The 144179-nt window shown below is 42.2% G+C and overlaps 2 protein-coding genes across 2 annotated transcripts in view; both read left to right on the plus strand.

Moving 5' to 3' along the window:
* Window positions 1–15492: 15492 nt before the first annotated feature.
* On the plus strand, window positions 15493–97376 carry LOC133555832 (myosin heavy chain, fast skeletal muscle-like). The gene is made up of 41 exons (XM_061905241.1): window positions 15493–15560; window positions 15874–15917; window positions 18791–19013; window positions 21416–21559; window positions 21631–21787; window positions 21874–21901; window positions 26429–26540; window positions 26610–26702; window positions 29803–29866; window positions 29965–30063; window positions 30153–30256; window positions 32840–32978; window positions 33075–33193; window positions 33266–33415; window positions 59749–59919; window positions 59988–60294; window positions 65642–65712; window positions 65786–65873; window positions 67422–67539; window positions 67638–67761; window positions 67847–67983; window positions 71977–72232; window positions 73107–73349; window positions 73446–73622; window positions 76595–76740; window positions 76833–76923; window positions 77006–77395; window positions 77477–77603; window positions 77683–77801; window positions 79831–80027; window positions 82406–82589; window positions 82673–82838; window positions 85909–86033; window positions 86294–86602; window positions 88094–88297; window positions 88389–88514; window positions 89786–89956; window positions 93332–93436; window positions 93526–93621; window positions 93690–93821; window positions 97262–97376. Exons 3-41 carry the CDS (start codon window positions 18810–18812, stop codon window positions 97277–97279), a joined length of 5811 nt encoding a protein of 1936 aa, XP_061761225.1. The 5' UTR covers window positions 15493–15560; window positions 15874–15917; window positions 18791–18809; the 3' UTR covers window positions 97280–97376.
* A 30280-nt stretch (window positions 97377–127656) lies between these two features.
* Window positions 127657–144179, plus strand: part of LOC133555827 (myosin heavy chain, fast skeletal muscle) — a 22558-nt gene continuing 6035 nt past the window's right edge. Inside the window, exons 1-28 of the mRNA XM_061905234.1 lie at window positions 127657–127755; window positions 127830–127881; window positions 127947–128172; window positions 135574–135717; window positions 135797–135953; window positions 136024–136051; window positions 136136–136247; window positions 137555–137647; window positions 137770–137833; window positions 137920–138018; window positions 138084–138187; window positions 138269–138407; window positions 138487–138605; window positions 138684–138833; window positions 138910–139080; window positions 139159–139465; window positions 139671–139741; window positions 139816–139903; window positions 139970–140087; window positions 140169–140292; window positions 140350–140486; window positions 140552–140807; window positions 140936–141178; window positions 141966–142142; window positions 143003–143148; window positions 143240–143330; window positions 143413–143802; window positions 143874–144000. Coding sequence (XP_061761218.1) covers window positions 127966–128172; window positions 135574–135717; window positions 135797–135953; window positions 136024–136051; window positions 136136–136247; window positions 137555–137647; window positions 137770–137833; window positions 137920–138018; window positions 138084–138187; window positions 138269–138407; window positions 138487–138605; window positions 138684–138833; window positions 138910–139080; window positions 139159–139465; window positions 139671–139741; window positions 139816–139903; window positions 139970–140087; window positions 140169–140292; window positions 140350–140486; window positions 140552–140807; window positions 140936–141178; window positions 141966–142142; window positions 143003–143148; window positions 143240–143330; window positions 143413–143802; window positions 143874–144000 — 3862 coding nt within the window. The 5' untranslated portion in view covers window positions 127657–127755; window positions 127830–127881; window positions 127947–127965. The remainder of the gene's footprint in view (window positions 127756–127829; window positions 127882–127946; window positions 128173–135573; window positions 135718–135796; window positions 135954–136023; window positions 136052–136135; window positions 136248–137554; window positions 137648–137769; window positions 137834–137919; window positions 138019–138083; window positions 138188–138268; window positions 138408–138486; window positions 138606–138683; window positions 138834–138909; window positions 139081–139158; window positions 139466–139670; window positions 139742–139815; window positions 139904–139969; window positions 140088–140168; window positions 140293–140349; window positions 140487–140551; window positions 140808–140935; window positions 141179–141965; window positions 142143–143002; window positions 143149–143239; window positions 143331–143412; window positions 143803–143873; window positions 144001–144179) is intronic.

Genomic DNA, 144179 nt, shown 5'->3' on the forward strand with positions numbered 1-144179 from the left:
CTGTTTGTCTCCCTGAGTGCTTTGTTTCCCCTCAGCTGTGGCTGATCGGCACCTGGCCACACCTGGTGTCAATCAGCCCAGTCCTATTCTACCGGCTTTTATTCCTCCAGTCAGGGCTGGATTATTGTACTGTCGATGTCACTTCTTGTCGCTCTTGTGATGTGTTATCGCTCCTGTCGTGTCTTTGCAGCGTAGCGGTAAGCTATATTTGGTTGATGTTTGTAGCTTACTGTTTTTTGTTCCCTGCTTCCATGAATTGATTAACGTGGACCCTGACGGGGTCTGTGTTTAGTATTTCCTGTCCTTAGTTCCTGTCAGCACTCTTATTTTGGTTCAGCTTCCTGCTTGTCTCCCTGAGTGCTTTGTTTCCCCTCAGCTGTGGCTGATTGGCACCTGGCCACACCTGGTGTCAATCAGCCCAACTCTATTTTACCTGCTTTGTTCCTCCAGTCAGGGCTGGATTATTGTACTGTCGATGTCACTTCTTGTCGCTCTTGTGATGTGTTATCGCTCCTGTCGTGTCGTACCTTGTCGTGTATCTTTGCAGCGTAGCGGTAAGCTATATTTGGTTGATGTTTGTAGCTTACTGTTTTTTGTTCCCTGCTTCCATGAATTGATTAACGTGGACCCCGACTTAAACAAGTCGGGGTCTGTGTTTAGTATTTCCTGTCCTTAGTTCCTGTCAGCACTCTTATTTTGGTTCAGCTTCCTGTTTGTCTCCCTGAGTGCTTTGTTTCCCCTCAGCTGTGGCTGATCGGCACCTGGCCACACCTGGTGTCAATCAGCCCAGTCCTATTTTACCGGCTTTTTTTCCTCCAGTCAGGGCTGGATTATTGTACTGTCGATGTCACTTCTTGTCGCTCTTGTGATGTGTTATCGCTCCTGTCGTGTCGTACCTTGTCGTGTCTTTGCAGCGTAGCGGTAAGATATATTTGGTTGATGTTTGTAGCTTACTGTTTTTTGTTCCCTGCTTCCATGAATTGATTAACGTGGACCCCGACTTAAACAAGTCGGGGTCTGTGTTTAGTATTTCCTGTCCTTAGTTCCTGTCAGCACTCTTATTTTGGTTCAGCTTCCTGTTTGTCTCCCTGAGTGCTTTGTTTCCCCTCAGCTGTGGCTGATTGGCACCTGGCCACACCTGGTGTCAATCAGCCCAGTCCTATTTTACCGGCTTTTATTCCTCCAGTCAGGGCTGGATTATTGTACTGTCGATGTCACTTCTTGTCGCTCTTGTGATGTGTTATCGCTCCTGTCATGTCTTTGCAGCGTAGCGGTAAGCTATATTTGGTTGATGTTTGTAGTTTACTGTTTTTTGTTCCCTGCTTCCATGAATTGATTAACGTGGACCCCGACAGGGTCTGTGTTTAGTATTTCCTGTCCTTAGTTCCTGTCAGCACTCTTATTTTGGTTCAGCTTCCTGTTTGTCTCCCTGAGTGCTTTGTTTCCCCTCAGCTGTGGCTGATCGGCACCTGGCCACACCTGGTGTCAATCAGCCCAACTCTATTTTACCTGCTTTGTTCCTCCAGTCAGGGCTGGATTATTGTACTGTCGATGTCACTTCTTGTCGCTCTTGTGATGTGTTATCGCTCCTGTCGTGTCGTACCTTGTCGTGTCTTTGCAGCGTAGCGGTAAGCTATATTTGGTTGATGTTTGTAGCTTACTGTTTTTTGTTCCCTGCTTCCATGAATTGATTAACGTGGACCCCGACTTAAACAAGTCGGGGTCTGTGTTTAGTATTTCCTGTCCTTAGTTCCTGTCAGCACTCTTATTTTGGTTCAGCTTCCTGTTTGTCTCCCTGAGTGCTTTGTTTCCCCTCAGCTGTGGCTGATCGGCACCTGGCCACACCTGGTGTCAATCAGCCCAACTCTACTTTACCTGCTTTGTTCCTCCAGTCAGGGCTGGATTATTGTACTGTCGATGTCACTTCTTGTCGCTCTTGTGATGTGTTATCGCTCCTGTCGTGTCGTACCTTGTCGTGTCTTTGCAGCGTAGCGGTAAGCTATATTTGGTTGATGTTTGTAGCTTACTGTTTTTTGTTCCCTGCTTCCATGAATTGATTAACGTGGACCCCGACTTAAACAAGTCGGGGTCTGTGTTTAGTATTTCCTGTCCTTAGTTCCTGTCAGCACTCTTATTTTGGTTCAGCTTCCTGTTTGTCTCCCTGAGTGCTTTGTTTCCCCTCAGCTGCTGCTGATCGGCACCTGGCCACACCTGGTGTCAATCAGCCCAGTCCTATTTTACCGGCTTTTTTTCCTCCAGTCAGGGTTGGATTATTGTACTGTCGATGTCCCTTCTTGTCGCTCTTGTGATGTGTTATCGCTCCTGTCGTGTCTTTGCAGCGTAGCGGTAAGCTATATTTGGTTGATGTTTGTAGCTTACTGTTTTTTGTTCCCTGCTTCCATGAATTGATTAACGTGGACCCCGACGGGGTCTGTGTTTAGTATTTCCTGTCCTTAGTTCCTGTCAGCACTCTTATTTTGGTTCAGCTTCCTGCTTGTCTTCCTGAGTGCTTTGTTTCCCCTCAGCTGTGGCTGATCGGCACCTGGCCACACCTGGTGTCAATCAGCCCGATCCTATTTTACCGGCTTTTTTTCCTCCAGTCAGGGCTGGATTATTGTACTGTCGATGTCACTTCTTGTCGCTCTTGTGATGTGTTATCGCTCCTGTCGTGTCGTACCTTGTCGTGTCTTTGCAGCGTAGCGGTAAGCTATATTTGGTTGATGTTTGTAGCTTACTGTTTTTTGTTCCCTGCTTCCATTAATTGATTAACGTGGACCCCGACTTAAACAAGTCGGGGTCTGTGTTTAGTATTTCCTGTCCTTAGTTCCTGTCAGCACTCTTATTTTGGTTCAGCTTCCTGTTTGTCTCCCTGAGTGCTTTGTTTCCCCTCAGCTGTGGCTGATCGGCACCTGGCCACACCTGGTGTCAATCAGCCCAACTCTATTTTGCCTGCTTTGTTCCTCCAGTCAGGGCTGGATTATTGTACTGTCGATGTCACTTCTTGTCGCTCTTGTGATGTGTTATCGCTCCTGTCGTGTCGTACCTTGTCGTGTCTTTGCAGCGTAGCGGTAAGCTATATTTGGTTGATGTTTGTAGCTTACTGTTTTTTGTTCCCTGCTTCCATGAATTGATTAACGTGGACCCCGACTTAAACAAGTTGAAAAACGTATTCGGGTGTTACCATTTAGTGGTCAATTGTACGGAATATGTACTGTACTGTGCAAACTACTAATAAAAGTATCAATCAATCAATCAATCAATCAATCAATCAGTTTGTTCTTTCATTTTACAAGTATAAAATTGAAACAATATAAAATATTAGAACAAAACCAAACAAAGGGTATCTAATATAAAATACTAGAACAAAACCAAACAAAAGGGTACAAAAAAAAAAGCGCGCACGTGGGCGGATAACAAACAAAAGGCCTAGCGTGGAAGCTAACAGGTATCTAGCAGATAACAGAAGTCGTACTTGTAAAATGAAAGAACAAACTGGAAACAGGGAACGAAAAACAGTAAGCTACAAACATCAACCGAATATAGCTTACCGCTACGCTGTAAAGACACGACAGGAACAATAACACATCACGAGAGCGACAAGAAGTGACATCGACAATACAATAATCCAGTCCTCCCTGGAGGAACAAAGCAGGTAAAATAGGAGCGGGCTGATTGACACCAGGTGCTGCCAGGTGCCAATCAGCCACAGCTGAGGGAAAACAAAGCACTCAGGGAGACAAACAGGAAGCTGAACCAAAATAAAAGTACTAAGGACAGGAAATACTAAACACACAGAGGAGAAACTAAAACACAAACAAGCCTGATACATATGGATCTAAAATGAAAACTACAATAAAAAACCATAACAACGTAATGACGACATATTCCACTTCTAGGAAGGTCTGTATTACTACTATATTGCAGTGAAGTCTCTCATGTGGAATCCCGGTTCTATCCCTACAATAAAGAATAGAATAGAATAAAATGGAATATTGTCATTGCACTCAAAAAGTACAACACGTTTGTTCAGAAACCGTCCAAGAACAGACATACACTATAGGGATAAACAGAACAGGAATACTGATGAGTCGCCACCTAGTGGTAGAAAGGAAAGGTAAACATGATCTTTGAGCAACTAAAGCACATTGAGCAGATATTCAAACTTCTACAAAGGCAAATTCTTTAAATTTGGGTTAATGAAATACATTGAAAATTAAAGCTGCAAGCAGCGAAGGACGGGACCTCTTTGGCTGCTGCCCCCGCGACCCAAGCTGGATGGATAGTAGCTACTATTAGCAAACAGACTTAGCAACTCGGCGTAATATCTTAACATCGACACACTCTCTCGTCGCAACTCGGTCCTGATGGTCGGCACCTGTAAGTTTACAATTAGTTGTAAAATGTTGGACAGTTGTTTTTACGATATGCAGGCAAACGACAACTTTAAAACACACCGGCTTAGCTATGGCACCTGGCAGCCATCTTGGTATAGACGATCACAATGTACAATGTTGGTGCGTGCGCAACAGCAGCAGACGGTACGGGAAAAAAAAAAAAACCCTGTATCCCTCACTGTGTCTGCCATCTTTGAAATGGTTTTCAGCGCAGCGGTTCTTTGAAGGCTGATAAAATCAAAACCGTAGCAGTAGTTAAAACTATTTCATCAACTTTTAATCAGAAGGGTTAAATATCTCTCCTGTGCGAGTTTGAAGCCGACACGACAAACGCGCTCAGAGGAGATAATGTTTAAAAAAAAGGTGACCGGTTTTTACAAAACTTTTGTTTTGAAGGGGGGATTGCAAACTTCTTGTTGATTTTTGCTAGGGGTTGTCAATGTATGAAATGTAGGTCTAAGTGAGACCTACATAGAGGTTTTTGTTTCATGTCTCTATGACATTCCTACTGGGAGTTACAGGCAGTTTTGTCTGTGTTTTCTTCCTAGGAGCAGTTCTGTCTGTGTTTTATTCCGAGGTGGTGCTAGAGAGCAGTTTTGAGATTTGGGGTTAGGTTTTTCGGATTAGATCACAATTTTTGCCAGTCCTGATGCGTTTGTCCAGTTTGAGTTTTAAGCATGTTAAGGGGGTCAATTTACAGCTCAAAGAGGCAAAGGTGAGTGTTTTTACAAAACTTTTCTTTTGAAGGGGGATTTGCAAACTTTCTGTTGATTTTTGCTGAAGGATGTCAATTAATAAAATGTAGGTCTAAGTGAGACCTACATAGAAGTTTTTGTTGCATGTTGCTATGACATTCCTACTGGAAGTTACAGGCATTTTTGTCTGTGTTTTATTCCTAGGTGGTGCTAGAGCGCAGTTTTGTGATTTGGGGTTAGGTTTTTCTGATTAGATCGCAATTTTTGCCAGTCCTGATGTGTGTGTCCAGTTTGAGTTTTGAAGCATGTTAAGGGGGTCAAATTATAGCTCAAAGAGGCAAAGGTGAGTGTTTTTACAAAACTTTTGTTTTGAAGGGGGAATTGCAAACTTCCTGTTGATTTTTGCTGAAGGATGTCAATTAATAAAATGTAGGTCTAAGTGAGACCTACATAGAAGTTTTTGCTGCATGTTGCTATGACATTCCTACTGGAAGTTACAGGCAGTTTTGTCTGTGTTTTATTCCTAGGTGGTGCTAGAGCGCAGTTTTGTGTTTTGGGGCTAGGTTTTTTCTGATTAGATTGCAATTTTTGCCAGTCCTGATGCGTGTGTCCAGTTTGGTGAGTTTTGAAACATGTTAAGGGGGTCTAATTACAGCTCAAAGAAGCAAAAGTGAGTGTTTTTACAAAACTTTTGTTTTGAAGGGGGAATTGCAAACTGCCTGTTGATTTTTGCTGAAGAATGTTAGTCTATGAAATTTAGGTCGAAGTGAGACCTACATAGAGGTTTTTGTTTCATGTCGCTACGACATTCCTACTGGAAGTTACAGGCAGTTTTGTCTGTGTTTTATTCCTAGGGGGCGCTAGAGCGCAATTTTTAGTTTTGGGGTTAGATTTTTTGTATAATATTCGCCAGTCCTGATGTGTGTGTCAAATTTGGTGAGTTTTGAAGCATGTTAAGGGGGTCAAATTACAGCTCAAAGAGGCAAAAGTGAGTGTTTTTACAAAACTTTTGTTTTGAAGGGGGAATTGCAAACTTCCTGTTGATTTTTGCTGAAGGATGTCAATTAATAAAATGTAGGTCTAAGTGAGACCTATATAGAGGTTTTTTGTTTCATGTCACTATGACATTCCTACTGGAAGTTACAGGCAGTTTTGTCTGTGTTTTCTTCCTAGGGGGCGCTAGAGCGCAATTTTTAGTTTTGGGGTTAGATTTTTTGATTAATGTTCGCCAGTCCTGATGTGTGTGTCAAATTTGGTGAGTTTTGAAGCATGTTAAGGGGGTCAAATTACAGCTCAAAGAGGCAAAACTGAGTGAGTGTTTTTACAAAACTTTTGTTTTGAAGGGGGAATTGCAAATTACCTGTTGATTTTTGCTGAAGAATGTTAGTGTATGAAATCTAGGTCTAAGTGAGACCTACATAGAGGTTTTTGTTTCATGTCGCTACGACATTCCTACTGGAAGTTACAGGCAGTTTTGTCTGTGTTTTCTTCCTAGGGGGCGCTAGAGCGCAATTTTTAGTTTTAGGGTTAGGTTTTTTGATTAAATGGCGATGTTCAACAGTCCTGATGTGTGTGGTGAGTTTTGAAGCATGTTAAGGGGGTCAAATTACAGCTCCAAACTGCGGAATAATAATAAAGAAAGGATAAAACGCTAGAAATCCAATAGGGTCCTCAGTCCAAAAGGGACTTTTGGTCCCTGACAAGGGGATTTGAGATAATTTGGGTATTTGGTTTGAATCATAGAACAGAACGTTCACAAAAATGAGCAAAAACACATTGCTGGAGGCCTTTAAGATCACATCTTGCAACTTTAACAGATGTCAGCTCCTTGCAGTATCAGATGTAGCGAGTGGATTAAATTCATTTGACTTGTGTGGAACTTATTTTTGGGCTTGATCTCAAATGAGTTGCCAAGTGTTTACTTATCCATTTAGGGACACACATAGCTGGCCACAGAACAAGTACGGGTAGAATCGCATCTTTAATTTTATTTCAGGAATATGAGCTGTACAAGACCTGCCCATCCAGGTAACTGAAGCCCACAGATGTCTGGGTGTGTTATCCAAAATGAATCACGATGCAAAGCGGTATAGAAAGTGATGTAAATGAGCGTGACTTATAATCAGGAGGTACATATTTACTGATTCTCGTTTTCAAGGGGGTCCTAAATGACATAGTTTCTAGAAAGATTTACTTCCAAAAACAAGTTTGCTGCTGATACTTAACTGAACGATTGGTTTACAAGGGCAAAACAATTTTAGTTTAGTATAGCTTTACAATCTGGCCATCATTTATTGTTAAGTATTGCATATACGTTTCATCCTGGAAGTGGAAAATAGATTTTATGAAAGACGCCGATGAAATCTATCAGTGTCTTTTCAGGGAAGGACGGGGGTGGCTTTCTTTCATGCCAGAGATCTCAAACATGCAACTGAACACCAGTGGAATTTGGACCAGTCTTCCAGCCGTCTGCAAATCTATCCCGATTTAATGGTTGATGCTAATGACATGTAATGTGCTTTTAAATCAAGAACTACATTTATTGGAAGTGTAGACAAACAGTATCCGGTCCTATTTAATGAATGATATTATTGGATGTAAGCCGTGATATCGCTGTCATGTCTGCAGTTGGAGGCTCCAGTGAGCAAACATGAATTGTCTCACTAACACAAGGGCAGTGGTTCTCAAACTTTGTTTGTCATCCCCCACAGGGGGGAGTTTTCAAGCCCCACCTGCCCCCCCCATCACCCAAACAGAATGCCAAATTTACTGAACATTAAGTAACATCAAGTTGTATACCAGGGGTGCCCACACTTTTTCTGCAGGCGAGCTACTTTTCAATTGACCAACTCGAGGGGATCTACCTCATTTATATATATCATTTATATTTATTTATTTATGAAAGAGACATTTTTGTAAACAAGTTAAATGTGTTTAATGATAATACAAGCATGTGTAACACATATAGATGTCTTTCTTTCACCAAGACAAGAATATAAGTTGGTGTATTACCTGATTCTGATGACTTGCATTGATTGGAATCAGACAGTAATAATGATAACGCCCACATTTTCAAATGGAGGAGGAAAAAAGTTGTCCTTTCTGTACAATACCACATGAAAGTGGTTGCTTTTTGGCATCTAATTCATCCAGCTTCCATACACTTTACAAGAAAAACATCGGCGGCAAATTCCGTAGCTTGCTTGATTGACATTCACGGCACCCGAGGGTCTTGTGAGATGACGCTGGCTGCTGCCAGTTCATTATTATGAAAAAATGACAGAGAGGAAGGCGAGAAACACTTTTTATTTCAACAGACTTTCGCGCCGTCCCTTCCGTCAAAACTCTAAAGGCCGACTGCACATTTCCTATCTTCACAATAAAAGCCCTGCTTCATGCTGCCTGCGCTAACTAAATACAGTTTTCCCAGACCCTGTATCTAGTTAGCGCAGGCAGCATGAAGCAGGGCTTTTATTGTGAAGATAGGAAATGTGCAGTCGGCCTTTAGAGTTTTGACGGAAGGTACGGCGCGAGAGTCTGTTGAAATAAAAAGTGTTTCTCGCCTTCCTCTCGGTCATATTTTCATAATAATGATCTTGCAGCAGCCAGCGTCATCTCACAAGACCCTCCGGTACCGTGAATGTCATTTAAGTGACGTCTTGGTGAAGATTGATGATCACTCATTTTTAGGTCTATTTTTTTTTTAAAGCCTGGCTGGAGATCGACTGACACACCCCCCGCGGTCGACTGGTAGCTCGCGATCGACGTAATGGGCACCCCTGTTGTACACATTCAAACTCAATAACATAAAATAACATCAAGTTCAATATTAAATAAAATAACTGTGCAGCTGTGGTATAACTTGCATCAAGTTCAATAATAAATTAATCAAAAGTGCCACTTTTTCGTGTTTTGATCAAATTTACCGCGCTCACAACATCTGTTGAAACCTCATTGAGTTCGGGCCTTGACGCGAGTGCTTCCTGGTGAATGACACATTGTGTCCAATGCACACTCTTTATTAGAACCTGCAGCCCGTTTCTTGACCCTGCAGTGCTCTGTGCGCCATCAGAGCAAAAGCCCACACAGTTTTCCCATTTAAGGTCGTGTTCTTTGAGGAAACTGTCCATTATCTTGAGCAGCCATCAGCACTGGCTCTATTATTTTTTTGTTATTTGCAAAACAGCAAATCCCCGCACAGCGACTCGCCATTCACAAAGCGGACGTATCACGTATGCGATGAACAGGCAGTCTTTATTGCCGTCAGTAGCTTCGTCCACTTGTAAAGCAAAACAATTTTCTTTTAATTTGTCTACGAGTTGTTCCTCAAGATCACTTGCATTGTTATGTCTCGCAACTGTGTCGTTTGACAGTGGGACAGCTTTTAATTAATTAATAAATTAATCAAAAGTGCCACTCTTTCGTGTTTCGATCAAATTTACCGCGCTCACAACATCTGTTAAAACCTCATTGAGTTCGGGCCTTGACGCGAGTGCTTCCTGGTGAATGACACAGTGTGTCCAATGCACACTCTTTATTAGAACCTGCAGCCCGTTTCTTGACCCTGCCATGGTCTGTGCGCCATCAGAGCAAAAGCCCACACAGTTTTCCCATTTAAGGTGGTGTTCTTTGAGGAAACTGTCCGTTATCTTGAGCAGCCATCAGCACTGGCTCTAAAAAGTCTGCGGGCTATAGAGCGTTTTCCGTTCGGGCTCCAGTACTCTGGAATGCCCTCCCGGTAACAGTTCGAGATGCTACCTCAGTAGAAGCATTTAAGTCTCATCTTAAAACTCATCTGTATACTCTAGCCTTTAAATAGACCTCCTTTTTAGACCAGTTGATCTGCCGCTTCTTTTCTTTCTCCTATGTCCCCCCCTCCCTTGTGGAGGGGGTCCGGTCCGATGACCATGGATGAAGTACTGACTGTCCAGAGTCAAGACCCAGGATGGACCGCTCGTCGGGACCCAGGATGGATCGCTTGCCTGTATCGGTTGGGGACATCTCTACGCTGCTGATCCGCTTGAGATGGTTTCCTGTGGACGGGACTCTCACTGCTGTCTTGGAGCCACTATGGATTGAACTTTCACAGTATCATGTTAGACCCGCTCGACATCCATTGCTTTCGGTCCCCTAGAGGGGGTGGGGGGGTTGCCCACATCTGAGGTCCTCTCCAAAGTTTCTCATAGTCAGCATTGTCACTGGCGTCCCACTGGATGTGAATTCTCCCTGCCCACTGGGTGTGAGTTTTCCTTGCCCTTTTGTGGGTTCTTCCGAGGATGTTGTAGTCGTAATGATTTGTGCAGTCCTTTGAGACATTTGTGATTTGGGGCTATATAAATAAACATTGATTGATTGATTGATTGATATTTTTTTTTTTGTATTTGCAAAACAGCAATTCCCCGCACAGCGACTCGCCATTCACAAAGCGGACGTATCACATATGCGATGAACAGGCAGTCTTTATTGTCGTCAGTAGCTTCGTCCACTTGTAAAGCAAAACAATTTTCTTTTAATTTATCTACGAGTTGTTCCTCAAGATCACTCGCATTGTCGCATGTACGTCTCGCAACTGTGTCGTTTGACAGTGGGACAGCTTTTAATTTTGCTGCGCTTGTCCCGTCAAGCATGACTGACACCATGTCTTTTGCAGCGGGGAGATTTAGCTGCTCTGCTATTGTGTGTTTTTTTGCATTGAGCAATTCTGTATGCAACTCTATATGAAGCCAATTTATCCATTTTGTATAATTGTGGTCCACACATTAGCCTGCTACCCATCCGCGCGAAAGTTTCTTCCGCTTAGCCCCGCCCCCATTAGTTACTGTTGCGTCTGTCTAACTTTCGCTCCGACCTAGAAATTTGAAACCTACAAGAAAAATAAGTAATTTACATAAATTTATTTGGCAGATTTCACAGACACAATCACAAATGGATTTACAGTTTGTATAGAAAATGGGGTTGTAAAAAAATGTATGGGGTACCGGACTGTCTTATTGTGGCGGTCCGCTCCCTGTATGATCAGTGCCAGACCTTGGTCCGCATTGCTGGCAGTAAGTCGAACACATTTCCAGTGAGGGTTGGACTCCGCCAAGGCTGTCCTTTGTCACCGATTCTGTTCATAACTTTTATGGACAGAATTTCTAGGCGCAGTCAAGGCGTTGAGGGGTTCCGGTTTGGTGACCGCAGGATTAGGGATCTGCTTTTTGCAGATGATGTGGTCCTGATGGCTTCATCTGACCGGGATCTTCAGCTCTCACTGGATCGGTTCGCAGCCGAGTGTGAAGCGACCGGAATGAGAATCAGCACCTCCAAGTCCGAGTCCATGGTTCTCGCCCGGAAAAGGGTGGAATGCCATCTCCGGGTCGGGGAGGAGACCCTGCCCCAAGTGGAGGAGTTCAAGTACCTAGGAGTCTTGTTCACGAGTGAGGGAAGAGTGGATGGTGAGATCGACAGGCGGATCGGTGCGGCGTCTTCAGTAATGCGGACGTTGTACCGATCCGTTGTGGTGAAGAAGGAGCTGAGCCGGAAGGCAAAGCTCTCAATTTACCGGTCGATCTACGTTCCAATCCTCACCTATGGTCATGAGCTTTGGGTCATGACCGAAAGGATAAGATCACGGGTACAAGCGGCAGAAATGAGTTTCCTCCGCCGTGTGGCGGGGCTCTCCCTTAGAGATAGGGTGAGAAGCTCTGCCTTCCGGGAGGAACTCAAAGTAAAGCCGCTGCTCCTTCACATCGAGAGGAGCCAGATGAGGTGGTTTGGGCATCTGGTCAGGATGCCACCCGAACGCCTCCCTAGGGAGGTGTTTAGGGCACGTCCAACCGGTAGGAGGCCACGGGGAAGACCCAGGACACGTTGGGAAGACTATGTCTCCCGGCTGGCCTGGGAACGCCCCGGGATCCCCCGGGAAGAGCTAGACGAAGTGGCTGGGGAGAGGGAAGTCTGGGTTTCCCTGCTTAGGCTTTTGCCCCCGCGACCCGACCTCAGATAAGCGGAAGAAGATGGATGGATGGATGGAAAAAAAATTCTAAGAATATAATAAAAAAAATTAAAATGAACTTTCCTCCCATTCCTCGCGCCCCACCTGTCACGTCTCTATTCTCCGGGGGAGTATATTTGTGTCCCATAGTCTTCCCAACGTGTCCTGGGTCTTCCCTGTGGCCTCCTACCGGTCGGATGTCCCCTAAACACCTCCCTAGGGAGGCTTTCAGGTGGCATCCTGACCAGATGCCCGAACCACCTCATCTGGCTCCTCTCCATGTGGAGGAGCAGCAGCTTTACTTTGAGTTCCTCCCGGATGGCAGAGCTTCTCACCCAACCTCTAAGGGAGAGCCTGCCAACCGGCGGAGGAAACTCATTTCGCCCGTGATCTTGTCCTTTCGGTCATAACCCAAAGCTCATGACCATAGGTGAGGATGGGAACGTAGATCGACCGGTAAATTGAGAGCTTTGCCTTCCGGCTCAGCTCCTTCTTCAACACAACATATCGATACAGCGTCTGAATTACTGAAGACGCCGCACCGATCCATGCCTGTCGATCTCACCATCCACTCTTCCCTCACTCGTGAACAAGACTCCGAGGTTCTTGAACTTCTCCACTTGGGGCAGGGTCTCCTCCCCAACCCGGAGATGGCACTCCACCATTTTCCAGGCGAGGACCATGGACTCGGACTTGGAGGTGCTGATTCTCATCCCAGTCGCTTCACACCGATCCAGTGAGAGCTGGAGATCCTGGCCAGATGAAGCCATCAGGACCACATCATATGCAAAAAGCAGAGACCTAATCCTGCAGCCACCAAACCAGATCCCTTCAACGCCTTGACTGCGCCTAGAAATTCCGTCCATAAAAGTTATGACAAAGGGCAGCCTTGGCGGAGTCCAACCCTACGTCTTTTGAATATTACATTATATTTATGCATACCTGTCCAGTACACACAAAGTGTATTTCTTCTTGCTCTGTATTTGACATTTTATATATTGCATACTTTTCATCACTTCTTTCATGTTTTATATGCAACTGGCTGTTTGAATAAACTCACTCTATTGACCTCATGTCTATAATGTATTCATTTGTGATCAGAGGTGGGTAGAGTAGCCAGAAATTGTACTCAAGTAAGAGTACTGTTACTTTAGAGATGTATTACTCGAGTAAAAGTAAGGAGTAGTCACCCAAATATTTACTTGAGTAAAAGTAAAAAGTATGTTGTGAAAAAACTTCTAAAGTACTGAGTAACTGATGAGCAACCTGTTTGTTTAATGATGACGGCAACAAGTACTGCACAAAAACGTAAAAATAGCAATGAACAAATTCAGAGCCAGGAATATATCTTAAGCAACTAAAACAATAATATATATTAAGTAATATATATTTGGTTTTACACTGTATTGAAAAAAAATGTGAAAATGAATTTTACCTTTGCAAACTCATGATACTATTGGCTAAGTTTTATATTCATAAATGTAAGTTTCTAAATGCCCGACCTGTTTTTTGTGCCTTTAAAAAAAGATTTAGAACTCTACATTAAAACACTCTACCTTAAACAACCAAAAAGCTGTGAAAACGATGATGCTGTGTTCCAAATTTAAGTTATTTACTGAGATTGAGTGAGCCTAGGGCTTTGCATTTTGTTTATTTTATATATATATATATATATATATATATTTTGCATTCTATTTTAGAGTCAAACGTCACCAACGACTCCATTTGATTGGTGAAACGGAGTCAAACGTCACCAGTGACTGCATTTGATTGGGGAAACGGAGTCAAACGTCACCAGTGACTGTATTTGATTGGTGAAATGGAGTCAAACGTCACCATTGACTGAATTGGATTGGCGAAACGGAGTCAAACGTCCCCAGTGACTGTATTTGATTGGTGAAACGGAGTCAAACGTCACCAGTGACTGCATTTGATTGGTCTAATGGAGTCAAACGTCACCAGTGACTGTATTGGATTGTTAAAACGGAGTCAAACGTCACCAGTGACTGCATTTGATTGGTGAAAGGGAGTCAAACGTCACCAGTGACTGCATTTAATTGGTGAAACGGAGTCAAATGTCACCAGTGACTGTATTTGATTGGTGAAACGGAGTCGAATGTCACCAGTGACTGTATTTGATTGGTGAAACGTAGTCAAACGTCACCAGTGACTGCATTTGATTGGTGAAATAGAGTCAAACGTCACCAGTGACTGCATTTGATTGGTGAAACGGAGTCAAACGTCACCAGTGACTGTATTTGATTGGTGAAACGGAGTCAAATGTCACCAGTGACTGTATTGGATTGGCGAAACGGAGTCAAACGTCCCCAGTGACTGTATTTGATTGGTGAAACGGAGTCAAATGTCACCAGTGACTGTATTGGATTGGCGAAACGGAGTCAAACGTCCCCAGTGACTGTATTTGATTGGTGAAACGGAGTCAAACGTCACCAGTGACTGTATTGGATTGGCGAAACGGAGTCAAACGTCCCCAGTGACTGTATTTGATTGGTGGAACGGAGTCAAATGTCACCAGTGACTGTATTGGATTGGCGAAACGGAGTCAAACGTCCCCAGTGACTGTATTTGATTGGTGAAACGGAGTCAAACGTCACCAGTGACTGCATTTGATTGGTCAAATGGAGTCAAACGTCACCAGTGACTGTATTGGATTGGTAAAACGGAGTCAAACGTCACCAGCGACTGCATTTGATTGGTGAAACGGAGTCAAACGTCACCAGTGACTGCATTTGATTGGTGAAACGGAGTCGAATGTCACCAGTGACTGTATTTGATTGGTGAAACGTAGTCAAACGTCACCAGTGACTGTATTTGATTGGTGAAATGCAGGCATGTGATAGATCCTACTTTGAAGGTCTGTCTGACAAACCAAAACAAACAAAGCGTGCATTAACAGATCGGTAAAAATCGGTAGCGAGTAGCGAGCTGAAAGTAGATTAATGGAGCGGAGTAAAAGTAGCGTTTCTTCTCTATAAATATACTCAGTAAAAGTAAAAGTATGTTGCATTAAAACTACTCTTAGAAGTAGAATTTATCCCAAAAGTTTCTCAAGTAGATGTAACGGAGTAAAAGTAGCCACCTCTGTTTGTTATACCCCAACATAGCTCATAGTTCTATAAATTCAATTTTAAGAATTTATGTGAGCATTTTAAATACACAAAATTTTGTGAAATACTTGTTTTTAAGATGTAATAAAACAATTTACACATGCATATTTTTTTACTTGAATAAAATGCAGTGTTGTAGGGTAAGTTTGTCACATTTGGGCTCAGTAGCATCAAAGCAGATGGTGTAACTTCATACTACAGTTCCTAAATTCTAATTACAAATGCATGAGTCACATAAATAGGCAACAGGCAAATCAGAGGACATGACCAAGTTAAGTGCAAGACCAGTGCTGACCAGGCACTCCAATCCTCTATAAAGGAGGCAGCCTTAGACCTTGGCATGACCTGGTAGGCTTTTACCACACAGGTGAGTGTGTTGACATCAGAATTCCTCTTGTTTTTTATACACCTTTACGTATAAATCCTTTGTATTTGTGCTGTATTTCTTTTGCCTGAATTACACATTTTAAAACCCTGTTATACATTTTTACAAATGTCCACTGCAGAGGACGCTGATTTTCTGGAAGATAAAGAGATATGACACAATTTAACGTGGTAGATTCAGCTGACTGTAGTTAATATTCAAAAGTTAAATGTGCATAGCCTTCACGGATTTTTCTGGAACCTGTTTACTAAGATTCTGGGACCTAATTACTAAAATTTTCTCTTCATTTTCAAAGCGTCACAAGACTCCGTTGGACATCATTTCATTTCAAGGACAGAGGTAAATTAATTAACACCGGGGTCACCAACGCGGGGCCCGCGGGCACCAGGTGGCCCGTAAGGACCGGATAAGTCGCCCGCTGGCCTGTTCTAAAAATAGCTCAAATAGCAGCACTTACCAGTGAGCTGCATCTATTTTTTTTTATTGTAAAGAATAATAAATACATTTTAAATTAATTCTTCATTATTGTTTTTTTTGTACTTTGCATCTCATAACTTTCAGAAAGACAATTTCAGAGAAAAAATTCAACCTTAAAAATGATTTTAGGATTTTTAAACACATACTAAACACTTTTTACCTTTCAAATTGCTTTTTCTTCTTTCCTGACAATTTAAATCAATGTTCAAGTATTTTTTTTTTCATTGTAAAATATAATAAATAGCTTTTATTTTAATTATTTCGACGAAGAATATTTGTGAAATGTTTCTTCAAACTTATTATGATTAAAATTTAAAAAAAATATTCAGGCAAATCTAGAAAATCTGTAGAATCAAATTTAAATCTTATTTCAAAGTGTTTTGAATTTCTTTTATAAAAATCTGTTCGGGAAAATCTAGAAGAAATAATGATTTGTCTTTGTTAGAAATATAGCTTGGTCCAATTTGTTATATATTCTAACAAAGTGCAGATAGGATTTTAACCAATCTGCACTTTTAAATTCCTCCTTTTTCTTTTCCTGACAATTTAAATCAATGTATTTTTTTTTCCATTGTAAAATATAATAAATACCTTTTAATTTAATCCTTCATTTTAGCTTCTGTTTTTTCGACGAAGAATATTTGTGAAATGTTTCTTCAAATTTATTATGATTAAAATTCAAAAAAATTAATCTGGTAAATCTAGAAAATCTGTAGAATCAAATTAAAATCTTATTTCAAAGTGTTTTGAATTTCTTTTAAAAAAATTTGTTTGGGAAAATCTAGAAGAAATAATGATTTGTCTTTGTTAGAAATATAGCTTGGTCCAATTTGTTATATATTCTAACAAAGTGCAGATTGGATTTTAACCTATTTAAAACATGTCATAAAAATTCTAAAATTAATCTTAATCAGGAAAAATTACTGATGATATTCCATACATTTTTTTTTAATTTTTTCAAAAAGATTCAAATTAGCTAGTTTTTCTCTTCATTTTTTTCGGTTGAATTTTGAATTTTAAAGAGTCGAAATTGAAGATAAACTATGTTGCAAAATTTAATTTTAATTTTTTTCGTCTTTTCTCCTCTTTTAAACCATTTAATTAAGTGTTTTTTTTCATCATTTATTCTCTACAAAAACCTTCCGTAATAGGAAAAAAAAAATGTACGACTGAATGACAGACAGAAATTTATATATATATATATATATTTAAGGTAAATTGAGGAAATTGGCTATTTCTAGATAAATAGATAGATAGATAGATAGATAGATAGATAGATAGATGGATAGATAGTACTTTATTGATTCCTTCAGGAAAATTAAAATTCCAGCAGCAGTGTACAGAGTTGAGATCAATTTAATAAACAAAATTAAAAAAATTTAAAGTAAATAATGGGGGTTTAAATGGAAAAAAAATTGAGAAATATTACAATAAGAATAAAAAATAAAAAGCAACAATGGGAATAAAATGATAACAGTAAAATAAGAATATAACAAGACAAAGTAGGCAGTAGTGACCATGTTACAAAAACTGTTATTGTTTTGCATCCCCTGTCATCCTAGTACCCCCCGGAATTAAATAAATTCTGGCAATTTATTTAAGTGTGTATCTAACTCAGGGGTGCCCACACTTTTTCTGCAGGCGAGCTACTTTTCAATTGACCAACTCGAGGGGATCTACCTCATTTATATATATCATTTATATTTATTTATTTATGAAAGAGACATTTTTGTAAACAAGTTAAATGTGTTTCATGATAATACAAGCATGTGTAACACATATAGATGCCTTTCTTTCACAAAGACAAGAATATAAGTTGGTGTATTACCTGATTCTGATGACTTGCATTGATTGGAATCAGACAGTAATGATGATAACGCCCACATTTTCAAATGGAGGAGAAAAAAAGTTGTACTTTCTGTACAATACCACATGAAAGTGGTTGGTTTTTTGGCATCTAATTCATCCAGCTTCCATACACTTTACAAGAAAAACATTGGCGGCAAATTCCGTAGCTTGCTTGATTGACATTCACGGCACCCGAGGGTCTTGTGAGATGACGCTGGCTGCTGCCAGTTCATTATTATGAAAAAATGACAGAGAGGAAGGCGAGAAACACTTTTTATTTCAACAGACTTTCGCGCCGTCCCTTCCGTCAAAACTCTAAAGGCCGACTGCACATTTCCTATCTTCACAATAAAAGCCCTGCTTCATGCTGCCTGCGCTAACTAAATACAGTTTTCCCAGACTCTGTATTTAGTTAGCGCAGGCAGCATGAAGCAGGGCTTTTATTGTGAAGATAGGAAATGTGCAGTCGGCCTTTAGAGTTTTGACGGAAGGTACGGCGCGAGAGTCTGTTGAAATAAAAAGTGTTTCTCGCCTTCCTCTCGGTCATATTTTCATAATAATGATCTTGCAGCAGCCAGCGTCATCTCACAAGACCCTCCGGTACCGTGAATGTCATTTAAGTGACGTCTTGGTGAAGATTGATGATCACTCATTTTCAGGTCTATTTTTTTTTTAAAGCCTGGCTGGAGATCGACTGACACACCCGCCGCGGTCGACTGGTAGCTCGCGATCGACGTAATGGGCACCCCTGCTCTAACTGGTAGCCCTTCGCATTAATCAGTACCCAAGACGTAGCTTTTGCTGTCAAAAAAGTTGGTGACCCCTGAATTAACATATAGTAAGTGTAAGGAGACAAAACCAAACTTGCTGATGATGTCATGTTTTAGCCTCCATTAAAGTGTCATAATGAGCACCGATGCCGAGATGGCGCAGTATGGCGCCGCAGCCACTTACCTGCGGAAACCGGAGAGGGAACGGATTGAGGCGCAGGCTGCTCCATTTGATGCGAAAACCGCCTTCTTCGTGGTTGACCCCGCTGAGATGTACCTTAAGTGTAAACTCACAAAGAGGGAAGGTGGTAAAGCCACTGTTGAAACAGACGGTGCAAAGGTAAGGAATTTGTACGACGGCTGCACTAATACTGTTTTCTAACAACTTTCTAGTTAGATTGAATGTCAGATGTCAAATGTTGACATCATACCATGATGCTCATGCACTGCGAAAAGTCAATGTTCAAAAACAAGAAAAAAAAACGAAATTAGGGGTATTTTATTTGAGCTAAGCAGAATTATCTGCCGATAGAACAAGAAAATTTGGCTTGGCAAGACTTTCCAAAACAAGTCAAATTAGCTAACCTCAATATATCCAAAAATACCTTCAAATAAGTATATTCTCACTAATATCCATCCATCCATCTTCTTCCGCTTATCCGAGGTCGGGTCGCGGGGGCAACAGCCTAAGCAGGGAAACCCAGACTTCCCTCTCCCCAGCCACTTCGTCTAGCTCTTCCCGGGGGATCCCGAGGCGTTCCCAGGCCAGCCGGGAGACATAGTCTTCCCAACGTGTCCTGGGTCTTCTCCGTGGCCTCCTACCGGTTGGACGTGCCCTAAACACCTCCCTAGGGAGGCGTTCGGGTGGCATCCTGACCAGATGCCCGAACCACCTCATCTGGCTCCTCTTGATGTGAAGGAGCAGCGGCTTTACTTTGAGTTCCTCCCGGATGGCAGAGCTTCTCACCCTATCTCTAAGGGAGAGACCTAAACTCATTTCGCCCGCTTGTACCCGTGATCTTATCCTTTCGGTCATGACCCAAAGCTCATGACCATAGGTGAGGATGGGAACGTAGATCGACCGGTAAATTGAGAGCTTTGCCTTCCGGCTCAGCTCCTTCTTCACAACGGATCAATACAATGTCCGCATTACTGAAGACGCCGCACCGATCCGCCTGTCGATCTCACGATCCACTCTTCCCCCACTCGTGAACAAGACTCCTAGGTACTTGAACTCCTCCACTTGGGGCAGGGTCTCCTCCCCAACCCGGAGATGGCACTCCACCCTTTTCCAGCCGAGAACCATGGACTCGGACTTGGAGGTGCTGATTCTCATTCCGGTCGCTTCACACTCGGCTGCGAACCGATCCAGTGAGAGCTGAAGATCCCGGCCAGATGAAGCCATCAGGACTACATCATCTGCAAAAAGCAGAGACCTAATCCCGTGGCCACCAAACCGGATCCCTTCAACGCCTTGGCTGCGCCTAGAAATTCTGTCCATAAAAGTTATGAACAGAATCGGTGACAAAGGACAGCCTTGGCGGAGTCCAACCCTCACTGGAAACGTGTCCGACTTACTGCCGGCAATGCGGACCAAGCTCTGGCACTGATCATACAGGGAGCGGACCGCCACAATAAGACAGTCCGGTACCCCATACTCTCTGAGCACTCCCCACAGGACTTCCCGAGGGACACGGTCGAATGCCTTCTCCAAGTCCACAAAGCACATGTAGACTGGTTGGGCAAACTCCCATGCACCCTCAAGAACCCTGCCCAGAGTATAGAGCTGGTCCACAATTCCACATTCCTGAGCCCAATAAACAACTTTTGGTACCCAGTTCAAAGAACATCATCTATTAAAACGAGTACAAGCAATTTTGCTATCACATTAGTGAGAAAAATGATCTTATCAGACAGAAAAGCAGCAAATATCACCCTTATTTGCGAGATTTAATTTTACTTAGATTTCAGTTTGGGTTGGGGAGGAGACCCTGCCCCAAGTGGAGGAGTTCAAGTACCTAGGAGTCTTGTTCACGAGTGGGGGAAGAGTGGATCGTGAGATCGACAGGCGGATCGGTGCGGCGTCTTCAGTAATGCGGACGTCGTACCGATCCGTTGTGGTGAAGAAGGAGCTGAGCCGGAAGGCAAAGCTCTCAATTTACCGGTCGATCTACGTTCCCATCCTCACCTATGGTCATGAGCTTTGGGTCATGACCGGAAGGATAAGATCACGGGTACAAGCGGCCCAAATGAGTTTGGGTCTCTCCCTTAGAGATAGGGTGAGAAGCTCTGCCATCCGGGAGGAACTCAAAGTAAAGCCGCTGCTCCTTCACATCGAGAGGAGCCAGATGAGGTGGTTCGGGCATCTGGTCAGGATGCCACCCGAACGCCTCCCGAGGGAGGTGTTTAGGGCACGTCCAACCGGTAGGAGGCCTCGGGGAAGACCCAGGACACGTTGGGAAGACTATGTCTCCCGGCTGGCCTGGGAACGCCTCGGGATCCCCCGGGAAGAGCTAGACGAAGTGGCTGGGGAGAGGGAAGTCTGGGCTTCCCTGCTTAGGCTGCTGCCCCCGCGACCTGACCTCGGATAAGCGGAAGAAGATGGATTGATGGATGGATGGATGGATTTCAGTTTTTGCAGTGTGTTTCTTTCATTTTGTAGAAAATGTATTTAGTGCATATTCATTGGTAACAAAAATTAGATATGCCTGTGGAGTAAAAAAAACAAATGTATAATTTCAGACTGTCACTGTCAAGGAGACTGACATCCTCCCCAGAAATCCTCCCAAGTTCGACAAAATCGAGGACATGGCCATGATGACCCACCTCAACGAGCCTTGTGTCTTGTATAACCTCAAAGAGCGTTATTCATCATGGATGATCTATGTGAGTTTTCATTCGGTACAACCCTTAATTTACATACTTATCACATGCTAACTTCTCGTCTGCGGTTCCAGACCTACTCTGGGTTGTTCTGCGTGGTCGTGAATCCCTATAAGTGGCTTCCTGTGTACGACACGGTGTGCGTAGAAGCATACCGAGGAAAAAAGAGGATTGAGGCACCGCCCCACATCTTCTCCATCTCTGACAATGCCTATCAGGCCATGCTCACTGGTAAGACTGAGAAACAAGAGATAGTCAATAACGTATTACAGGAATGCTAAAAACGGAATGTGTGTCTATTTGTGTTCATATTACAGATCGTGAGAACCAGTCTGTCCTTATTACGTGAGTATAGTATATAATATTAGGTTCAATTATTTAGTAAAGTACAAGTTCAAACACCAAACAGCAGTTCAGAGTACCCACCCTTTTTGGGAACACTCGAGGGAGTACTGGAAAGGGCTCCCCCGGGTGATTCCCTTGTCCTACTGGGAGACTTCAACGCTCACGTTGGCAACGACAGTGAAACCTGGAGAGGCGTGATTGGGAAGAATGGCCGCCCGGATATGAACCCTAGTGGTGTTTTGTTATTGGACTTTTGTGCTCGTCACAGTTTGTCGATAACAAACACCATGTTCAAACATAAGGGTGTCCATATGTGCACTTGGCACCAGGACACCCTAGGCCGCAGTTCCATTATCGACTTTGTAGTTGTGTCATCGGATTTGCCGCCTCATGTTTTGGACACTCGGGTGAAAAGCGGAGCTTTCTACCGATCACCACCTGGTGGTGAGTTGACTGCGATGGTGGGGGAGGATGCCGGACAGACCTGGGAGGCCCAAACGCATTGTGAGGGTCTGCTGGGAACGTCTGGCAGAGTCTCCTGTCAGACAAAGTTTCAATTCCCACCTCCGGAAGAACTTTGAACATGTCACGAGGGAGGTGCTGGACATTGAGTCCGAGTGGACCATGTTCCGCACCTCTATTGTCGAGGCGGCAGATCGGAGCTGTGGCCACAAGGTAGTTGGTGCCTGTCGGGGCGGCAATCCTAAAACCCCTTGGTGGACACCAGCGGTGAGGGATGCCGTCAAGCTGAAGAAGGAGTCCTATCGGGTCCTTTTGGCTCATAGGACTCCGGAGGCAGTGGACAGGTACCGACAGGCCAAGCGGTGTGCAGCTTCAGCAGTCGCAAAGGCAAAAACTCGGACATGGGAAGAGTTCGGGGAAGCCATGGAAAACGACTTCCGGACGGCTTCGAAGAGATTCTGGACCACCGTCCGCCGCCTCAGGAAGGGGAAGCAGTGCACTATCAACACCGTGTATGGTCCGGATGGTGTTCTGCTGACCTCGACTGCGGATGTTGTGGATAGGTGGAAGGAATACTTCGAAGACCTCCTCAATCCCACCAACACGTCTTCCTATGAGGAAGCAGTGCCTGGGGAATCTGTGGTGGACTCTCCTATTTCTGGGGCTGAGGTCGCTGAGGTAGTTAAAAAGCTCCTCGGTGGCAAGGCCCCAGGGGTGGACGAGATCCGCCCGGAGTTCCTTAAGGCTCTGGATGCTGTGGGGCTGTCTTGGTTGACAAGACTTTGCAGCATCGCGTGGACATCGGGGGCGGTACCTCTGGATTGGCAGACCGGGGTGGTGGTTCCTCTCTTTAAGAAGGGGGACCGGAGGGTGTGTTCCAACTATCGTGGGATCACACTCCTCAGCCTTCCCGGTAAAGTTTATTCAGGTGTACTGGAGAGGAGGCTACGTCGGATAGTCGAACCTCGGATTCAGGAGGAACAGTGTGGTTTTCGTCCTGGTCGTGGAACTGTGGACCAGCTCTATACTCTGGGCAGGGTTCTTGAGGGTGCATGGGAGTTTGCCCAACCAGTCTACATGTGCTTGTGGACTTGGAGAAGGCATTCGACCGTGTCCCTCGGGAAGTCCTGTGGGGAGTGCTCAGAGAGTATGGGGTATCGGACTGTCTTATTGTGGCGGTCCGCTCCCTGTATGATCAGTGCCAGAGCTTGGTCCGCTTTGCTGGCAGTAAGTCGAACACATTTCCAGTGAGGGTTGGACTCCGCCAAGGCTGTCCTTTGTCACCGATTCTGTTCATAACTTTTATGGACAGAATTTCTAGGCGCAGTCAAGGCGTTGAGGGTTCCAGTTTGGTGACCGCAGGATTAGGTCTCTGCTTTTTGCAGATGATGTGGTCCTGATGGCTTCATCTGACCGGGATCTTCAGCTCTCGCTGGATCGGTTCGCAGCCGAGTGTGAAGCGACCGCAATGAGAATCAGCACCTCCAAGTCCGAGTCCATGGTTCTCGCCTGGAAAAGGGTGGAATGCCATCTCCGGGTTGAGGAGGAGACCCTGCCCCAAGTGGAGGAGTTCAAGTACCTAGGAGTCTTGTTCACGAGTGAGGGAAGAGTGGATCGTGAGATCGACAAGCGGATCGGTGCGGCGTCTTCAGTAATGTGGACGTTGTACCGATCCGTTGTGGTGAAGAAGGAGCTGAGCCGGAAGGCAAAGCTCTCAATTTACCGGTCGATTTACGTTCCCATCCTCACCTATGGTCATGAGCTTTGGGTCATGACCGAAAGGATAAGATCACGGGTACAAGCGGCCTAAATGAGTTTGGGTCTCTCCCTTAGAGATAGGGTGAGAAGCTCTGCCATCCGGGAGGGACTCAAAGTAAAGCCGCTGCTCCTCCACATCGAGAGGAGCCAGATGAGGTGGTTCGGGCATCTAGTCAGGATGCCACCGAACGCCTCCCTAGGGAGGTGTTTAGGGCACGTCCAACCGGTAGGAGGCCACGGGGAAGACCCAGGACACGTTGGAAGACTATGTCTCCCGGCTGGCCTGGGAACGCCTCGGGATCCCCCGGGAAGAGCTAGACGAAGTTGCTGGGGAGAGGGAAGTCTGGGTTTCCCTGCTTAGGCTGTTTCCCCCGCGACCCGACCTCGGATAAGCGGAAGATGATGGATGGATGGATGGAAGTTCAAACACTGATGACATCTATTAAACAAGACAAAAAGGCAAAGAATCAACAGAGACAGAATTAAATTTATACTCGGATCCGAGGAGAGGCATGGCCACTGTACACCCTGTACAGTCCTGCACCATGCTCTGCCCCAAGATCGTTCTCCTGGTTCTTTATTTGGTTTTCACCCACCCTCCTTCCCACCGCTGCTTCCTCAAGGAAGTGGATCGTGACCAGAATTGTCTTCGGTTCCCGAAAAGATCAAAGAAAGTCCCATAAAATAGATCAAAGCGGGTTCGTAAAAATACTTCAAAGAGTTCCTCTGGAAGTTGGGCAGATTCTGCATCTGTCCACCTGGAAGTCCGGCATTCTTCTTGGAAAGCTCCAGCCTTTTTTCTTCTTGTCAGAAACACAATGGTTTTATTGATAATTTACACAGAATTTTTCTGACGGCTGTTAATATAAACAGAATACAATTATTTGCAAATTATTTTCAACCCATTCTCAGTTAAATATGCCCAAAGACAACATATTTGATGTTCAAACTGATAAACATTTATTTTTTTGCAAATAATCATTAACTTTAGAATTCCATGCCAGCAACACGTGACAAGGAAGTTGGGAAAGGTGGCAGTAAATACTGCTAAAGTTGAGGAATGCTCATCAAACGCTTATTTGGAACATCCCACAGGTGTGCAGGCTAATTGGGAACAGATGGGTGCCATGATTGGGTATAAAAGCAGCTTCCATGAAATGCTAAGTAATTCACAAACAAGGACGGGGTGGGGGTCACAACTTTGTAAGCAAATTATCGAACAGTTTTAGAACAACATTTCTCAACGAGCTATTGCAAGGAATTTAGGGATTTTACCATCTACTTTCCGTAAAATCATCATCAAAAGGTTCAGAGAATCTGGCGAAGTCACTGCACGTAAGCGATGATATTACGGACCTTTGATCCCTCAGGCGGTACTGCATCAAAAACCAACATCGGCGTGTAAAGGATATCACCATATGGGCTCAGGAACACTTCATAAAACCACTGTCAGTAACTACAGTTAGTCGCTACATCTGTAAAAGCAAGTTAAAACTCTACTATACAAAGCCAAACCCATTTATCAACAACATCCAGAAACGCCGCCGGCTTCGCTAAGCCCGAGAACGTCTAAGATGGACTGATGCAAAGTGGAAAAGTGTTCTGTGGTCTGACGAATCCACATTTCAAATTTGATTCGGAAACTGTGGACGTGGTGTCCTCCGGAACAAAGAGGAAAATAACCATCCGAAGGCACCATTAATGCTGAATGGTCCATACAAATTTTGGAGCAACATATGTTGTCATCCAAGCAACATTATCATGGACGCCCCTGCTTATTTCAGCAAGAAAATGCCAAGCCACGTGTTGCAACAGCGTGGCTTCGTAAAAAAAAAAGAGTGCGGGTACTTTCCTGGCCCGCCTGCAGTCCAGACCTGTCTCCCGTGGAAAATGTGTGGTGCATTATGAAGCGTAAAATACGACAGCGAAGACTGTTGAAGGACTGAAGCTCTACATAAAACAAGAATGGGAAAGAATTCCACTTTCAAAGCTTCAACAATTAGTTTCCTCAGTTCCCAAACGTTTATTGAGTGTTGTTAAAAGAAAAGGTGATGTAACACAGTGGTGAACATGCCCTTTCCCAACTACTTTGGCACGTGTTGCAGCCAAGAAATTCTAAGTAGATTATTATTTGCAAAAAAATATAAAGTTTATTAGTTTGAACATCAAATATGTTGTCTTTGTAGCATATTCAACTGAATATGGGTTGAAAATTATATGCAAATAATTGTAGTCTGTTTATATTTACATCTAACACAATTTCTTAACTCATATGTAAGGTATGGTTTTTTGTTTCATCTAAATCAGTGGAGAATCCGGCGCGGGAAAGACTGTCAACACCAAGCGTGTCATCCAGTACTTTGCAACAATTGCAGCTATTGGATCCAAGAAGGTTGATGCAACACCCGGCAAAATGCAGGTAGAATCAGTCGCCGGAAAAAAAAAACCTGAAAGAAGTTAGTAATGTATTTTAAATGTCCTTTTTCAGGGCTCCCTTGAGGACCAAATTGTTGCAGCCAACCCCCTGCTGGAGGCTTATGGTAATGCCAAGACTGTGAGAAATGACAACTCATCCCGTTTTGTAAGTAATTCAATTATTTCAAGATTTCCTCATTTATATACCGGTATGTTAAAAATAAACACTTTTTAAAATCTGTCAATATGTTGAGGAGTTAAATCAATACAATGGAGGGCTAGGCCAACAGGAGATGAAAGAAGGCCGTTTTAGTAACGCTTTTAATGTGTGACTCAAAGGAGAGAGTTGGGTCGAAGATAATACCCAGATTCTTTACCGTGTCGCCTTGTTTAATTGTTTGGTTGTCAAATGTTAGAGTTGTATTATTAAATAGAGGTCGGTGTCTAGCAGGACCGATAATCAGCATTTCAGTTTTTTTGGCGTTGAGTTGCAAAAAGTTAACGGACATCCATTGTTTAATTTCATTAAGACACGCCTCCAGCTGACTACAGTCCGGCGTGTTGGTCAGCTTTAGGGGCATGTAGAGTTGGGTGTCATCAGCATAGCAGTGAAAGCTAATACCGTATTTGCGTATGATGTCACCTAGCGGCAGCATGTAGATGCTGAAGAGTGCAGGGCCAAGGACCAAACCCTGGGGAACTCCACACGTTACCTTAACGTAGTCCGAGGTCACATTGTTATGGGAGACACACTGCATCCTATCAGCAAGATAAGAGTTAAATCAAGACAGGGCTAAGTCTGACATACCAATTCGTATTTTGATACATTCTAATAAAATATTATGATCGACGGTATCGAAAGCAGCGCTAAGATCGAGGAGCAGCAACATAGATGACGCATCAGAGTCCATCGTTAGCAATAGAAAAAGCCACCAAGAACATCCTTGAGGCCGCAGAACAAGCCTCCCTGTGGTTGTGGATCCGTAAGGGGGATCCGTGGTGCGCTACTTGGACACAGTCCGGGGTCTGATCACCCCCGGCTGGGTCGCCCGGGCGAGGGAGTCTGATGATTAAAGACTCGAAACACCCTATGACCCCGGGTTTATCACTGATGACGTGTCCAAGCATCACCGTGAGGTGTATTCAAGTTCTATGGAGGACATATTCTGAGTAACAAAGACTTAATTCAGAGGTTTTTGGACACTAGGGGAACATATTCTAAGTAACAAATACTTAATTTAGTTATTTGGTTAGGGTTGGGGCCAGGGTTAGAGGGTTATAATGAGGCCATGCCAAATAAGGCATCATCCATCCATCCATCCATCCATCATCTTCCGCTTATCCGAGGTCGGGTCGCGGGGGCAGCAGCCTAAGCAGGAAAACCCAGACTTCCCTCTCTCCAGCCACTTCGTCTAGCTCTTCCCGGGGCATCCCGAGGCGTTCCCAGGCCAGCCGGGAGACATAGTCTTCCCAACGTGTCCTGGGTCTTCCCCGTGGCCTCCTACCGGTTGGACGTGCCCTAAACACCTCCCTAGGGAGGCGTTCGGGTGGCATCCTGAACAGATGCCCGAACCACCTCATCTGGCTCCTCTCGATGTGAAGGAGCAGCGGCTTTACTTTGAGTTCCTCCCGGATGGCAGAGCTTCTCACCCTATCTCTAAGGGAGAGACCCAAACTCATTTCGGCCGCTTGTACCCGTGATCTTATCCTTTCGGTCATGACCCAAAGCTCATGACCATAGGTGAGGATGGGAACGTAGATCGACCGGTAAATTGAGAGCTTTGCCTTCCGGCTCAGCTCCTTCCTCACCACAACGGATCGGTACAACGTCCGCATTACTGAAGACGCCGCACCGATCCGCCTGTCGATCTCACGATCCACTCTTCCCCCACTCGTGAACAAGACTCCTAGGTACTTGAACTCCTCCACTTGGGGCAGGGTCTCCTCCCCAACCCGGAGATGGCACTCCACCCTTTTCCGGGCGAGAACCATGGACTCGGACTTGGAGGTGCTGATTCTCATTCCGGTCGCTTCACACTCGGCTGCGAACCGATCCAGCGAGAGCTGAAGATCCCGGTCAGATGAAGCCATCAGGACCACATCATCTGCAAAAAGCAGAGACCTAATCCTGCGGTTACCAAACCGGAACCCCTCAACGCCTTGACTGCGCCTAGAAATTCTGTCCATAAAAGTTATGAACAGAATCGGTGACAAAGGACAGCCTTGGCGGAGTCCAACCCTCACTGGAAATGTGTCCGACTTACTGCCGGCAATGCGGACCAAGCTCTGACACTGATCATACAGGGAGCGGACCGCCACAATAAGACAGTCCGTTACCCCATACTCTCTGAGCACTCCCCACAGGACTTCCCGAGGGACACGGTCGAATGCCTTCTCCAAGTCCACAAAGCACATGTAGACTGGTTGGGCAAACTCCCATGCACCCTCAAGAACCCTGCCGAGAGTATAGAGCTGGTCCACAGTTCCACGACCATAAGGCATTAATAAGTACTTAATAATGACTAGTTAAGAGCCAATATGTTACTAATTTGTGAAGTGAAGTGAATTATATTTATATAGCGCTTTTCTCCAGTGACTCAAAGCGCTTTACATAGTGAAACCCAATATCTAAGTTACATTTAAACCAGTGTGGGTGGCACTGGGAGCAGGTGGGTAAAGTGTCTTGCCCAAGGACACAACGGCAGTGACTAGGATGGCGGAAGCGGGAATCGAACCTGCAACCCTCAAGTTGCTGGCACGGCCATTCTACCAACCGAGCTATACGGCCCCACATGCATGTTAATAAGGAACAATAATTAATGGTGAGTATGTTCCCCATACTAAAGTGTTACCATGTTTTTTTACTGGTGCACAAAATGAACCTGGGTTCGATCGAACCGTAGGGGTTTGGTGAGTCGGCCTCAGGGGTTCGACACAGTGCATAAACTCACAACAAATCACACACCTGCAAATCAGTCTGATTTCTGCTGTTGCCGTATTCGTAATATGCCGATTGGGATAAGTTTTGACGTCCGCCGAACCCCTGAGGCCGACTCACCAAACCCCTAGGGTTCGATCGAACCCAGGTTAAGAACCACTGACATAGCTATACATCTGACCTCCGTAATTAAATACTTATCAGCTCATCATTTGTTTAAAACTCATCATTTTACACGGGCCGATCAGGATCCGGTAAAGGGTGAGATTGTGGCCCCCAGGTCATACTTCGCCCAAAATTTCAGTTGTTTTCTGATCCTTTTTTTTAGGGTAAATTCATTAGAATCCACTTTGGCTCTACTGGAAAGCTGTCCTCTGCAGATATTGAAACATGTGAGTACTTCGATCCGTCAAATGCTGATGTTTCGTGGGATGATAACAATAGAAAAACCGGAGAATATCAGAGTCTGACATTTCATCTGCTAATGTAGATCTGCTGGAAAAGTCCCGTGTTACCTTCCAGTTGTCTGCTGAGAGGAGCTACCATATCTTCTACCAGCTGATGACTGGACACAAGCCCGAGCTGCTGGGTAAATTGAACGAGATATCAAACTAAATTCAAAAACATAGCAAGATAATGGACACCTTGCAAGAATGTATGGTTTCTTCTTCCTTTCAGAGGCTCTTCTGATCACCACCAATCCCTATGACTATCCGATGATCAGTCAGGGTGAAATCACTGTCAAGAGCATCAATGATGTGGAAGAGTTCATTGCGACAGATGTAAGTAAATAATTATGTAGGAGACAGAAATAGGGTTTTTAAGAGCAATGTGGGTGTGGGGGCGAGGGGGTTACTTGCAGAGGTGGGTAGTAACGCGCTACATTTGCTCCGTTACATCTACTTGAGTAACTTTTGGGATAAATTGTACTTCTACGAGTAGTTTTGATGCAACATAGTTTTACTTTTACTTGAGTATATTTATAAAGAAGAAACGCTACTTTTACTCCGTTCCATTTAGTTCCATTCAGCTCGCTACTCGCTACTCATTTTTATCGATTTGTTGATGCAGGTTTTGTTTGTTTTGGTTTGTCAGACAGACCTTCAAAGTAGGATCTATCCAATGCCTGCGTTTTACCAATCAAATGCAGTCACTGGCGACGTTTGACTACGTTTCACCAATCAAATGCTGTCACTGGTGACATTTGACTCCGTTTCACCAATCAAATGCAGTCAGTGGTGACGTTTGACTTGTTTCACCAATCAAATGCAGTCACTGGTGACGTTTGACTCCCTTTCACCAATCAAATGCAGTCACTGGTGACGTTTGACTCCGTTTCACTAATCAAATGCAGTCACTGGTGACTTTTGACTCCGTTTTACCAATCAAATACAGTCACTGGTGACGTTTGACTCTGTTTCACCAATCAAATGCAGTCACTGGTGACGTTTGACTCCGTTTCACCAATCAAATGCAGTCACTAGTGACGTTTGACTCCCTTTTACCAATCAAATGCAGTCACTGGTGACTTTTGACTCCGTTTCACCAATCAAATGCAGTCACTGGTGACGTTTGACTCCGTTTCACCAATCAAATGCAGTCACTAGTGACGTTTGACTCCCTTTTACCAATCAAATGCAGTCACTGGTGACTTTTGACTCTGTTTCACCAATCAAATGCAGTCACAGGTGACGTTTGACTCCGTTTTACCAATCAAATACAGTCACTGGTGACGTTTGACTTTGTTTCACCAATCAAATGCAGTCACTGGTGACGTTTGACTCCCTTTCACCAATCAAATGCAGTCACTGGTGACGTTTGACTCCGTTTCACCAATCAAATGCAGTCACTGGTGACGTTTGACTCCGTTTCACCAATCAAATGCAGTCACTGGTGACGTTTGACTCCGTTTCACCAATCAAATGCAGTCACTGGTGACTTTTGACTCCGTTTTACCAATCAAATGCAGTCACTGGTGACGTTTGACTCCGATTTACCAATCAAACAGAGCCAGGCAATCACATGATTAACTGCACACTTTTTTTCTTTTTCTTAATAAACCTTTATGTATAAATTTCAACATTTACAAACAGTTGAAAATGATAAGCAAAGTAAGGACACATATGCGGTTCTCTCCAAGGTTTATCATAGTCATCATTGTCACCGACGTCCCACTGGGTGTGAGTTTTCCTTGCCCTTATGTGGGCCTACCGAGGATGTCGTTGTGGTTCCTGTTGTAGTTTGTGCAGCCCTTTGAGACACTAGTGCAGGGGTAGGGAACCTACGGCTCTAGAGCCAGATGTGGCTCTTTTGATGACTGCATCTGGCTCTCGGATAAATCTGAGCATACATTGCTTAACAAGATAAGTAATGAATGATTCCACTTGTAATCAGAGTGTTAAAAATAACGTTCAAAATATAAAACATTCTCATGCATTCTTATTCCATCCATCCGTTTTCTACCACAACTGTTCAAGAAGTTGCGTTAATGGTAAGAAGTTATTTATTTATTGTTGGTTAGTGTGGGGCTTGCCCTCCTGGGGGTTCTTCAGACCACCAAGCACCGACATGAGAGCCTGTTTCAGGGTTACAATATTGTTTTATTTTTCAATAAGTCTCTCAGTTGCTTTCCAGCAATTGTATTTTTCTCTTTTGTTCTCGCTCGCGCTCTGGCTCCAGCCCCCACCCCGTCTCTCCTCCTGGCTGCTGCTTATAACAGAGCAACAGGTGATTAGATATCAAGGCCCAGGTGGACCATCTACGCACCTGTCGCTGATTTCGAGGCCAGTCCTGGCACACCACAGTTCGCTGCAGGCCCGCAGGCCACTCCCCCTCCGTAGTAATCTTTAGAATAACAATGTTATCACAAAGAATAATAGACCTCTTATACCCTAGAAATGTTGGTCTTACTTAAAAATGCACGCGTTTAGTTGTTTTCATTGTTAAAAAAAATATTATATGGCTCTTACGGGAATACATTTTGAAATATTTGGCTTGTTGGCTCTCTCAGCCAAAAAGGTTCCCGACCCCTGCACTAGTGATTCAGGGCCATATAAATAATCATTGATTGATTGATTGAGAAGCAAATTAGGATCCGAGGGTGAATGAACAGGGGCAGGCTTAAATAAGGCCGTAATCAACGAAACAGGTGTGCGTCAACATAATAAGAAACCATGGTGACGGAGCAAAAACAGGAAATAAGGAAGTCAAAGCACAGAATGTGATATAAAAAGGAACAAAGCACCAATACGTGATGATCCGGGCAGCGGATCATAACAAATACAATGAATTGCATTTTTTGAAGTGTGTTAATTGGACACATAGTGTTTAGGTTTACAATAATCCTGACTAATGTACGTTTTCAGACTGCTATTGACATCCTGGGCTTCAGTGCAGAGGAGAAAGCTGGCATCTACAAGCTGACCGGAGCTGTGATGCATCATGGAAACATGAAATTCAAGCAGAAGCAGCGAGAGGAGCAGGCTGAACCTGATGGCACTGAGGGTATGTCTTGCAATTAATAATAAGTAATAATGGTGGGGTTATGATTCTATATCAGACCTGTTCAGGATTTAACTTTGTAACTTTATTGTTCCTTAGTGGCTGACAAGATTGCGTACCTTCTGGGTCTGAACTCTGCTGATATGTTGAAAGCTCTGTGCTACCCCAGAGTCAAAGTTGGAAATGAGATGGTGACCAAAGGTCAGACCGTTCCACAGGTCAGGGAAAATATATTTTTCATTCAATTTTAATATAACCTGGACGAATTTGAATACCAAATTCTGCTTTAGGTTAACAATGCCGTCTCAGCTCTGTGCAAGTCCATCTACGAGAAAATGTTCTTGTGGATGGTCATCCGTATCAATGAGATGTTGGACACCAAGCAGCCGAGACAGTTCTTCATCGGAGTGTTGGATATCGCTGGATTTGAGATCTTTGATGTGAGTTACATTAAAGTTGGACTCATCACATATATGAATAAATTAATGAATGATGTTTGTTATGGGCTTCACGGTGGGAGAGGGGTTAGTGCATCTGCCTCACAAAACGAAGGTCCTGCAGTCCTGGGTTCAAATCCAGGCTCAGGATTTTTCTGTGTGGAGTTTGCATGTTCTCCCCGTGAGTGCGTGGGTTCCCTCCGGGTACTCCGGCTTCCTCCCACTTCCAAAAAACATGCACCTGGGGATAGGTTGATTGCCAACACTAAATTGGCCCTAGTGTGTAAAAGTTGTCTGTCTATCTGTGTTGGCCCTGCGATAAGGTGGAGACTTGTCCAGGGTGTACCCCGCCTTCCGCCCGCTTGTAGCTGAGATAGGTGCCAGCGCCCTCCGCGACCCCAAAAAAGGGAATAAGCGGTAGAAATGGATGGATGGATGGATGTTTGTTATGAACTATTTTGTTTCCATTGGTGACTTTGTATCAGAACTAACCAACCAGCGTTAATTTTGACAGCAAAATTTGTTTTAGTTTTAGTCATAGTCTTTTGACTAAAATATGATTTAGTTTTAGTCATAATTTAGTTATTAGGGCCCGCATGGGAGTCCTTTGGCAATGGCCAAAGGACTTATTGTTTTTCGTGCGTTTTATTCTTTCTTTATTATTATTCTTTATTATGCCGCACCTAATTTGACCCCCTTAACGTGCTTCAAAACTCACCAAATTTGACACACACGTCGGTCTGGCAAACCTTCCCAACTTATTAAGCAACCAAACCCCAAAAATCAAAATTGCACACTATCGCCCCCTAGGAAGAAACAAAAAACAGACTGCTTGTAACTTCCGTTAGCAATGTCGTAGAGACATGGAACAAAAACCTTTATGTAGGTCTGACTTAGACCTACATTTCCAATGGAACACTTCTATACCTAAAATCAACAGGAAGTTGGCAAAAACCCCTTCAAAACATAATTTTCGCAAAAAATGCCATTTTTGCCTCTTTGAGCTGTAATTTGACCCCCTTAAAATGCTTCAAAACTCATCAAACTGGACACACACATCAGTACTGGCAGAAATTGCGATAAAATGAAAAAAATAATTAATAAAACTCAAAATTGCGCAAATCTGACCCACACGTCGGTCTGGCAAACCTTCCCAACTTATTAAGCAACCAAACCCCAAAAATCAAAATTGCACACTATCTCCCCCTAGGAAGAAACAAAAAACAGACTGCTTGTAACTTCCGTTAGCAATGTCGTAGAGACATGAAACAAAAACCTCTATGTAGGTCTGACTTAGACCTACATTTCCAATTGAACACTTCTATACCTAAAATCAACAGGAAGTTGGCAAAAACCCCTTCAAAACATAATTTTTGCAAAAAATGCCATTTTTGCCTCTTTGAGCTGTAATTTGACCCCCTTAAAAGGCTTCAAAACTCACCAAACTGGACACACACATCAGGACTGGCAGAAATTGCGATACAATGAAAAAAAAAATTAATAAAACTCAAAATTGCGCAAATTTGACACACACGTCGGTCTGGCAAACCTTCCCGACTTATTAAGCAACCAAACCCCAAAAATCAAAATTGCACACTATCGCCCCCTAGGAAGAAACAAAAAACAGACTGCTTGTAACTTCCGTTAGCAATGTCGTAGAGACATGAAACAAAAACCTTTATGTAGGTCTGACTTAGACCTACATTTCCAATGGAACACTTCTATACCTAAAATCAACAGGAAGTTGGCAAAAACCCCTTCAAAACATAATTTTCGCAAAAAATGCCATTTTTGCCTCTTTGAGCTGTAATTTGACCCCCTTAAAATGCTTCAAAACTCACCAAACTGGGGACACACATCAGGACTGGCAGAAATTGCGATACAATGAAAAAAAAATGAATAAAAATCAAAATTGCGCAAATTTGACCCACACGTCGGTCTGGCAAACCTTCCCGACTTATTAAGCAACCAAACCCCAAAAATCAAAATTGCACACTATCGCCCCCTAGGAAGAAACAAAAAAAACTGCTTGTAACTTCTGTTAGCAATGTCGTAGAGACATGGAACAAAAACCTTTATGTAGGTCTGACTTAGACCTACACTTCCCAATTTAAACTTCTATAGCAAAAATCAACAGGAAGTTGGGAAAAACCCCTTCAAAGCCAAATTTTCGCAAAAAATGCTATTTTTGCCTCTTTGAGCTGTAATTTGACCCCCTTAAAATGCTTCAAAACTCACCAAACTGGACACACACATCACGACTGGCAGAAATTGCGATACAATGAAAAAAATAATTAATAAAACTCAAAATTGCGCAAATTTGACACACACGTCGGTCTGACAAACCTTCCCGACTTATTAAGCAACCAAACCCCAAAAATCTAAATTGCACACTATCGCCCCCTAGGAAGAAACAAAAAACAGACTGCTTGTAACTTCTGTTAGCAATGTCGTAGAGACATGGAACAAAAACCTTTATGTAGGTCTGACTTAGACCTACATTTCCCAATTTAAACTTCTATAGCAAAAATCAACAGGAAGTTGGGAAAAACCCCTTCAAAACTAAATTTTTGCAAAAAATGCTATTTTTGCCTCTTTGAGCTGTAATTTGACCCCCTTAAAATGCTTCAAAACTCACCAAACTTGACACACACATCAGTACTGGCGGAAAAAACTATCTAATAAAAAACAAAAACTCCAAATTGCGCTCTAGAGCAATTTTTAGGGTCCGCCCTGCAATGGCAAAGGACATCCATGTCCTTTGCCATGCAAGGACCCTATTGAATCTGTAACGTTTTCTTATTATTAGGGTCCGCCCTGCAATGGCAAAGGACATCCATGTCCTTTGCCATGCAAGGACCCTATTGAATCTGCTGCGTTTTATTATTATTCTTTATTATTCCGCCGCCGTTTCCAGCTGAAATTTGACCCACTTAACATGCTTCAAAACTCACCATATTTGACACACACATCTGGATCTGCGAAAATTGCCATCTAATAAAAAAACCGAGCACTAAAAATCAAAATTGCGCGCTAGCGCCCCCTAGGAAGAAACAAAAAACGGACTGCTTGTAACTTCCATTAGGAATGTCGTAGAGACTTGAAACAAAAACCTATATGTAGGTCTGACTTGGATGAACATTTCCAATAAAAATGTTCTATACCTAAAATCAACAGGAAGTTGGCAAAAACGCCTCCAAAGCAAAATTTTCGCAAAAAATGCTATTTTTGCCTCTTTGAGCTGTAATTTGACCCCCTTAAAATGCTTCAAAACACACCAAGCTTGGCACACACCTCAGGACTGGCAGAAATTGCGATCTAATGAAAATAAAAAATAATAAAACTCAAAATTGCGCTCTAGCGCAATTTTTGAATAAAACACAGAAAAAACTGCTCCTAGGAAGAGAAAACAGACAAAACTGCTTGTAACTTCCAGTAGGAATGTCGGACAGACATGAAACAAAAACTTCTAGGTAGGTCTGACTTAGACCTACATTTCGATAATTTACATCCTTCGGCTAAAAACAACAGGAAGTTAAAAATTGCCCCTTCAAAATAAAAGTTTTGTGAAAACCCGTCACCTTTTTCAAATCGACACTTCTCCCAGTGCGTTTGTCGTTTCGGCTTCAAACTCGCACAGGAGAGAGTTTGGACACTTCTGATTAAAAGTATAGATCAAAGTTTTGATTACTGCTCCGGTTTGGATTTTACGCGCCTTCAAAAAACCCCTGTGCAAATTTTCCTAAAAAATGTATTTTTTGCCTCTTTGAGCTATAATTTGACCCCCTTAAAATGCGTCAGAGTGCAAGTTAAAGCTCTGTTATGCAGACCGAAAGCCATTTATCAACAACATCCAGAATCCCTGATCTGTAATTTCACCCCCTTAACATAATTCAAAACTCACCAAATTTTACACACACATCAGGACTGCCGAAAATTGACATCTAATAAAAAAGCAAACCCCAAAAGTCAAAATTGCGCTCCAGCGCCCCCTAGGAAAAAACCCAGAAAAAACTGCTTGTAACTTCCGTTAGGAATGTCGTAGAGACATGAAACAAAAACCTCTATGTAGGTCTGACTTAGACCTACATTTCATAAAATACTTCTATACCTAAAATCAACAGGAAGTTGGCAAAAACCCCTTCAAAACAAAATATTTGCAAAAAATGCATTTTTTGCCTCTTTGAACTGATATTTGGCCCCCTTAAAATGCTTCAAAGTGCAAGTTAAAGCTATACTATGCCAAGCGAAAACCATTTACCAACAACATCCAGAAACGCCAATCTGTAATTTGACCCCCTTAACATGCTTCAAAACTCCCCAAATTTGACACACACGTCGGTATGGAGCGGCAGACCAACTTATTAAGCAACCAAACCCCAAAAATGAAAATTGCGCGCTAGCGCCCCCTAGGAAGGGACAAAAAACAGACTGCTTGTAACTTCCGTTAGGAATGTCGTAGAGACATGAAACAAAAACCTCTATGTAGGTCTGACTTAGACCTACATTTTATAAAATACTTCTATACCTATAATCAACAGGAAGTTGACAAAAACCCCTTCAAAACAACATTTTTGCAAAAAATGCCTTTTTTTGCCTCTTTGAACTGATATTTGACCCCCTTCAAATGCTTCAAAGTGCAAGTTAAAGCTATACAATGCCAAGTGAAAGCCATTTATCAACAACATCCAGAAACGCAAATCTGTAATTTGACCCCCTTAACATGCTTCAAAACTCACCAAATTTTACACACACATCAGGACTGGTGAAAATTGCCATCCAATAAAAAAACCAAACCCCAAAAATGAAAATTGTGCTCTAGCGCCCCCTAGGAAAATAAACTGATAAAACTGCTTGTAAATTCTGTTAGGAATGTCGTAGAGTGATGAAACAAAAACTTCTATGGAGGTCTGACTAAGATCGGGACTCGGGACACGGCGGCGGCGGCCAACGGCGGACCCGACCAACGCTGCTTGCAGCTTTAATTATTATTATTATTGTTTATTCCGCACCTTCTCACCCTAATTTGACCCCCTTAACATGCTTCAAAACTCACCAAAGTTGACACACACGTCGGTCTACTGGGACAGCCCAACATATTAAGCAACCATACCCCAAAAATGAAAATTAAGCACTAGCGCCCCCTAGGAAAAAAAAAAAACAGACTGCTTGTAACTTCCGTCAGGAATGTCGTAGAGACATGAAACAAAAACCTCTGTGTAGGTCTGACTTAGACCTACATTTCCAATAAAAAATGTCTATACCCAAAATCAACAGAAATTTTGCAAAAACTCATTCAAAGCAACATTTTCGCAAAAAAATGCTATTTTTGCCTCTTTGAGCTGCAATTTGACCCCCTTAGAATGCTTCAAAACTCACCAAACTTGGCAGACACACCAGGACTGGCAGAAATTTTGATCTAATGAAAAAAAAAATTTATAAAACTCAAAATTGCGCTCAAGCGCAATTTTTCAATAAAACACAGAAAAAACTGCTTCCAGGAAGAAAACACACACAAAACTGCGTGTAACTTCCGGTAGGAATGCCGGAAAGACATGAAACAAAAACTTCTAGGTAGGTCTGACTTAGACCTACATTTCGATAATTGACATCCTTCGGCAAAAATCAACAGGAAGTTAAAAATTGCCCCTTCAAAATAAAAGTTTTGTGAAAACCCGTCACCTTTCTTCAAAAGTTATCTCCTCTGAGCCCGTTTGTCGTTTCGGCTTCAAACTCGCACAGGGGAGACTTTGAACCCTTCTGATTAAAAGTATAGATCAAAGTTTTGATAAGTTTTCAGGTTTTGATTTTACGCGCCTTCAAAAAACGCCTGCGCAACTTTTCCTAAAAAATGACGTTTTTGCCTCTTTGAGCTGTAATTTGACCCACTTAAAATGCTTGTAAGTGCTAGTTAAAGCTCTGTTATGCAGACCGAAAGCCATTTATCAACAACATCCAGAATCGCCGATCTGTAATTTCACCCCCTTAACATGCTTCAAAACTCACCAAATTTTACACACATATCAGGACTGGCAAAAACTGCCATCTAATAAAAAACCAAACCCCAAAAATCTAAATTGCGCTTAGCGCCCCCTAGGAAAAAACCCAGACAAAACTGCATGTAACTTCTGTTAGAAATGTCGTAGAGACATGAAATAAAAACCTCTATGTTGGTTTGACTAAGATCGGGACCCGGGACACGGCGGCGGCGGCCAACGGCGGACCCGACCAACGCTGCTTGCAGCTTTAATTATTATTATTTTTCCGCAACTTTGAACCCTAATTTGACCCACTGACCATGCTCCAAAACTCACCAAATTTGGCACACACATCGGTAAGGCTTGCCAAAAACAAGTATTAAGCAACCAAACCCCAAAAATGAAAAATGCGCGCTAGCGCCCCCTACGAAAAAAAAAAAACAGACTGCTTGTAACTTCCGGTAGGAATGCCGTAGAGACATGAAACAAAATCCTCTATGTAGAACTGACCTAGACCTAAATTCCCCATCAGAAACTCCTATACCTAAAACCAACAGAAATTTTGCAAAACCCTTTCAAAGCAAAATTTTCGCCAAAAAACGCTATTTTTGCCTCTTTGAGCTGCAATTTGACCCCCTTAAAATGCTTCAAAACTCACCAAACTTGGCACACACATCAGGACTGGCAGAAATTGTGATCTAATGAAAAAAAAAAAAAAAAAATCTCAAAATTGTGCTCTAGCGCAATTTTTCAATAAAACACAGAAAAAACTGCTTCCAGGAAGAAACCACAGACAAAACTGCTTGTAACTTCGGGTAGGAATGCCGGAAAGACATGAAACAAAAACTTCTATGTAGGTCTCATTAAGACCTACATTTTAGTAATTGACAGCTAGCAGAAATAATCAACAGGAAGTTGGCAATTACCCCTTCAAAATAAAAGTTTTGTGAAAACCCGTCACCTTTCTTCAAAAGTTATCTCCTCTGAGCGCGTTTGTCGTTTCGGCTTCAAACTCGCTCAGGAGAGAGTTTGGACCCTTCTGATTAAAAGTATAGATCAAAGTTGTGATAAGTTTTAAGGTTTTGATTTTTCGCGCCTTCAAAGACGCCCTGCGCAAAGTTTCCTAAAAAATGTCATTTTTGCCTATTTGAGCTGTAATTTGACCCCCTTAAAATGCTTCAAAACTCACCAAACTTGGCACACACATCAGGACTGGCAACCATTGCGAGCTGATGAAAAAACCAAACTCCAAAACACCAAATTGTGCTCTAGCGCCCCCTAGGAATACAACACAGACAAACTGCTCCTAGGAAGAAAACAAAGACAAAACTGCTTGTAACTTCCGGTAGGAATGTCGTAGAGACATGAAACAAAAACCACTATGTAGGTCTGACTTAGACCTACATTTGAATAATTAACATACTTTGGCAAAAATCAACAGGGAGCTTGATATTTTCACTTCAATACAACAACTGCATTACTTTCACAATGCATTAAATAGTGGGACGAAGGCGTCTTAAGCCCTGGGGCTCGGGGACAGCAACCCAAGGCGCGCTCGCACCTTCGCACCCTAATTTGACCCCCTTAACTTGCTTCAAAACTCACCAAAATTGACACACACATCGGTATGGAGCGGCAGACCAACTTATTAAGCAACCAAACTCCAAAAATGAAAATTGCGCGCTAGCGCCCCCTAGGAAGAGACAAAAAACAGACTGCTTGTAACTTCCGTTAGGAATGTCGTAGAGACATGAAACAAAAACTTCTGTGTAGGTCTGTAGACCTACATTTTGATAGGTGGCATCTTTCAGTTAAAATCAACAGGAAGTTGGCAATTACCCCTTCAAAATAAAAGTTTTGTAAAAAGCCGTCACCTTTTTCCAGACAAAACTGCTTGTAACTTCTGTTAGGAATGTCGTAGAGACATGAAACAAAGACCTCTATGTTGGTCTGACTAAGATCGGGACTCGGGACACGGCGGCGGCGGCGGCGGCCAACGGCGGACCCGACCAACGCTGCTTGCAGCTTTAATTAGGGTCCGCCCTGCCAGCAAAGGACTCCATGTCCTTTGCCATGGCAAGGACCCTATTGAATCTGTAGCGTTTTATTATTATTATTGTTTATTCCGCTCCTTCGCACCCTAATTTGACCCCCTGAACATGCTTCAAAACTCACCAAATTTGACACACACGTTGGTACGGTGGGCCTTCCCAACTTATTAAGCAACCAAACCCCAAAAATAAAAATTGCGCGCTAGCGCCCCCTAGGAAGAAAAAAAAAACAGACAGCTTGTAACTTCCGCTAGCAATGTCGTAGAGACATGAAACAAAAACCTCTATGTAGGGCTGACTTAGACCTAGATTTCATAATTGTACCTTCTGGGGCAAAAATCAACAAAAATTTTGCAAAAACCCATTCAAAGCAAATTTTTCGCAAAAAAATGCTATTTTTGCCTCTTTGAGCTGTAATTTGACCCCCTTAAAATGCTTCAAAACTCACCAAACTTGGCACACACATCTGGACTGGCAGAAATTGCGTTCTAATGAAAAAAAAAAAAAAAAAAATCAAAAAATGCGCTCTAGCGCAATTTTTTAATAAAACACAGAAAAAACTGCTCCGAGGAAGAATACACAAACAAAATTGCTTGTAACTTCCAGTAGGAATGCCGGAAAGACATGAAACAAAAACTTCTATGAAGGTCTCACTTAGACCTACATTTTAATAATTGACAGCCTGCAGAAAAAATCAACAGGAAGTTGTCAATTACCCCTTCAAAATAAAAGTTTTGTGAAAACCCGTCACCTTTCTTCAAAAGTTATCTCCTCTGAGCGCGTTTGTCGTTTCGGCTTCAAACTCGCACAGGAGAGAGTTTGGACCCTTCTGAATAAAAGTATAGATCAAAGTTTTGATAAGTTTTAAGGTTTTGATTTTACGCGCCTTCAAAGACGCCTTGCGCAAAGTTTCATAAAAAATGTAATTTTTGTCTCTTTGAGCTGTAATTTGACCCCCTTAAAATGCTTCAAAACTCACCAAACTTGGCACACACATCAGGACTGGCAACAATTACGAGCTAATAAAAAAACCAAAGCCCAAAACTCAAAATTGTGCTCTAGCGCCCCCTAGGAATACAACACAGACAAACTGCTCCTAGGAAGAAAACAAAGACAAAACTGCTTGTAACTTCCGGTAGGAATGTCGTAGAGACATGAAACAAAAACCACTATGTAGGTCTGACTTAGACCTACATTTGAATAATTAACATACTTTGGCAAAAATCAACAGGAAGCTTGATATTTTCACTTCAATACAACAACTGCATTACTTTCACAATGCATTAAATAGTGGCAGCAAGGCTTCTCCTGCCGTGGGGCTCGGGGACAGCAACCCAAGGCGCGCTCGCACTTTCGCACCCTAATTTGACCCCCTTAACATGCTTCAAAACTCACCAAATTTGACACACACGTCGGTATGGAGCGGCAGACCAACTTATTAAGCAACCAAACCCCAAAAATGAAAATTGCGCGCTAGCGCCCCCTAGGAAGGGACAAAAAACAGACTGCGTGTAACTTCCGTTAGGAATGTCGTAGAGACATGAAACAAAAACCTCTATGTAGGTCTGACTTAGACCTACATTTCCAATGAAATACTTCTACACCGAAAATCAACAGGAAGTTGGCAAAAACCCCTTCAAAACTAAATTTTTGCAAAAAATGCCTTTTTTGCCTCTTTGAACTGATATTTGACCCCCTTAAAATGCTTCAAAGTGCAAGTTAAAGCTATACTATGCCAAGCGAAAGCCATTTATCAACAACATCCAGAAACGCCAATCTGTAATTTGACCCCCTTAACATGCTTCAAAACTCACCAAAATTGACACACACATCGGTATGGAGCGGCAGACCAACTTATTAAGCAACCAAACCCCAAAAATGAAAATTGCCCGCTAGCGCTCCCTTGGAAGAGACAAAAAACAGACTGCTTGTAACTTCCGTTAGGAATGTCGTAGAGACATGAAACAAAAACCTCTGTGTAGGTCTGACTTAGACCTACATTTCCAATAAACATTTCTGTACCTAAAATCAACAGGAAGTTGGCAAAACCCCTTCAAAACAAAATTTTCGCAAAATATGCCTTTTTTGCCTCTTTGAACTGAAATTTGACCCCCTTAAAATGCTTCAAAGTGCAAGTTAAAGCTATACAATGCCAAGCGAAAGCCATTTATCAACAACATCCAGAAACGCAAATCTATAATTTGACCCCCTTAACATGCTTCAAAACTCACCAAATTTTACACACACATCAGGACTGGTGAAAATTGCCATCCAATTAAAAAACCAAACCCCAAAAATTAAAATTGTGCTCTAGCGCCCCCTAGGAAAATAAACTGATAAAACTGATTGTATTTTCTGTTAGGAATGTCGTAGAGTGATGAAATAAAAACTTCTATGGAGGTCTGACTAAGATCGGGACTCGGGATACGGCGGCGGCGGCGGCGGCCAACGGCGGACCCGACCAACGCTGCTTGCAGCTTTAATTATTATTATTCTTCCGCAACTTTGAACCCTAATTTGACCCACTGACCATGCTCCAAAACTCACCAAATTTGGCACACACATCGGTAAGGCTTGGCAAAAACACATATTAAGCAACCAAACCCCAAAAATGAAAAATGCGCGCTAGCGCCCCCTACGAAAAAAAAAAAAAAGACTGCTTGTAACTTCCGTTAGGAATGTCGTAAAGACATGGAACAAAAACCTCTATGTAGGTCTGACTTAGACCTAGATTCCCCATTAGAAATGCCTATACCTAAAATCAACAGAAATTTGGCAAAAACCCATTCAAAGCAAAATTTTCGCAAACAAATGCTATTTTTGCCCCTTTGAGCTGTAATTTGACCCCCTTAACATGCTTCAAAACTCACCAAACTTGGAAGACACATCAGGACTGGCAGAAATTGCAATCTAATGAAAAAAAAAAAAAAAAAAACTCAAAATTGCGCTTTAGCGCAATTTTTCAATAAAACACAGAAAAAACTGCTTCCAGGAAGAAAACACAGACAAAACTGCTTGTAACTTCGGGTAGGAATGCCGGAAAGACATGAAACAAAAACTTCTATGTAGGTCTCACTTAGACCTACATTTTAATAATTGACAGCTAGCAGAAAAAATCAACAGGAAGTTGGCAATTACCCCTTCAAAATAAAAGTTTTGTGAAAACCCGTCACCTTTCTTCAAAAGTTATCTCCTCTGAGCGCGTTTGTCGTTTCGGCTTCAAACTCGCTCAGGAGAGAGTTTGGACCCTTCTGATTAAAAGTATAGATCAAAGTTGTGATAAGTTTTCAGGTTTTGATTTTACGCGCCTTCAAAGAACCCCTGCGCAAATTTTCCAAAAAAATATCATTTTTACCTCTTTGAGCTGTAATTTGACCCCCTTAAAATGCTTCAAAACTCACCAAACTTGGCACACACATCAGGACTGGCAACAATTGCGAGCTAATGAAAAAACCAAACCCAAAAACTCAAAATTGTGCTCTAGCGCCCCCTAGGAATACAACACAAACAATACCCTAATTTGACCCCCTTAACATGCTTCAAAACTCACCAAAGTTGACACACACGTCGGTACGGTGTCCCTCCCCAACATATTAAGCAACCAAACCCCAAAAATGAAAATTGCGCGCTAGCGCCCCCTAGCAAAAAACAAAAACAAATCGCTTGTAACTTCCGTCAGGAATGTCGTAGAGACATGAAACAAAAACCTCTGTGTAGGTCTGACTTAGACCTACATTTCCAATAAAAAATGTCTATACCCAAAATCAACAGAAATCTTGCAAAAACTCATTCAAAGCAAAATTTTCGCAAAAAAATGCTATTTTTGCCTCTTTGCGCTGCAATTTGACCCCCTTAAAATGCTTCAAAACTCACCAAACTTGGCACACACATCAGGACTGGCAGAAATTGCGATCTAGTGAAAAAACCAAACCTTAAAACTCAAAATTGCGCTCTATTGCAATTTTTGAAAAAAACACAGAAAAACTGCTCCTAGGAAGAGGAAACGGATAAAACTGCTTGTAACTTCTGGTAGGAACGTCGGACAGACATGAAACAAAAAACTCTATGTAGGTCTCACTTACACCTACATTTTGATGATTGGCATCTTTCAGTTGAAATCAACAGGAAGTTGGCAATTACCCCTTCAAAATAAAAGTTTTGTAAAAAGCCGTCACCTTTTTCCAGACAAAACTGCTTGTAACTTCTGTTAGGAATGTCGTAGAGACATGAAACAAAGACCTCTATGTTGGTCTGACTAAGATCGGGACTCGGGACACGGCGGCGGCGGCGGCGGCCAACGGCGGACCCGACCAACGCTGCTTGCAGCTTTAATTATTAGGGTCCGCCCTGCAATGGCAAAGGACATCCATGTCCTTTGCCATGCAAGGACCCTATTGAATCTGCTGCGTTTTATTATTATTCTTTATTATTCCGCCGCCGTTTCCAGCTGAAATTTGACCCACTTAACATGCTTCAAAACTCACCATATTTGACACACACATCAGGATCTGCGAAAATTGCCATCTAATAAAAAAACCGAGCACTAAAAATCAAAATTGCGCGCTAGCGCCCCCTAGGAAGAAACAAAAAACGGACTGCTTGTAACTTCCATTAGGAATGTCGTAGAGACTTGAAACAAAAACCTATATGAAGGTCTGACTTTGATGAACATTTCCAATAAAAATGTTCTATACCTAAAATCAACAGGAAGTTGGCAAAAACGCCTTCAAAGCAAAATTTTCGCAAAAAATGCTATTTTTGCCTCTTTGAGCTGTAATTTGACCCCCTTAAAATGCTTCAAAACTCACCAAACTTGGCACACACCTCAGGACTGGCAGAAATTGCGATCTAATGAAAATAAAAAATAATAAAACTCAAAATTGCGCTCTAGCGCAATTTTTGAATAAAACACAGAAAAAACTGCTCCTAGGAAGAGAAAACAGACAAAACTGCTTGTAACTTCCAGTAGGAATGTCGGACAGACATGAAACAAAAACTTCTAGGTAGGTCTGACTTAGACCTACATTTCGATAATTTACATCCTTCGGCAAAAATCAACAGGAAGTTAAAAATTGCCCCTTCAAAATAAAAGTTTTGTGAAAACCCGTCACCTTTTTCAAATCGACACTTCTCCCAGTGCGTTTGTCGTTTCGGCTTCAAACTCGCACAGGAGAGAGTTTGGACACTTCTGATTAAAAGTATAGATCAAAGTTTTGATTACTGCTCCGGTTTGGATTTTACGCGCCTTCAAAAAACCCCTGCGCAACTTTTCCTAAAAAATGACGTTTTTGACTCTTTGAGCTGTAATTTCACCCACTTAAAATGCTTCAAAGTGCTAGTTAAAGCTCTGTTATGCAGACCGAAAGCCATTTATCAACAACATCCAGAATCGCCAATCTGTAATTTCACCCCCTTAACATGCTTCAAAACTCACCAAATTTTACACACATATCAGGACTGGCAAAAACTGCCATCTAATAAAAAACCAAACCCCAAAAATCTAAATTGCGCTTAGCGCCCCCTAGGAAAAAACCCAGACAAAACTGCTTGTAACTTCCGTTAGGAATGTCGTAGAGACATGAAACAAAAACCTCTGTGTAGGTCTGACTTAGACCTACATTTCCAATAAAAAACGTCTATTCCCAAAATCAACAGAAATTTTGCAAAAACTCATTCAAAGCAAAATTTTCGCCAAAAAATGCTATTTTTGCCTCTTTGAGCTGCAATTTGACCCCCTTAAAATGCTTCAAAGTGCAAGTTAAAGCTATACAATGCCAGGCGAAAGCCATTTATCAACAACATCCAGAAACGCAAATCTGTAATTTGACCCCCTTAACATGCTTCAAAACTCACCAAATTTTACACACACATCAGGAATGGTGAAAATTGCCATCCAATAAAAAAACCAAACCACAAATATGACAATTGTGCTCTAGCGCCCCCTAGGAAAATAAACTGATAAAACTGCTTGTAAATTCTGTTAGGAATGTCGTAGAGTGATGAAACAAAAACTTCTATGTAGGTCTGACTAAGATCGAGACTCGGGACACGGCGGCGGCGGCGGCGGCCAACGGCGGACCCGACCAACGCTGCTTGCAGCTTTAATTATTATTCTTTCTTTCTTTATTCCGCACCGTCGCGCCCCAACATCACCCCCTTAACATGCTTCAAAACTCACCAAACTTGACACACACGTCGGTCTACCGTGACACCACAACATATTAAGCAACCAAACCCCAAAAATGAAAATTGCGCTCTAGCGCCCCCTAAAAGGAAACAAAAAACAGACTGCTTGTAACTTCCGTTAGGAATGTCGTAGAGACATGAAACAAAAACCTCTGTGTAGGTCTGACTTAGACCTAAATTCCATAATTGTATCTTCTGGGGCCAAAATCAACAAAAAATTTTCAAAAACCCATTCAAAGCCAAATTTTCACAAAAAATGAAATTTTTGCCTCTTTGAGCTGCAATTTGACCCCCTTAAAATACTTCAAAACTCACCAAACTTGGCACACACATCAGGACTGGCAGAAATTGCAATCTAATGAAAAAAAAAAAAAAAAAAACTCAAAATTGTTCTTTAGCGCAATTTTTCAATAAAACACAGAAAAAACTGCTTCCAGGAAGAAACCACAGACAAAACTGCTTGTAACTTCGGGTAGGAATGCCGGAAGGACATGAAACGAAAACTTCTATGTAGGTCTCACTTAGACCTACATTTTAATAATTGACAGCTAGCAGAAATAATCAACAGGAAGTTGACAATTACCCCTTCAAAATAAAAGTTTTTGTAAAAACCCGTCACCTTTTTCAAATCGATACTCCTCCCAGTGCGTTTGTCGTTTCGGCTTCAAACTCGCACAGGAGAGAGTTTGAACCCTTCTGATTAAAAGTATAGATCAAAGTTGTGATAAGTTTTAAGGTTTTGATTTTACGCGCCTTCAAAGATCCCCTGCGCAAAGTTTCCTAAAAAATTTCATTTTTGCCTCTTTGAGCTGTAATTTGACCCCCTTAAAATGCTTCAAAACTCACCAAACTTGGCACACACATCAGGACTGGCAACAATTGCGAGCTGATGAAAAAACTAAACCCCAAAACTCAAAATTGTGCTCTAGCGCCCCCTAGGAATACAACACAGACAAACTACTCCTAGGAAGAAAACAAAGACAAAACTGCTTGTACCTTCCGGTAGGAATGTCGTAGAGACATGAAACAAAAAACACTATGTAGGTCTGACTTAGACCTACATTTGAATAACTAACATACTTTGGCAAAAATCAACAGGGAGCTTGATATTTTCACTTCAATACAACAACTGCATTACTTTCACAATGCATTAAATAGTGGCAGCAAGGCTTCTCCTGCCGTGGGGCTCGGGGACAGCAACCCAAGGCGCGCTCGCACCTTCGCACCCTAATTTGACCCCCTTAACTTGCTTCAAAACTCACCAAAATTGACACACACATCGGTATGGAGCGGCAGACCAACTTATTAAGCAATCAAACCCCAAAAATTAAAATTGCAAGCTAGCGCCCCCTAGGAAGAGACAAAAAACAGACTGCTTGTAACTTCCGTTAGGAATGTCGTAGAGACATGAAACAAAAACCTCTGTGTAGGTCTGACTTAGACCTACATTTCCAATAAACACTTCTATACCTAAAATCAACAGGAAGTTGGCAAAAACCCCTTTAAAACAAATTTTTTGCAAAAAATGCCTTTTTTGCCTCTTTGAACTGAAATTTGACCCCCTTAAAATGCTTCAAAGTGCAAGTTAAAGCTATACAATGCCAAGCGAAAGCCATTTATCAACAACATCCAGAAACGCAAATCTATAATTTGACCCCCTTAACATGCTTCAAAACTCACCAAATTTTACACACACATCAGGACTGGTGAAAATTGCCATCCAATAAAAAAACAAATCCCAAAAATGAAAATTGTGCTCTAGCTCCCCCTAGGAAAAAAAAATTACAAAACTGCTTGTAAATTCTGTTAGGAATGTCGTAGAGTGATGAAATAAAAACTTCTATGTAGGTCTGACTAAGATCGGGACTCGGGACACGGCGGCGGCGGCGGCCAACGGCGGACCCGACCAACGCTGCTTGCAGCTTTAATTATTATTATTCTTTCTTTCTTCCGCACGGATACTCGCCTATGCGCTGTATTTTGACCCACTGACCATGCCTCAAAGCACACCAAATTTGACACACGCGTCGGTGAGGAAATTCCCCCCAACATATTAGGGAGCCGAACCAGAAAAATCAAAATTGCGCGCTAGCGCCCCCTAGGAAAAGACAAAAAATGGATTGCTTGTAACTTCCGGTAGGAATGTCGTAGAGACATGAAACAAAATCCTCTATGTAGAACTGACCTAGACCTAAATTCCCCATTAGAAAGTCCTATACCTAAAATCAACAGAAATTTTGCAAAACCCTTTCAAAGCAAAATTTTCACCAAAAATGCTACTTTTGCCTCTTTGAGCTGTAATTTGACCCCCTTAAAATGCTTCAAAACTCACCAAACTTGGCACACACATCAGGACTGGCAGAAATTGTGATCTAATGAAAAAAAAAAATTCTAAAACTCAAAATTGCGCTCTACAAAATTTTTGGAATGAAACACAGAGAAAACTGCTTCTAGGAAGAAAACATAGACAAAACTGCTTGTAACTTCCGGTATGAATGTCGGAAAGACATGAAACAAAAACTTCTATGTAGGTCTCGCTTAGACCTACATTTTAATAATTGACAGCTAGCAGAAAAAATCAACAGGAAGTTGGCAATTACCCCTTCAAAATAAAAGTTTTGTGAAAACCCGTCACCTTTTTTCAAAAGTTATCTCCTCTGAGCGAGTTTGTCGTTTCGGCTTCAAACTCGCACAGGAGAGAGTTTGAACCCTTCTGATTAAAAGTATAGATCAAAATTTTGATAAGTTGTAAGGGTTTGATTTTACGCACCTTCAAAGATCCCCTGCGCAAATTTTCCTAAAAAAGATAATTTTTACCTCTTTGAGCTGTAATTTGACCCCCTTAAAATGCTTCAAAACACACCAAACTTGGCACACACATCAGGACTGGCAGAAATTGCGAGCTGATGAAAAAACCAAACCCCAAAACTCAAAATTGTGCGCTAGCGCCCCCTAGGAATACAACACAGACAAACTACTCCTAGGAAGAAAACAAAGACAAAACTGCTTGTAACTTCCGGTAGGAATGTCGTAGAGACATGAAACAAAAACCACTATGTAGGTCTGACTTAGACCTACATTTGAATAATTAACATACTTTGGCAAAAATCAACAGGGAGCTTGATATTTTCACTTCAATACAACAACTGCATTACTTTCACAATGCATTAAATAGTGGCAGCAAGGCTTCTCCTGCCGTGGGGCTCGGGGACAGCAACCCAAGGCGCGCTCGCACATTCGCACCCTAATTTGACCCCCTTAACATGCTTCAAAACTCACCAAAATTGACACACACGTCGGTATGGAGCGGCAGACCAACTTATTAAGCAACCAAACCCCAAAAATTAAAATTGCGCGCTAGCGCCCCCTAGGAAGAGACAAAAAACAGACTGCTTGTAACTTCCGTTAGGAATGTCGTAGAGACATGAAACAAAAACCTCTGTGTAGGTCTGACTTAGACCTACATTTCCAATAAAAAATGTCTATACCCAAAATCAACAGAAATTTTGCAAAAACTCATTCAAAGCAACATTTTCGCAAAAAACGCTATTTTTGCCTCTTTGAGCTTTAATTTGACCCCCTTAAAATGCTTCAAAACTCACCAAACTTGGCACACACATCAGGACTGACAGAAATTGTGATCTAGTGAAAAAACCAAACCTTAAAACTCAAAATTGCGCTCTATTGCAATTTTTGAATAAAACACAGAAAAAACTGCTCCTAGGAAGAGGAAACAGAGGCGCGCTCGCACCTTCGCACCCTAATTTGACCCCCTTAACATGCTTCAAAACTCACCAAAGTTGACACAGACATCGGTATGGAGCGGCAGACCAACTTATTGAGCAACCAAACCCCGAAAATGAAAATTGCGCGCTAGCGCCCCCTAGGAAGAGACAAAAACAGACTGCTTGTAACTTCCGTTAGGAATGTCGTAGAGACATGAAACAAAAACCTCTGTGTAGGTCTGACTTAGACCTACATTTCCAATAAACACTTCTATACCTACAATCAACAGGAAGTTGGCAAAAACCCCTTCAAAACAAATTTTTTGCAAAATATGCCTTTTTTGCCTCTTTGAACTGAAATTTGACCCCCTTAAAATGCTTCAAAGTGCAAGTTAAAGCTATACAATGCCAAGCGAAAGCCATCTATCAACAACATCCAGAAACGCAAATCTATAATTTGACCCCCTTAACATGCTTCAAAACTCACCAAATTTTACACACACATCTGGAATGGTGAAAATTGCGATCCAATAAAAAACCAAACCCCAAAAAGGAAAATTGTGCTCTAGCTCCCCCTAGGAAAAAAAACTGACATAACTGCTTGTAAATTCTGTTAGGAATGTCGTAGAGTGATGAAATAAAAACGTCTATGGAGGTCTGACTAAAATCGGGACTCGGGACACGGCGGCGGCGGCGGCGGCGGCGGCGGCCAACGGCGGACCCGACCAACGCTGCTTGCAGCTTTAATTATTATTCTTCCGCAACTTTGAACCCTAATTTGACCCACTGACCATGCTCCAAAACTCACCAAATTTGGCACACACATCGGTAAGGCTTGGCAAAAACACATATTAAGCAACCAAACCCCAAAAATGAAAAATGCGCGCTAGCGCCCCCTACGAAAAAAAAAAAAAAGACTGCTTGTAACTTCCGTTAGGAATGTCGTAAAGACATGGAACAAAAACCTCTATGTAGGTCTGACTTAGACCTAGATTCCCCATTAGAAATGCCTATACCTAAAATCAACAGAAATTTGGCAAAAACCCATTCAAAGCAAAATTTTCGCAAACAAATGCTATTTTTGCCCCTTTGAGCTGTAATTTGACCCCCTTAACATGCTTCAAAACTCACCAAACTTGGAAGACACATCAGGACTGGCAGAAATTGCAATCTAATGAAAAAAAAAAAAAAAAAAACTCAAAATTGCGCTTTAGCGCAATTTTTCAATAAAACACAGAAAAAACTGCTTCCAGGAAGAAAACACAGACAAAACTGCTTGTAACTTCGGGTAGGAATGCCGGAAAGACATGAAACAAAAACTTCTATGTAGGTCTCACTTAGACCTACATTTTAATAATTGACAGCTAGCAGAAAAAATCAACAGGAAGTTGGCAATTACCCCTTCAAAATAAAAGTTTTGTGAAAACCCGTCACCTTTCTTCAAAAGTTATCTCCTCTGAGCGCGTTTGTCGTTTCGGCTTCAAACTCGCTCAGGAGAGAGTTTGGACCCTTCTGATTAAAAGTATAGATCAAAGTTGTGATAAGTTTTCAGGTTTTGATTTTACGCGCCTTCAAAGAACCCCTGCGCAAATTTTCCAAAAAAATATCATTTTTACCTCTTTGAGCTGTAATTTGACCCCCTTAAAATGCTTCAAAACTCACCAAACTTGGCACACACATCAGGACTGGCAACAATTGCGAGCTAATGAAAAAACCAAACCCAAAAACTCAAAATTGTGCTCTAGCGCCCCCTAGGAATACAACACAAACAATACCCTAATTTGACCCCCTTAACATGCTTCAAAACTCACCAAAGTTGACACACACGTCGGTACGGTGTCCCTCCCCAACATATTAAGCAACCAAACCCCAAAAATGAAAATTGCGCGCTAGCGCCCCCTAGCAAAAAACAAAAACAAATCGCTTGTAACTTCCGTCAGGAATGTCGTAGAGACATGAAACAAAAACCTCTGTGTAGGTCTGACTTAGACCTACATTTCCAATAAAAAATGTCTATACCCAAAATCAACAGAAATCTTGCAAAAACTCATTCAAAGCAAAATTTTCGCAAAAAAATGCTATTTTTGCCTCTTTGAGCTGCAATTTGACCCCCTTAAAATGCTTCAAAACTCACCAAACTTGGCACACACATCAGGACTGGCAGAAATTGCGATCTAGTGAAAAAACCAAACCTTAAAACTCAAAATTGCGCTCTATTGCAATTTTTGAAAAAAACACAGAAAAACTGCTCCTAGGAAGAGGAAACGGATAAAACTGCTTGTAACTTCTGGTAGGAACGTCGGACAGACATGAAACAAAAAACTCTATGTAGGTCTCACTTACACCTACATTTTGATGATTGGCATCTTTCAGTTGAAATCAACAGGAAGTTGGCAATTACCCCTTCAAAATAAAAGTTTTGTAAAAAGCCGTCACCTTTTTCCAGACAAAACTGCTTGTAACTTCTGTTAGGAATGTCGTAGAGACATGAAACAAAGACCTCTATGTTGGTCTGACTATGATCGGGACTCGGGACACGGCGGCGGCGGCGGCGGCCAACGGCGGACCCGACCAACGCTGCTTGCAGCTTTAATTATTATTATTCTTCCGCAACTTTGAACCCTAATTTGACCCACTGACCATGCTCCAAAACTCACCAAATTTGGCACACACATCGGTAAGGCTTGGCAAAAACACATATTAAGCAACCAAACCCCAAAAATGAAAAATGCGCGCTAGCGCCCCCTACGAAAAAAAAAAACCAGACTGCTTGTAACTTCCGTTAGGAATGTCGTAAAGACATCGAACAAAAACCTCTATGTAGGTCTGACTTAGACCTAAATTCCCCATTAGAAATGCCTATACCTAAAATCAACAGAAATTTGGCAAAAACCCATTCAAAGCAAAATTTTCGCTAAAAAATGCTATTTTTGCCCCTTTGAGCTGTAATTTGACCCCCTTAACATGCTTCAAAACTCACCAAACTTGGAAGACACATCAGGACTGGCAGAAATTGCAATCTAATGAAAAAAAAAAAAAAAAAAACTCAAAATTGCGCTTTAACGCAATTTTTCAATAAAACACAGAAAAAACTGCTTCCAGGAAGAAAACACAGACAAAACTGCTTGTAACTTCGGGTAGGAATGCCGGAAAGACATGAAACAAAAACTTCTATGTAGGTCTCACTTAGACCTACATTTTAATAATTGACAGCTAGCAGAAAAAATCAACAGGAAGTTGGCAATTACCCCTTCAAAATAAAAGTTTTGTGAAAACCCGTCACCTTTCTTCAAAAGTTATCTCCTCTGAGCGCGTTTGTCGTTTCGGCTTCAAACTCGCACAGGAGAGAGTTTGGACCCTTCTGATTAAAAGTATAGATCAAAGTTGTGATAAGTTTTAAGGTTTTGATTTTACGCGCCTTCAAAGAACCCCTGCGCAAATTTTCCAAAAAAATATCATTTTTACCTCTTTGAGCTGTAATTTGACCCCCTTAAAATGCTTCAAAACTCACCAAACTTGGCACACACATCAGGACTGGCAAAAATTGCGATCTAGTGAAAAAACCAAACCCCAAAACTCAAAATTGTGCTCTAGCGCCCCCTATGAATACAACACAGACAATACCCTAATTTGACCCCCTTAACATGCTTCAAAACTCACCAAATTTGACACACACATCGGTATGGAGCGGCAGACCAACATATTAGGTAACCAAACCCCAAAAATGAAAATTGCGCGCTAGCGCCCCCTAGGAAGATACAAAAAACAGACTGCTTGTAACTTCCGTTAGGAATGTCGTAGAGACATGAAACAAAAACCTCTGTGTAGGTCTGACTTAGACCTACATTTTGATAATTGGCATCTTTCAGTTAAAATCAACAGGAAGTTGCCAATTACCCCTTCAAAATAAAAGTTTTGTAAAAAGCCGTCTCCTTTTTCCAGACAAAACTGCTTGTAACTTCTGTTAGGAATGTCGTAGAGTGATGAAACAAAAACTTCTATGTAGGTCTGACTAAGATCGGGACTCGGGACACGGCAGCGGCGGCGGCGGCCAACGGCGGACCCGACCAACGCTGCTTGCAGCTTTAATTTTTATTAAAACACAGAAAAAACTACTCCTAGGAAGAAAACTAAGACAAAACTGCTTGTAACTTCCCGTATGAATGCCGGAAAGACATGAAACAAAAACCTCCATGTAGGTCTCACTTAGACCTACATTTTAATGATCAACATCCTTCAGCAAAAATCAACAGGAAGTTAAAAATAACCCCTTCAAAATAAAAGTTTTGTAAACACCCGTCACCTTTTTCAAACGTTATCTCCTCTGAGCGTGTTTGTCGTTTCAGCTTCAAACTCACACACAAGAGAGTTTGAACCCTTCTACTTAAAAGTTATCGGAAGAGTTTTGATGACTGCTCCGGTTTAGATTTTACGCGCCATCAAAAAAACCTGCGCAAATTTTCCTAAAAAATGTCATTTTTGCCTCTTTGAGCTGTAATTTTACCCCATTAAAATGCTTCAAGGTGCAAGTTAAAACACTACTATGCAAAGCGAAAGCCATTTATCAACAACATCCAGAATAAACGATCTGTAATTTCACCCCCTTAACATGCTTCAAAACTGACCAAATTTTACACACACATTAGGACTGGCGAAAATTGTCATCTAATAAAAAAACCAAACCCCAAAAATCAAAAGTGCGCTCTAGCGCCCCCTAAGAAAAAACACAGACAAAACTGCTTGTAACTTCTGTTAGGAATGTCGTAGAGACATGAATAAAAAACTTCTATGTAGGTCTGACTAAGACCAGGGCTTGAGTCTCGGCGGCAGCAGCCAAAGGCAGGCCCGACCAACGCTGCTTGCAGCTTTAATTATTCTTTATTATGCCGCACCTTCGCGCCCTAATTTGACCCCCTTAACGTGCTTCAAAACTCACCAAATTTGACAAATACGGTCTGGCAAACCTTCCCAACTTATTAAGCAACCAAACCCCAAAAATCTAAATTGCACACTATCGCCCCCTAGGAAGAAACAAAAAACAGACTGCTTGTAACTTCCGTTAGCAATGTCGTAGAGACATGAAACAAAAACCTTTATGTAGGGCTGACTTAGACCTACATTTCCAATGCAAAACTTCTATACCCAAAATCAACAGGAAGTTGGCAAAAACCCCTTCAAAACTAAATTTTTGCCTCTTTGAGCTGTAATTTGACCCCCTTAAAATGCTTCAAAACTCACCAAACTTGACACACACATCAGGACTGGCGGAAAAAACAATCTAATAAAAAACCAAAACCAAAAACTCAAAATTGCGCCCTAGAGCAACTTTTTAATAAAACACAGAAAAAACTACTCTTAGGGAGAAAATACAGACAAAACTGCTTGTAACTTCCGGTAGGAATGCTGGAAAGACATGAAACAAAAACCTCTATGTAGGTCTCACTTAGACCTACATTTTAATAATTGACATCCTTCAGCAAAAATCAACAGGAAAATGGCAATTACCCCTTCAAAACAAAAGTTTTGTAAAAACCTGTCACCTTTCTTCAAACGTTATCTCCTCTGAGCCCGTTTGTCGTTTCGGCTTCAAACTCGCACAGGAGAGAGTTTGAACCCTTCTGATTAAAAGTTATCGAAAGAGTTTTGATAAGTTCTCCGGTTTTGATTTTATGACCCTTCAAAGAACCACTGTGCTGATGCTGCTGCACTGCTAGTGTCTCAAGATGGCTACTACCACTGGACAAAAGTATTGGGACCCTTAGGACTACCATTAGGCAAAAGTATTGGGACACTTAGGACTAACAGTAGACAATGACAATGTGAAATGGAATTAAATCGTTTTTGTCCTCAAAATTCTACACACAATACCCTATAATAATAGTAACTACTATCCATGCTTCTACCGCTTATCCGGGTTTGGGTCACGGGGGCAGCAGCCAAAGGCGGGCCCGACCAACGCTGCTTGCAGCTTTAATTTAAATTGTTTTAGTTTTAGTTGACGAAATATCATAAGATTATAGTTGACGAAAACTACAGTAGATTTAGTCGACTAAAGGGTAATATGTAAACTTTCCCTTCAATTTCTGAAAGTCAAAGCAAAACAGCGGAAAAATCGCCGATACAAGTCGTATTTTGATGAAAATCATGTCTCAAATTCAGTATTTCACGAGTAATGAACGGGATGACGTCGAGTGAGTTGTGGAAAATGCTTACCTGTGTAATGGTCTCCTTGCAGGTCTTCCCAAAAAAACTGTCAGGCAGCTACAGCTTGTTCAAAACGCTGCTGCTAGAGTTCTAACAAAGACCAGAAGTGTGAGCACATTACACCAATTCTTAAATCCTTACATTGGCTCCCTGTACATCAGAGAATTGATTTAAAAATTCTCCTGCTCACATAAATCACTACATGGTCTCGGGCCGAAGTACATCACTGATATGCTCCCTCTATATAAACCCTCTAGATCACTAAGATCTTCTGAGACCAATCTGTTAGCGGTTCTCAAAGTAAACTCAAATCAAGGGAGAGCATCATTCAGTCGCTACGCAACAAATAGCTGGAATAAACTTCCGGAAGATATCAGACTTGCTCCAATTCTGACTACTAGACTGAAAACTTTTATGTTCACCTTAGCTTTCAGCTAAATCTTTTAAAGGGGACCATTATCACAATTTCAAAAGGGCGAAGAACAATAAAAATCAGTTCCCAGTGGCTTGTTGTATTTTTGGAAGTTTTTTTCAAAATTTTACCGGTCTCGGAATATCCCTAAATAAAGTTTTAAAGTGCCTTATTTTCGCTATCTTCGAAACCACTATCCATTTCCCTGTGACGTCACACAGTGCTGCCAATGTAAACAAACAATGGCGAATACCACAGCAAGATATAGCGACATTAGCTCGGATTCAAACTCGGATTTCGGCGACTTAAGCGATTCAACAGATTACGCATGTATTGGAGTATGAAAGTATTGAAGAAGAAAATGAAGCTATTGAGCTATTCATAGCCATAGCATGGCCGAATAGCTGCGTTAGCATCGGCGGTAAAAATGTGCGGACCAAACGATCGGGACTTTCGCATCTTTTGAAGCAACTTAAATCCGTCGATTGGTAAGTGTTTGTTTCGCATTAAATGTGGGTGGAAGGACACGTAATATAGTTGCAAATGCATCTACAGGTTATCCATACATCTCTGTGCCATGTCTGCTTTAGCACTGCCAGTAAATAGCATGTTAGCATCGATTAGCTGGCAGTCAACATCAACAAAACTCACCTTTGTGATTTCGTTGACTTAATCGTTGCAAATGCATCTGCAGGTTATCCATACATCTCTGTGCCATGTCGGCCTTAGCATCGCCGGTAAAATGTGGAGACACTCCGGCACATTCAACGGGGGTCTGGCGGCAGACACTTTGCTTTAGCACTGCCGGTAAATAGCATGTTAGCATCGATTAGCTAGCAGTCAACTTCAACAAAACTCACCTTTGTGATTTCGTTGACTATCGTTGCAAATGCATCTGCAGGTTATCCATACATCTCTGTGCCATGTCTGCTTTAGCATCGCCGGTCAAATGCGGAGACACTCCGGCACATTCAATGGGGGTCTGGCGGCAGATTTCTTGCCACTTTGGCATCTTCGGGCCAGTGGTGCAACTTGAATCCCTCCCTGTTAGTGTTGTTACACCCTCCGACAACACACCGACGAGGCATGATGTCTCCAAGGTTCCAAAAAATAGTCAAAAAAACGGAAAATAACAGAGCTGTAATGTGTAGAAAATGAAAATGGCGGCTGTGTTACCTCGGCGACGTCACATTCTGACGTCATCGCCTCCAGCGCCATAAACAGAAAGGCGTTTAATTCGCCAAAATTCACCCGTTTAGAGTTCGGAAATCGGTTAAAAAAATAGATGGTCTTTTTTCTGCACCATCAAGGTATATATTGACGCTTACATAGGTCTGGTGATAATGTTCCCCTTTAACATTTAACGTCCGCACTGTTTTTATTTTTATTGTCTGCATTTTAATTTTGCTTTTAATTTCTTTCATTTCACTTTGTTGTCTGTGAAGCACTTTGAGTCCGCCTTGTGTATGAAAAGTGCTACACAAATAAAGTTGCCTTGCCTATCTGGGGACGGCGTGGCGAAGTTGGGAGACAACCTGAGGGTTCCTGGTTCAATCCCCACCTTCTACCAACCTCGTCACGATCTGTTGTGTCCTTGAGCAAGACACTTCACCCTTGCTCCTGATGGCTCGTGGTTAGGGCCTTGCATGGCAGCTCCCTCCATCAGTGTGTGAATGTGTGTGTGTGTATGGGTGAATGTGGAAATAGTGTCAAAGCGCTTTGAGTACCTTGAAGGTAGAAAAGCGCTATACAAGTATAACCCATTTATGATATGCTGTAGTTCAACAGCTTGGAGCAACTGTGCATTAACTTCACCAATGAGAAACTGCAACAGTTCTTCAACCAACACATGTTCGTCCTGGAGCAAGAAGAGTACAAGAAAGAAGGCATTGAGTGGGAATTCATTGACTTCGGTATGGACTTGGCTGCCTGCATTGAGCTTATTGAGAAGGTGAGAAGAATATTTTAGTATATTTTATTGCAAATCTTGATTTATGTCGATTTTTACTCCCACATTAGCCGATGGGCATCTTCTCCATCCTTGAAGAGGAGTGCATGTTCCCTAAGGCGTCGGACACAACGTTCAAGAACAAGCTGTATGATCAGCATCTTGGCAAGACCAAGGCTTTTGAGAAGCCAAAGCCCGCAAAAGGCAAGGCCGAGGCCCACTTCTCTCTGGTCCACTATGCTGGTACTGTGGACTACAATATCGCTGGCTGGTTGGATAAGAACAAGGACCCCCTGAATGACTCAGTTATCCAGCTCTACCAGAAAGCAGCAAACAAACTGCTGGCCATGTTGTATGCAGCTCATGCTTCAGTTGAAGGTAATATCTGAAATACCAAATGTGAACACTGCCTATAGGAGTCTGTCCAACTGGTTTAAAGGGGAACATTATCACCAGACCTATGCAAGCGTCAATATATACCTTCATGTTGCAGAAAAAAAGACCATATGTTTTTTTAACCGATTTCCGGACTCTAAAAGGGTGAATTTGGCGATTGAAACGCTTTTCAATTGTTCGCTGTCGGAGCAATCCGCCATTTTCTCAAACACAATACACAAAGCAAGACAAATCAGCTCTGTTATTTTCCGTTTTTTTCGACTGTTTTCCTTTCTTTGGAGACATTATGCCTCGTCGGTGTGTAACAACACGAACAGTGACGGATTCAAGTTGCACCACTGGCCAAAAGATGCGAAAGTCCCTCGTTTGTTCCGCACACTTTACCGACGACAGCTATGCTACGAGAGAGATGGCAAGAATGTGTGGATATCCCGCGACACTCAAAGCAGATGCATTTCCAACGATAAAGTCAACAAAATCCCAAAGGTGAGTTTTGTTGATGTTATTGACTTATGTGCTAATCAGACACATTTGGTCACGGCATGACTGGAAGCTAATCGATGCTAACATGCTATTTAGGCTAGCATAATATTGCATCATTATGCCTCCTTTGTGGCTCTATTTGCATCCAGCATTTCCCCTCCACCCACATTTAATGCCAAACAAACACATACCAATCGACGGATTCAAGTTGCACCACTGGGCAAAAGATACGAAAGTCCCTCGTTTGTTTCGCTCACTTTACCGACGACAGCTATGCTACGACAGAGATGGCAAGAATGTGTGGATATCCTGCGACACTCAAAGCAGATGCATTTCCAACGATAAAGTCAACGAAATCACAAAGGGGAGTTTTGTTGATGTTATTGACTTATGTGGACTGTGCTAATCAGACATTTGGTCACGGCATGACTGCAAGCTAATCGATGCTAACATGCTATTTAGGCTAGCATAATATTGCATCATTATGCCTCCTTTGTAGCTATATTTGCATCCAACATTTCCCCTCCACCCACATTTAATGCCAAACAAACACATACCAATCGATGGATTCAAGTTGCACCAGTGGCCCAAAGATGCGAAAGTCCCTCGTTTGTTCCGCACACTTTACCGACGACAGCTTTGCTACGACAGAGATGGCAAGAATGTGTGGATATCCTGCGACACTCAAAGCAGATGGATTTCCATTGATAAAGTCAACGAAATCACAAAGGTGAGTTTTGTTGATGTTATTGACTTATGTGCTAATCAGACATATTTGGTCACGGCATGACTGGAAGCTAATCAATGCTAACATACTATTTAGGCTACCATAATATTGCATCATTATGCCTCATTTGTAGCTATATTTGCATCCAGCATTTCCCCTCCACCCACATTTAATGCCAAACAAACACATACCAATCGACGGATTCAAGTTGCACCACTGGCCAAAAAATGCGAAAGTCCCGCGTTTGTTCCGCACACTTTACCGACGACAGCTATGCTACGACAGAGATGGCAAGAATGTGTGGATATCCTGCGACACTCAAAGCAGATGCATTTCCAACGATAACGTCAACGAAATCACAAAGGCGAGTTTTGTTGATGTTATTGACTTATGTGGACTGTGCTAATCAGACATATTTGGTCACGGCATGACTGCAAGCTAATCGATGCTAACATGCTATTTAGGCTAGCATAATATTGCATCATTATGCCTCCTTTGTAGCTATATTTGCATCCAGCATTTCCCCTCCACCCACATTTAATGCCAAACAAACACATACCAATCGACGGATTCAAGTTGCACCAGTGGCCCAAAGATGCGAAAGTCCCCCGATGGTTCCGCACACTTTACCGACGACAGCTATGCTACGACAGAGATGGCAAGAATGTGTGGATATCCTGCGACACTCAAAGCAGACGCATTTCTATTGATAAAGTTAACGAAATCACAAAGGTGAGTTTTGTTGATGTTATTGACTTATGTGCTAATCAGACATATTTGGTCGCGGCATGACTGGAAGCTAATCGATGCTAACATGCTATTTAGGCTAGCATAATATTGCATCATTATGCCTCCTTTGTAGCTATATTTGCATCCAGCATTTCCCCTCCACCCACATTTAATGCCAAACAAACACATACCAATTGACGGATTCAAGTTGCACCACTGGCCAAAAGATGCGAAAGTCCCTCGTTTGTTCCGCACACTTTACCGACGACAGCTATGCTACGACAGAGATGGCAAGAATGTGTGGATATCCTGCGACACTCAAAGCAGATGCATTTCCATTGATAAAGTCAACGAAATCACAAAGGTGAGTTTTGTTGATGTTATTGACTTATGTGCTAATCAGACATATTTGGTCACGGCATGACTGGAAGCTAATCGATGCTAACATGCTATTTAGGCCAGCATAATATTGCACCATTATGCCTCCTTTGTAGCTATATTTGCATCCAGCATTTCCCCTCTACCCACATTTAATGCCAAACAAACACATACCAATCGACGGATTCAAGTTGCGCCAGTGGCCAAAAGATGCGAAAGTCCCTCGTTTGTTCCGCACACTTTACCGACGACAGCTATGCTACGACAGAGATGGCAAGAATGTGTGGATATCTTGCGACACTCAAAGCAGATGCATTTCTATTGATAAAGTTAACGAAATCATAAAGGTGAGTTTTGTTGATGTTATTGACTTATGTGCTAATCAGACATATTTGGTCACGGCATGACTGGAAGCTAATCGATGCTAACATGCTATTTAGGCTAGCATAATATTGCATCATTATGCCTCCTTTGTAGCTATATTTGCATCCAGCATTTCCCCTCCACCCACATTTAATGCCAAACAAACACATACCAATCGACGGATTCAAGTTGCACCAGTGGCCAAAAGATGCGAAAGTCCCTCGTTTGTTCCGCACACTTTACCGACGACAGCTATGCTACGACAGAGATGGCAAGAATGTGTGGATATCCTGCGACACTCAAAGCAGATGCATTTCTATTGATAAAGTTAACAGAATCACAAAGGTGAGTTTTGTTGATTTTATTGACTTATGTGCTAATCAGACATATTTGGTCGCGGCATGACAGGAAGCTAATCGATGCTAACATGCTATTTAGGCTAGCATAATATTGCATCATTATGCCTCCTTTGTAGCTATATTTGCATCCAGCATTTCCCCTCTACCCACATTTAATGCCAAACAAACACATACCAATCGACAGATTCAAGTTGCAACAGTGGCCAAAAGATGCGAAAGTCCCTCGTTGGTTCCGCACACTTTACCGACGACAGCTATGCTACGACAGAGATGGCTAGAATGTGTGGATATCCTGCGACACTCAAAGCAGATGCATTTCTATTGATAAAGTTAACGAAATCACAAAGGTGAGTTTTGTTGATGTTATTGACTTATGTGCTAATCAGACATATTTGGTCACGGCATGACTGGAAGCTAATCGATGCTAACATGCTATTTAGGCTAGCATAATATTGCATCATTATGCCTCCTTTGTAGCTATATTTGCATCCAGCATTTCCCCTCCACCCACATTTAATGCCAAACAAACATACCAATCGACGGATTCAAGTTGCACCAGTGGCCAAAAGATGCGAAAGTCCCTCGTTTGTTCCGCACACTTTACCGACGACAGCTATGCTACGACAGAGATGGCTAGAATGTGTGGATATCTTGCGACACTCAAAGCAGATGCATTTCCAACGATAAAGTCAACAAAATCACAAAGGGGAGTTTTGTTGATGTTATTGACTTATGTGCTAATCAGACATATTTGGTCGCGGCATGACTGGAAGCTAATCGATGCTAACATGCCATTTTGGCTAGCTGTATGTACATATTGCATCATTATGCCTCATTTGTAGCTATATTTGCATCCAGCCTTTCCCCTCCACCCACATTTAATGCCAAACAAACACATACCAATCGTTGGTTAGAAGGCGATCGCCGAATTCGTCCTCGCTGTCTGTCGTGATATGGCTCAATAGCTTCAGTTTCTTCGACAATTTCGTTTTCGCTATCTGTCTCCACACTCCAACCATCCGTTTCAATACATGCGTAATCTGTTGAATCGCTCGTGCCGCCGAAATCCGAGTCTGAATCCGAGCTACTGTGCTATACCTTTCTGTGCTATCCGCCACTTTTGTTTCTGTTGGCTTCACGCAGTGACGTCACAGGACAATAGACGGGTTAAAATCAGGCACCTTGAAGCCGTTTTTCGGGATATTGCGTGATGGGTACAATTTTGAGAAAAACTTCGAAAAATAAAATAAGCCACTGGGAACTGATTTTTATTGGTTTTAACCCTTCAGAAAATGTGATAATGTTCCCCTTTAATATCAATCAATCAATCAATGTTTATTTATATAGCCCCAAATCACAAATGTCTCAAAGGACTGCACAAACCATTACGACTACGACATCCTCGGAATCAATCAATCAATCAATCAATCAATGTTTATTTATATAGCCCCAAATCACAAATGTCTCAAAGGACTGCACAAACCATTACGACTACAACATCCTCGGAAGAACCCACAAAAGGGCAAGGAAAACTCACAGCCAGTGGGCAGGGAGAATTCACATCCAGTGGGACGCCAGTGACAATGCTGACTATGAGAAACCTTGGAGAGGACCTCAGAAGTGGGCAACCCCCCCCTAGGGGACCGAAAGCAATGGATGTCGAGCGGGTCTAACATGATACTGTGAAAGTTCAATCCATAGTGGCTCCAACACAGCCGCCAGAGTTCAGTTCAAAGCGGATCCAAGACAGCAGCGAGAGTCCCGTCCACAGGAAACCATCTCAAGCGGAGGCGGATCAGCAGCGTAGAGATGTCCCCAACCCATACACAGGCGAACGGTCCATCCTGGGTCTCGACTCTGGACAGCCAGTACTTCATCCATGGTCATCGGACAATCGGGGGGGGGGACACAGGAGAAAAAAGAAAAGAAGCGGCAGATCAACTGGTCTGAAAAGGAGGTCTATTTAAAGGCTAGAGTATACAGATGAGTTTTAAGGTGAGACTTAAATGCTTCTACTGAGGTAGCATCTCGAACTGTTACCGGGAGGGCATTCCAGAGTACTGGAGCCCCAACGGAAAACGCTCTATAGCCCGCAGACTTTTTTTGGGCTCTGGGAATCACTAATAAGCCGGAGTCTTTTGAAGGCAGATTTCTTGCCGGGAATACAATCGGCAAGATAATAATACACAACAATACCCATCAAGTCAGAAAATCATTGACATAGTTAATTGTATGAATTATATATCGAGGTTGCAACTTTGCATAATACTTAGTATGTTTTGACACACAGACGCTGGTGCAAAGCGGGGAGGCGGAAAGAAGAAAGGGAGTTCCTTCCAGACTGTGTCGGCTCTTTTCAGAGTATGTTTCGCATTAGCTAAACCTTGATCGTCAAGAAAGGTTGCTGACCAGTTGTCTGTTTAATGACCCACAGGAGAACCTAGCCAAACTGATGACCAACTTGAGGAGCACTCACCCTCACTTTGTGCGCTGCCTGATTCCCAATGAATCAAAGACCCCAGGTTAAATGACTTGACCTCGTTTTTAAGTACATACAGTGGGGCAAGAACGTATTCAGTCAGCCAGCGATTGTGCAAGTTCTCCCACTTAAAATGATGACAGAGGTCTGTCATTTTCATCCTAGGTACACTTCAACTGTGAGAGACAGAATGTGGGAAAAAAATCCAGGAATTCACATTGTAGGAATTTTAAAGAATTTATTTGTAAATTATGGTGGAAAATAAGTATTTGGTCACTTCGAACAAGGAAGATCTCTGGCTCTCACAGACCTGAAACTTCTTCTTTAATAAGCTCTTCTGTCCTCCACTCGTTACCTGTATTAATGGCACTTGTATGAACCCGTTATCTGTATAAAAGACACCTGTCCACAGCCTCAAACAGTCAGACTCCAAACTCCACTATGGCCAAGACCAAAGAGCTGTCGAAGGACACCAGGAAAAGAATTGTAGACCTGCACCAGACTGGGAAGAGTGAATCTACAATAGGCAAGCAGCTTGGTGTGAAAAAATCAACTGTGGGAACAATTATCAGAAAATGGAAGATATGGGACGGCGTGGCGCAGTGGGAGAGTGGCCGTGCGCAACCCGAGTGGCCCTGGTTCAAATCCCACCTAGTACCAACCTCGTCACGTCCGTTGTGTCCTGAGCAAGACACTTCACCCTTGCTCCTGATGGGTGCTGGTTGGCGCCTTGCATGGCAGCTCCCTCCATCAGTGTGTGAATGTGTGTGGAAGTAGTGTCAAAGCGCTTTGAGTACCTTGAAGGTAGAAAAGCGCTATACAAGTACAACCCATTTATTTATTTATTTATGCAAGACCACTGATAATCTCCCTTGATCTGGGGCTCCACGCAAGATCTCATCCCGTGGGGTCAAAATGATCATGAGAACGGTGAGCAAAAATCCCAGAACCACACGGGAGAGCTGAGACCAAAGTAACAAAAGTTACCATCGGCAACACACTACGCCGACAGGGAATCAACTCCTGCAGTGCCAGACGTGTCCCCCCCTGCTTAAGCCAGGCTCGTCTGAAGTTTGCCAGAGAGCACATGGGCGAATGTCATGTGGTCAGATGAAACCAAAATAGAACTTTTTGGTATAAACTCAACTCGTGGTGTTTGGAGGAAGAAGAATACTGAGTTGCATCCCAAGAACACCATACCTACTGTGAAGCATGGGGGTGGAAACATCATGCTTTGGGGCTGTTTTTTCCGCTAAAGGGACAGGACGATTGATCCGTGTTAAGGAAAGAATGAATGGGGCCATGTATCGTGAGATTTTGAGCCATCAGTGAGAGCTTTGAATGGTTGACCAAATACTTCTTTTCCACCATCATTTACAAATAAATTCTTTAAAATTCCTGGATTTTTTTTTTTACATTCTGTCTCTCACAGTTGAAGTGTACCTACGATGAAAATTACAGACCTCTGTCATCATTTTAAGTGGGAGAACTTGCACAATCGGTAGCTCAGTAAATACTTTTTTGCCCCACTGTGTGTGTTGCAGCAATGTCAACAATGTTGTTACAAGCAATCCATACTGATGATTTGCAGGTTTGATGGAAAACTTCCTGGTCATCCACCAGCTGAGATGCAACGGTGTGCTGGAGGGCATCAGAATCTGCAGAAAGGGCTTTCCCAGCAGAATCCTCTATGCTGATTTCAAGCAAAGGTAAATGTGAATTCCAGTTCGTTAAAAAGCCTTGACTTATCAAATTCTACGACACCAGCGAACTTTGATATTATTCATGAAACTAAATAATCTTACAGGTACAAAGTTTTGAATGCCAGTGTCATACCTGACGGCCAGTTCATTGACAACAAGAAAGCCTCAGAAAAACTGCTGGGATCCATTGATGTGGATCACACTCAGTACAAGTTTGGACACACAAAGGTGCCTTCAGAGATAAAACTAAATATTATGTAGACACGTCCTGTTGTTTCAATATTGGACTCATTTCCTTTTTTTGATGACCTAGGTGTTCTTCAAAGCTGGTTTACTTGGTACCTTGGAGGAGATGAGGGATGAGAGACTGGCTACACTGGTGACCATGACTCAGGCTCTCTTTAGAGGATATGTTATGAGGAAAGAGTTTGTAAAGATGATGGAGAGGAGGTAATTCTATATCCTTTACAAAAGTGATTTATACCTTCATGCAGGGGTCACCAACCTTTGGGTACTGATTAATGCCAAGGGCAAGCAGTTTGATACACACTTAAATAAATTGCCAGAAATAGCCAATTTGCTCAATTTACCTTTAATAAATAAATCTATATATATATACAAAAATGGGTATTTCTGTCCGTCATACAGAAAAAAACTTGAGGGTTGCAGGTTCGATTCCCCCTTCTGCCAACCTAGTCACTGCCGTTGTGTCCTTGGGCAAGACACTTTACCCACCTGCTCCCAGTGCCACCCACACTGGTTTAAATGTAACTTAGATATTGGGTTTCACTATGTAAAAGCGCTTTGAGTCACTAGAGAAAAAGCGCTATATAAATATAATTCAATAATAACTCATGTTTTTAAGTGTTGTACGAGCATACAAATGCTTTAAATTCGATTTTCCGTCCTGCCGTCGTCGTGCGGGTTCCACTGACCACCAAGGAAGGACATCTCTTTTGCAGGTTTGACTCTTGTTTATTTTTCAATAAAGCTTTCGTCGTCGCCGTTTTGCTCTCTCTCGCTCCTCGGTCGTTGCTGCCGGCTCTCCTACTCCTTCTGCCTCCTTCTCCCCTACTACCGGGCGGTATAGCTCGGTTGGTAGAGTGGCCGTGCCAGCAACTTGAGGGTTGAAGGTTCGATTCCCGCTTCTGCCAACCTAGTTACTGCCGTTGTGTCCTTGGGCAAGACACTTTACCCACCTGCTCCCAGTGCCACCCACACTGCTTTAAATGTAACTTAGATATTGGGTTTCACTATGTAAAGCGCTTTGAGTCACTAGAGAAAAAGCGCTATATAAATATAATTCACTTCACTTCACATACTGATAATAACTCATGTTTTTAAGTGTTGTACGAGCATACAAATGCTTTAAATTAGATTTTCCGTCCTGCCGTCGTCGTGCGGGTTCCACTGACCACCAAGGAAGGACATCTCTTTTGCAGGTTTGACTCTTGCTTATTTTTCAATAAAGCTTTCGTCGTCGCCGTTTTGCTCTCTCTCGCTCCTCGGTCGTTGCTGCCGGCTCTCCTACTCCTTCTGCCTCGTTTTCCCCTACTACCGGGCGGCATAGCTCGGTTGGTAGAGTGGCCGTGCCAGCAACTTGAGGGTTGAAGGTTTGATTCCCGCTTGTGCCATCCTAGTCACTGCCGTTGTGTCCTTGGGCAAGACACTTTACCCACCTGCTCCCAGTGCCACCCACACTGGTTTGAATGTAACTTAGATATTGGGTTTCACTATGTAAAAGCGCTTTGAGTCACTAGAGAAAAAGCGCTATATAAATATAATTCACTTCACTTCACATACTGATAATAACTCATGTTTTTAAGTGTTGTACGAGCATACAAATGCTTTAAATTCGATTTTCCGTCCTGCCGTCGTCGTGCGGGTTCCACTGACCACCAAGGAAGGACATCTCTTTTGCAGGTTGGACTCTTGTTTACTTTTCAATAAAGCTTTCGTTGTCGCCGTTTTGCTCTCTCTCGCTCCTCGGTCGTTGCTGCCGGCTCTCCTACTCCTTCTGCCTCGTTTTCCCCTACTACCGGGCGGCATAGCTCGGTTGGTAGAGTGGCCGTGCCAGCAACTTGAGGGTTGAAGGTTCGATTCCCACTTGTGCCATCCTAGTCACTGCCATTGTGTCCTTGGGCAAGACACTTTACCCACCTGCTCCCAGTGCCACCCACACTGGTTTGAATGTAACTTACATATTGGGTTTCACTATGTAAAGCGCCTTGAGTCACTAGAGAAAAAGCGCTATATAAATATAATTCACTTCACTTCACATACTGATAATAACTCATGTTTTTAAGTGTTGTACGAGCATACAAATGCTTTAAATTCAATTTTCCGTCCTCGTGCGGGTTCCACTGACCACCCAGGAAGGACATCTCTTTTGCAGGTTTGACTCTTGTTTATTTTTCAATAAAGCTTTCGTCGTCGCCGTTTTGCTCTCTCTCGCTCCTCGGTCGTTGCTGCCGGCTCTCCTACTCCTTCTGCCTCGTTCTCCCCTACTACCAGGCGGCGTAGCTCGGTTGGTAGAGTGGCCGTGCCAGCAACTTGAGGGTCGAAGGTTCGATTCCCGCTTGTGCCATCCTAGTCACTGCTGTTGTGTCCTCGGGCAAGACACTTTACCCACCTGCTCCCAGTGCCACCCACACTGGTTTGAATGTAACTTAGATATTGGGTTTCACTATGTAAAAGCGCTTTGAGTCACTAGAGAAAAAGCGCTATATAAATATAATTCAATAATAACTCATGTTTTTAAGTGTTGTACGAGCATACAAATGCTTTAAATTCGATTTTCCGTCCTGCCGTCGTCGTGCGGGTTCCACTGACCACCAAGGAAGGACATCTCTTTTGCAGGTTTGACTCTTGTTTATTTTTCAATAAAGCTTTCGTCGTCGCCGTTTTGCTCTCTCTCGCTCCTCGGTTGTTGCTGCCGGCTCTCCTACTCCTTCTGCCTCGTTCTCCCCCTACATAGCTCGGTTGGTAGAGTGGCCGTGCCAGCAACTTGAGGGTTCCAGGTTCGATTCCCGCTTGTGCCAACCTAGTCACTGCCGTTGTGTCCTTGGGCAAGACACTTTACCCACCTGCTCCCAGTGCCACCCACACTGGTTTGAATGTAACTTAGATATTGGGTGTCACTATGTAAAGCGCTTTGAGTCACTTGAGAAAAAGCGCTATATAAATATAATTCACTTCACTTCAGTTTTCCTTTTACGGAAGGTTTTTTGTGGAGAATAAATGATGAAAAAAACAATTGAACAGTTTAAAAGAGGAGAAAACAGGAAAAAAATTAAAATTAAATTTTGAAACATGGTTTATCTCCAAATTCGACTCTTTAGAATTCAAAATTCAATCGGAAAAAAATGAAGAGAAAAAGTAGCTAATTCGAATCTTTTTGAAAAAATAAAAAAAATAAAAATTATGAAATATCATTAGTAAATTTTCCTGATTAAGATTAATTTTAGAATTTTGATGACATGTTTTAAATAGGTTAAAATCCAAACTGCACTTTGTTTCTAACAAAGACAAATCATTATTTCTTCTAGATTTTCCAGAACCAAAATTTTAAAAGAAATTCAAAAGACTTTGAAATAAGATTTAAATTTGATTCTAAAGATTTTCTAGATTTGCCAGAATAATTTCTTAGAATTTTAATCATAATAAGTTTGAAGAAAATATTTCACAAATATTCTTTGTCGAAAAAACAGAAGCCAAAATAAAAAATTAATTAAAATGTATTTATTATTCTTTACAATAGAAAAAATACTTGAACATTAATTTAAATTGTCAGGAAAGAAGAGCCAGGAATTTAAAAGGTAAAAAAAGGTATATGTGTTTAAAAATTCTAAAATTATTTTTAAGGTTGTATTTTTTCTCTAAAATGGTCTTTCTGAAAGTTATAAGAAGCAAAGTAAAAAAATAAATGAATTTATTTAAACAAATTTTCTTGGATTTTCTAATTCTATTTGAGTTTTGTCTTTCTTAGTGAAGTGAATTATATTTATATAGCGCTTTTCTCAAGTGACTCAAAGCGCTTTACATAGCGAAACCCAATATCTAAGTTACATTCAAACCAGTGTGGGTGGCACTGGGAGCAGGTGGGTAAAGTGTCTTGCCCAAGGACACAACGGCAGTAACTGGGATGGCACGGGCGGGAATCGAACCTGCAACCCTCAAGTTGCTGACACGGCCATTCTACCAACCGAGCTATGCCGCCCCATTTTTTATTCTTAGAATAAAAAATGTTGAGCAAAGCGAAACCAGCTTGCTAGCAAATAAATAAAATTTAAAAAATAGAGGCAGCTCACTGGTAAGTGCTGCTATTTGAGCTATTTTTTAGAACAGGCCAGCGGGCGACTCATCTGGTCCTTACGGGCTACCTGGTGACCCCTGCCTTAATGTCACACCCCCAATACTGACCTACCTATATCTATCTCCCAGAGAATCCATCTTCAGTATTCAGTACAACATCCGTTCCTTCATGAACGTGAAAAACTGGCCATGGCTGAAGCTGTACTTCAAGATCAAGCCTCTCTTGAAGAGCGCCGAGACCGAAAAAGAACTGCAGCAGATGAAGGAGAATTATGACAAGATGCAATCAGACCTGGCTACATCTTTGGCCAAAAAGAAAGAAATGGAGGAGAAAATGGTCTCCTTGCTGCAGGAGAAGAATGACCTTCTCCTGCAAGTAGCAGCAGTAAGTGAGAAGAACAACTTTATAAAACATGTGCTAAACAAACAATACAATCTTACCGATTGTATTGTATCATATGTCCCGGCAAGAAATCTGCGTTCAAAAGACTCCGGCTTATTAGTGATTCCTAGAGCCCAAAAAAAGTCTGCGGGCTATAGAGCGTTTTCCGTTCGGGCTCCAGTACTCTGGAATGCCCTCCCGGTAACAGTTCGAGATGCCACCTCAGTAGAAGCATTTAAGTCTCACCTTAAAACTCATCTGTATACTCTAGCCTTTAAATAGACCTCCTTTTTAGACCAGTTGATCTGCCGCTTCTTTTCTTTCTCCTATGTCCCCCCCTCCCTTGTGACCATGGATGAAGTACTGGCTGTCCAGAGTCGAGACCCAGGATGGACCGCTCGTCGGGACCCAGGATGGACCGCTCGCCTGTATCGGTTGGGGACGTCTCTACGCTGCTGATCCGCTTGAGATGGTTTCCTGTGGACGGGACTCTCGCTGCTGTCTTGGATCCGCTTGAACTGAACTCTCGCGGCTGTGTTGGAGCCACTATGGATTGAACTTTCACAGTATCATGTTAGACCCGCTCGACATCCATTGCTTTCGGTCCCCTAGAGAGGGGGGGTTGCCCACATCTGAGGTCCTCTCCAAGGTTTCTCATAGTCAGCATTGTCACTGGCGTCCCACTGGATGTGAATTCTCTCTGCCCACTGGGTGTGAGTTTTCCTTGCCCTTTTGTGGGTTCTTCCGAGGATGTTGTAGTCGTAATGATTTGTGCAGTCCTTTGAGACATTTGTGATTTGGGGCTATATAAATAAACATTTATTGATTGATTGATGGTTATACTGATCAAATTAAAGTGTTTCTGTTTTTATTGTAGGAAACAGATAACCTCTTAGATGCTGAGGAGAGGTGTGAGGGGCTCATTAAGAGCAAGATCCAGCTCGAGGCCAAATTCAAAGAAACAACCGAGAGACTGGAAGATGAAGAAGAAATCAATGCTGAGCTGACTGCCAAGAAAAGGAAGCTGGAAGACGAATGCTCAGAGTTGAAGAAAGATATTGATGACCTGGAACTCACCTTGGCTAAAGTAGAAAAGGAGAAACATGCCACTGAAAACAAGGTTCCAATTTCTAATGATTCCCAATAAAATAAATATTTAGACATAATAATGTATTGGATTGAGGAAAACCGTTCCAAATCAATCCCGATATTTCAGGTGAAAAACCTGACGGAGGAGATGGCATCTCAAGATGAGTCCATTGCCAAGTTGACCAAGGAGAAGAAATCCCTTCAAGAGACTCACCAGCAGACCCTGGATGATCTCCAGGCAGAGGAAGACAAAGTCAACACTCTGACCAAGGCCAAGACTAAGCTGGAACAGCAAGTGGATGATGTAGGAAAACCATTTTGTTGACCTTTAAAGGCCTACTGAAGTGAGATGTTCTTATTTAAACGGGGATAGCAGCTCCATTCTATGTGTCATACTTCATCATTTCACGATATTTTTACTGAAAGGATTTAATAGAGAACATCCACGATAAAGTTTGCAACTTTTGGTGCTGATAAAAAAGCCTTGCCTGTACCGGAAGTAGCAGACGATGTGTGTGTGACATCACGGGTTGTGGAGCTCCTCACATCTGAACATTGTTTACAATCATGGCCACCAGCAGCAAGAGCGATTCGGACCGAGGAAGCGACGATTTCCCCATTAATTTGAGCGAGGATGAAAGATTCGTGGATGAGGAAAGTTAGAGTGAAGGACTAGAGAGGGGAAAAAAAAGGCGAGGGCGGTGGGAGCGATTCAGATGTTATTAGACACATTTACTAGGATCATTCTGGAAAATCCCTTATCTGCTTATTGTGTTACTAGTGTTTTAGTGAGATTATATGGTACCTGAAAGTCGGAGGGGTGTGGTGACCACCAGTTTCTCGACGAGGCGAAGCGCAATAAATAAATAAATAAATGATAAATGGGTTGTACTTGTATAGCGCTTTTCTACCTTCAAGGTTACCTTGAAAGTACCTTAAAACTCATTTGTATACTCTAGCCTTTAAATAGACTCCCTTTTTAGACCAGTTGATCTGCCGTTTCTTTTCTTTTTCTCCTATGTCCCACTCTCCCTTGTGGAGGGGTTCCGATCCGATCCGGTGGCCATGTACTGCTTGCCTGTGTATCGGCTGGGGACATCTCTGCGCTGCTGATCCGCCTCCGCTTGGGATGGTTTCCTGCTGGCTCCGCTGTGAACGGGGACTCTCGCTGCTGTGTTGGATCCACTATGGACTGGACTCTCGCGACTGTGTTGGATCCATTATGGATTGAACTTTCACAGTATCATGTTAGACCCGCTCGACATCCATTGCTTTCCTCCTCTCCAAGGTTCTCATAGTCATCATTGTCACCGACGTCCCACTGGGTGTGAGTTTTTCCTTGCCCTTATGTGGGCCTACCGAGGATGTCGTAGTGGTTTGTGCAGCCCTTTGAGACACTAGTGATTTAGGGCTGTATAAGTAAACATTGATTGATTGAAGGTACTCAAAGTGCTTTGACACTACTTCCACATTCACCCATTCACACACACATTCACACACTGATGGAGGGAGCTGCCATGCAAGGCGCTAATTAGCACCCATCAGGAGCAAGGGTGAAGTGTCTTTCTCAGGACACAACGGACGTGACGAGGTTGTTACTAGGTGGGGATTGAACCAGGGACCTTCGGGTTGCGCACGGTGGAAGCATCCCACATTTCGGGGAGGCCGGTCGGTGGAGGCGAGAGAGTCCGCAGCTGCCTCGTTGACAGGTGCACGAGAAACGACGTAAGTTATCCGCTCATGTCTACGGTAAGAGCCGACTTATTACCACAATTTTCTCGCCGAAACCTGCAGTTTGACACCTGGTAAGGAACAGTGTTCACTTGACCGCTCTGTTCCACAGTAAAGCTTCACCGTCATGGCGCAGTGGAAGAATGGCCGTGCGCAACCCGAGGGTCCCTGGTTCAATTCCCACCTAGTACCAACCTCGTCACGTCCGTTGTGTCCTGAACAAGACACTTCACCCTTGCTCCTGATGGGTGCTGGTTAGCGCCTTGCATGGCAGCTCCCTCCCATCAGTGTGTGAATGTGTGTGTGAATGGGTAAATGTGGAAGTAGTGTCAAAGCGCTTTGAGTACCTTGAAGGTAGAAAAGCGCCATACAAGTACAACCCATTCATCATTTATTTATCTTTCGGAAACAAGGAAACATCGGCTGTGTTTGTGTTGCGAAAGGCGGCCGCAATACACCGCCTCCCACCTACATCTTTCTTCTTTGACGTCTCCATTATTAATTGAACAAATTGCTAAAGATTCAGGAACACAGATGTCCAGAATACGGTGTGATTATGCGATTAAAGCAGACGACTTATAGCTGGGATCGGGGCTGGAACAAAATGTCCGATACAATCCGTGACGTCACGCGCACGTGTCATCATACCGCAACGTTTTCAACAGGATACTACGCGCAAAATTTAATATTGCAATTTAGTGAACTAATAATGTGTTGCAATGTTAATATTTCATCAAGAAATCTGCGTTCAAAAGACTCCGGCTTATTAGTGATTCCCAAAGCCCAAAAAAAGTCTGCGGGCTATAGAGCGTTTTCCGTTCGGGCTCCAGTACTCTGGAATGCCCTCCCGGTAACAGTTCGAGATGCTACCTCAGTAGAAGCATTTAAGTCTCACCTTAAAACTCATTTGTATACTCTAGCCTTTAAATAGACTCCCTTTTTAGACCAGTTGATCTGCCGTTTCTTTTCTTTTTCTCCCATGTCCCACTCTCCCTTGTGGAGGCGGTCCGGTCCGATCCGGTGGCCATGTACTGCTCGCCTGTGTATCGACTGGGGACATCTCTGCGCTGCTGATGCGCCTCCGCTTGGGATGGTTTCCTGCTGGCTCCGATGTGAACGGGACTCTCGCTGCTGTGTTGGATCCGCTTTGGACTGGACTCTCGCGACTGTGTTGGATCCATTGTGGATTGAACTTTCACAGTATCATGTTAGACCCGCTCGACATCCATTGCTTTCCTCCTCTCCAAGGTTCTCATAGTCATTATTGTCACCGACGTCCCACTGGGTGTGAGTTTTTCCTTGCCCTTATGTGGGCCTACCGAGGATGTTGTAGTGGTTTGTGCAGCCCTTTGAGACACTAGTGATTTAGGGCTATATAAGTAAACATTGAATGATTGATTGATTGATTGATCAGTGATATATAAACTATCAGACTGTGGTCGCTAGTAGTGGCTTTCAGCAGGCCTTTAAGGATTTGCCCTGAAATTGGCACTATTGGTGGTCGGTTCAATGCCCTAATTAATTTACATGAGTGTTATGCAATAGCTCGAGGGCTCACTGGAGCAAGAGAAGAAGATCCGCATGGACCTTGAGAGAGCCAAAAGGAAGCTTGAGGGAGATCTGAAGCTCTCCCAGGAATCTGTAATGGATCTGGAGAATGACAAACAGCAATCGGATGAAAAACTCAAGAAGTACGTAAAATACAAAATCATGTACCTTCCCAGCTTCGTTTTTTCTCATTTAGAAATGAAACTTAGCATGTATTTTTCTCTTGTACTCAAAGGAAAGACTTTGAGACCAGCCAGCTTCTCAGCAAGATTGAGGATGAACAGTCTCTCGGTGCTCAACTCCAGAAGAAGATCAAAGAACTCCAGGTACATTGATTCATTGTTTGGATTTAAGATACACAAGTTTCAGGTTGTTCACTTTCTGGCTCACTCTTATCATTAAACCCAGGCTCGTATTGAGGAGCTGGAAGAGGAGATTGAGGCTGAGAGGGCCGCCAGAGCCAAGGTGGAGAAGCAGAGGGCTGACCTCTCCAGAGAGCTTGAGGAGATCAGTGAGAGGCTTGAAGAAGCTGGCGGAGCAACTTCTGCTCAGATTGAGATGAACAAGAAGCGCGAGGCTGAGTTCCAGAAGCTGCGTCGTGACCTGGAAGAGTCCACCCTGCAGCATGAGGCTACCTCAGCTGCTCTCCGCAAGAAGCAGGCAGACAGTGTTGCAGAGCTGGGAGAGCAGATCGACAACCTCCAGCGTGTCAAGCAGAAGCTGGAGAAGGAGAAGAGCGAGTACAAGATGGAGATTGATGATCTCTCCAGCAACATGGAGGCTGTTGCCAAATCTAAGGCAAGTATATTTGACTGGGGATGACTTCATTTCACTTCTCCAATACTAAATATTACCAAATCATTTGATTTTTGGTGACAGGGAAACTTGGAAAAAATGTGCAGAAGTCTCGAAGACCAGTTCGGAGAACTCAAATCCAAAAATGATGAGCATGTTCGTCAGCTGAATGATATCAATGTTCAAAGGGCAAGACTCCAAACTGAGAATGGTGAGACAGGTCTTATTAAAAAAAAAAGTGAAGATATCTGCAATATTAAATTCCCACCCAAATTCAATTTGTGGTTTAGGTGAGTTTTCACGCCAGATTGAAGAGAAAGAATCCCTGGTTTCCCAGCTGACCAGGGGGAAGCAGGCCTTCACTCAGCAAATTGAGGACCTCAAGAGGCAGATTGAAGAGGAAGTGAAGGTATTTAAAAGTTTGAATAGTTAATTCACTTTCGACACCATCCATCCATCTTCTTCCGCTTATCCGAGGTCGGGTCGCGGGGGCAACAGCCTAAGCAGGGAAACCCAGACTTCCCTTTCCCCAGCCACTTCGTCTCGCTCTTCCCGGGGGATCCAGCAGATCTAACCATTTGTCAGAGACGTAGAAATTGATAATGGAACGAACATTTCAAGCCAAATTGGTTTTGTTTCCATCAACTTATACTTACATGTTTCAATATCAGCTGAGGCCAGTTTGCCAGTAGTGGCAAAGTGAATTCTGATGAATTTACCCTAAATGTTGACCAGTCACATCTCAGTTTGGTTTGTTAACAGTAAATATACAATATTTATTGAAGACAATCGGAGAACGTACAAAACGAGAGGAGTTGTCATTCCTCACAGTTTTGGCATTACCATAGGCCTCCAGCAGAGGGTTGGCTGCAATGATTTGGTCTTCCAGGGAACCCTACATGGGAATTTGCATGCTGTCAACAAAATCTCAGAACTGCAGCAAAGGCAGCAGATTACCTCGACCAAAGGAAGGACAAAAGCCTTCATTGTAGTTTGCAGTTGTAAAACTGATCAATACTTAAATATCCGTCCAAGTCTAGGTCATTCAGGTCCATCCATCCATCCATCCATCTTCTTCCGCTTATCCGAGGTGGGGTCACGAGGGCAACAGCCTTAGCAGGGAAACCCAGACTTCCCGGGGGATCCCAAGGCGTTCCCAGGCCAGCCGGGAGACATAGTCTTCCCAACGTGTCCTGGGTCTTCCCCGTGGCCTCCTACCGGTTTGACGTGCCCTAAACACCTCCCTAGGGAGGCGTTCGGGTGGCATCCTGACCAGATGCCCGAACCAACTCATCTGGCTCCTCTCGATGTGGAGGAGCAGCGGCTTTACTTTGAGTTCCTCCCGGATGGCAGAGCTTCTCACCCTATCTCTAAGGGAGAACCCCAAACTCATTTCGGCCGCTTGTACCCGTGATCTTATCCTTTCGGTCATGACCCAAAAGCTCATGACCATAGGTGAGGATGGGAACGTAGATCGACCGGTAAATTGAGAGCTTTGCCTTCCGGCTCAGCTCCTTCTTCACCACAATGGATCGGTACAACGTCCGCATTACTGAAGACGCCGCACCGATCCGCCTGTCGATCTCACAATCCACTCATTTCGGCCGCTTGTACCCGTGATCTTATCCTTTCGGTCATGACCCAAAGCTCATGACCATAGGTGAGGATGGGAACGTAGATCGACCGGTAAATTGAGAGCTTTGCCTTCCGGCTCAGCTCCTTCTTCACCACAACGGATCGGTACAACGTCCGCATTACTGAAGACGCCGCACCGATCCGCCTGTCGATCTCACGATCCACTCATTTCGGCCGCTTGTACCCGTGATCTTATCCTTTCGGTCATGACCCAAAGCTCATGACCATAGGTGAGGATGGGAACGTAGATCGACCGGTAAATTGAGAGCTTTGCCTTCCGGCTCAGCTCCTTCTTCACCACAACGGATCGGTACAACGTCCGCATTACTGAAGACGCCGCACCGATCCGCCTGTCGATCTCCCAATCCTCTCTTCCCTCACTCGTGAACAAGACTCCTAGGTACTTGAACTCCTCCACTTGGGGCAGGGTCTCCTCCCCAAACCCGGAGATGGCACTCCACCCTTTTCCGGGCGAGAACCACTTTTGACACATTTTAGCAAATGATTTGTGTTGATACACTATATTGCCAAAAATATTAAAAATGTCGGGCAAAGCGAGACCAGCTTGCTAGAAAATAAATCCAATTTAAAAATTAGAGGCAGCTCACTGGAAAGTGCTACTATTTAAGCTATTTTTAGAACAGGCCAGTGGGCGACTCATATGGTCCTTACGGGCTACCGTAAGGACCAGATATAGATATAGATATAGATATATGGGAACAACCACAAACATACTTTAATGATAGTAAAGAGAAGGTTTGAGGGAGGAATTCAAACACTGTTGTAATTTGACTACACACTAGGCCAAGAATGCCCTGGCTCATGCTGTCCAGTCCTCCCGCCATGACTGTGATCTACTCAGAGAGCAGTTTGACGAAGAGCAGGAGGCCAAAGCGGAGCTGCAGCGAGGAATGTCCAAGGCCAACAGTGAGGTGGCACAGTGGAGGACCAAATACGAGACTGATGCCATCCAACGCACTGAAGAGCTGGAAGAGGCCAAGTATGTAAAGTCTCACCAAATACCAAAGTATACTAATGCGGGCTATTTTAATCCATAGTACTTTCATCCTAACTACTTTTCTGCACATATTCATATACTTGCCAACCTCGAGACCTCCGATTTCGGGAGGTGGGGGGTGGGGGGCGTGGTTAAGAGGGGAGGAGTATAATTCACCAACTCAAGTAATTCATATATATATATATATATATAAATATACATGTGTATGAAATACTTGACTGAGTGAATTCGAGCTATATATATTTATTTCATTATATATAAATTAAATAAATAGTTGAATTTCCAACGGCACCTATCAAATACACAGTAATAAAAACACAGTTGTTCTTCTAACTGTACTGTGCTTGCTGGTTACTAAAAAAAAAAAAAACAACAACACTTACCTTTCACTATTTCAGTAACCTTTGTTCTGCCATTTCCGTACTGGCGGGCGATCTCCGAATTCGGGAATATATCCTTGACGGATTTGTTGTAGACATCCGCAAATGAGAACTGGATGTTGCTTCCAGATATTTGCATAGCCATCTTTGTCTCAGCATAAGTTACACCATCGGGTCTCCATTTTGCAAGGTGGGCCAGAATACTGGGTTGCGAACGATGCTGCGCTGCGGACGCTTTGTGTTTCGCATGGCTGAGTATATCCGTTCATCCGCCGTGTTCAATGGAGAAGTCTGTTCTACAAAATTTACAGACAACATACCCCTTCTCCTTCGAACTCTCCTGGATAAACTGAAAAACTTGTTTCTAATCGTTCTGGAACTTGCAAGCGTATTTCTACATTTTGCTCGTCGACGGTGTAATATATTGGGTTGGAGTCAATAACCAGGCGACGTGATGAAGTTACGTCTCTTTACTGTGGGCTTCAGAACAGACTCCCTAATGCATGTTCCTTGACTGCACTTAAATGTAGAATATCCATCCATCCATCCATCTTCTTCCGCTTATCCGAGGTCGGGTCGCGGGGGCAGCAGCCTAAGCAGGGAAACCCAGACTTCCCTCTCCCCAGCCACTTGGTCTAGCTCTTCCCGGGGGATCCCGAGGCGTTCCCAGGCCAGCCGGGAGACATAGTCTTCCCAACGTGTCCTGGGTCTTCCCCGTGGCCTCCTACCGGTTGGACGTGCCCTAAACACCTCCCCAGGGAGGCGTTCGGGTGGCATCCTGACCAGATGCCCGAACCACCTCATCTGGCTCCTCTTGATGTGAAGGAGTAGCGGCTTTACTTTGAGTTCCTCCCAGATGGCAGAGCTTCTCACCCTATCTCTAAGGGAGAGACCCGCCACCCGGCGGAGGAAACTCATTTCGGCCGCTTGTACCCATGATCTTATCCTTTCGGTCATGACCCAAAGCTCATGACCATAGGTGAGGATGGGAACGTAGATCGACCGGTAAATTGAGAGCTTTGCCTTCCAGCTCAGCTCCTTCTTCACCACAACGGATCGGTACAACGTCCGCATTACTGAAGACGCCGCACCGATCCGCCTGTCGATCTCACCATCCACTCTTCCCTCACTCGTGAACAAGACTCCTAGGTACTTGAACTCCTCCACTTGGGGCAGGGTCTCCTCCCCAACCCGGAGATGGCACTCCACCCTTTTCCGGGCGAGAACCATGGACTCTGACTTGGAGGTGCTGATTCTCATTCCGGTCGCTTCACACTCGGCTGCGAACCGATCCAGTGAGAGCTTAAGATCCCGGTCGGATGAAGCCATCAGGACCACATCATCTGCAAAAAGCAGAGACCTAATCCTGCGGTCACCAAACCGGAACCCCTCAACGCCTTGACTGCGCCTAGAAATTCTGTCCATAAAAGTTATGAACAGAATCGGTGACAAAGGACAGCCTTGGCGGAGTCCAACCCTCACTGGAAATGTGTTCGACTTACTGCCGGCAATGCGGACCAAGCTCTGGCACTGATCGTACAGGGAGCGGACCGCCACAATAAGACAGTCCGATACCCCATACTCTCTGAGCTCTCCCCACAGGACTTCCCGAGGGACACGGTCGAATGCCTTCTCCAAGTCCACAAAGCACATGTAGACTGTCCATCCATCCATCCATCATCTTCCGCTTATCCGAGGTCGGGTCGCGGGGGCAACAGCCTAGACTACATGTAGACTGGTTGGGCAATATTTACATTCTATTCTGTTCTATGTACAGTAGATGGCAGTATTGTCCTGTTTAAGAAGGTCACAACATTGCTGAGTCAGGTTCTCATGGAGCCTGAATTTCGGGAGATATTCGGGAGAAAATTTGTCCCGGGAGGTTTTCGGGAGAGGCGCTGAATTTCGGGAGTCTCCCGGAAAATCCGGGAGGGTTGGCAAGTACGGTGTAACCTGTGAACTTGTGTTTCCCCCTTACAGGAAGAAGCTTGCCCAGCGTCTCCAGGATGCTGAGGAGTCCATTGAAGCTGTGAGCTCTAAGTGTGCCTCTTTGGAGAAGACCAAGCAGAGGCTGCAGGCGGAGGTTGAGGACCTTATGATTGATGTGGAGAGAGCAAACGCTGTGGCTGCCAACCTGGACAAAAAGCAGAGGAACTTTGACAAGGTAGAGTAACAATTACCATCTAAATGATCCAAGTAAAATGCATTGATACATTGCAATTTGATAATATTCTTAACATTTTCCAGGTCCTAGCAGAATGGAAGCAGAAGTTTGAGGAGGGCCAGGCAGAGCTGGAAGGAACTCAAAAGGAGGCTCGGTCTCTCAGTACTGAACTGTTCAAGATAAAGAACTCTTACGAGGAGGCTCTGGATCAACTGGAGACCATGAAGAGGGAGAACAAGAACCTGCAACGTGAGTCATTCATGCCAAATATGATTGACATGTACATACTTTATGGAAGTCGTTTAAGTTCTGTAACTTTGATTTTAATGTGACAATGCTTTTGCATCTTCGTGAAGGTAAACTAATGCAAAATATTTCAACAAATTTAGGGACCGAATGTCCCTTTGGGACAGAGAACCCTTTTGTAGTTCTAAGGTTGTATTATTATTATACCACCGCCTCTTTGAGCTGTAATTTGACCCCCTTAACATGCTTCAGAACTCACCAAATTTTACACACACAAATTTCCATTTATTTGAAAACCCAAACCCCAAAACTCAAAATTGCGCTCTAGCGCCCCCTAGGAATAAAACAGACAAAACTGCTCCTAGGAAGAAAACACGGACAAAACTGCTTGTAACTTCCAGTAGGAATGTTGTAGATACATGAAACAAAAACCTCTATGTAGGTCTTACTTAGACCTACATTTCAATACTTGACATCCTTCAGCAAAAATCAACAAGAAGTTGGCAATTACCCCTTCAAAACAAAAGTTTTACACACACAAATTGCCATCCAATTGAAAAACCAAACCCCAAAACTCAAAATTGCGCTATAGCGCCCCCTAGGAAAAAACAGACAAAACTGCTTGTAACTACCGTTAGGAATGTCGTAGAGACATGAAACAAAAACTTCTATGTAGGTCTGACTTAGACCTACATTTCATAAACTGACATCATTCAGCAAAAATCAACAGGAAGTAGGCAAACACCCCTTCAAAACAAAAACTTCCTAAAAAATGTCATTTTTGCCTCTTTGAGCTGTAATTTGACTCCCTTAAAATGCTTCAAAACTCACCAAACTGGACACACACATCAGGACTGGCAAAAATTGCAATCTAATAAAAAAACAAACCTCAAAACTTAAAACTCTCGCTCTAGCGCCCCCTAGGAATAAAACAGACAAAACTGCTCCTAGGAAGAAAACACAGACACAACTGCTTGTAACTTACGGTAGGAATGTCGTAGATACATGAAACAAAAACTTCTATGTAGGTCTCTCTTAGACCTACATTTCAATACTTGACATCCTTCAGCAAAAATCAATAAGAAGTTGGCAATTACCCCTTCAAAGCAAAAGTTTTACACACACAAATTGCCATCTAATCGAAAAACCAAACCCCAAAACTCAAAATTGCGCTATAGCGCCCCCTAGGAAAAAACAGACAAAACTGCTTGTAACTACCGTTAGGAATGTCGTAGAGACATGAAACAAAAACCTCTATGTAGGTCTGACTTAGACCTACATTTCATACACTGACATCATTCAGCAAAAATCAACAGGAAGTTGGCAAACACCCCTTTAAAACAAAAACTTCCTAAAAAATTAAATTTTTGCCTCTTTGAGCTGTAATTTGACCCCCTTAAAATGCTTAAAAACTCACCAAACTGGACACACAATTGGCGAAAATTGCGATCTAATAAAAAAAACAGAACCTCAAAACTTAAAATTGCGCTCTAGCGCCCCCTAGGAATAAAACAGACAAAACTGCTCCTAGGAAGAAAACACGGACAAAACTGCTTGTAACTTCCAGTAGGAATGTTGTAGAGACATGAAACAAAAACCTCTATGTAGGTCTTACTTAGACCTACATTTCAACAGTTGACATCCTTCAGCAAAAATCAACAAGAAGTTGGCAATTACCCCTTCAAAACAAAAGTTTTACACACACAAATTGCCATCTAATCGAAAAACCAAACCCCAAAACTCAAAATTGCGCTCTAGCGCCCCCTAGGAAAAAACACAGACAAAACTGTTTGTAACTTCCGTTAGTAATGTCGTAGAGAAATGAAACAAAAACTTCTATGTAGGTTTGACTTAGACCTACATTTCATAAAATTACATTATTCAGCAAAAATCAACAGGAAGTTGGCAAACACTCCTTCAAAACAAAAACTTCCTAAAAAATGTCATTTTTGCCTCTTTGAGCTGTAATTTGACCCCCTTAAAATGCTTCAAAACTCACCAAACTGGACACACACATCGAGACTTGCGAAAATTGCGATCTAATAAAAAAAAACAACTCAAAACTTAAAATTGCGCTCTAGCGCCCCCTAGGAATAAAACAGACAAAACTGCTCCTAGGAAGAAAACACAGAGAAAACTGCTTGTAACTTCCATTAGGACTGTCGTGGAGACATGAAACAAAAACTTCTATGTAGGTCTCTCTTAGACCTACATTTCAATACTTGACATCCTTCAGCAAAAATCAACAAGAAGTTGGCAATTACCCCTTCAAAACAAAAGTTTTGTGAAAACCCGTCACCTTTTTTCAAACATTATCTCCTCTGAGCGCGTTTGTTGTGTCGGCTTCAAACTCGCACAGGTAAGAGATCGAACCCTTCTGATTAAAAGTTGCGCAAACAGTTTTTCTAATTGCTCCTGTTTTGATTTTACGAGCCTTCAAAGAACCGTTGCGCTGATGCTGCTGCGCTGCTGCCGTCTCAAGATGGCCGCTTAAAAGCAGGAAGCACCAGCGTGACCACACAATGCAGAGAAGGTAGGTAGTGTGCGGGTAAAGATATGTTGACTGGGTGAAAGAAGGAGGCACCAGTTTGACTCCAAGATACAGAGAAGGTAGGTAAGGTGCAAGTAAAGATATGTTGTCTGGGCGATGGCAGGAAGCACCAGCATGTATGGGTGACAGAAAGAAGCACCAGTGTGACCCCAGGATGCAGGGAAGGTAGGTAATGTGCAGGTAAAGATATGTTGACTGGGTGAAAGAAGGAGGCACCAGTTTGACTCCAGGATACAGAGAAGGTAGGTAAGGTGCAGGTAAAGATATGTTGTCTGGGTGATGGCAGGAAGCACCAGCATGTATGGGTGACAGAAAGAAGCACCAGTGTGACCCCAGGATGCAGGGAAGGTAGGTAATGTGCAGGTAAAGATATGTTGAATGGGTAAAGGCAGGAAACACCAGCAAAAGTCGGTCCCGTCCATCGCTGCTTGCAGCTTTAATTTTTATTGAATTTTAATTACAACATAGTTGTATACATTGTATACAAGGAGTGATTCAGTTTAATAAGTTTGTTCTTTATAGAGGAGATCTCAGACCTGACTGAACAGATTGGAGAAACTGGAAAGACCATCCATGAGCTGGAAAAGGTCAAGAAAACCGTGGAAACTGAAAAGTCAGAAATTCAGATAGCTCTGGAGGAGGCAGAGGTAAATACAGTCCGATCTTTATCTACGTTGTAAATATATTTATTTGAAGCCATAGGAATATCAAATGCATGTTCAACAAGATTGCATGCAACTTGGGTAGCCAGCATGATTTTATACCATGAACTGATTAACGTGGACCCCGACTTAAACCAGTTGGAACATTTATCCGGTGTTACCATTTAGTGGTCAATTGTACGGAATATGTACTGTACTGTGCAATCTACTAATAAAAGTATCAATCAATCAATTTTTCCCTGCAGAGCACACTCGAGCATGAAGAAGCAAAGATTCTCCGCGTTCAGCTCGAGCTCAACCAGATCAAGGGTGAGGTTGACAGGAAGCTGGCCGAGAAGGACGAGGAGATGGAGCAGATCAAGAGGAACAGCCAGAGAGTTATTGACTCCATGCAGAGCACTCTTGATGCTGAGGTCAGAAGCAGGAATGACGCCCTGAGAGTCAAGAAGAAGATGGAGGGAGACCTCAACGAGATGGAGATCCAGCTGAGCCATGCCAATAGACAGGCTGCTGAGGCCCAGAAACAACTGAGGAATGTCCAGGGACAACTCAAGGTGACCCTTAAGATGACTGCATTAACAATGCTGGTGGACTTGAATTGCCGCCGGGTATATAGTATGCGCCTGCCAAACTAATTCCGCAAAATAATTAGCGCTTGCTTAGCATTACCGCCGGCTCAGGATCAAACTCGTTTCGCAAAATATTCTTTTTATCAGCGCATGTCTAGAATTTCCACAGGGTCAAACTCGTCACGTCACGAGTGACGCTTCACCCGTCATCATTTTCAAAATGGAGGAGGCTGATCTCAATCATTTGAAATCGCATAAAGGGAAGAAGATTAAGTGTTGCGTCTTCATGGCATCGTGATGCGAATGGTGCTTCTTTCAAGATGCGGATCGTGCTCGGACACGGCGTACAGGTAAGAAATAATGATTTTATTAAAACTCAAAACAGGCTCAGAACAAAAACACTGCTGCTAAGGCAAAAAGGCAAACAAGGAGCTACTAGCATGTGAGCTAGGGAAACAAAACAGAACACTTGCTCGAAGCACAAACTGACAAAACAAGGAGCTAGCGTCTGAGCTAGGGAAACAAAACAGAACACTTGCTCGACGCACAAACTGACGAAACAAGGAGCTAGCGTGTGAGCTAGGAAAACCAGCGAGCTAAAAGCGAAAGCTAGCAAGTCCAAAACAGTTAGCTTACCATAGAGGGGAGTCCACGAAGTCATCGATAGCGTGTAGCAAAACTTGACGAGACCAGCACGAATAAATGAAACAGGCCGGTTAAATAGAGTCTCTGATGAAAAGAAGGTGTGCTAACCAAGGCAGGTGGGACAAATCAGAAACCATGGTAACAACAAGTGCACAAACTAAGAATCGGAAGAGTCAAACAATAAACAAGAAACACAAAAGACTCAAAACCCAAACATGATCCGGGAGGCGGATCATAGCATTAAGAGCTATTCAGTAGGATCTAAGGTCCAAGCTATTGAATATGCTAAAAAGAACAGTAAGCAGCTATGTTTTATCAATATACCGTAGCTGCGTGTGTCAAATATGAGTCATTAAATGATGGTGGTAGAGGGCGCTAGTGATCCTTCTTGCGACTACTCGGCTGCAGAAGAAGTGACAACAAGCAGCGATCGTTTATTTTTACATATCTAGAATAAAACCGTTTTCTAAACTGGACTTTCAATCGAAGCAGGAGGTAATAAAGTGAGATCTCCGTCGAGACAGAGAGACTTTTAAAACTGAAGAAAGATAAGGAAGACTACTATGAACAAGTTATCGATGCTTTTGATCAGAAGGAGCTGCGTATGGACTTCATTTATAAGTAAAGGTAAGACAATAATAAAGTTTTTTTTGTTATTAAATGTGCTTTTCATGATGGTATCCTTACATCACACTCAAATTTTTACTGCATGCCTTTGGTAAGTGCCGGAGTGAGAAGAGGTTTTAAATTAATTAGCGCCCCGGCGGCAATTCAAGGAAATACGGTAGTAAATACTGTTGATATGTATTTTTTTCGGTTTGTTTCTGTCAGGATGCCCAACTGCACCTTGACGATGCTGTCAGAGGACAGGAAGAAATGAAGGAGCAGGTTGTCATGGTGGAACGTAGAAACACCCTGATGATGGCTGAAATTGAGGAGCTGAAAGCGGCTCTTGAACAAACAGACAGATCACGCAAAGTGGCCGAGCAGGAGTTGGTTGATGCCAGCGAGCGTGTCGGACTTCTCCACTCTCAGGTTAATGTTCAATAACTGTAATTTAATTTCCCTACACCAAAGCTGCTTGGTAATACAGACCAAGTAAATCTGTCCGCTTTATGACATGAAGAACACCAGCCTGCTGAACACCAAGAAGAAGCTGGAGTCTGACCTCGTCCAGATTCAGAGTGAAGTGGACGATGCTGTGCAGGAATCCAGAAATGCTGAGGAGAAAGCTAAAAAGGCTATCACTGATGTGAGTAGAAGCATTCTCCGCTTACCGCTATCAAGTACTTTGAGCCGAAAAGTATTTAGTCAGCCACCGATGGTGCAAGTTCTCCCACTTAAAATGATGACAGAGGTCTGTAATTTTCATCATAGGTACACTTCAACTGTGAGAGACAGAATGTGAAAAAAAAATCCAGGAATTCACATTGTAGGAATTTTAAAGAATTTATTTGGTGGAAAATAAGTATTTGGTCAACCATTCAAAGCTCTCACTGATGGCTCAAAATCTCACGATACATGGCCCCGTCCATTCTTTCCTTAACACGGATCAATCGTCCTGTCCCCCTTAGCAGAAAAACAGCCCCAAAGCGTGATGTTTCCACCCCCATGCTTCACAGTAGGTATGGTGTTCTTGGGATGCAACTCAGTATTCTTCTTCCTCCAAACACCACGAGTTGAGTTTATACAAAAAAAAAGCTCTATTTTGGTTTCATCTGACCACATGACATTCGCCCATGTGCTTTCTGGCAAGCTTAAGCAGGGGGGACACGTCTGGCACTGCAGGATTTTACTCCCTGTCGGCGTAGTGTGTTACTGATGTTAGTTACTTTGGTCCCAGCTCTCTGCAAGTCATTCACCAGGTCCCCTTGTGTGGTTCTGGGATTTTTGCTCACCGTTCTCATGATCATTTTGACCCCACGGGATGAGATCTTGTGTGGAGCCCCAGATCGAGGGAGATTATTAGAGGTCTTGTAATTTTTCCACTTTCTGATAATTGCTACCACAGTTGATTTTTTCACACCAAGCTGCTTGCCTATTGTAGATTCACTCTTCCCAGTCTGGTGCAGGTCTACAATTATTTTCCTGGTGTCCTTCGACAGCTCTTTGGTCTTGGCCATAGTGGAGTTTGGAGTCTGACTGTTTGAGGCTGTGGACAGGTGTCTTTTATACAGATAGCGAGTTCAAACAAGTGACATTAATACAGGTAACGAGTGGAGGACAGAAGAGCTTCTTAAAGAAGAAGTTACAGGTCTGTGAGAGCCAGAGATCTTCCTTGTTTGAAGTGACCAAATACTTATTGTCCACCATAATTTACAAATAAATTCTTTAAAATTACTACAATGTGAATTCCTGGATTTTTTCCCCACATTCTGTCTCTCACAGTTGAAGTGTACCTATGATGAAAATTACAGACCTCTGTCATCATTTTAAGTGGGAGAACTTGCACAATCGCTGGCTGACTAAATACTTTTTCGCCCCACTGTATTTATGTTGAGACTACATTAACCCACTATTTAGGCTGCTATGATGGCCGAGGAGCTGAAGAAGGAACAGGACACCAGCGCTCACCTGGAGAGGATGAAGAAGAACCTGGAGGTCAGTGTCAAGGACCTGCAGCACCGTCTGGATGAGGCGGAGGAACTCGCCATGAAGGGTGGCAAGAAGCAGCTCCAGAAACTGGAGTCTAGGGTATGTAATGTTAAAGGCCGACGAAAATGAGATGTTCTTATCTAAACGGGGATAGCAGGTCCATTCTATGTGTCATACTTGATCATTTCGTGATATTGCCATATTTTTGCTGAAAGGATTTAGTAGAGAACATCGACGATAAAGTTCGCAACTTTTTGTCGCCAATAAAAAAGCCTTGCCTGTACCGGAAGTAGCAGACGATGTGTGTGTGATGTCACGGGTTGTGGAGCTCCTCACATCTGAACATTGTTTACAATCATGGCCACCTGCAGCGAGAGCGATTCAGACCGAGAAAGCGACGATTTCCCCATTAATTTGAGCGAGGATGAAAGATTGGTGGGGCGGCATAGCTCGGTTGGTAGAGTGGCCGTGCCAGCAACTTGAGGGTTGCAGGTTCCATTCCCACTTGTGCCATCCTAGTCACTGCAGTTGTGTCCTTGGGCAAGACACTTTACCCACCTGCTCCCAGTGCCACCCACACTGGTTTAAATGTAACTTAGATATTGGGTGTCACTATGTAAAGCGCTTTGAGTCACTTGAGAAAAGCGCTATATAAATATAATTCACTTCACTTCACATTTGTGGAGGAGGAAAGTGAGAGTGAAGGACTAGAAAAAGAAAAAAAGACTATATAGTGGGAGCGATTCAGATGTTATTAGACAAATTTACTAGGATAATTCTGGAAAATCCCTTATCTGCTTATTGTGTTACTAGTGTTTTAGTGAAATTATATGATCGTACCTGTACAACCTGAAGGTCTGCCCCCGCACCTTTTTTCAGCACCAGTCGACGGGTGGTGGCGATGCGTATCCCTGCCCTTCGCAAAAGACCCTCTTCGAAACACAATCTTTCGAAGTGATCGCTGCATAATACACTGTACTTTGTGTGTGTGGTCCAATCCAACCGTGTTCGCTTGACCGCTCCGTTCCATAGTAAAGCTTCACAGTCATCTTTCGGGAATGTAAACCATGAAACACCGGCTGTGTTTGTGTTGCTTAAGGCGGCCGCAATACGCCGCTTCCCACTTACAGCTTTCTTCTTTGACGTCTCCATTATTCATTGAACAAATTGCAAAAGATTCAGCAACACAGAAGTCCAGAATACTGTGGAATTATGTGATGAAAACAGACGACTTATAGCTGGGAACGGTGTTGGAACAAAATGTCCTCTACAATGCGTGACGTCATCATACCGCGACGTTTTAGCATGATACGTCCGCGCGAAATTGAAAATTGCAATTTAGTAAACTAAAAAGGCCGTATTGGCATGTGTTGCAATGTTAATATTTCATCATTGATATATAAACTATGGGCTTCACGGTGGCAGAGGGGTTAGTGCGTCTGCCTCACAATACGAAGGTCCTGCAGTCCTGGGTTCAAATCCAGGCTCGGGATCTTTCTGTGTGGAGTTTGCATGTTCTCCCCGTGAATGCGTGGGTTCCCTCCGGGTACTCCGGCTTCCTCCCACTTCCAAAAACATGCACCCGGGGATAGGTTGATTGGCAACACTAAATTGGCCCTAGTGTGTGAATGTGAGTGTGAATGTTGTCTGACTATCTGTGTTGGCCCTGCGATGAGGTAGCGACTTGTCCAGGGTGTACCCCGCCTTCCGCCCGATTGTAGCTGAGATAGGCGCCAGCGCCCCCCGCAACCCCGAACGGGAATAAGCGGCAGAAAATGGATGGATGGATATATAAACTATCAGACTGCGTGGTCGCTAGTAGTGACTTTCAGTATCAATCAATCAATCAATGTTTACTTATATAGCCCTGAATCACTAGTGTCTCAAAGGGCTGCACAAACCACTACGACATCCTCGGTAGGCCCACATAAAGGCAAGGAAAAACTCACACCCAGTGGGACGTCGGTGACAATGATGACTATGAGAAACCTTGGAGAGGAGGAAAGCAATGGATGTTGAGCGGGTCTAACATGATACTGTGAAAGTTCAATCCATAATGGATCCAACACAGTCGCGAGAGTCCAGTCCAAAGCGGATCCAACACAGCAGCGAGAGTTATGATTATATTATCGGCGTGCGTCACTAGATCAGCAACGAACTCTGAGAATTCATTGATAAAGTCCGAATAGGGCCCTGGGGGGCGGTAGATAACAGCCAGGTGTAGAGGCAGTGGTGTGACAGCCCTCATAGTAAGCACCTCAAACGATTTATATTTATTGTTTATGTTAGGACTAAGGTTAAAGTTTTCGTTGTATATTCAATCAATCAATCAATGTTTATTTATATAGCCCCAAATCACAAATGTCTCAAAGGACTGCACAAATCATTACGACTACAACATCCTCGGAAGAACCCACAAAAGGGCAAGGAAAACTCACACCCAGTGGGCAGGGAGAATTCACATCCAGTGGGACGCCAGTGACAATGCTGACTATGAGAAACCTTGGAGAGGACCTCAGATGTGGGCAACCCCCCCCCCCCTCTAAGGGACCGAAAGCAATGGATGTCGAGCGGGTCTAACATGATACTGTGAAAGTTCAATCCATAGTGGCTCCAACACAGCCGCGAGAGTTCAGTTCAAAGCGGATCCAAGACAGCAATGAGAATCCCGTCCACAGGAAACCATCTCAAGCGGAGGCGGATCAGCAGCGTAGCGATGTCCCCAACCGATACAGGCGAGCGGTCCATCCTGGGTCTCGACTCTGGACAGCCAGTACGTCATCCATGGTCATCAGACCGGACCCCCTCCACAAGGGAGGGGGGGACATAGGAGAAAAAAGAAAAGAAGCGGCAGATCAACTGGTCTAAAAAGGAGGTCTATTTAAAGGCTAGAGTATACAGATGAGTTTTAAGGTGAGACTTAAATGCTTCTACTGAGGTGGCATCTCGAACTGTTACCGGGAGGGCATTCCAGAGTACTGGAGCCCGAACGGAAAACGCTCTATAGCCCGCAGACTTTTTTTGGACTCTAGGAATCACTAATAAGCCGGAGTCTTTTGAACGCAGATTTCTTGCCGGGACATATGTCCCACTGGGTGTGAGTTTTCCTTGCCCTTATGTGGGCCTACCGAGGATGTCGTAGTGGTTTGTGCAGCCCTTTGAGACACTAGTGATTTAGGGCTATATAAGTAAACATTGATTGATTGATTGATTGATTGATTGAATACAATCGGCAAGATAGGATGGAGCTAGACCGTGTAGTATTTTATACGTAAGTAGTAAAATACTTACTAGTGCGACCCCCCAACCCCTTTTAAGGGGACGGGCAATATGCGCATGTGTAAAGTTAGGAGGACATGACTCATTTAGCGCAAAAAAGTCGTTAGGTTTTAGCCAGGTTTCGCTGAGACCGATGACGTTAAGATTGTAGACGCATGACACATTTAATAACGTTCAATATGTCTTTGACTTCAGGTGCGTGAGCTTGAATCTGATGTTGACGCAGAGCAGAAACGCGGAGCGGACGCTATTAAAGGAGTCCGCAAATATGAGAGGAGAGTGAAGGAGCTGACCTACCAGGTGTCTCCTCTTACAAGAATCATCAATGAACACTTTTAACGATAAAACATACAGACTATAATACTGCGTATATATTTGTATTCATAAAGACTGAGGAGGACAAGAAGAACGTGAACAGACTTCAGGATCTGGTGGACAAACTTCAGCTTAAAGTCAAGGCGTACAAGAGACAGTCGGAGGAGGCTGTAAGTCCTTTTAAGTTAAATATTGCTTATCGTAGAGTACTTTAATATTTTACTTTTTAACTCCACAGGAGGAGCAGGCCAACACTCACATGTCCAGACTCAGGAAGGTCCAGCATGAGCTGGAAGAGGCTCAGGAGCGTGCTGACATCGCCGAGTCCCAGGTCAACAAGCTGAGGGCCAAGAGCCGCGATGCTGGAAAGGTAACAAAATGAGCAATATTACCCTCTTTGAAACCATATTTTACCATAGGGCAGGGGTGTCCAAAGTGCAACCCGGGGGCCATTTGCAAAATTGACAATATTGCAAAAATAAATAAAAAAAAACATTTAAAAAAAAAAAGTGGAATGAGGCTTCACGGTGGCAGAAGGGTTAGTGCGTCTGCCTCACAATACGAAGGTCCTGCAGTCCTGGGTTCAAATCCAGGCTGAGGATCTTTCTGTGTGGAGTTTGCATGTTCTCCCCGTGACTGCGTGGGTTCCCTCCGGGTACTCCGGCTTCCTCCCACTTCCAAAGACATGCACCTGGGGATAGGCCCCTCCCACCTCCAAAGACATGCACTTGGGGATAGGCCCCTCCCACCTCCAAAGACATGCACCTGGGGATAGGCCCCTCCCACCTCCAAAGACATGCACCTGGGGATAGGCCCCTCCCACCTCCAAAGACATGCACCTGGGGATAGGCCCCTCCCACCTCCAAAGACATGCACTTGGGGATAGGCCCCTCCCACCTCCAAAGACATGCACCTGGGGATAGGCCCCTCCCACCTCCAAAGACATGCACTTGGGGATAGGCCCCTCCCACTTCCAAAGACATGCACCTGGGGATAGGCCCCTTCCACTTCCAAAGACATGCACCTGGGGATAGGCCCCTCCCACCTCCAAAGACATGCACTTGGGGATAGGCCCCTCCCACCTCCAAAGACATGCACCTGGGGATAGGCCCCTCCCACCTCCAAAGACATGCACTTGGGGATAGGCCCCTCCCACTTCCAAAGACATGCACCTGGGGATAGGCCCCTCCCACTTCCAAAGACATGCACCTGGGGATAGGTTGATTGGCAACACTAAAAAATGGTCCCTAGTGTGTGAATGTGAGTGTGAAAGTTGTCTGTCTTTCTGTGTTGGCCTTGCGATGAGGTGGCGACTTGTCCAGGGTGTACCCCGCCTTCCGCCCGAAAGGGAATAAGCGGTAGAAAATGGATGGATGGATGGAATGAGGTGAAATTTAAAGAGAAAAAGTGGCAATGTTGACACAAAGCTGCCATGCAGGCATTTTTTTTAAGCGTTTTTTCCATTGCACAAACAAAAAGGGACAAAAAAATCTATGTTATAATGAATAATTACTTGAAAATTATCACTTTAAAATGTTTTATGTGGAAAAAAAGTTGCATATGTTGTGTGGTTGCCTTATAAAAACATCAAAGTTTTGACCAAAGAGCATAAAACATGTATTATTCATTAGAATAATACACAAAGCCTGCTACTATGAACATACCAATCCATTATTTATAAAGTTCAAATGTGTTAAAATTTTCAGACATTGTGTTTTTAAAAACAATGGAAATTATGTTTCGAGTAAAAAACAGCAGCTTTCCAGCTTGTATTCTCAGGCTATTTCATTTAAGAGGAGAAAATTATAATTTACGGGGGATGTCGATTTTTGAAATAGGTAAAGCGAGAACAAATATAAAATACAGATGTATTACAGTTTTAGGAGTTAAATGGTGGAACAAGCTCAGTGATGTACTTCTTTGGTCAGGTTTAAGAAAACATTGAAAGGTGAAATAATTGAAAATTATAAAATATAGTAACAATTACTTTCATCCCATTGATTTTTTTTTAGATTTTTTTTTTTTAAAGTTGATGTTCCAGGCAATCTAATGTTCTATGAAGGTATAAGATAGGCAAATATAAGCTTTGGCTTCAGCCTATTCCTTTTTTGGTCATTCTTTTTCTTTTCTTTCGTGTGTAAATGTGCATTATTGTATACATAAAACATTTACTGTAAAACTAATCACACAAAATGGTTGATTGATTTGATTGATTATAAGACCGAAATAAACTTATTCCATTCATTCAAACAAAATAATAGTTCAAACTTAAAATCGACAGATATATCGGAAGTTGATCTTGTAATTAAAGTGTTAAAAGTAAAAAAAATAATAATAATAAAAATGCATCACTTTATGAGTGGGGAACCTTTCGGATCTCAAATATATTTAGTAGGATTTTATTTAACTTTTCACTGTGATTACTCACAAATATTAAATAATTCAAATCAATGGTGTCCTGCATTATTGATCTTTGAGGGCTTTAATTGCTAAATAAAGTACTATCTATCCATCTAAATACTGCATATTTCAGTTTTACTATAAAAAACAAAGTTGTCTTTGACAGAAAAGGCATAAAACCTTATTTGTTTTACTTTATATCAACCTCAAGTTGATATAGAGATTTACTGTAAGCATTAAATAAAAAAAAAATAATAATAATTTGACTTGTTTTTAACATTTTAGTGACCGAGACCCTCTATGCCAGTGGTCCCCAACCACCGGGCCGCAGAAGAATTTTTTCCATCCATCCATCCATTTCTACCGCTTATTCCCTTTTGGGGTCGCGGGGGGCGCTGGCGCCTATCTCAGCTACAATCGGGCGGAAGGCGGGGTACACCCTGGACAAGTCGCCACCTCATCGCAGGGCCAACACAGATAGACAGACAACATTCACACTCACATTCACACACTAGGGACCATTTTAGTGTTGCCAATCAACCTATGCCCAGGTGCATGTCTTTGGAGGTGGGAGGAGCCTATCCCCAGGTGCATGTCTTTGGAGGTGGGAGGAGCCTATCCCCAGGTGCATGTCTTTGGAGGTGGGAGGAGCCTATCCCCAGGTGCATGTCTTTGGAAGTGGGAGGAAGCCGGAGAATTTTTTATTAAAAAAAAAAAATATATATATATATATATTATTTTTTTAAATTAAATCAACATAAAAAAAACAATATACACTTACAAATAGTGCACCAACCACAAAAAACATCCCCTTTTTCATGCCAAAGGGCGGTATAGCTCGGTTGGTAGAGCGGCCGTGTCAGCAACTTGAGGGTTGCAGGTTCGATTCCCGCTTCTGCCATCCTAGTCACTGCCGTTGTGTCCTTGGGCAAGACACTTTACCCACCTGCTCCCAGTGCCACCCACACTGGTTTAAATGTAACTTAGATATTGGGTTTCACTATGTAAAGCGCTTTGAGTCACTAGAGAAAAGCGCTATATAAATATAATTCACTTCACTTCACTTCAAAGAAGAAAAGAAAAAAAAAGAAAAAAAAAGGACACCCCCCCCCCCCCCCCCCCCCCCCCCGGGCCGCGGGACAAATTATTAAGCGTTGACCGGTCCGCGGATACAAAAAGGTTGGGGACCACTGCTCTATGCTCCCCAGGAACCTTAAGGATTTAAAAAAAAAAAAAAAAAAAAATCCATATATTTTATTATGGGTTGAAAATGAAAAATATCAAAAATGCTTACATTTTTCCGTGTGCGGCCCTCTGTGGAAAAAGTTTGGACACCCCTGCCATAATGTTTTTCCAAGACTTAAATTGGTTGGAATAAAATACTTATTTTTGTTCTCCTTTTCCCCACAGTCTGACGTCGCTGAATAAAGACTTTGCTTTTGATGCCGTTCAACAGAATTCATAAAATATGAACCAACTGTTAAAATGTCATCTTGCTCAATAAACTTTTTCTCGTTATATTAAATTGCGTCATCATTCTCATATCCTCACATTACACAATGTAGGCTCGCCGAAGATATTTTTAGGGTCCACCAAACATCATCCCGTTCAGTCTCACAAGAAAATGGCTCATTCTTGTAATACCGCCTCCACTCTGCGGGGGCAACAGCGAGGCGTACGCATAGAAGACTCACATTTTTAAAAAATAGACACTGAAAAATAGAAGTGTTCCAATACAATGTTTCCTTCTGATACCATAGGCCGATACCGATATTAACCGTATTCAAGATCAGCACAATATTTTTATTGTTTTGTACAAACCCCGTTTCCATATGAGTTGGGAAATTGTGTTTGATGTAAATATAAACAAAATACAATGATTTGCAAATCATTTTCAACCCATATTCAGTTGAATATGCTACAAAGACAACATATTTGATGTTCAAACTTTAGCATTTGACAAGTGACGAAGAAGTTGGGAAAGGTGGCGATAAATACTGATAAAGTTGAGGACTGCTCATCAAACGCTTATTTGGAACATCCCACAGGTGTGCAGGCTAATTGGGAACAGGTGGGTGCCATGATTGGGTATAAAAGCAGCTTCCATGAAATGCTAAGTAATTCACAAACAAATTAGAACAACATTTCTCAACGATCTATTGGTGTCACAACTGGGCTTGGACATGGATCGTTTCCTCGATGCAGATGAGGATCAGCACGAGCGAGGCGTGGACGTGAGTACATGACATGTATTTAATAAACAAACGAACAACAAAAAGAGCTCACAATGGAGGTACAGAACTTGGCTACACAGTACGAACTTGAAACGAAAACACCTGCTCGATGGCATGAAACAATGGACAAACTAAAAGGACTTTGCACGGAAACAATTGGCTATGAACTATAAACAAAGACTTACTTGGACAAAACGAGGGCGTGAAGAAGGTGCAGCATGGGTAGGGTGCGTGCGAGTGTGAGGCTGAGAACAAGGACGTGACATGACAGGTGAAAACTAATGAGTTGGCACGGAGACGAAAACAAACCAGGAAATGCCAAGACAGAACTGAATTGTCCAAAAAGCTAAACATAACCTGACCAAAACCAAAACTTACAGGCGTGACAATTGCAAGGATTTTACCATCTACGGTCCGTAATATCATCAAAAGGTTCGGAGAATCTGGAGAAATCACTGCACGTAAGCGATGATATTACGGACCTATGACCCCTCAGGTGGTACTGCATCAAAAACCGACATCGGTGTGTAAAGGATATCACCACACTTCATAAAACCACTGTCAGTGACTACAGTTGGTCGCTACATCTGTAAGTGCAAGTTAAAACTCTACTATGCAAAGCAAAACCCGTTTATCAACAACATCCAGAAACACCTCTGGCTTGGCTGGGGTCGAGATCATCTAAGATGGACTGATGCAAAGTGGAAAAGTGTTCCGAGGTCTGACGAGTCCACATTTCAAATTATGTTTGGAAACTGTGGACGTGGTGTCCTCCGGAACAAAGAAGAAAATACCAACATCAGTGTGTAAAGGATATCACCACACTTCATAAAACCACTGTCAGTAAATACAGTTGGTCGCTACATCTGTAAGTGCAAGTTAAAACTCTGCTATGCAAAGCAAAACCCGTTTATCAACAACACCCAGAAACACCTCTGGCTTGGCTGGGGCCGAGATCATCTATGATGGACTGATGCAAAGTGGAAAAGTGTTCCGAGGTCTGACGAGTCCACATTTCAAATTATGTTTGGAAACTGTGGACGTGGTGTCCTCCGGAACAAAGAAGAAAACACCAACATCAGTGTGTAAAGGATATCACCACACTTCATAAAACCACTGTCAGTGACTACAGTTGGTCGCTACATCTGTAAGTGCAAGTTAAAACTCTACTATGCAAAGCAAAACCCGTTTATCAACAACATCCAGAAACACCGCCGGCTTGGCTGGGGCCGAGATCATCTAAGATGGACTGATGCAAAGTGGAAAAGTGTTCCGAGGTCTGACGAGTCCACATTTCAAATTATGTTTGGAAAACTGTGGACGTGGTGTCCTCCGGAACAAAGAAGAAAATACCAACATCAGTGTGTAAAGGATATCACCACACTTCATAAAACCACTGTCAGTAAATACAGTTGGTCGCTACATCTGTAAGTGCAAGTTAAAACTCTACTATGCAAAGCGAAACCCATTTATCAACAACACCCAGAAACACCTCTGGCTTGGCTGGGCCCAAAATCATCTAAGATGGACTGATGCAAAGCGGAAAAGTGTTCCGTGGTCTGACGAGTCCACATTTTAAATTATATTTGGAAACTGTGGACGTGGTGTCCTCCGGAACAAAGAGGAAAAGAACCATCCGGATTGTTCTAGGCGCAAAGTTCGAAAGCCAGCATGTGTGATGGTATGGGGGTGTATTAGTACCCAAAACAATGCCAAGCCACGTGCTCAAACTCAAGGCATGGGTAACTTACACATCTGTGAAGGCACCATTAATGCTGGATGGTCCATACAGGTTTTGGAGCAACATAAGTTGTCATCCAAGCAACGTTATCGTGGACGCCCCTGCTTATTTCAGCAAAACAATGCCAAGCCACGTGCTCAAACTCAAGGCATGGGTAACTTACACATCTGTGAAGGCACCATTAATGCTGAAAGGTCCATACAGGTTTTGGAACAACATATGTTGTCATCCAAGCAACGTTATCGTGGACGCCCCTGCTTATTTCAGCAAAACAATGCCAAGCCACGTGCTCAAACTCAAGGCATGGGTAACTTACACATCTGTGAAGGCACCATTAATGCTGAAAGGTCCATACAGGTTTTGGAGCAACATATGTTGTCATCCAAGCAACGTTATCATGGACGCCCCTGCTTATTTCAGCAAAACAATGCCAAACCACGTGCTCAAACTGAAGGCATGGGTAACTTACACATCTGTGAAGGCACCATTAATGCTGAAAGGTCCATACAGGTTTTGGAACAACATATGTTGTCATCCAAGCAACGTTACCATGGACGCCCCTGCTTATTTCAGCAAAACATTGCCAAGCCACGTGCTCAAACTCAAGGCATGGGTAACTTACACATCTGTGAAGGCACCATTAATGCTGAAAGGTCCATACAGGTTTTGGAGCAACATATGTTGTCATCCAAGCAACGTTATCATGGACGCCCCTGCTTATTTCAGCAAAACAATGCCAAGCCACGTGCTCAAACTCAAGGCATGGGTAACTTACACATCTGTGAAGGCACCATTAATGCTGAATGGTCCATACAGGTTTTGGAGCGACATATGTTGTCATCCAAGCAACGTTATCATGGACGCCCCTGCTTATTTCGGCAAAACAATGCCAAGCCACGTGCTCAAACTCAAGGCATGGGTAACTTACACATCTGTGAAGGCACCATTAATGCTGAAAGGTCCATACAGGTTTTGGAACAACATATGTTGTCATCCAAGCAACGTTATCGTGGACGCCCCTGCTTATTTCAGCAAAACAATGCCAAGCCACGTGCTCAAACTCAAGGCATGGGTAACTTACACATCTGTGAAGGCACCATTAATGCTGAAAGGTCCATACAGGTTTTGGAGCAACAAATGTTGTCATCCAAGCAACGTTATCATGGACGCCCCTGCTTATTTCGGCAAAACAATGCCAAGCCACGTGCTCAAACTCAAGGCATGGGTAACTTACACATCTGTGAAGGCACCATTAATGCTGAATGGTCCATACAGGTTTTGGAGCGACATATGTTGTCATCCAAGCAACATTATCGTGGACGCCCCTGCTTATTTCAGCAAAACAATGCCAAGCCACGTGCTCAAACTCAAGGCATGGGTAACTTACACATCTGTGAAGGCACCATTAATGCTGAATGGTCCATACAGGTTTTGGAGCAACATATGTTGTCATCCAAGCAACGTTATATCGTGGACGCCCCTGCTTATTTCAGCAAAACAATGCCAAGCCACGTGCTCAAACTCAAGGCATGGGTAACTTACACATCTGTGAAGGCACCATTAATGCTGAAAGGTCCATACAGGTTTTGGAGCAACACATGTTGTCATCCAAGCAACGTTAACATGGACGCCCCTGCTTATTTCAGCAAAACAATGCCAAGCCACGTGCTCAAACTCAAGGCATGGGTAACTTACACATCTGTGAAGGCACCATTAATGCTGAATGGTCCATACAGGTTTTGGAACAACATATGTTGTCATCCAAGCAACGTTACCATGGACGCCCCTGCTTATTTCAGCAAAACAATGCCAAGCCACGTGCTCAAACTCAAGGCATGGGTAACTTACACATCTGTGAAGGCACCATTAATGCTGAAAGGTACATACAGGTTTTGGAGCAACATATGTTGTCATCCAGGCAACGTTATCGTGGACGCCCCTGCTTATTTCGGCAAAACAATGCCAAGCCACTTGTTACAACAGCGTTACTTTGTAGTAAAAGAGTGCGGGTACTTTCCTGGCCCGCCTGCAGTCCAGACATGTGTTCCATGGAAAATTTGTGGCGCATTATGAACCGTAAAATACGACAGCGCAGACCCCGGACTGTTGAACGACTGAAGCTCTACATAAAACAAGAATGGGAAAGAATTCAAAGCTTCAACAATTAGTTTCCTCAGTTCCCAAACGTTTATTGAGTGTTGTTAAAAGAAAAGGTGATGCAACACAGTGGTGAACATGCCCTTTCCCAACTACTTTGGCACATTTTGCAGCCATGAAATTCTAAGTTAATTATTTGCACACAAAAAAATAATGTTTATGAGTTTGAACATCAAATATGTTGTCTTTGTAGCATATTCAACTGAATATGGGTTGAAAATGATTTGCAAATCATTGTATTCTGTTTATATTTACATCTAACACAATTTCCCTACTAATATGGAAACGGGGTTTGTATATATTAAGCAAAATATCTGGAAAAAGTGCAGTTTCCCTTTAAGTTAGTCGAGGTGAAACAAACTTGAATATAAGTCCAAGAGTCCAGACTGACTGCTCCACTACAAAACAGCAACTGTCAACACGAGTGCTCCGCTGACTAACAGCAGTCATGCAAGAACCAGGCACTGTAATTGAAGCCATGCCTCCACAGTGACAGCCAGCTAAACGCCATTCCAGACCTTGTTAGAATCATCTTTCACTTCTGCCGGCAAGCAGACGCATAAATTAACTCTGACCCCCCCGCGTTTAAAAGATGTGAACAGCTCAGGCTGGATTCAATTCGTGCTTGTGTCTGCCAGGCACTGAAGCAAGACACCCTTGTAGGAAATGGAAACTAAAGTGACATGTAACCCTCTTAAGGCTGGCATGTGGTCCAACAATGTATACCCGGTGGCACCAGGTCAGACTGGAGAATGCTTTTCTATTCAAGATGTACAAAACCCAAAAGCAGTGAAGTTGGCACGTTGTGTAAATGGTAAATAAAAACAGAATACAATGATTTATTAATCCTTTTCAACTTATATTCAATTGAATAGACTGCAAAGACAAGATATTTAATGTTCACACTGAGAAACCTATTTTTTTTTTAGCAAATAATCATTAACTTAGAATTTTATGTCAGCAACAGGTTGCAAAATAGTTGACACGGGGGCATTTTTACCACTGTGTTACACGGCCTTTCCTTTTAACAACACACCTTAAACGTTTGGGAACTGAGGAGATACATTTTTCAAGCTTTTCAGGTGGAAAAAAAACACTTTAAGACCAATGTCTTGAAAAAATATATCACTCTTGAATTAACATTGTAGTTAATACTATGTGTCCCGGCAAGAAATCTGCGTTCAAAAGACTTTTTTGCGCTAAATGAGGCATGTCCTCCTAACTTTACACATGCGCATATTGCCCGTCCCCTTAAAAGGGGTGGGGGGGGTCGCACTAGTAAGTATTTTACTACTTACGTATAAAATACTACATGGTCTAGCTCCATCCTATCTTGCCGATTGTATTGTACCATATGTCCCGGCAAGAAATCTGCGTTCAAAAGACTCCGGCTTATTAGTGATTCCTAGAGCCCAAAAAAAGTCTGCGGGCTATAGAGCGTTTTCCGTTCGGGCTCCAGTACTCTGGAATGCCCTCCCGGTAACAGTTCGAGATGCTACCTCAGTAGAAGCATTTAAGTCTCACCTTAAAACTCATCTGTATACTCTAGCCTTTAAATAGACCTCCTTTTTAGACCAGTTGATCTGCCGCTTCTTTTCTTTCTCCTATGTCCCCCCCTCCCTTGTGGAGGGGGTCCGGTCCGATGACCATGGATGAAGTACTGGCTGTCCAGAGTCGAGACCCAGGCTGGACCGCTCGCCTGTGTATCGGTTGGGGACATCTCTACGCTGCTGATCCGCCTCCGCTTGAGATGGTTTCCTGTGGACGGGACTCTCGCTGCTGTCTTGGATCCGCTTGAACTGAACTCTCGCGGATGTGTTGGAGCCACTATGGATTGAACTTTCACAGTATCATGTTAGACCCGCTCGACATCCATTGCTTTCGGTCCCCTAGAGGGCGGGGGTTGCCCACTTCTGAGGTCCTCTCCAAGGTTTCTCATAGTCAGCATTGTCACTGGCGTCCCACTGGATGTGAATTCTCCCTGCCCACTGGGTGGGAGTTTTCCTTGCCCTTTTGTGGGTTCTTCCGAGGATGTTGATAGACCTCCTTTTTAGACCAGTTGATCTGCCGCTTCTTTTCTTTCTCCTATGTCCCCCGCTCCCTTGTGGAGGGGGTCTGGTCCGATGACCATGGATGAAGTACTGGCTGTCCAGAGTCGAGACCCAGGATGGACCGCTCGTCGGGACCCAGGATGGACCGCTCGCCTGTATCGGTTGGGGACATCTCTACGCTGCTGATCCGCCTCCGCTTGAGATGGTTTCCTGTGGACGGGACTCTCGCTGCTGTCTTGGATCCGCTTGAACTGAACTCTCGCGGCTGTGTTGGAGCCACTATGGATTGAACTTTCACAGTATCATGTTAGACCCGCTCGACATCCATTGCTTTCGGTCCCCTAGAGGGCGGGGGTTGCCCACTTCTGAGGTCCTCTCCAAGGTTTCTCATAGTCAGCATTGTCACTGGCGTCCCACTGGATGTGAGTTTTCCTTGCCCTTTTGTGGGTTCTTCCGAGGATGTTGTAGTCGTAATGATTTGTGCAGTCCTTTGAGACATTTGTGATTTGGGGCTATATAAATAAACATTGATTGATTGATTGATTGATTAATGTTGATTAAAATTAAACATGAGATATAAATAATAATAGAAGTACAATTGTTTGTATATATTGTATATATAATTATTGCAAAGGTCTAATATGCACACAGGGATATTTCACATGCCTGTACTGTGTATAAAATTGAACTACGTCCATGTTGTTTATAATGTTGTTTATAATAAGTTGTGCAAAGGACGTTTTATAATTTTCGGAAGTTTATTTTGTACTTGAAATTGTTTATAGGGTTAGGCGCAATAAGTGTTTAACCTCAGCCTAAACCCTTTCGGTCTGTAACATTTTTTATTTTCAATCTATGAATGTACAACTGTTTGTTTGCTTTGTTGACCATTTGACCGAAGAACAATAAACTTGAATTCTTTCCCATTCTTCTTAATGTACGGCTTTACTTGTTCAACAGTCCGGGGTCTCCGTTGTGATATTTTAGGCTTCATAATGCGCCACACATTTCCAGACAGGTCTGGACTACAGGCAGGCCAGTCTAGTACCCGCACTATTTTACTATGAAGCCACGCTGTTGTAACACGTGGATTGACGTTGTGTTGCTGAAATAAGCAGGGGCGTCCACGATAAAAGTTGCTTGGATGGCAACATATGTTGTTCCAAAACCTGTATGAACCTTTCACCCTTAATGGTGCCTTCACAGATGTGTAAGTTACCCATGCCTTGGGCACTAATACACCACCATACCATCACAGATGCTGGCTTTGAAACTTTGCGCCTATAACAATCCGTATGGTTATTTTCCTCTTTTTTCCGGAGGACACCACGTCCACAGTTTCCAAAAATTATTTGAAATGTGGACTCGTCAGACCACAGAACACTTTTCCACTTTGCATCAGTCCATCTTAGATGAGCTCCTGCCTAGCAAAGCCTGCAGCGTTTCTGGGTGTTGTTGATAAATGGCTTCGGCTTACCATAGTATGGTTTTAACTTGCATTTACAGATGTAAAGAAAAACTGTAGTTACTGACAGTGGTTTTATGAAGTGTTCCGGAGTCCATGTGGTGATATCCTTTACGCCAGGGGTCACCAACCTTTTTGAAACCAAGAGCTACTTCTTGGGTACTGATTAATGCGGATGGCTACCAGTTTGATACACACTTAAATAATTTGCCAGAAATAGCCAATTTGCTCAATTTACCTTTAATAAATAAATCTATATATATATAAAAAAAATGGGTATTTCTGTGTGTCGTTCCGTGATACATTTTTTTTCCGTTTATAGAAGGTTTTTTGTAGAGAATAAATTATGAAAAAAACACTTAATTGAATGGTTTAAAAGAGAAAACAGGGAAAAAAATTAAAATTAAATTTTGAAACATAGTTTATCTTCAATTTCGACTCTTTAAAATTCAAAATTCAACTGAAAAAAAAAAAGAAAAACTAGCTAATTCGAATCTTTTTGAAAAAATAAAAAAAAAGAATTTATGGAACATCATTAGTAATTTTTCCGGATTAAGATTAATTTTTGAATTTCGATGACATGTTTTAAATAGGTTAAAATCCAATCTGCACTTTGTTAGAATATATAACAAATTGGACCAAGCTATATTTCTAACAAAGACAAATCATTATTTCTTCTAGATTTTCCAGAACAAAAATGTTAAAATAAATTCAAAAGACTTTAAAATAAGATTTTAATTTGATTTTAAAGATTTTCTAGATTAGCCAGAATATTTTTTTATTTATTTTAATCATAATAAGTTTGAAGAAATATTTCACAAATATTCTTTGTTGAAAAAACAGAAGCTAAAATGAAGAATTAAATAAAATGTATTTATTATTCTTTACAATGAAAAAAAAAATACTTGAACATTGATTTAAATTGTCAGGAAAGAAGAGGAAGGATTTTAAAAGGTAAAAAGGTAAAAAGGTATATGTGTTTAAAAATCCTAAAAATCATTTTTAAGGTTGTATTTTTTCTCTAAAATTGTCTTTCTGAAAGTTATAAGAAGCAAAGTAAAAAAATGTATGAATTTATTTAAACAAGTGAAGACCAAGTCTTTAAAATATTTTCTTGGATTTTCAAATTCTATTTGAGTTTTGTCTCTTTTAGAATTAAAAAGCGAGACCAGCTTGCTAGTAAATAATAACATTTAAAAAATAGAGGCAGCTCACTGGTAAGTGCTGCTATTTGAGCTATTTTTAGAACAGGCCAGCGGGCGACTCATCTGGTCCTTACGGGCGACCTGGTTGGTGACCCCTGGTCGACTGATTTTCATTTTTTTATGATTTCTGCAGGTGCCTTTGGATTTTTTCATTGAAAAAAATATGTGCCTCGGCTCAAAAAAGGGTTGAAAAACACTGGACTGTTCTATTCATGCAGTCCCAAAGAAGACATTCACAGGGCACTGGCGCCATCTAGTGGAAATATGTGTACATTGCAAGCCTTGTTTATAGAGTTGGTAACCCGAAACTAATACAGATTTATTAATACTCCCCACAATGTACAATAAAGTTTAAATATAGTGCAACAAAAATATATTTTAGTACAACAGAAAGCACAAAGTCACCTCAGGATTGGACTTGGTCCTCAGTGTTAAACTGCCAGTCCACCTTAATGACAAACAAAACACAAACAGTTCAGCATTTGACATACATTAATCTTAACAAACAACACAAAAACACTAAATATTTATTGACTGATACAATCGATGAAAAATACCGAATTGGAATCCTGCTAACTTGCTGAACACCTGCTGGCTTGCGAACAAAATATGATCAGAAAGTTAATGACATACCTGGCCTTAGTTTTGTTATGATCCGATGCCCGGATCATACCATATTATAGCTTTGTTCATTTTTATACCACATTCTGTTGTTTGACTTCCTTATTTCCTGTTTTGCTCCGTCACCATGGTTGCATATTGTTTCCACCTGTTACTCTTGATTACTGCACTATTTAAGCCTGCCCCTTTTGTTTTTCAACCTCGGATCCCAATTGGCCTTTATGCAACAAGTGACGACTGCTTTTCATGTTGATACTCGCTAGCTTTCGAGCTATGCCTTTGTTTTTTTCCCCCTAGCTCTCATGCTAATTGTTTTGTTTTCCCTTTTTGTGCCCTTGTGCCAAGTGTAGTGTGTCTGTTTGTTTCCCTAGCTCCCATGCTAGCTCCTTGTTTGTCTTTTCTGCTTAGCACCAGTGTTTCTGTTCCTAGCCTGTTTTAGTTTTAAATAAATCTTTATTTTCTTATTATTCGCTGTGTTCTTGTCCGAGGCATCCACCGAAGAACAAATCCGGCATCGCTATGCCCACCAAGTCCCACAAGTTTAGCTGTTTTTATATACTCTTCCTTATTATTATACATTATAATAAGCGAGACAAAACTCATACCTTACATTAGTGAAGTGAATTATATTTATATAGCGCTTTTTCTCTAGTGACTCAAAGCGCTTTACATAGTGAAACCCAATATCTAAATTACATTCAAACCAGTGTGGGTGGCACTGGGAGCAGGTGGGTAAAGTGTCTTGCCCAAGGACACAACAGCAGTAACTAGGATGGCAGAAGCGGGAATTGAACTTGCAACCCTAAAGTTGCTGGCACGGCCGCTCTACAAACCGAGCTAAACCGCCCCATTAATATTGTTGGATTTATTCAGTCTATTTTTTTTTTTGTTCCCACTGCCTGGCTGTTGCAAGCTTAAATGCTAGCACGTTAGCCAGAACGTTTTTATTATTTTTGTTATTGAACAACAAACATACTTTTATAATTCACTCAACAGTCAAGGTACTATCAACAAGAAAACAAAAGCAAATACAGATATAGTATTAAATATTAAATAATATTACTAAAAAATATTTGAAAAAAAAAAAATAAAGACAATTAGCTAAGTCACTTTAAATGTTTTTAACAAAAATATCAATTTAAGGGCTTTTGTAAGTGATAGCCAGAACTGAAACATGCTATGTTTTTTTTTTTTGTTTTTTTCAAAACAGTATTTTATTAGTAAGGAAGTCCTTTTTCCGCCACTACCAACCGAGCTAAACCGCCTCATTAATATCGTTGGATTTATTCAGTCTATTTTTTTTATGTTCCCACTGCCTGGCTGTTGCAAGCTTAAATGCTAGCACGTTAGCCAGAACTTTTTTTTTATTATTTTTGTTATTGAACAACAAACATACTTTTATAATTCACTCAACAGTCAAGGTACTTTCAACAACAAGAAAACAAAAGCAAATACAGATATAGTATTAAATATTATTAAATAATACTAAAAATATAAATTAATTAATTAATTAAAAAAAAGACAAAAAGGGCTAGCTAAGTCAATTTAAATGTTTTTAACAAAAATATTAATTTAAGGGCTTTTGTAAGTGATTGCCAGAACTGGAACGTGCTATGTTTTTTTTTTGGTTTTGTTTTTCAAAACAGTATTTTGTTAGTAAGGAAGTCCTTTTTCCGTCACTAAAATGTTTTCGTCATTATAAGATTAAAAAGTCATTATTATGAGACAAAAACTCAAAATTGTGAGATAGTTAAAATTATGAGATAAAAAGTCCATCCATCCATCCATTTTCTACCGCTTATTCCCTTTTGGGGTGGCGGGGGGCGCTGGCGCCTATCTCAGCTACAATCGGGCGGAAGGCGGGGTACACCCTGGACAAGTCGCCACCTCATCACAGGGCCAACACAGATAGACAGACAACATTCACACTATGAGAATTAAAAAAAAAAAGGTAAATATGACATCAATTGAAATTATGAGATAAAAAGTTATGAGATTTAAAAAATAAATCAAAATTATAAAATGAAGTCGGAAATATTAGATAAAACGTCAATTATGAAATAAAACGTCAAAATTATGCTGTAAATCATAACTTTATCTTTTCAAACGGTGGAAGGCGGGGCATCGAAATGAAAACAATAACCAGATTTCGGGGCTGTAAATATAATTTTGAAATGAACATATCCCGGCTGAACTATTGTTATCAGTTATAAAGGTTTTGGAAAAGAACATGATTAATTAATGCATTTTAGACATATCAAGGCCATTTAATGATGACTTGACCCTAAAGTTACTACATATGGCTCCTTTGAGTCTTTTCTTTGCATTCATTAAACAAACATAATTGACTCAAGTATATCCTGGCTGCATTATGTCCAAGTAGACTATTATTTTTGTTTATTACAGATTAAATATGTTTCAAAAATACTACTTAGTTAAATTAACATTAACTTGTGCATTATTGTCTCGTTGGTCCAAATAATAGTGAACTTAATAGTTGCTGTACTTCAGGGGTGCCCACACTTTTTCTGCAGGCGAGCTACTTTTCAATTGACCAACTCGAGGGGATCTACCTCATTTATATATATCATTTATATTTATTTATTTATGAAAGAGACATTTTTGTAAACAAGTTAAATGTGTTTAATGATAATACAAGCATGTGTAACACATATAGATGTCTTTCTTTCACGAAGACAAGAATATAAGTTGGTGTATTACCTGATTCTGATGACTTGCATTGATTGGAATCAGACAGTAATGATGATAACGCCCACATTTTCAAATGGAGGAGAAAAAAAGTTGTCCTTTCTGTACAATACCACATGAAAGTGGTTGCTTTTTGGCATCTAATTCATCCAGCTTCCGTACACTTTACAAGAAAAACATGGGCGGCAAATTCCGTAGCTTGCTTGATTGACATTCACGGCACCCGAGGGTCTTGTGAGATGACGCTGGCTGCTGCCAGTTCATTATTATGAAAAAATGACAGAGAGGAAGCCGAGAAACACTTTTTATTTCAACAGACTTTCGTGCCGTCCCTTCCGTCAAAACTCTAAAGGCCGACTGCACATTTCCTATCTTCACAATAAAAGCCCTGCTTCATGCTGCCTGCGCTAACAAAATAAGAGTCTCGGAAAGCTGGCCTGCACATCGCCAGCTTTCTGAGGGATCGCTTGTGCACGCCAGTTTTCCGAGACTCTGTATTTAGTTAGCGCAGGCAGCATGAAGCAGGGCTTTTATTGTGAAGATAGGAAATGTGCAGTCGGCCTTTAGAGTTTTGACGGAAGGTACGGCGCGAGAGTCTGTTGAAATAAAAAGTGTTTCTCGCCTTCCTCTCGGTCATATTTTCATAATAATGATCTTGCAGCAGCCAGCGTCATCTCACAAGACCCTCCGGTACCGTGAATGTCATTTAAGTGACGTCTTGGTGAAGATTGATGATCACTCATTTTTAGGTCTATTTTTTTTTAAAAGCCTGGCTGGAGATCGACTGACACACCCCCCCGCGGTCGACTGGTAGCTCGCGATCGACGTAATGGGCACCCCTGGTCTACTTGAATGTCAGGTTACATAATAACACACAGGCCAAACAAAACCCTATTAATCACAAATGCTCGCATTTCATCTCTGCTGCTTAAATAACGGCAGGACTTCCTGTGTGTGTTAGAGATACTTGTTCTGGAATGACAATAGGCTTAAAATATAAGCTCGGAACCATTGCAGAAATGTAAGTCCTCTCTTCCCCTCCACTTGTTTGGCTCGTGACCTACGACTGTCTGAAGAGATGACAGGGTGAATTAACAGATATTTATGACTAGTCAACAAGACGACAAGTAATTGGGGGAAAAGAAAGACCAAATTAGCCACGCAAAATACAGAAACAGTGGGGCAAAAAAGTATTTAGTCAGCCAGCGATTGTGCAAGTTCTCCCACTTAAAATGATGACAGAGGTCTGTAATTTTCATCATAGGTACACTTCAACTGTGAGAGACAGAATGTGGGAATTTTAAAGAATTTATTTGTAAATTATGGTGGAAAATAAGTATTTGGTCACTTCAAACAAGGAAGATCTCTGGCTCTCACAGACCTGTAACTTCTTCTTTAAGAAGCTCTTCTGTCCTCCACTCGTTACCTGTATTAATGGAACCTGTTTGAACTCATTATCTGTATAAAAGACACCTGTCCACAGCCTCAAACAGTCAGACTCCAAACTCCACTATGGCCAAGACCAAAGAACTGTTGAAGGACACTAAGAAAAGAATTGTAGACCTGCACCAGACTGGGAAGAGTGAATCTACAATAGGCAAGCAGCTTGGTGTGAAAAAAATCAACTGTTGGAGCAATTATCAGAAAATGGAAGACATACAAGACCACTGATTATCTCCCTTGATCTGGGGCTCCACGCAAGATCTCATCCTGTGGGGTCAAAATGATCATGAGAACGGTGAGAAAAAAATCCCAGAACCACACAGGGGGACCTGGTGAATGACCAGCTGAGAGCTGGGACCAAAGTAACAAAGGTTACCATCAGTAACACACTACGCCGAAAGAGGAATCAGATCCTGCAGTGCCAGACGTGTCCCTCTGCTTAAGCCAGTGCATGTCCAGGCCCGTCTGAAGTTTGCCAGAGAGCACATGGATGATACAGCAGAGGATTGGGAGAATTGCATGTGGTCAGATGAAACCAAAATAGAACTTTTTGGTATAAACTCAACTTGTGGTGTTTGGAGGAAGAAGAATACTGAGTTGCATCCCAAGAACACCATACCTACTGTGAAGCATGGGGGTGGAAACATCATGCTTTGGGGCTGTTTTTCTGCTAAGGGGACAGGACGATTGATCCGTGTTAAGGAAAGAATGAATGGGGCCATGTATCGTGAGATTTTGAGCCAAAACCTCCTTCCATCAGTGAGAGCTTTGAATGGTTGATGAAATACTTATTTTCCACCATAATTTACAAATAAATTCTCTGAAATTCCTACAATGCTGTATTGTCAGAATGTCATACAGAAATATTTGAAAAGTTTTACTTGAAGGCACGTCCTTTTCCTTAAAACAGTTTGATCTTAAGTCTAGTCAGGGTGTGTATTGGAGTGAAATTTGCCAGAAACGACACCATCTTTGCACCGGTGTATGAAAACTGATGACTGACTAACAACCTGGCACGCCTTCTAGGTAACTGTCCGCAGTTAAGGTCAAATTAATTCTGCGAATATTCAGCATTTAAACATCATCGCGATATTTTTTCATATAATCACATTGATTGATTGATTGATACTTTTATTAGTAGATTACACAGTACAGTACATATTCCGTACAATTGACCACTAAATGGTAACACCCCAATACGTTTTTCTACTTGTTTAAGTCGGGGTCCACGTTAATCAATTCATGGCAAAACATGCGTTAACTCATTATTTTCGACAGCTATCATTTAAATATAACTTAGCTCCGACCAACTAGAGCAGGGGTGCCCAATACGTCGATCGCGAGCTACCAGTCGACCGCGGGGGGTGTGTCAGTCGATCTCCAGCCAGGCTTTTAAAAAAAATAGACCTAAAAATGAGTGATCATCAATCTTCACCAAGACGTCACTTAAATGACATTCACGGTACCGGAGGGTCTTGTGAGATGACGCTGGCTGCTGCAAGATCATTATTATGAAAATATGACCGAGAGGAAGGCGAGAAACACTTTTTATTTCAACAGACTCTCGCGCCGTACCTTCCGTCAAAACTCTAAAGGCCGACTGCACATTTCCTATCTTCACAATAAAAGCCCTGCTTCATGCTGCCTGCGCTAACTAAATACAGAGTCTGGGAAAACTGGCGTGCACAAGCGATCCCTCAGAAAGCTGGCGATGTGCAGGCCAGCTTTCCGAGACTCTTATTTTGTTAGCGCAGGCAGCATGAAGCAGGGCTTTTATTGTGAAGATAGGAAATGAGCAGTCGGCCTTTAGAGTTTTGACGGAAGGGACGGCGCGAAAGTCTGTTGAAATAAAAAGTGCTTCTCGCCTTCCTCTCTGTCATTTTTTCATAATAATGAACTGGCAGCAGCCAGCGTCATCTCACAAGACCCTCGGGTGCCGTGAATGTCAATCAAGCAAGCTACGGAATTTGCCGCCAATGTTTTTCTTGTAAAGTGTATGGAAGCTGGATGAATTAGATGCCAAAAAGCAACCACTTTCATGTGGTATTGTACAGAAAAGACAACTTTGTTTCTCCTCCGTTTGAAAATGTGGGCGTTATCATCATTACTGTCTGATTCCAATCAATGCAAGTCATCAGAATCAGGTAATACACCAACTTATATTCTTGTCTTTGTGAAAGAAAGACATCTATATGTGTTACACATGCTTGTATTAAAACACATTTAACTTGTTTACAAAAATGTCTCTTTCATAAATAAATAAATATAAATGATATATATAAATGAGGTAGATCCCCTCGAGTTGGTCAATTGAAAAGTAGCTCGCCTGCAGGAAAAAGTGTGGGCACCCCTAAACTAGACCATGGGTGTCAAACTCTAGCCCGCGAGCCAAATCCGGCCCGCCGTGTAATTTAATTTGGCCCTTGAGGCAATATCAATTTAGCATTAGAGCTGGCCCTCCAGTGTTATACCGCATTCACCGCTAATACTCATACTTGCCAACCCTCATAATTTTCCCGGTAGACTCCCGAAGTTCAGTGCCCCTCCCGAAAATCTCCCGGGGCAACCATTCTCCTGAATTTCTACCGATTTCCACCTGGACAACTATATTGGGGGCGTGCATTTAAGGCCCTGTCTTTAGCGTTCTCTTCAACCTGTCGTCACGTCCGCTTTTCCTCCATCGTGTCACATAATATTTGTGGCTTTTACACACACACACACACACACACACACACACACACACACACACACACACACAAGTGAATGCAACGCATACTTCGTCAACAGCCATACAGGTCACACTGAGGGTGGCCGTATAAACAACTTTAGCACTGTTACAAATATGCGCCACACTGTGAGCCCACACCAAACAATAATAATAATAATAATAATAATAATAATAATAATGGATCAGATTTATATCGCGCTTTTCTATTGTTAGATACTCAAAGCGCTCACAGAGAAGCGGGAACCCATCATTCATTCACACCTGGTGGTGGTAAGCTACATCTGTAGCCACAGCTGCCCTGGGGTAGACTGACGGAAGCGTGGCTGCCAGTTGGCGCCTACGGCCCCTCCGACCACCACCGTTCATTCATCATTCATTCACCAGTGTGAGCGGCACCGGGGGCAAAGGGTGAAGTGTCCTGCCCAAGGACACAACGGCAGCGATTTGGATGTTAATAGGTGGGAAGCGAACCTGCAACCCTCAGGTTTGTGGCACGGCCGCTCTACCCACTACGCCCAACAAGAATGACAAACACATTTCGGGTGAACAGAACGAATACCCAGAATCCTTTGCAGCACTAACTCTTCCGGGAAACTTCCAGCAAACTGAGCAATAATTTACGTTTTATTCATGCATTTTCTCTTGCTACTTCAAGGCTTGAATGTTTGCTTCGTTCATTATTGTTATTTTATTTTCCAGTTTATTATTAGCCTGTGGAAAAAAATGTGATATTTACCTCGTTAGATTGCAAATAGAAAAAAAGACATAACATTTTTATTTAGATTTTATTTTATATGCCATTGATATTCTTTTCATTATTAGGGTCCGCCCTGCCTATGGCAAAGGACTCCACAGGAGTCCTTTGCCATAGGCAAGGACCCTATTGAATCTCGTCCGTTTTATTAGGGTCCGCCCTGCCTATGCAAGGACCCTATTGAATCTGTAACGTTTTATTATTATTATTCTTTCTTTCTTTATTCCGCACCGTCGCACCCCAATTTCACCCCCTTAACATGCTTCAAAACTCACCAAAGTTGACAAACACGTCGGTCTACCGTGACACCACAACATAGTAAGCAACCAAACCCCAAAAATGAAAATTGCGCGCTAACGCCCCCTAGGAAGAGACAAAAAACAGACTGCTCGTAACTTCCGTTAGGAATGTCGTAGAGACATGAAACAAAAACCTCTGTGTAGGTCTGACTTAGACCTACATTTCCAATAAAAAACGTCTGTACCCAAAATCAACAGAAATTTTGCAAAAACTCATTCAAAGCAAAATTTTCGCCCAAAAATGCTATTTTTGCCTCTTTGAGCTGCAATTTGACCCCCTTAAAATGCTTCAAAACTCACCAAACTTGGCACACACATCAGGACTGGCAGAAATTGTGATCTAATGAAAAAAATATGCGCCACACTGTGAGCCCACACCAAACAATAATAATAATAATGGATTAGATTTATATCGCGCTTTTCTATTGTTAGATACTCAAAGCGCTCACAGAGAAGTGGGAACCCATCATTCATTCACACCTGGTGGTGGTAAGCTACATCTATAGCCACATGACCCCTGATCACTGAAGGCACTGCCGTTGTGTCCATGGGCAAGACACCTTGCCCTCATTGCTCCCAGTGCCACCCACACTGGTTTAAATGTAGCTTAAAAATATTGATAATGGGTTTTCACAATGTAAAGCACTTTGAGTCTCTTGGGAAAAAGCGCTATATAAGTATAATTAACTTCACGGGGCAGGAAGAGGCTAGGAATAGGTTTACTGTCAAATTTTATATTGATATTTGACATGCCTTTCTTCACGCAAGACCATGGATCGCAGGGTTCTACGTTTAGCCTGTTCTGCCTTGATCATGAGTCTGCGGTTCACTAACTCGTCTTGAGTTCCGTAATTAGCAGCAACCATCCAGAGGACACATACGCTCCTGAAAACCGGAGACCTCGGACTCATGATTCCAACGCGAATCGGTTGATTCGGAAAAGAAGGAAGGACCCTGGAAGCACGTGTCGTAGGAACACTTGCTACTTACAAAGGTCATCAACCGCACCGGTGGTCAGTTTAAGTGCCAAAAGGTATTTTTAGATTTGGCTTTTGTTAGCGCTGATTAGATGACGACAGGAGACCACCCCAGACCGAGGTTCGATCAGACAGTGTGTCTGTGTTGATACTACAGAGACGGAGAGATAGATTTGACATTTACCAAGCTCTTGGAAGGACGCAAAAACCTTTTAAACACCATCAGGCGCCTCCTTTTCAAACATGTCTGATATGTTTTATTACAGTTCAAGGAGTTGATGTGGGTGGATGGGGCAAGGGGAGGACAAAGGGGGGATGGGGAGGTACTTAAAAAGAACCTACGGACACAAGGACAGTCAGAGGAGAGGAGTTGTCGGGACTACAGAGGAGCCAAAAAAGTATTTAGTCAGCCAGCGATTGTGCAAGTTCTCCCACTTAAAACGATGACAGAGGTCTGTCATTTTCATCATAGGTACACTTCAACTGTGAGAGACAGAATGTGGAAAAACAATCCAGGTATTCACATTGTAGGAATTTTAAAGAATTTATTTGTCAATTATGGTGGAAAATAAGTATTTGGTCAACCATTCAAAGCGGTTTTGGCTCAAAATCTCACGATACATGGCCCCATTCATTCTTTCCTTAACACGGATCAACGGTCCTGTCCCCTTAGCAGAAAAACAGCCCCAAAACATGATGTTCCCACCCCCATGCTTCACAGTAGGTATGGTGTTCTTGGGATGCAACTCAGTATTCTTCTTCCTCCAAACACGACAAGATGAGTTTATACCAAAAAGTTATATTTTGGTTTCATCTGACCACATGAAGCATTTAAGTCTCACCTTAAAACTCATCTGTATACTCTAGCCTTTAAATAGACCTCCTTTTTAGACCAGTTGATCTGCCGCTTCTTTTCTTTCTCCTATGTCCCCCCCTCCTCCGGTCCGATGACCATGGATGAAGTACTGGCTGTCCAGAGTCGAGACCCAGGATGGACCGCTCGCGTGTGTATCGGTTGGGGACATCTCTACGCTGCTGATCCGCCTCCGCTTGAGATGGTTTCCTGTGGACGGGACTCTCGCTGCTGTCTTGGATCCGCTTGAACTGAACTCTCGCGGCTGTGTTGGAGCCACTATGGATTGAACTTTCACAGTATCATGTTAGACCCGCTCCACATCCATTGCTTTCAGTCCCCTAGAGGGGGGGGGGTTGCCCACTTCTGAGGTCCTCTCCAAGGTTTCTCATAGTCAGCATTGTCACTGGCGTCCCACTGGATGTGAATTCTCCCTGCCCACTGGGTGTGAGTTTTCCTTGCCCTTTTGTGGGTTCTTCCGAGGATGTTGTAGTCGTAATGATTTGTGCAGTTCTTTGAGACATTTGTGATTTGGGGCTATATAAATAAACATTGATTGATTGATTGATGACATTCTCCCAATCCTCTGCTGTATCATCCATGTGCTCTCTGGCCAACTTCAGACGGGCCTGGACATGCACTGGCTTAAGCAGGGGGACACGTCTGGTACTGCAGGATTTGATTCCCCGTCGGCGTAGTGTGTTACTGATGGTAACCTTTGTTGCTTCGGTCCCGGCTCTCTGCGGGTCATTCACCAGGTCCCCCCCGTGTGGTTCTGGGATTTCTGCTCACCGTTCTCATGATCATTTTGACCCCACGGGATGAGATCTTGCGTGGGAGATTATCAGTGGTCTTGTCATTTTTCCACTTTCTGCTAATGGCTACCACAGTTGATTTTTTTAACACGGCCTTGCTTGTCTATTGTAGATTCAATCAATCAATCAATGTTTATTTATATAGCCCCCAAATCACAAATGTCTCAAAGGACTGCACAAATCATTACGACTACAACATCCTCGGAAGAACCCACAAAAGGGCAAGGAAAACTCACACCCAGTGGGCAGGGAGAATTCACATCCAGTGGGACGCCAGTGACAATGCTGACTATGAGAAACCTTGGAGAGGACCTCAGATGTGGGCAACCCCCCCGCCCCTCTAGGGGACCGAAAGCAATGGATGTCGAGCGGGTCTAACATGATACTCTGAAAGTTCAATCCATAGTGGCTCCAACACAGCCGCGAGAGTTCAGTTCAAGCGGATCCAAGACAGCAGCGAGAGTCCCGTCCACAGGAAACCATCTCAAGCGGATCAGCAGCGTAGAGATGTCCCCAACCGATACACAGGCGAGCGGTCCATCCTGGGTTTCGACTCTGGACAGCCAGTACTTCATCCATGGTCATCGGACCGGACCCCCTCCACAAGGGAGGGGGGGGGACATAGGAGAAAGAAAAGAAGCGGCAGATCAACTGGTCTAAAAAGGAGGTCTATTTAAAGGCTAGAGTATACAGATGAGTTTTAAGGTGAGACTCTTCCCAGTCTGGTGCAGGTCTACAATTCCTTTCCTGGTGTCCTTCGACAGCTCTTTGGTCTTGGCCGTTGTGGAGTTTGGAGTCTGACTGTTTGAGGCTGTGGACAGGTGTCTTTTATACAGATAACGAGTTCAAACAGGTTCCATTAATACAAGTAACGAGTGGAGGACAGAAGAGCTTCTTAAAGAAGAAGTTACAGGTCTGTGAGAGCCTGAGATCTTCCTTGTTTGAAGTGACCAAATACTTATTTATTTAAAATTCCTACAATGTGAATTCCTGGATTTTTTTTCCACATTCTGTCTCTCACAGTTGAAGTGTACCTAGGATGAAAATTACAGACCTCTGTCATCATTTTAAGTGGGAGAACTTGCACAATCGGCGGCTGACTAAATACTTTTTTGCCCCACTGTATATTTCTCCATTAAAAAACTATATCATACACACTGGAATGGTCATATGACTCGAAACTGAAACATTGAAGTGACGCAACAGAGTTGTGTGTGTGTGTGATCCGGGTGACAACATTTTGTCACCACGTATGTGAAAATGTGCGCGCGCCGCTAAACTCAAGGTGACTGCAGTAAATAGCCTGTACGCTACTCCTAACAAAGAGGTGTCAAACCACTGGGACGGAATCAAGCTTACTTCGGGCAAGGTCCCAGAAACCGTTTACAAACGCTCAAAGAAGACACCTAATAAAAATCACCAGAATAAAAAAGGTCGAGGCAGACTTGCTGAAAAAAAAACCTACGACCTTGTTTGAATAGAATGTGTCCAACACGTTTCCACATCTCGCTATGCTTCAAGGTCAAATCCTTCCTGGCAGACCTGGTATCAGGTCCGATGTGAAAGGCAGAAACAAAGCTGGGCTCAGACAAACGTTCGATCAAATTAACAAAGACGCGGCGCCGTTGCGTCAAAGACGTTCGTTAAAACTTTTATTGCCGTCATGGCATCCCTAACATCTTGTTTATCAGCGCAGGACTAATTTGGGGTTTTATACCAAATGACAACTGTTCATCCCCCGCATTCCAAGAGGATATGTAATCCCTCTTCGGCTTTTATGGAACGGTGCTCAGCCTCACTTTTATTTCAGACATGTGAGATGTGTGGTTGTTCTGCAACTTTATCCCGGTGACATTTATACGCTTCTCCAAAAGCCCGACCAGTTCCTGTCATTGTACGCAAAGGCAAAGCTATGCTCGTACGCTTCTCCAAAAGCCCGACCAGTTCCTGTCATTGTACGCAAAGGCAAAGCTATGCTCGTCGATTCCACTAATTACTTATAAAATAACATTTAAAAATATCTAAAACAAACCGTGGAGTTGAATTCAATCAGAGTATTTTATTTTGTGCTAAATACACTTGTTAACTTTAAGTAGTATTCAAAAGCATACAGCAGGGGTCACCAACCTTTTGGAAAGCAAGAGCTACTTCTTGGGTACTGATTAATGCCAAGGGCTACCAGTTTGATACACACTTAAATAAATTGTATTTCTGTCTGTCATTCCGTCATACATTTTTTTTCTTTATACGGAAGGTTTTTGTAGAGAATTATTGGTGAAAAAAACACGGTTTAAAAGAGGAGAAAACACGAAAAAAATGAAACTTTTATTTTGAAACAGTTTATCTTCAATTTCAACTCTTTAAAATTCAAAATTCAACCAAAAAAAATGAAGAGAAAAACTAGCTAATTCGAATCTTTTTGAAAAAGTTAAAAAAAATAATTTATGGAACATCATTAGTCATTTTTCCTGATTAAGATTGATTTTAGGGTTTTAAATAGTTTAAAATCCAATCTGCACTTTGTTAGAATATATAACAAATTGGACCAAGCTATATTTCTAACCAAGACAAATCATTATTTCTTCTAGATTTTACAGAACAAAAAATTAAAAATACTTTGAAATAAGATTTAAATTTGATTCTACAGATATTGGGTTTCACTATGTAAAGCGCTTTGAGTCACTAGAGAAAAGCGCTATATAAATATTCTTCACTTATTCTAGATTTTCCAGAAATGTTCTTTTTGAAATAAATCCAAAGACTTTGAAATAAGATTTACATTTGTTTCTACAGATTATCTAGATTTGCCAGAATATTGTTTTTGAATTTTAATCATAAGTTTGAAGAAATATTTCACAAATATTCTTCGTCAAAAATTCCACTAATTACTTATAAAATAACATTTGTATCAAATATCCAAAACAAACCGTGGAGTTGAATTCAATCAGAGTATTTTATTTTGTGCTAAATACACTTGTTAACTTTAAGTAGTATTCAAAAGCATACAGCAGGGGTCACCAACCTTTTGGAAAGCAAGAGCTATTCTTGGGTACTGATTAATGCCAAGGGCTACCAGTTTGATACGCACTTAAATAAATTGTATTTCTGTCTGTCTGACATTCCGTCGTACATTTTTTTTCCTTTTACGGAAGGTTTTTGTAGAGAATTATTGGTGAAAAAAACACTTAAACGGTTTAAAAGAGGAGAAAACACAAAAAAAATGAACATTTTATTTTGAAAGAGTTTATCTTCAATTTCAACTCTTTAAAATTTAAAATTCAACCGAAAAAAATTTATATAAAAACTAGCTAATTTGAATATTTTTGAAAAAAAATTAAGAATTATTGGAACATCGTTAGTAATTTTTCCTGAGTAAGATTAATTATATTATTTTGATGACATGTTTTAAATAAGTTAAAATCCAATCTGCACTTTGTTAGAATATATAATATGAATAGACTTAAAGTGATTTAAACAAAACTCTCATTTTGTGAGATTCTGTAATTTTACTTCTTGGCTACTGATTAATGCCAAGGGCTACCAGTTTGATACACACTTAAATAAATTGCCAGAAATAGCCAATTTGCTCAATTTACCTTTAAAAATGGGTATTTCTGTCTGTCATTCCGTCGTACATTTTTTTTCCTTTTACGGAAGATTTTTGTAGAGAATAAATGATGATAAAAACACTTAATTAAACGATTTAAAAAGGAGAAAACAGGGGAAAAAATGAAAATTCTATTTTGAAACATAGTTTATCTTCAATTTCGACTCTTTAAAATTCAAAGTTCAACCCAAAAAAATGAAGAGAAAAACTAGCTAATTCGAATCTTTTTGAAAAAGTTAAAAAAATAATTTATGGAACATCATTAGTCATTTTTCCTGATTAAGATTAATTTAAAAATTTTGATGACATGTTTTAAATAGGTTAAAATCCAATCTGCACTTTGTTAGAATATATAACAAATTGGACCAAGCTATATTTCTAACAAAGACAAATCATTATTTCTTCTAGATTTTCCAGAACAAAAAAAAAAAAAAAAAAATTCAAAATACTTTGAAATAAGATTTAAATTTGATTCTACAGATATTGGGTTTCACTATGTAAAGCGCTTTGAGTCACTAGAGAAAAGCGCTATATAAATATTCTTCACTTATTCTAGATTTTCCAGAAATTTTCTTTTTAAAATGAATTCAAAGACTTTGAAATAAGATTTACATTTGTTTCTAAAGATTATCTAGATTAGCCAGAATACTTTTTGGGGAATTTTAATCATACATTTGAAGAAATATTTCACAAATATTCTTTGTCGAAAATTCCACTAATTACTTATAAAATAACATTTGTATCAAATATCCAAAACAAACCGTGGAGTTGAATTCAATCAGAGTATTTTATTTTGTGCTAAATACACTTGTTAACTTTAAGTAGTATTCAAAAGCATACAGCAGGGGTCACCAACCTTTTGGAAAGCAAGAGCTATTTTTGGCTACTGATTAATGCAAAGGGCTACCAGTTTGATACACACTTAAATAAATTGTATTTCTGTCTGTCTGACATTCCGTCGTACATTTTTTTTCCTTTTACGGAAGGTTTTTGTAGAGAATTATTGGTGAAAAAAACAATTAAACGGTTTAAAAGAGGAGAAAACACGAAAAAAATGAAAATTTTATTTTGAAACAGTTTATCTTCAATTTCAACTCTTTAAAATTTAAAATTCAACCGGAAAAAATTAATATAAAAACTAGCTAATTTGAATATTTTTGAAAAAAAATTAAGAATTATTGGAACATCGTTAGTAATTTTTCCTGAGTGAGATTAAATATATTATTTTGATGACATGTTTTGAATAGGTTCAAATCCAATCTGCACTTTGTTAGAATATATAATATGAATAGACTTAAAGTGATTTAAACAAAACTCTCATTTTGTGAGAATCTGCAATTTGCAATGCAGGGGTCACCAACCTTTTTGAAAGCAAGAGCTACTTCTTGGGTACTGATTAATGCCAAGGGCTACCAGTTTGATACACACTTAAATAAATTGCCAGAAATAGTCAATTTGCTCAATTTACCTTTAAAAATGTGGATTTCTGTCTGTCATTCCGTCATACATTTTTTTTCCTTTTACGGAAGGTTTTTGTAGAGAATTATTGGTGAAAAAAACACTTAAACGGTTTAAAAGAGGAGAAAACACGAAAAAAAAATGAAAATTTTATTTTGAAACATAGTTTATCTTCAATTTCAACTCTTTAAAATTTAAAGTTCAACCCAAAAAAATGAAGAGAAAAACTAGCTAATTTGAATCTTTTTGAAAAAGTTAAAAAAAATAATTTATGGAATATCATTAGTCATTTTTCCTGATTAAGATTAATTTTAGAATTTTGATGACATGTTTTAAATAGGTTAAAATCCAATCTGCACTTTGTTAGAATATATAACAAATTGGACCAAGCTATATTTCTAACAAAGACAAATAATTATTTCTTCTAGATTTTCCAGAACAAAAATTAAAAAAAAAAAATTAAAAATACTTTGAAATAAGATTTAAATTTGATTCTACAGATATTGGGTTTCACTATGTAAAGCGCTTTGAGTCACTAGAGAAAAGCGCTATATAAATATTCTTCACTTATTCTAGATTTTCCAGAAATTTTCTTTTTGAAAGAAATTCAAAGGCTTTGAAATAAGATTTAAATTTGTTTCTACAGATTATCTAGATTTGCCAGAATACTTTTTGGGGAATTTTAATCATAAATTTGAAGAAATATTTCACAAATATTCTTCGTCGAAAATTCCACTAATTACTTATAAAATAACATTTGTTAAAAATATCTAAAACAAACCGTGGAGTTGAATTCAATCAGAGTATTTTATTTTGTGCTAAATACACTTGTTAACTTTAAGTAGTATTCAAAAGCATACAGCAGGGGTCACCAACCTTTTGGAAAGCAAGAGCTATTCTTGGGTACTGATTAATGCAAAGGGCTACCAGTTTGATACACACTTAAATAAATTGTATTTCTGTCTGTCTGACAATCAGTCGTACATTTTTTTTCCTTTTACGGAAGGTTTTTGTAGAGAATTAATGGTGAAAAAAAACAATTAAACGGTTTAAAAGAGGAGAAAACACGAAAAAATTTCAAATTTAATTTTGAAAGAGTTTATCTTCAATTTCAACTCTTTATAATTCAAAATTCAACCGAAAAAACTTAATATAAAAACTAGCTAATTTGAATATTTTTTAAAAAAAATTAAGAATTATTGGAACATCATTAGTAATTTTTCCTGAGTAAGATTAATTATATCATTTTGATGACATGTTTTGAATAGGTTCAAATCCAATCTGCACTTTGTTAGAATATATAATATGAATAGACTAAAAGTGATTTAAACAAAACTCTCATTTTGTGAGATTCTGTAATTTTACTTCTTGGCTACTGATTAATGCCAAGGGCTACCAGTTTGATACACACTTAAATAAATTGCCAGAAATAGCCAATTTGCTCAATTTACCTTTAAAAATGTGGATTTCTGTCTGTCATTCCGTCATACATTTTTTTTCCTTTTACGGAAGGTTTTTGTAGAGAATTATTGGTGAAAAAAACACTTAAACGGTTTAAAAGAGGAGAAAACACGAAAAAAATGAAAATTTTATTTTGAAACATAGTTTATCTTCAATTTCGACTCTTTAAAATTCAAAGTTCAACCCAAAAAAATGAAGAGAAAAACTAGCTAATTCGAATCTTTTTGAAAAAGTTAAAAAAATAATATTATGGAACATCATTAGTCATTTTTCCTGATTAAGATTAATTTGAAAATTTTGATGACATGTTTTAAATAGTTTAAAATCCAATCTGCACTTTGTTAGAATATATAACAAATTGGACCAAGCTATATTTCTAACAAAGACAAATCATTATTTCTTCTAGATTTTCCAGAACAAAAATTAAAAAAAAAAAATTAAAAATACTATTAAATAAGATTTAAATTTGATTCTACAGATATTGGGTTTCACTATGTAAAGCGCTTTGAGTCACTAGAGAAAAGCGCTATATAAATATTCTTCACTTATTCTAGATTTTCCATAAATTTTCTTTTTAAAATAAATTCAAAGACTTTGAAATAAGATTAAAATTTGTTTCTACAGATTATCTAAATTTGCCAGAATATTTTTTAATTTTAATCGTAAATCTGAAGAAATATTTCACAAATATTCTTCGTCGAAAATTCCACTAATTACTTATAAAATAACATTTGTATCAAATATCCAAAACAAACCATGGAGTTGAATTCAATCAGAGTATTTTATTTTGTGCTAAATACACTTGTTAACTTTAAGTAGTATTCAAAAGCATACAGCAGGGGTCACCAACCTTTTGGAAAGCAAGAGCTATTTTTGGCTACTGATTAATGCAAAGGGCTACCAGTTTGATACACACTTAAATAAATTGTATTTCTGTCTGTCATTCCGTCGTACATTTTTTTTTCCTTTTACGGAAGGTTTTTGTAGAGAATTAATGGTGAAAAAAACACTTAAACGGTTTAAAAGAAGAGAAAACACCAAAAAAATGAAAATTTTATTTTGAAACAGTTTATCTTCAATTTCGACTCTTTAAAATTTAAAATTCAACCGAAAACAATTAATATAAAAACTAGCTAATTTGAATCTTTTTGAAAAAAATTTAAGAATTAATGGAACATCGTTAGTAATTTTTCCTGAGTAAGATTAATTATATTATTTTGATGACATGTTTTGAATAGGTTCAAATCCAATCTGCACTTTGTTAGAATATATAATATGAATAGACTTAAAGTGATTTAAACAAAACTCTCATTTTGTGAGATTCTGTAATTTTACTTCTTGGGTACTGATTAATGCCAAGGGCTACCAGTTTGATACACACTTAAATAAATTCCCAGAAATAGCCAATTTGCTCAATTTACCTTTAAAAATGGGTATTTCTGTCTGTCATTCTGTTGTACATTTTTTTTCCTTTTACGGAAGGTTTTTGTAGAGAATAAATGATGAAAAAAACACTTAATCGAACGGTTTAAAAGAAGATAAAAAAGGGGGAAAAAAAGAAAATTCAATTTTGAAACATAATTTATCTTAAATTTTGACTCTTTAAAATTCAAAATTCAACCACAAAAAATGAAGAGAAAAACTAGCTAATTCGAATCTTTTTGAAAAAGTTAAAAAAAATAATATTATGGAACATCATTAGTCATTTTTCCTGATTAAGATTGATTTTAGGGTTTTGCTGACATGTTTTAAATAGGTTAAAATCCAATCTGCACTTTGTTAGAATATATAATAAATTGGACCAAGCTATATTTCTAACAAAGACAAATCATAGCTCGGTTGGTAGAGTGGCCGTGCCAGCGACGTGAGGGTTGCAGGTTCGATTCCCACTTCCGCCATCCTAGTCACTGCCGTTGTGTCCTTGGGCAAGACACTTTACCCACCTGCTCCCAGTGCCACCCACACTGCTTTAAATGTAACTTAGATATTGGGTTTCACTATGTAAAGCGCTTTGAGTCACTAGAGAAAAGCGCTATATAAATATTCTTCACTTATTCTAGATTTTCCAGAAATTTTCTTTTTAAAAGAAATTCAAAGACTTTGAAATAAGATTTAAATTTGTTTCTACAGATATTCTATATTTGCCTGAATATTTTTTTTTAATTTTAATCATAAATTTGAAGAAATATTTCACAAATATTCTTCGTCGAAAAAACAGAAGCTAAAATGAAGAATTAAATTAAAATGTATTTATTATTCTTTACAATAATAATAAAAAAATACTTGAACATGGATTTAAATTGTCAGGAAAGAAGAGGAAGGAATTTAAAAGGTAAAAAGGTATATGTGTTTAAAAATCCTAAAATCATTCTTAAGGTTGTATTTTTTCTCTAAAATTGTCTTTCTGAAAGTTATAAGAAGCAAATTAAAAGTGTGAATGTGAAGTGAATTATATTTATATAGCGCTTTTTCTCTAGTGACTCAAAGCGCTTTACATAGTGAAACCCAATATCTAAGTTACATTTAAACCAGTGTGGGTGGCACTGGGAGCAGGTGGGTAAAGTGTCTTGCCCAAGGACACAACGGCAGTGACTAGGTTGGCGGAAGCGGGGATCGAACCTGCAACTCTCAAGTTGCTGGCACGGCCGCTCTACCAACCGAGCTATGCCGCCCAAAAAATAAAAAAATGCATTTATTTAAACAAGTGAAGACCAAGTCTTTAAACTATTTTCTTGGATTTTCAAATTCTATTGGAGTTTTGTCTCTTTTAGAATTAAAAATGTCCAGCGAGACCAGCTTGCTAGTAAATAAATAACATTCAAAAAAATAGAGGCAGCTCACTGGTAAGTGCTGCTATTTGAGCTATTTTTAGAACAGACTCATCTGGTCCTTACGGGCGACCTGGTGGTGACCCCTGGCATACAGTATGATAAATAAGTTCCGGAAAAAGAAACCATGAATTGATTAACCAGTTGAAAAACTTACTCTGGTGTTACCATTTAGTGGTCAATTGTACTGAATATGTACTGAACTCTGCAATCTACTAATAAAATAAAAAAAACTACTTTTTAATAGCTGCTTGTTTATTGACCCGTTTCTGGACCCTCACACTAATAACTCGGGCACAGGGAGCAAACAGAAGGCAGCCATAAAAGCAGGCACAAGGCACCACAATGACGACAAATGTCATGGTCACAGGATTAGCGACAACATGACAAGAATACATGACCAAACTGAGCAGGTCCCACCTACTGAGGGGACAGTGGTCCTCTATAAAAGATTGCCAAAGACCCAGACAATAACTGGTAGGTAGGCTTCCAACTCAGGTCAGTGTATGAATTGCCATTGTATTGAAATATTGATGCACATCTTGACTCATACACTTATTTGTTATTTATAGGATCATAACAACAGATCGGACTTCATTTCATCTTCTGTTGGGACTTTAAAAGGTAAATGTAATGTCATTTTTTACCTGGGTGGGTTATTCCGTGAGTGAACTTTTGCCGCTTTTCAGTCTGTAAAAACGTGCCACCATGAGCACCGACGCGGAGATGGAGCACTACGGCCCCGCAGCCATCTACCTGCGGAAGACAGAGAAGGAGAGGATTGAGGCCCAGGCCGCTCCCTTTGATGCCAAGACCGCCTACTTTGTGGTGGATGCAGAGGAGATGTACCTCAAGAGTAAACTCATCCAACGAGAAGGCGGCAAAGTCACTGTCGAGACTCTATGTTCCAAAAAGGTAAGTGCAGCACAGCCGCCAAAATCCATCCATCCATCTTCTTCCGCTTATCCGAGGTCGGGTCGCGGGGGCAGCAGCCTAAGCAGGGAAGCCCGGACTTCCCTCTCCCCAGCCACTTCGTCCAGCTCTTCCCGGGGGATCCCGATCCAATCCAATCCAATCCACTTTATTTATATAGCACAGTAAGCAACAATAACGTTTCCAAAGTGCTGCACAGCCATGTTGAATTGAATTGAATTATATTTATATAGCGCTTTACATAGTGACACCCAATATCTAAGTTACATTTAAAGCAGTGTGGGTGGCACTGGGAGCAGGTGGGTAAAGTGTCTTGCCCAAGGACACAACGGCAGTGACTAGGATGGCACAAGCGGGAATCGAACCTGCAACCCTCAAGTTGCTGGCACGGCCGCTCTACCAACCGAGCTATTTTTTACAATTTTTTTTACAATTAAAAACAACTTTTTTTCTTTTTTTTTGGAAATCATTACCTTAGAAGGGCTTCACGGTGGCAGAGGGGTTAGTGCGTCTGCCTCACAATACGAAGTTCCTGCAGTCCTGGGTTCAAATCCAGGCTCGGGATCTTTCTGTGTGGAGTTTGCATGTTCTCCCCGTGAATGCGTGGGTTCCCTCCGGGTACTCCGGCTTCCTCCCACTTCCAAAGACATGCACCTAGGGATAGGCCCCTCCCACTTCCAAAGACATGCACCTAGGGATAGGCCCCTCCCACTTCCAAAGACATGCACCTAGGGATAGGTTGATTGGCAACACTAAAATGGTCCCTAGTGTGAGAATGTGAGTGTTAATGTTGTCTGTCTATCTGTGTTGGCCCTGTGATGAGGTGGCGACTTGTCCAGGGTGTACCCTGCCTTCCGCCCGATTGTAGCTGAGATAGGCGCCAGCGCCCCCCGCGACCCCGAAAGGGAATAAGCGGTAGAAAATGGATGGATGGATGGATGTAAAAAAAATGAATAAATAAATAAATAAAATAAAATAAAAAAAGTATATATATATATATATTATGCTCCACCAATGACTGAATAAAAAACAAAAAAATAAATAAATATAAAACCAATAAAAACAAATATGATTAAAAACTATTTGAAAGGGTAAATTCAATTAAAACAGTAAAATAGAAATCAAAGTGTATAAAAAACAAACAGGACCACACAACTCACGTAGTGTTAAAAGCCAAAGAATAAAAGACGAGACTTAAAACACTGTGGAAGCAGTTTGAACATGGAGGGGGCCGAGTGTTCCGGAGCTTAGGGTCGACCACAGAGAAGACCCCTGTCTCCCCTGGTCTTAAGTCTGGTGTTGGGCACCACGAGCTGGAGCTGGCTCTCGGACCTCAGACCGCAGGAAAGTAAATTTGGATGAGGTCCGAGATATATTGAGGTGCCAGTCCGTGTAAAGATTTAAAAACAAACAGCAATGTTTTAAAAGCAATTCTAAAATGAACAGGGAGCCAGTGCAGACTCTGAAGAATTGGGGTTATATGCTGGCGTGTCCTGGCCCCTGTTAAAAGTTCTGGACTAACTGCAACCGGGAGAGAGCTTTTTGGCTAATGGCAGCATAAAGTGCATGGCAGTAGTCCAGGCCACTTGAAATAAAAGCATGCACGACTTGTTCAAAAAGGTTAAAAGATAAAAAACGGTTTAACCTTTACTAAAAGACGAAGGTGATAAAAACACGGTTTTAAAACGCCATTGTCTAGTTTAAAATGGCTGTCTATAGTGGCGCCAAGGCTGGTGACTTTGGGACGCACATCATTTTGCAATGGTCCCAAGTCAGTGAGGGCCGGAACCAAAAACTAAAATTTCCGTTTTTTTCCTCATTCGTTATTAAAAAATTCTGGGCTAACCAAGCCTTGACGTCACATAGACAGTTAAGAAGGGGTGTCAGGGGGCCGTGGCTTTTTGAAATCGGCATATAAATTTGAAAATATAATCCCAACATAGTCTTCCCAACGTGTCCTGGGCCTCCTACCGGTTGGACGTGCCCTAAACACCTCCCTAGGGAGGCGTTCGGGTGGCATCCTGACCAGATGCCCGAACCACCTCACCTGGCTCCTCTCCATGTGAAGGAGCAGCGGCTTTACTTTGAGTTCCTCCCGGATGGCAGAGCTTCTCACCCTATCTCTAAGGGAGAGACCCAAACTCATTTCGGCCGCTTGTACCCGTGATCTTATCCTTTCGGTCATGACCCAAAGCTCATGACCATAGGTGAGGATGGGAACGTAGATCGACCGGTAAATTGAGAGCTTTGCCTTCCGGCTCAGGTCTTTATTCACCACAACGGATCGATACAACGTCCGCATTACTGAAGACGCCGCACCGATCCGCCTGTCGATCTCACCATTCACTCTTCCCCCACTCGTGAACAAGACTGCTAGGTACTTGAACTCCTCCACTTGGGGCAGGGTCTCCTCCCCAGCCACTTCGTCTAGCTCTTCCCGGGGGATCCCGAGGCGTTCCCAGGCCAGCCGGGAGACATAGTCTTCCCAACGTGTCCGGGGTCTTCCCCGTGGCCTCCTACCGGTTGGACGTGCCCTAAACACCTCCCTAGGGAGGCGTTCGGGTGGCATCCTGACCAGATGCCCGAACCACCTCATCTGGCTCCTCTCCATGTGGAGGAGCAGCGGCTTTACTTTGAGTTCCTCCCAGATGGCAGAGCTTCTCACCCTATCTCTAAGGGAGAGACCCAAACTCATTTGGGCCGCTTGTACCCGTGATCTTATCCTTTCGGTCATGACCCAAAGCTCATGACCATAGGTGAGGATGGGAACGTAGATCGACCGGTAAATTGAGAGCTTTGCCTTCCGGCTCAGGTCTTTATTCACCACAACGGATCGATACAACGTCCGCATTACTGAAGACGCCGCACCGATCCGCCTGTCGATCTCACCATCCACTCTTCCCCCACTCGTGAACAAGACTGCTAGGTACTTGAACTCCTCCACTTGGGGCAGGGTCTCCTCCCCAGCCACTTCGTCTAGCTCTTCCCGGGGGATCCCGAGGCGTTCCCAGGCCAGCCGGGAGACATAGTCTTCCCAACGTGTCCTGGGTCTTCCCCGTGGCCTCCTACTGGTTGGACGTGCCCTAAACACCTCCCTAGGGAGGCGTTCAGGTGGCATCCTGACCAGATGCCCGAACCACCTCATCTGGCTCCTCTCGATGTGAAGGAGCAGCGACTTTACTTTGAGTTCCTCCCGGATGGCAGAGCTTCTCACCCTATCTCTAAGGGAGAACCCCAAACTCATTTGGGCCGCTTGTACCCGTGATCTTATCCTTTCGGTCATGACCCAAAACTCATGACCATAGGTGAGGATGGGAACGTAGATCGACCGTTAAATTGAGAGCTTTGCCTTCCGGCTCAGCTCCTTCTTCACCACAACGGATCGGTACGACGTCCGCATTACTGAAGACGCCGCACCGATCCGCCTGTCGATCTCACCATCCACTCTTCCCCCACTCGTGAACAAGACTCCTAGGTACTTGAACTCCTCCACTTGGGGCAGGGTCTCCTCCCCAACCCGGGCCCGAAGAGGACACGTGGGTCCCCCCTCCAATGGGCTCACCGGCCATAGAGGTCGGGTGCAATGTGAGCTGGGCGGCAGCCGAAGGCAGGGCACTTGGCGGTCCGATCCTCGGCTACATAAGCCCCAAAATCCATTGTTTGATAATGCTTCTCTACTTTTTAAAGTCTTAACCAGGGGCGTCACTAGACCTAATACTGTACTGGGGCACACCTGGGGCACAAATAATTCATGTGAGCGTGCAAAACATTTTTATCAATCAATCAATCAATGTTTACTTATATAGCCCTAAATCACTAGTGTCTTAAAGGGCTGCACAAACCACTACCACATCCTCGGTAGGCCCACATAAGGGCAAGGAAAACTCACACCCAGTGGGACGTCGGTGACAATGATGACTATGAGAACCTTGGAGAGGACGAAAGCAATGGATGTCGAGCGGGTCTAACATGATACTGTGAGAGTTCAATCCATAATGGATCCAACACAGTCGCGAGAGTCCCGTTCACAGGAAACCATCCCAAGCGGAGTCGGATCAGCAGCGCAGAGATGTCCCCAGCCGATACACATTCAAGCAGTACATGGCCACCGGATCGGACCGGACCCCCTCCACAAGGGAGAGTGGGACATAGGAGAAAAAGAAAAGAAACGGCAGATCAACTGGTCTAAAAAGGGAGTCTATTTAAAGGCTAGAGTATACAAATGAGTTTTAAGGTGAGACTGTGGTGGCATCTCGAACTGTTACCGGGAGGGCATTCCAGAGTACTGGAGCCCGAAATGAAAACGCTCTATAGCCCGCAGACTTTTTTTGGGCTCTAGGAATCACTAATAAGCCGGAGTCCTTTGAACGCAGATTTCTTGCCGGGACATATGGTACAATACAATCGGCAAGATAGGATGGAGCTAGACCGTGTAGTATTTTATACGTAAGTAGTAAAACTTTAAAGTCACATCTTAAGTGCACAGGAAGCCAGTGCAGGTGAGCCAGTACAGGTATATATGTATGTATATATGTATATAAAGGTATATACAGTATAGGTATATATGTATGTATATATGTATATAAAGGTATATACAGTATAGGTATATATGTATGTATATATGTATATAAAGGTATATACAGTATAGGTATATATGTATGTATATATGTATATAAAGGTATATACAGTACAGGCGTAATGTGATCAAATGTTCTTGTTCTTGTCAAAAGTCTAGCAGCCGCATTTTGTACCAACTGTAATCTTTTAATGCTAGACATGGGGAGACCCGAAAATAATACGTTACAGTAATCGAGACAAGACGTAACAAACGCATGGATAATGATCTCAGCGTCTTTAGTGGACAGAATGGAGCGAATTTTAGCGATATTACGGAGATGACAGAAGGCCGTTTTAGTAACGCTTTTAATGTGTGACTCAAAGGAGAGAGTTGGGTCGAAGATAATACCCAGATTTTTTACCCAGTCACCTTGTTTTATTATTTGGTTGTCAAATGTTAAAAGTTGTATTATTAAATAGAGGTCGGTGTCTAGCAGGACCGATAATCAGCATTTCCGTTTTTTTGGTGTTGAGTTGCAAAAAATTAGCGGACATCCATTGTTTAATTTCATTAAGACACGCCTCCAGCTGACTACAGTCCGGCGTGTTGGTCAGCTTTAGGGGCATGTAGAGTTGGGTGTCATCAGCATAGCAGTGAAAGCTAATACCGTATTTGCGTATGACGTCACCTAGCGGCAGCATGTAGATGCTGAAGAGTGCAGGGCCAAGGACCGAACCCTGGGGAACTCCACACGTTACCTTAACATAGTCCGAGGTCACACTGTTATGGGAGACACACTGCACCCTGTCAGTAAGATAAGAGTTAAACCATGACAGGGCTGAGTCTGACATACCAATTCGTGTTTTGATACGCTCTAATAAAATATTATGATCGACGGTATCGAAAGCAGCGCTAAGATCGAGGAGCAGCAACATAGATGAGGCATCAGAGTCCATCGTTAGCAATAGATCATTAGTCAATTTTGCGAGGGCTGTCTCAGTCGAGTGATTTGCCCTGAAACCGGATTGAAAGGTTTCACATAGATTGTTAAACGCTAAGTGTTCATTTAGCTGCTCTGCAACAATTTTTTCGAGAATTTTCGAAATAAAGGGAAGGTGAGACACCGGTCGGTAGTTTACCATGAGGTCAGGATCGAGGTTAGGTCTTTTAAGGAGAGGATGAATAACCGCTTTTTGGAATGCTAGGGGAACAGTGCCCGAGGAAAGTGATAAGTTTATAATATTTAGCACTGATGGACCTAATAATACAAAAAGCTCCTTGATAAGTTTCCCAGGAAGTGGGTCAAGTAAACATGTTGTTTGTTTTATTCCATTTACACGCTTTTGAAATATATATTGCAGTAATCATCTGCAAATTTAACATCTACAAAAGTAAAACAAAAAATAAAGCACCCCTACATCTCTGGGTTCTTTTATATTATTTAATTTCCATTTATGGCAATGTGGCTAATCCTATTTCGGATACACAAAACTGTAAAATATACACAAAACAATAAAGCCACAGTAGTAGAATAAATGAACAACTGTTGTGTGTCTGTTCAGGGAATCATTTTTCTGAGAAGTAAACTGTAACGTCTCCTTTTCATTTTTGCAAAGTGGTCAATCACTCTGGACAGACATGGAAATATTACAGTAACTGTTATACAGTTGACCAGTGGTTCCCAACTGCTGGCTCGGGACATTAAAGTGGATTGTGTGTCATTTTCAGTCAGATGTGTGCATGAAAAATAAAGTTTAGGGAGAAAAAAATAAAATTGTGGCAAAAAAAAAACAGATTATTTTAGCCTTTTTTCTAGTGACTATTAGTGAGTATTTTAGCAAAAGGCAAACCGACTAACAAGTTGGAGGAGGACTCAGGACAGACATGGAAATATATATATTTTTTTAATCTAAATGGGGCAACAAAACCCGATATTTTCAGCCATCTTTCTGACTAAAAATACAGAAATGTTACTATTTTTTTCTGGAAACAAAACCAGATGCTTTAGCTGTAGCCATTTTTCTGGTGACAAAACAAGATTATTTTAGTCAAAGTCACACCGATTAATTTCTGTGAAATAAACTTGAATGATTTAAAAATTTGGCTCACGACTTGACGATATGGAAAAATTTTTTTCTTCTTGAAGATAAAACCATTTGAGAAGCACTCAACTCACACATGCTTACTCCAAATCATCATTGATGCAGAAGCAGCAGACAATAACCAACATGATGTTTCATGTTCATTGGAAATTCCCCCGACAGCTCGTACAGCAAATGAATGTTTGTCTTGATACAAGGAATAACGTTAGCTACCTTAGCATCAACTTAAGACAATGATGTTGCCTAGCTAGCTAGGACTTCACTTACATCTCTCATTCCTGCTGCTTCTTCCCTGCTGCGGACAAATAACTTTCTGATATCCATCTAGGAGTTACAGTTTGAGTCAAATCAAAATCAAAATAATGTAATTAACAAATTGTTGTTGGCTAACGTTATCTACCTCACGCATCCTCTCTCTCTCAACCGAGGTCTCGATCCACACGTGAATAAATGACCATATTAATTAGCCATGTGCTCATTGTTAGTGGAGTGAATACAGTAGCAATCAATTACCATACTAAGTAGTATGTGCGCTGTTGTCTATGTTATGTAGACTTAAAACTCTGAAGCGTATTTTTTTTTTATTGGTGAAATTTTTACTGGGGCACGTGCCCCGGTGAAATTTTTACTGGGGCACGTGCCCCAGTGAAATATGTCTGGCGACGCCCCTGGTCTTAACATCACTTTAAATTCGTTTTTTCTTTGACTGTATTTGCCATTCAGACCGTCACCGTCAAAGAGGATGACATCCATCCAATGAACCCTCCAAAGTTCGACAAAATAGAGGACATGGCTATGATGACCCATCTCAATGAGCCCGCCGTACTATATAACCTCAAAGAGCGTTTTGCATCATGGATGATCTACGTAAGGCTACAGCTTTAAAACACAACGTCGGCAAAGCCTACTAGAACGGCACTAAAGTTCCTCTCTGTTGGTCCCGCAGACCTATTCAGGGCTGTTCTGCGTGGTGGTGAACCCCTACAAGTGGCTTCCCGTGTACGACACGCGGGTGGTCAATGCCTACAGAGGCAAGAAGAGGATTGAGGCTCCACCTCACATTTTCTCCATCTCTGATAACGCCTATCAGTTCATGCTCACTGGTAAGACATTGGACTTTTCAAGCAAAAATGATTCCATTAATTGTCTTGTGTTTTTTTGTCGCAACTATAGATCGTGAGAACCAGTCTGTCCTTATCACGTAAGTTTATCACTGCTAAACCAACAACACTCGGAAAGTCATAAACACAACATCATGTTATTTTTGTATCCCCCCCACCCCAAGTGGAGAATCCGGTGCTGGAAAGACTGTTAACACCAAGCGTGTCATCCAGTACTTTGCAACAATTGCAGTGGCTGGAGGCAAAAAATCTGAAGCGACTTCTGGCAAGATACAGGTAAGCAAAGGCCGGTTATTTTTATAACATGCATGACCTAAATGATTGCCCAACCAGTCTACATGTGCTTTGTGGACTTGGACAAGGCATTCGACCGTGCCCCTCGGGAAGTCTGTGGGGAGTGCTCAGAGAGTATGGGGTATCGTGGCGGTCCGCTCCCTGTATGATCAGTGCCAGAGCTTGGTCCGCATTGCCGGCAGTAAGTCGAACACATTTCCAGTGAGGGTTGGACTCCGCCAAGGCTGTCCTTTGTCACCGATTCTGTTCATAACTTTTATGGACAGAATTTCTAGGCGCAGTCAAGGCGTTGAGGGGTTCCGGTTTGGTGACCGCAGGATTAGGTCTCTGCTTTTTGCAGATGATGTGGTTCTGATGGCTTCATCTGACCGGGATCTTCAGCTCTCACTGGATCGGTTCGCAGCCGAGTGTGAAGCGACCGGAATGAGAATCAGCACCTCCAAGTCCGAGTCCATGGTTCTCGCCCGGAAAAGGGTGGAGGGCCATCTCCGGGTTGGGGAGGAGACCCTGCCCCAAGTGGAGGGGTTCAAGTACCTAGGAGTCTTGTTCACGAGTGGGGGAAGAGTGGATCGTGAGATCGACAGGCGGATCGGTGCGGCGTCTTCAGTAATGCGGACGTTGTACCGATCCGTTGTGGTGAATAAAGACCTGAGCCGGAAGGCAAAGCTCTCAATTTACCGGTCGATCTACGTTCCCATCCTCACCTATGGTCATGAGCTTTGGGTCATGACCGAAAGGATAAGATCACGGATACAAGCGGCCGAAATGAGTTTGGGTCTCTCCCTTAGAGATAGGGTGAGAAGCTCTGCCATCCGGGAGGAACTCCAAGTAAAGCCGCTGCTCCTCCACATCAAGAGGAGCCAGATGAGGTGGTTCGGGCATCTGGTCAGGATGCTACCCGAACGCCTCCCTAGGGAGGTGTTCAGGGCACGTCCAACCGGTAGGAGGCCATGGGGAAGACCTAGGACACGTTGGGAAGACTATGTCTCCCGGCTGGCCTGGGAACGCCTCGGGATCCTCCGGGAAGAACTAGATGAAGTGGCTGGGGAAAGGGAAGTCTGGGTTTCCCTGCTTAGGCTTTTGCCCCCGCGACCCGACCTCGGATAAGCGGAAGAAGATGGATGGATGGATGGACCTGAATGACCTAGACTTGGACGGATATTTAAGTATTGATCAGTTTTACAACTGCAAACTACAATGAAGGCTTTTGTCCTTCCTTTGGTCGAGGTAATCTGCTGCCTTTGCTGCAGTTCTGAGATTTTGTTGACAGCATGCAAATTCCCATGTAGGGTTCCCTGGAAGACCAAATCATTGCAGCCAACCCTCTGCTGGAGGCCTATGGTAATGCCAAAACTGTGAGGAATGACAACTCCTCTCGTTTTGTAAGTTCTCCGATTGTCTTCAATAAATATTGTATATTTACTGTTACCAAACCAAACTGAGATGTGACAAACCAAACTGAGATGTGACAAACCAAACTGAGATGTGACTGGTCAACATTTAGGGTAAATTCATCAGAATTCACTTTGCCACTACTGGCAAACTGGCCTCAGCTGATATTGAAACATGTAAGTATAAGTTGATGGAAACAAAACCAATTCGGCTTGAAATGTTCGTTCCATTATCAATTTCTACGTCTCTGACAAATGGTTAGATCTGCTGGAGAAATCCCGTGTCACCTACCAGTTGTCTGCTGAGAGGAGCTACCATATCTTCTACCAGCTGATGACTGGACACAAGCCGGAGCTGCTGGGTATGTCCCGTCACCTAAAACAGAAACCAAGCAAAGTTATGAGCGGACTCCACTTTAATTTCCAGAGGCTCTTCTCATCACCACCAACCCTTATGACTTCCCAATGATCAGCCATGGTGAAATCACTGTCAAGAGCATCGATGATGTGGAGGAGTTCGTTGCAACAGATGTGAGATACTGTCTTAAGTATGATCTAACATCAAAAACAATATTTGTGGGTTATTACAGTCAAAGTATTTCATATATGTAGACTGCTGTTGACATTCTGGGCTTCACCGGAGAGGAGAAAATTAGCATCTACAAGCTGACTGGAGCTGTGATGCATCATGGAAACATGAAATTCAAGCAGAAGCAGCGTGAGGAGCAGGCTGAACCTGATGGCACTGAGGGTAGGCATAGAAACGTGACGGGACCACAATTAATACAAAAGCTATAGAAGGTAAAAGTGTTGTGATTTGCTGTCATCAGAGGCTGATAAAATCGCCTACCTCCTGGGTCTGAACTCTGCTGATATGCTAAAAGCTCTGTGCTACCCCAGAGTCAAAGTCGGAAACGAGTTTGTGACCAAAGGTCAGACTGTCCCTCAGGTAAACATACACTATATGTATTGTCTGATATCTAAGAGTTCAAACGCAACCAGCGTCTAACTAACCGACCTCTTCTAGGTAAACAATTCCGTCTCAGCTCTGTGCAAGTCTGTCTATGAGAAAATGTTCTTGTGGATGGTCGTCCGTATCAATGAGATGTTGGACACAAGGCAGCCAAGACAGTTCTTCATTGGAGTGTTGGATATCGCTGGATTTGAGATCTTTGATGTGAGTTACAGGACAACATTTAAGGTTGGATTAATCACGTGTATGAATAAATTAATGATGGATCTGTACGGTGTAGTACAACAGCTTGGAGCAACTGTGCATTAACTTCACCAATGAGAAACTGCAACAGTTCTTCAACCACCACATGTTTGTCCTGGAGCAAGAGGAATACAAGAAAGAAGGCATTCATTGGGAATTCATTGACTTCGGTATGGACTTGGCTGCCTGCATTGAGCTTATTGAGAAGGTGAGAAAAAAAAATTGTTTGGTAGAATCTAACAAACCTAAAAGTTGTTGCCAAATGATCGAAATCAATCCCCTACAGCCAATGGGCATCTTCTCCATCCTTGAAGAGGAGTGCATGTTCCCCAAGGCAACAGATACTTCATTCAAGAACAAGCTGCATGATCAGCATCTTGGCAAAACCAAGGCCTTTGAGAAGCCAAAGCCTGCTAAGGGCAAAGCTGAGGCCCACTTCTCTCTGGTTCACTATGCTGGTACTGTGGACTACAACATCACTGGCTGGTTGGACAAGAACAAGGACCCCCTGAATGACTCAGTGGTCCAGCTCTACCAGAAGTCTCAAAACAAACTGCTGGCCATGTTGTATGTAACTCATGCCGCGGCGGAAGGTAGGACATTCATGCTACTACTACTCTTTTGGTCTGGACATAACCCTTTAAGTCAATTAAGGTAGAAGTGACTTTATGATGTAAACACAGACGCTTTTGGTGGCCAAAAAACATGTTTTGCACAGCAGCATTTAGAAAGTGAATTGTATGAGTTATATAGCAAAGGTTGGACTTTTCATCAAACCTACTATGTTTTGACACACAGACGCTGGTGCAAAGAAGGGCGGTGGAAAGAAGAAGGGGGGTTCCTTCCAGACTGTCTCTGCTCTTTTCAGGGTGATGTTTTCATTCAGACATGTTTACGGGTTTTGAAGTTAATGGTTATTAAAGTCCACTATCATACTCCCCAGGAGAACTTGGGCAAGCTGATGACCAATTTGAGGAGCACTCACCCTCACTTTGTGCGTTGCTTGATTCCCAATGAATCAAAAACCCCAGGTTTGGCCTATAATATCAGTAACCAACAAAGAGTAGCGCAGGACTAATATTTTGTAACATTTTCAGGTCTTATGGAGAACTTCCTGGTCATTCACCAGCTGAGATGTAACGGTGTGCTGGAGGGCATCAGAATCTGCAGAAAAGGATTCCCAAGCAGAATCCTCTACGGTGACTTCAAGCAAAGGTGACAACAGAAGTTCACTTGAGTGGACCTGATTTCATTATAACAAGAAAACAAAAAACTATGGTTCCCTTTCTTTTACAGATACAAAGTATTAAATGCCAGTGTCATCCCTGAGGGTCAGTTCATTGACAACAAGAAAGCTGCAGAGAAACTTCTGGGCTCCATTGATGTGGATCACACTCAGTACAAGTTTGGACACACCAAGGTAAGACAACATGTTCTTTGTGTACTTACTAGTGAGGTAACACTTTGTACTTTACAGGTGTTCTTCAAAGCTGGTCTTCTAGGTACCTTGGAGGAGTTGAGAGATGAAAAACTGGCCACACTAGTGACCATGACTCAGGCTCTCTGCAGAGGATTCCTCATGAGAAAAGAGTTTGTACAGATGATGGAGAGGAGGTATGGTCAATTTTCACTCGAAACAACAAACACAAAATTAACGAATGCTTTTAATTTTTCCGTAGAGATGCAATCTTCACCATCCAGTACAATATGCGCTCATTCATGAATGTGAAAAACTGGCCATGGATGCATCTGTATTTCAAGATTAAGCCTCTCCTGAAGAGTGCGGAGACAGAAAAAGAGCTGGCACAAATGAAGGAGAACTACGGGAAGATGCAAACTGACCTGGCAACTGCACTGGCTAAGAAAAAGGAACTGGAGGAGAAGATGGTCTCTCTGCTGCAGGAAAAGAATGACCTGCAACTGCAAGTAGCATCTGTAAGTTGTCTTTGGGACATTTCCATGCTTCCAATATCAGTAACCCGGAAGTTACATCAGCACAATCTTGTTAAGTCAGATCTGTTTTTGTTTTTTTTCAAAAACAAGCAATTATATTTTATCTTTAGGAAAGTGAAAACCTCTCAGATGCTGAGGAAAGGTGTGAGGGGCTCATCAAGAGCAAGATCCAGCTTGAGGCTAAACTCAAAGAGACAACCGAGAGACTGGAAGATGAAGAAGAAATCAATTCTGAGCTGACCGCCAAGAAAAGGAAGCTGGAAGACGAATGCTCCGAGTTGAAGAAAGATATTGATGACTTGGAACTCACCTTGGCTAAAGTGGAAAAAGAGAAACATGCCACTGAAAACAAGGTTTGAGTTTATTTTGGAAAAGGGTGGAGTGCCATCTCCGGGTTGGGGAGGAGACCCTGCCCCAAGTGGAGGAGTTCAAGTACCTAGGAGTCTTGTTCACGAGTGGGGGAAGAGTGGATCGTGAGATCGACAGGCGGATCGGTGCGGCGTCTTCAGTAATGCGGACGTTGTATCGATCCGTTGTGGTGAAGAAGGAGCTGAGCCGGAAGGCAAAGCTCTCAATTTACCGGTCGATCTACGTTCCCATCCTCACCTATGGTCATGAGCTTTGGGTCATGACCGAAAGGATAAGATCACGGGTACAAGCGGCCGAAATGAGTTTCCTCCGCCGGGTGGCGGGGCTCTCCCTTAGAGATAGGGTGAGAAGCTCTGCCATCCGGGAGGAGCTCAACGTAAAGCCGCTGCTCCTCCACATCGAGAGGAGCCAGATGAGGTGGTTCGGGCATCTGGTCAGGATGCCACCCGAACGCCTCCCTAGGGATGTGTTTAGGGCACGTCCAGCTGGTAGGAGGCCACGGGGAAGACCCAGGACACGTTGGGAAGACTATGTCTCCCGGCTGGCCTGGGAACGCCTCGGGATCCCCCGGGAAGAGCTAGACGAAGTGGCTGGAGATAGGGAAGTCTGGGCTTCCCTGCTTAGGCTGCTGCCCCCGCGACCCGACCTCGGATAAGCGGAAGATGATGGATGGATGGATGGATGGAGTTTATTTTGGTTTCATTTACATAAATACTGTAAAATAATATATCAGTTTTTTGAAAAATGTTCACACGTATCCCAATATTTCAGGTGAAAAACCTGACGGAGGAGATGGCATCTCAAGATGAGTCCATTGCCAAGTTGACAAAAGAAAAGAAAGCCCTCCAAGAGGCCCACCAGCAGACCCTGGATGATCTCCAGGCAGAGGAAGACAAAGTCAACACTCTGACCAAGGCCAAGACTAAGCTGGAACAGCAAGTGGATGATGTAAGAATGTCATTCTGTTGCCTTGAAATTATTATTGTTGTTGGTCTATTTCAGGGGTCGGGAACCTTTTTGGCTGAGAGAGCCAAAAAGCCAAATATTTTAAAATGTATTCCCGTAAGAGCCAAATAATTTTTTTTTTAACACTGAACACAACTAAACGCATGCATTTTTAAGTAAGACCAACATTTCTAGAGTATAATAGGTCTTTTATTCTTTGTAATAACATTGTTATTCTGAAGCTAACTATGGAGGGGGCGTGGCCTGTGGGCCTGCAATGAACTGGGGTGTGCCAGGACCGGCCTCTAAATCAGCGACAGGTGCGTAAACGGCCCACCTGGGCCTTGTTATCTAATCACCCGTCACTCTGTTATAAGCAGCAGCCAGGAGGAGAGACGGGGTTGGGGCCGGAGCCAGAGCGCGAGCAAAAACGAAAAAGAAAAATACAATTGCTGGAAAGCAACTGAGGGACTTATTGAAAAATAAAACAATATTGTAACCCTGAAACAGGCTCTCATGTCAGTGCTTGGTGGTCTGAAGAACCCCCAGGAGGGCAAGCCCCACACTAACCAATAATAAATAAATAACTTCTTACCATTAACGCAACTTCTTGAACAGGTGCAGTAGAAACGGATGGATGGAATTAAAAATGCATGAGAATGTTTTATATTTTGAACATTATTTTTAACACTGCGATTACAAGCGGAGTTATTCATTATTTATCGTGTTAAGCAATGCCAGCTCCGATTTATCCAAGAGATTTTTCAAAGAGCCACATCTGGCTCCCGAGCCATAGGTTCCCTACCCCTGGTCTATTTGTTAAAGGCTATAATTAATTTACATGAGTAACTGTCATGCAACAGCTTGAGGGCTCACTGGAGCAAGAGAAGAAGCTCCGCATGGACCTAGAGAGAGCCAAGAGGAAGCTTGAAGGAGATCTGAAACTGGCCCAGGAATCCATAATGGATTTGGAGAATGACAAACAGCAATCAGAGGAAAAACTCAAAAAGTATATGAGATAAATACGCATGTACTTAAGAGCGTCCTTCTTTATAATTTAGAAAATAAATGCATCGTGTATTTTTCTTCTCTACTCAAAGGAAAGACTTTGAGACCAGTCAGCTTCTCAGCAAGATTGAGGATGAACAGTCTCTCAGTGCTCAACTCCAGAAGAAGATCAAAGAACTCCAGGTACATTGATTCATTTTTTGGATTTAAGATGCACAAGTTTCAGGTTGTTCACTTTCTGGTTCACTCTTATCATTAAACCCAGGCTCGTATTGAGGAGCTGGAAGAGGAGATTGAGGCTGAGAGGGCCGCCAGAGCCAAGGTGGAGAAGCAGAGGGCTGACCTCTCCAGAGAGCTTGAGGAGATCAGTGAGAGGCTTGAAGAAGCTGGCGGAGCAACTTCCGCTCAGATTGAGATGAACAAGAAGCGCGAGGCTGAGTTCCAAAAGCTGCGTCGTGATCTAGAAGAGTCCACCCTGCAGCATGAGGCTACCTCAGCTGCTCTCCGCAAGAAGCAGGCAGACAGTGTTGCAGAGCTGGGAGAGCAGATCGACAACCTCCAGCGTGTCAAGCAGAAGCTGGAGAAGGAGAAGAGCGAGTACAAGATGGAGATTGATGATCTCTCCAGCAACATGGAGGCTGTTGCCAAAGCAAAGGTATGTCTCTGCCTTTGTGAGAACTGAATTACATATCTAACAAACCTTTTTATATTAACGCTTATTTGCAGGGCAACCTGGAGAAAATGTGCAGAACACTTGAAGACCAATTGAGTGAAATTAAGTCCAAGAATGACGAGAATGTAAGGCAACTGAACGACTTAAGTGCACAGAGGGCAAGACTGCAAACAGAAAACGGTGAGCCTTTCAATATGTCTGACTACTACTGCTACTACAACATAATGTCACAGGGAAGAATTACAACACCGCCCCCTATAGGTTGTGGCCGAAAAACTTTGAAAGACATTATAGTATACATGTAATAAAGACATTCTGTCAGTTTTGTTATCATTAGATAAACGGATAACCAGTTGTGG

This window comes from Nerophis ophidion, linkage group LG07 (assembly GCF_033978795.1).
Source record: "Nerophis ophidion isolate RoL-2023_Sa linkage group LG07, RoL_Noph_v1.0, whole genome shotgun sequence".
Classification (NCBI taxonomy): domain Eukaryota; kingdom Metazoa; phylum Chordata; class Actinopteri; order Syngnathiformes; family Syngnathidae; genus Nerophis; species Nerophis ophidion.

Bases quoted from the DNA above. Each gene is read 5' to 3' on its own strand.
- LOC133555832 (XM_061905241.1), top strand. From the start codon at position 18,810: ATGAGCACCGATGCCGAGATGGCGCAGTATGGCGCCGCAGCCACTTAC. The intron at 33,416-59,748 runs GTGAGTTACATT...GATATGCTGTAG, and splicing joins CTGGATTTGAGATCTTTGAT to TTCAACAGCTTGGAGCAACT. The intron at 67,984-71,976 runs GTAATTCTATAT...TCTATCTCCCAG, and splicing joins GTAAAGATGATGGAGAGGAG to AGAATCCATCTTCAGTATTC.